Below are 140,304 nucleotides of genomic sequence, written 5' to 3' on the forward strand. Positions count from 1 at the left end.
CTGGCCATTCGCACCCATACAAATCAAAGGACTTTCCTCAATGGCAGGAGTTCCCAACTCACTCAGGATTAAGGTCATGTAACCTATGATCATCCTAGTGAAGTGAAGTCTCTGTCATAAACGGTGTTATATAACGAGACGTTAACACTTTGTGGTCAGGTCTTATACAAACTCTTTGTATAGGATTTCCCCGCTCGCATGTCCCCAACACGAGTGATCAGTATCAAACCATCTGTGACAATCACAACACTTGTGATTATTCCACAAAGTGGGTCGCGTCCATAGGGTTACCAGGATAAGGTTTACCTTCTTTATCCATTTACTATAGACCATTTTGGTTATCACTCAAGACATGATCCACTTGTATGTCACCACATACATGCTTGAGTCACATACAGATAACCATGGATTTTATGTTTATTGGTTTGTGGTAAAGCAAATAAAACAAATAACTAAGCAAAATACAAGATGTGAAGTAAATATCATATATTAACAACACAAGTGTTCGTACATACTGTTTACAAACTACAGGACACGAGACTTTAGGGGATCAACCCCAACAAAAAGAAGTATGATGGTTGAGGAATAAGGGGCATAGGGTAGCTCATCAGTAGACAATGGGAATCAAGTGGTAAGTAAGAAGTTTGCTCCCAGGGTGGAAAACAAAGGATTTTTCAGACGAAAGGGAACGTCGAAGTTTGGATCAGGTTTAGGAAGGACCAATCATTTGGGAAAGCCTTTTGAAAGAACCTACCTAGAACAACTAAATAAATCGGTAGTTAGAACAAACAAAGACCTTGGTGTTTAGATCGTGGCAAATACCATTGGGGAAGATGTCCAAAGAAAGTTCACACCTGTTATAAGTATGGACAAGTTGGACATTTTAAAAGGGAATGTTCCCAGTTAGCAACCAAAGAAGAAGGAAATGTTTCACAAAACGTCAACAAAGGGTAGAAATCTTCAGTCTCCGAGAGAGGACAATCGAGTGGAGCAAAGAAGAATGATGTAGGGGGATAAAAATCGACACCAAAGTAGTTTGTATGCCTCTATCCAATTAGAAGAAAGAGAGATGCCATAAGTTATAAGAATCAGGCGTAAAACATCAGAAGTATATAATGTAAATTTAATCTTGTAAATGACCCTTATCATTTAATAAAGCTAAATAAATGTTATGATTCTATTTACATGTGCTAGAAGTAGTAGTTGAATTTCGAGGACGAAATTTCTTAAGAAGGTTGGATTTGTAACCCTCCAACCTTCATAGGATTCTTTAGGCAGAGAGAGAAACTCAAAATTCAATCCTTGAGAGGAAAAGATACCTAAGTATCTAAAACTATGCCTTAGAAGAAGTAAAAGTACTTAAGGAAATTTATAAGTATTGGAGGCACAGTAGTTTGAAGTAGGATTTTGACTAAGTATGTAAACTATGTTATGAACCCATCACATAGTGGGGGATTTAGCCAAGTGTTCAAACTAGGATGTGGACTTGGAAGAACTCCAAATTGGTCGAGGAAAGTGAAAAATTTACTAAGTACTAAGGATATGAGGAGTAGGGGCTTAACCTTGGATAAGACATTTCAAGTGAAACATATTCTGGTAAAAGAAGGAAGACTTGGACACATACAAGGGTAGGGTTGGACATGATGGATGCATTCCAAGGGGACTTTGGACGCATAGGAAGTGTTGTTGTGAGATGGTTAGGATCAAGTGAAAACCTGAAGAAAGAAGTGGTTGTGTTGGAAGACCATGCGTTGAACTATGCACCACCACCAAGAGACGACTTTAGGATTGAACACATAAAGGAAGATTGGTGGGTACATAAGGGATTCAAGGGAGAGAAGTTGGCTAAATGTTGGACAACATAAGACACCACAAGTGGAGGAACCCCTAAAGATGGAAGGTTTGGATGCATAGATGGCCATGTGGGTGCATAGATAGGCACATGCTTGGAGTAAAGTAAGACAAAGAGGATATATGGTTATGCCTTTGAGTGTGAAAGGAAGTTATGCTTTGAAAAGAAGATAGAAACCAAGGATGAAGGAAGAAGAGGAAAGATGGACGCACAAAGGTTAGGGTTGGTGTATAAAGGGCCTTATGGATTCTATTTTTGGATCTATGAAGAGTAAGATGGAAGCACAAGATAAACCCTTAGGAAAGAGTTACACCAAGAAAGTTCAAGAACCTTAATTGTGTGCATACCTAGGAGGAGAAGTGTAGGTTGGGCGCATACTCTAGTTATGAGCCAAACGAAGAAGCTATGCTATGAGATGAGAGGCAAGATGGGAGCATAGATAGGGGACCATGCATTGATCACTTGATGGTCACATAGGAGGAGCTTGTTGGACGCATATAGAGTGGTGAAGAAACATGCGCCCAACATAGCTAGCACGTGTTGATTTGAGTAAACTTGGGGAGCAAGGTTGTATTGACAGCAAAATGGGTACGTGGCTCAATCGAAGGATGTTTTGGCCGAGCTGACCGAGCCAAGGATGAGATGGAGGCATAATAGGACATGAAAAAGGTCAGAATGACATCTCAAAAGTAGCTATGCGTTGGCCTATGCATGGTGAAGACATTTAAGCTCTGCATGCAAGGATGAGGTGTCAAGGGGGATGTGTTGGACCTTGCATGAGGTTGACATATAAACTTACCATGCAATTGAGGTTTCTTGTGTTGGAGCATAGAAAGGTTAACAAGGATCTCTTTTGAATGCCCATAAATACCCAAGGAGACTCCATTTCATTTCACAACTCAAAATATCTTTAAGAAGATTTAAAAAGAAAGGAAGTTTGACAGAATTGAGGAGCTTAGGGAGGGGGATGCATTGATGGAGGGCTACCATGCGTTGATCAGGCTTGCCTTACATTGAATGAGAGTTCCATGCATCAATCAGTCTACATAAAAGTGATCCATTGCACCCACAGATTTCTTGGTTTGTCCTAGGTTCAAGATTAGTGTCTGTTGGAGTTTGTAAGATAGGGCTAAGACCAAGAAGGTATTCTAAAATTGTTTTAGCCCTAGAATATAGGATTCTAAGTTGATTCTGGGATTAACATAGGTTCAGAATCAGGGAGGAATCTAGGGAAGCAGGAAAGGCTCAGTAAAGAGAAACTCTTGTGGGTGAACTGTGAGTGGTTTTATTTTCAAATGTTTTGGTTGTACCTATATACATATATGTTATGGTATATGTATTTATGGTTTGGTAAGGTTGGCATGATCAAAAATGTGTCCTCCCAGATGTAAGTTACTGATTTTTCATTGTTTTATGTGAATGATTGTGTATCTCTGCTTTTGCTTGATAGCATGCTTATAAGGATTTGTCTGGAAACTAGAATTGTACCCTGGGTAAATGTTAGCGTGTCTCGAACACGTTAACAGGATTTTGTCGATATGTGCACATTCAACGGGTCATATTGAGTATTGGGATTGTTTCCTTGCACTTACGTTTTAGGTTAGACTGGACTCCCTAAGAAACACGTGATCATGCCTGCATTATCTCAACTATCAAGTTGGGGAGGTTATGTCTTATTTCTTGACATTGCTTATGATTGTTGCTTGTGAAATTTCTTCAAAACGATTTACTAAAAGTAAAACCTAGTTTCTTAGAAGCCTTACCACTCACTGAGCTTCTAGCTCACTGAGCAAAAAAAATACTTGTGTTTCTCCTTCAAATCCTCGCATTCTCATTAACCGATTAAAAGGTGATTAAAAGCACAAACATGAGCATTCATCGAAGAGGATGACAAACGGTCAAACAGTGGCACAAAAGTGCAAGCAAGAGAGTAAAGGAAGAAAAAAGAAACGCGTGGGATAGAGGGAGAGAGGGAGGAAAGAAGGTAACACAAGGGTGAAGGTATGAGAGGAAAGCGAGTGAAAGGGACAAAGAAAATAGTGCACGTGATCAAAGTGGTATGTAAAATGAATCTCAAGTCATTTGGCATTATCGCAATACAAGTTGGGTGAACCATTAAAATAAAAAACAAAAACCCACATTTTTTCACGTCAGATTGTTTTGCTTCTTAATGAAATTGCAAGGCTTACCTTCATTAAACTGGAAAAATTTCAAAGAATTGTTCTTAGAGGTCTAGAAGTCAAGTCTTCGACATCTCAGAATGTTTTCCTTTTTTCCTTGAATATTATTGTTCGAAAACTGACATTGATAATAATGACAAGACGTCATAAAAAAATCCAGGCCAACAAGCTGTGGAAGAAAACATTTCTGAATGTAATTGTCCATTGAAAGTTATAATCTTGACCAAACAGTTCAATAGGGAAAAAAAAAAGGTAACAAGCACCTGGAAAAAACGTGAAAAATGTTGATTCTTTTTGTTTACTCAAATTGTTCTTTCAATTCCAAGAAAATAATGATTAATCCCAAACATCAATGTTAATGGAATCACAACTAATCATAAAATAGTTCCAAACAAGTCGATTCAAAGTGAATTTGAATTCTCATTTACAGAAAATAGGTTTCAGTAAATGACACGATAAGATTCGAGTTTCAAAGGAACAAGTGCAAAAGAAAATTAATAGCATAATATTAAAACAGATATCAAATTTTATTATCATTAAACTAGAAGGGTCGTATAATTGTTATGTAATCAGCTTTAAAAGCCAATTACAGTCAAATGTATCATCGGTGTAATTCTTTTTGCTGTTCAAGTCGATGACTTTACAAAATCACGTTTGAATCTCTTCCTGAATGGCCTTTTCCTCACCATGACTATTTTTCCCTCCATCATTGGCAATAATTATGCAAATTTTATCTAAAGAACTTCATGTCTAGAAGCTTATTGCGAGAGTAACTTTGAGTCACAAGCTACTATTTTAATTCTCCCAACACTCTCTGAGGAATCCTCGTTCTTAAATGTTGCATCTTGCAAAATGAATGTCCAAACATTGTCGCAGAACCGATAGGTGTGCAAATGCCCCTGTTGCAAGATAGTAGGAGTACAAAGAGGTTCAGAAATCGCTACAGAATAAGTGTTAGAAGGGGTCCTTATTAAATAAATTCACTTGGCAAAATGAGGAAGCAAAAAAAAAAAAAAAAAAAAAAAACAAAGGACAAATTGAATGGTCTTCTGAAAGAAAGAGTCAAAAGAGATGGCTGGGAGGACCTAAAAAAAATGCCAGGCCTGTTGACAATATAACTCCATAAACATTGCGCTGTGTGATTTTGATTTCATCCTTTCTTTTAAAGAAATGGTCCTCATACAATATATGTACAATGAACTTTCAACTGAGTATTGTTAGAAAATCCAAAAAACAAGAGTTGGGAGTCATTACCGTTTGGAATGACCTTTTAAGTGCTTATAAACACTTTTTTTACACTTACAAATACTTCATAAGTCAATCCATGACTCATTGTAGAACCTGATATGGCCACATCCTAATGACAGAGATTATCCCCAGATTCCAAAAACACAAAGAATTGTGAAGTTTATCCCAGAGAAACTTATTCAAGATGCAATATTTTATAATGAAAAATGTTTCAGGAATCAGGGGATAACAAAGCAAGGAATGGAATGAACACAAGCAACCTAATCACATAGATATCAAAAGTTCCATTAACGAAACTTCCATCTCTTTTCTAGATCATGGTTCTCCATTCACTTCGTGGCAACCAAAAGACCAGGGGGAAATGTTTCATTATACATTTGACATATAGATGTGTTATTGACAAAACAATTTGGCTCAAGGCTAAAGGTGCTCTAGAGCACAAATAGAGCAATATCAGAGCAGGAAAACACAATCAATTCCTCTTATCAGTAAAAATACGTTTCAAATTTATAAAGTTGACTTATTTAGCAACATAAATCTATGGCATTAAAGAATCATCAAATTCACAAGCCAAGAAAAGATACCTTGATAGTCACCTTGCTTTTCACCTGTGATTCCAAAGCCTCAGTCATGGACTGCAAAAGCCAGAAGCAGTAAGAAATTAAATCAAACAAGACCTAAATTATGAACACAAATCCAAAATATACCACATCTCCAAACAGCTTAGGCTGTACCTTATCGAACTGGACAAGAACCTGAATAGCAAGCTCAGGACTAAGAGTACCGTTCTGGACCATTTCATCCAAAGTTTCAGTCAAACACATTCCGATCGTCGATCTGCGATAGAGTTCGAATGTTGCCATTCTTCTTCGGAAATCAAGATCTGCTAAATATGAAAGCTCTTCAGTTAAGATATCAAATTTAGTTGAAAAATACACATCCGGAATTGAAAAAACTTGAGAAAATTTTGGAACATAGCGTCAGAATTCGAGAAAGCTGGCAAAATCTTTGAAATTAAAGCGAGAGATCAATTTGAAAAGGAATGAACGAAGAGATAATAATAATAAAGAGAGAGTAAAGCAAGGAATTAACGTTGGCTCCGTAGCTTTTTGCGAGCGAAGAAATTTGGGGCCTTTTATACCCTAGATTTTGTAGATGAGGGTATATATAGAGACAGAACAAAGTGACGAATTTGTCCCTATAAGCCAGAAGGAAGGCGACTTTATTTCTCTTTTTGGGCCCTGAAGCCCGTCTGGATTTCGACGGCTCATTTTGTTCGCAGGCCCAATACACCCCTCGTTAGCCCGGTCCAAAAAAGAAAGGCCCAGTAACAACAACTAACAAATAAAAAGGTCAAAGCTTTGACCAAGAAGCTTTCCCGTAAAATTTTCCTTCGATATGGATAAAGCCATGTAAATATCTAGGTTACTTTAGAATCCAAGAAGAACCTAGAAAGATTCTTTTATTTTGGCTCAAAGGATCTTACACCTATAAAATATAGGAGTTGTGTCCCATTTGTAGAAAATAAAGAAAGAAAAAAAAAAAAAGTAAAGTTAGAGAGTTGTGACGAAAAGTGAGTGAGTGAGTTAATGATTTCTAGTGTATTCCAAGGTTTAACTGTCATTTTTTGTATCTCTTAAGTCGACCTGTATGTAAGGATAAAAGTGCTATCTTCTTTAAAGAGGCACAATCATGCCTATAACATGAATGTATTTTCTCAAGTTGTATTGTACGGGGATGTATGGGGTATAAATACAAGTTCAATGGGCTAAGAATAGACCTTAGAAAAACTCAAACAATCCTAAAGACTTTCTAACCACATAGACTAAATATATATACATTAACACCCTCCCTCAAACTCAAGGTGGTAAAGTAGGAACCAACTTGAGTTTGTTAAGCAGCGGAAGGAAGCGCCCAAGGGACTAAGCTTTAGTGAAAATATCGGCAGGTTGCTCAGTAGTAGAAATAGCTCATAAAAGAAGAGTTTTATTCTGAAGATGATGTCAAACAAATGACAATCATTCTCAATATGCTTGGTGCGCTCAGAAAAATATCATTCTGAGCAATCTGAATGGCACTATGATTGCCACAATGAAGGATAGTGGCAGATGGCTAAAGAACTCCCATATCAGCAAGAAACCGGTGGAGCCACAGTAGTTCTATTGTAGCATTAGCCAGGGCACGATATTCAAACTCCGTACTAGAACGAGAGACAACATTCTATTTCTTACTCCACCAAGAAAAAGGAGAGTCGCCGAGATAGAAACAGTAACCTGAGGTAGAACATCAGTCAGTAGGATTACTAGCCCAATCAGCGTCAAAGTAGTCGGATAAGACCAGGGATGAATGGGATGAAAATTGAAGGCCATGTCCCAGAGTCCCCTTGACATAGTAAGAAATACGGAGAACAACAGTAAAATGAATGGTTCGAGGAGCAGCAATGAACTGACTTACAATATGAACATCATATGCAATGTCGGGATGAGTCACTGTTAGATAAATAAGGTTGCCAACAACTTGACGGTAGAGAGTGGCATCTTTTAGAGGAACAACATCAAACAGAGTCAGGCGAACATTAGGGTCGAGTGGTGTTGGGGCTGTAGCAAAGTCAGTGATCTCGGAGCGCACTAATAAGTCTGAAGCATACTTCGCTTGAGATAATGAGTAGCCAGCAAAGATCATTAATACTTCAAGACCAAGAAAGTAACTTAGTGACCCCAAATCCTTCATCTCAACCTACTCACCAAGGTAATGTTGCAAATCAAAAATCATCTGAGGATCATCCTTAGTAATAATCATATCATCAACATACAGAAAAGAACAACAATACCATGGTATGTCTAACGCGTAAAAAGTGTTGTGTCATGAGAGCTGGACGTAAATCCAAGTCGAACAATGGTGGAACTGAAAGTTGTAAACCAGTCTGCGGGGCTTGCTTCAACCCATACAATGCTCGATGAAGGAGATACACCTTTTAAGATGACAGAGAGATACCTGGAGGTGGTTGCATATAGACTTTCTTAGATAAAGCCCCATTAAGGAAAGAATTCTTGATATCCATCTAAAACATAGGCCACTATTTGGTTGCAGCAACAGCCAAGAAACTCCAAACCGATGTCATCTAGGCCACAGATGCAAAGGTTTCTTCATAGTTGATCCCATATTCTCGAGAGTATCCTTTTTCCTCCAGCTAAGCTTTTTAACGTTCAATAGAACCATCAGAGCGAGTCTTGATCTTGTAGACCTACTTGTAACCAATGGGTTTCTTACTAGAAGGCAAGTCAACATAGTCTCATGTGTGCATCTTGTCTAAGGCCTGGAGTTCTTCACTCGTAGCTTGCTATCATAGAGAGTTAGTATTCATCTCATGGAAAGAGGTAGGTTCAACCAAGGAACTAATAGTGAAAAAATAGTGAAAATCTTGAAGATGAGTGAGAGGTGCCCTTACCCGAGTAGAGCGTTAAACATGAGAAGCAGATCAGGAGCAGGTTTAAACTCCACAGGTGAGATAGATGACAAATTAGGATCAAAAGAGATGGGCATAGATTGCTCAAGCTCAATATCACCAGAAGATGCAGGTGAAGGGAAAATATCAACGAAATCATCGGGAAGAGAGAGAAGATGACCTGAAAGAGAAGCATGAAAGGTCAAGAGACTAGAGAACATTGTATGCTCCCAGAAAGTGACATGACGAGAGATGTGCAATTTGTTAGAAAGAGGATCCCAACAATGGAAACCTTTTTGCTCGGTTCCGTAGCCAAGGAAGCAACAAATACACACACGCAATCTAACTTTGTATGTTCATTGGAGTGGAGAAGAACAAAACTGGCACAACCAAAAACCTTGAGATTAGAGTAATCAGGAGGAGTACCATACAATCGTTCAAATGGAGAAACATTATGAAAAACAGATGAAGGAAGATGATTGATTGTGTAGATAGAAGTAAGAGTGGTCTCTCTTCAAAATTTTGCAGGATATGAGGTAAACAAGAGATGAGCTCGAACAGAATCCAAAATGTGACGATATTTACGTTCCACTCGCCCATTTTGCTGAGAGGTATGGGGACAAGAGCGCTGAATAAAAGTGCCTAATTGGGTGAGGAAAGAAAGAAAACCGGAGTCTTTATACTCCAAGGCATTATCTGTACGAAGAGTTTTGACTGCACGAAAAAATCGAGTGTGAATCATATTAGCAAAGTCAATATATATTTGAGGCAAGGCAAAATCGTAAGAAAATATATCTAGGTAAACCAAGAGTAGTCATCAATAAACAAAACAAAATAGCAATATCCAATGAGAGTAGAAGTAGGAGCAGGGCCCCAAATGTCAGAGTAAATTAACTCAAACGGTGATCATATATAGAACGGGAAAAGGATAATGCAGGTTATTTAGCAAGTTTTCAACTCACACAATCAAAAGGAATAAACTTGAAAACATTATTCAACTTTTTAATAGAAATCAAATGACAGAGTTTGTCAAAAGAAGCATGACCAAGACGAAAATGCCTGATAGATCCTGTAAAAAGCTATCTTATTAGTACTTATTTCCTCAATTATACTTCAATTCTTTGCTTAAATTATCTATTTTATAGGTAAATTCCATTTCCAGCACAAATGAAGTTATTTCAAAGAATTTGGAGCTAAATTGAGCCAAACGACATCAAAGAATCACTTTAGAAGAAGAACCATGACAAATTACCACCTTGCCCCTTTAAAGGAACAACTCAACATACTTCAGCAATGCTCGAAGCGTCGCAACGCTTCCCACAATACTAAGTTCAACGCTAGCTTGACGCTGAAGGACAGAATGCACTATTTTGTTGCAAAATAGGGTAACATCGTAACGCTCCAGAAGTTGACGGAAAAAAAAAAAAAGAACGTGCGCGTGCCTGCGCAATGTAGCGTTGGACTTCTTAGATTGAATTAGAAAGAAAATTTCACAAATTTGTTCTTGTATTGAGAGATTTCTTGTAATTTCACAAGTCTTCTTTGTAAAATTATTCATGGATTGCATCAATTTTTCAAGGATTTCTTTCAAGACTTCTCAATTCCATGGCTAGATAATTGTATTTCTTGGAAAATCTTAATTCTAGGTTTAAATTATTGAGTTCTTTTATATTTTTTTCTTGGATTTTTTTGCATTCTTGAATGTTCTTCGGCTAAATTTGAATAGAAATTAATGGAGGATAATTGACGCTTTGATTCCATTGAATTCTTGTATGTAATTCTTGCTTGCCACTATTGCATAATGGTGAGATAGGTTACAAAAATTAAGTTTTCTTGTGTTAGTTAAGACTTTTTCCAAATTTAACTCTTGAATTTCTTAATTTAGAACATTCATTCAACCATTCTTGAAATTTACTCTAATGTGTTTCTTGAATATCATAATCATGATAACCCATGTCTTTAATGTAATCTAAGAAAAGAACATGATAAATGCTATATGGAAGTGTTTTTTTACTTAGATTAAGGTTAATTGATATGATTCATCTTAATTGGCTATATAGGTCTTTAAAGGTCTCCCTTGTTGGATTATGGGATGTTGATTTTTTAAGTAATTGTTCAAGAACAATGATAGGATTAAACCTAGTAACAAGATTTCCCAAGGATCTTTTTCTATCAGTTCTCTTCTAAAAAAAATAGTAAGATTGAGTTACAAATTTTTTTCATCTTCATTCTAGTTAGTTTTTTTTTTTTTTTTTTTTTTGTTTCTTTACAAACAAATCCCCCTCCTCCCTCCCTCCAAATTGCTATCTTTTTTAATTCAAAGGTTATTTTTGGCCAATTAATAGAGGTTCCCTTGGGATCGACCTCCTACTTCCACTTTAATTATATATTAGTTTTAGTAGTTGTTCGAGCATTATAAATTTCATTGCTTGGGAAAGATAGAATTAACGACAACTATTTTGTACCGATCAATGTCACTGTATATAGCAGAGTCAGTGATAGAAGCAGAAAGAGAACAAAAAGGTAGCTGAAGTGATGTGAGCTTAAACAATCTTCTCACTTTGCGACTCACATCAATTTTCTATCTTATCTTTGGATCCTGAACCTGATACCCAGTAGAAGAAAAAGAAATAGTTAAGCCAATATCACAAAAATGTCCGACAGAGGCAAGATTAAAGGTCAGGTTTGAAACACAATAAGTATTGAAAAGTTGTAGTGAGGAAGTGTTAACGGAGTTAACATGTGATATGGTCATACAATTACCCTTAACAACATAAATAGAAGGAAGAGATTTGACGCTTATTGTGAAAGAACCATTAAAGGTCCTTGAGCAGAAAACAGGATCGGACCCAAACCCATAATTTATAAAATATAAATTTTATGGAAAAAAATATACATATTTGATAGAGTATACATACACAGCAGAAGAAATCATAATCAATAAGCACTCTAATTACACTTAATTTGAGTTTAAAAGCATGCATGAAAACAATTTTTAAGGAGAAGGGTTTCAGAATACATTACCTTTCATGAATCACTGAAATTCTAGTTCCTCTTCACGAATTTAACCTCCAAATCAACAGTGAACAACCAAGAGGATCTTTTCTACTATCCTCTAACTTGGATTGTATGGTGGAAAGACTTAATTGAGGTCAATTGGGTTAAGAAGGAAGAAAGTTTGGGAGAGAGTCAATCAATCTTATAATTTCCAACAGCATGGTCATCTTCAAAGCTGTGATTCATTTTATTTAACAAGATTAGCTACGCATGTACTTACTTAACTGCTAATTGATACTTCAATTAGCACTAAGTGGGAAAGATGTCTAAATTCGATGAAACCACCACAATTGAAGAGAAAATGTTGGAAAATTCCACTCAAAGTGGAATTTCCAATTTAATTTTCACTAAAATTAAATAAAATAGAAAATCAAATTAAATTTGATTTTCAAAAATTGAAAAATTTTTTATTTAAATAATTAATTAAATAAATTTAATTAATTAACTAAATAATAATTTAATATCAAATATTAAATCAATCAAACATCTAATTCATATCTGAATCCTATTCATGTAATTCAATATTTAAATATTCTAATCTCTCCGGTTTCATTCAATTTCAACAAAATTAAATGTTTTAATTGTATCGAACAAAATTAATCAAACCCTAAATTAAATTTGAACACTTCAAATTCAAAACCCTAATTTTTATTTTGAACGTTTCAAAATCGCTCAATTCACTAATCCAAGATATAATTTTACGAACTAGTAGAGGGACCTTATGGACCTAAAGATCATGAGCTCCAATGATTTAAGATTAATTGGCTAAACTCTTTAGACCGAATTAATCAATATTCATTAACTACCGAGACACACCACTATAGCTCAATAGTTGCACTCTTCTCACTGTAAATATATTTCTATCCACTTTAACGATAATCAATAAGTCGATCCTTCATAGATTGTTCGTATTTACAGCTAGGTCAAATTTACTGTTTTACCCCTATAAATACATCTTGCTTCTTAAGCTCCCATTTTCCACTATTGAACATTTAGTTTATAGTCCAATTAATAAACCAGGTCCCCTCGACCATGAGAAGGCAGGGCCCCATTGTTCAAAACCACAAATCAATACTTAAGGGAACAATCTATCTGCTAACCCTAAAATGGATAGGAGTGAATTCCATTTGCAGGACTATGTCCCCAACTATTTATTCAGTCTTATCCCCAAAATGGAAGGCTTAATGAGCAGTATTGTTGGACTACTCTCACCTATGCGGATCAAAGGACAATCCCAAATAAACAGGATTCATATCTAGCTCAGGAATAAGATCGAGTTACCTTAGGTCACCGAATTTTAAATAGTTAATTTTAACAGTAAATGGTCATTAGAAAGAAAAGTGACTATTTCGAGGTCTGGTCTTATACAAACATCCTTTGCATAGGATGCCCCCATTCGCATGTCTTCATATGAATAATTTTGAGATTACATCATTTGTATCAGTATACAAAGTGGGTCGCATCCAATAGTGTTATCAGGACGAGGTACCCAATCCCATCCATATACTTATTGACTATTTTGGTTATATACTAAAACTTGAACCACTTTTGTGTCTCCATATAAAGTTAAAGTATTCATATTATAGCCATGGATTCTTTTATTAGATTTTTATAGCAGAATGCAATATCAATAACATTTTATTAAATAAAATACTCAATAATAATTTTATTGATAAATAGAATATGTTTTCAACATTTATGAACTGCAAATTTTAGGACATTCTCAACAAGATTATGCATTTAATAGATAATTACTATGCTAAAACAAAATTATAGAAGAGTAAAATGGCTTTAGAAACCCTTACCTTTGAATACCGATCTTCAATTGTAAAATCCTCGAATTGAATGGAACACCACCACAAGAATTCCACTGTATTCTCTAGATGAGAATCCAGGAGGTGTAGGTTCTGCTATTTTGAAAGAGGTAGATTTTGAGAGAGATGAGAGAAAGTGCAATATTGGATTCAGAACCTTTTTGTGAAAAATTGTGTTCTCTTTATTCCCTATAAAAGCCAAAAATGGGAAGAAGAAGATCTAATTGAAATCCCTACTCCCACTAACCTAATAGAGAGAAAAAAGGGGGGTAGAGATATTTTTCAAAAAATCAAATTAATTTTAATAAAACCTTTAATATATAATTATATGATAACCACTTTATCATATAATATATATTAAACTATATGTTATATCAAATATAACATATAACCTATAGTTTAATATTGTAACCAATACAATATAACCTATAGTCTAATTCTCTCAACAACGATATTTAATATAAATCCCATTTATATTAAATTTAATTATATGAATCCAATTCACATAATTACTATTAAATCATATTCAAATATTTATTTTCTCTCAAATAAACTTTATATTATAATGTATCAAATATATTATAGTAATTATATCATATATAATTAGATTAAATTAATTATATCGCATATAATTAACACCCTTAATTAATTTGAACATTTCAAATTAATCCAAAAATTGATTTTCATTAATTCATGTTGAGCTACAGAGAATACCTCATGGATCTGTAGCTTGAAGCTTTAACGATACGTGAATAATTAATTGTACTCCTTTAATTAAATTATTCACTATCCGTTAACTGTTGGGCACTCCACTAAAGACCGACAGTCGCACTCTTCGCACTACAGACATATTTATGTGATTGGATATAACCAGTCAACAGTACAATGACCCTTCACAAATTGCTCGTAAGTACAATTTGGCTAAAATTACCGCTTTGCCCCTGTAGTTACATCTAACTCCTTAAGTATCACTGATCCCTCTAATAAACAATAAATAATAGTCCAACTATGACCAAACCACTCTTGGGCCAGGAAAAGGTGTGGCGCCACATTGTTCAAGTCCTAGAATCAGCCCTTAAGGGAGCAATTTATCTACTTATCCCGACATTGGGGAAGGAGTGAATTTCTTATTGTGTAGTTGTATTCCCAACTCTCCAATCAGACAAATCTTCAAAATGTTAGGCTTGTCAAGTCAGCAATTTGGTCACTCTCACCCATACAAATCAAATAATCGCCTTCATAGGCAGGAGTCATAATGCACTTAGGATTCAAGTCATGTTACCTATGGTCATCCGGGTGAAATATAAGTCTCTACTATGAACAGTGTTATATAATAAGACTAAACATTTTGTGGTTCAGTCTTATACAAACTCCTTTCTATAGAATACCCTCGCTCACATATCTTTACATGAATGATTGGAATCAGATCATTTGTAGCACTTTACAATAATTGTAATATCTACAAAGCGGGTATCACCAAGATAAGGTATCCAACCTTATCCATCTACTACAGGCCATTTATGTTATCACTTAAACATGATCCACCCGTATGTCTCTACATACATGCTTAAGCTACAAGATAACCTTGGATGTTAGTTTATAGGTTTGTGGATTAATGCAACTAAATGTCAAATAAAACATCACATATTTTATCAGATAAATAAGATGATTGTATAATACAATTATAAACTATAGAACCCTATGAGATTTAGGACATCAACCCCAAAAATTTCTCACTTGACCTAAAGTTAATGGGGTGTACAATATAAAAGTCAAACTAATATACAAAGTATATAAAAAAATAAACCAGGGAATAACACGCCCAGTATAAATCTTCCATTTACCTTAGTCTAAACATGGCCTGTCCTATAGCTGTTAGGGTCTTTGTAAATGGATCAACAACGTTGTGCTCCAAAGCTATCTGTGTGACAATCATGTCCCTTTTATGCACAATCTCTTAGATGAGATGATACTTTTGCTCTATATGCTTCCCCCGCTTGTGACTCCTAGGCTCTCGGGAATTAGCCATAACACCACTGTTATCACAATAAAGTGTGATGGACTTTGACATGTCTGGAACAACTTCCAGATCTGTCAAGAACTTCCTGAGCCATACAGTTTCCTTAACAGTTTCACAAGTCGCTATGTACTCAGTCTCCATGGTGGAGTCAGCAGTGCACCCTTGCTTGGTGCTTCTTCAGACTACTACTCCTTCGTTAAGAGTGAAAATTGATCCTTATGTGAATTTCCTAGAATTCTTATCAGTCTGAAAATCAGAGTTCGTGTATCCTGTAAGGATCATATCCTTAGAACCATACACGAGCATGTAATCCCTCGTTCTCTGTAGATACTTGAGGATATTCTTAACAGCGGTTCAGTAATCATATCCTGGATTAGACTGATATCTACTGGCTATCCCCACCGTATAGCAGATGTCAGGTCTAGTACATAACATCATATACATTAGGCTGCCAATAATCGATGCATAGGGGATCAGTCTCATTTTCTCAACCTCTTGAGGTGTCTTAGGACACTGTTCCTTAGACAATATAACATCATGCCTGAAAGATAGTAAACCTTTCTTAGAGTTCTACATTGAATACTTGACAAATATTTTTTCAAAGTATGATGTTTGAGACAGAGCTAGCATTTTGTTTTTACAATCTCTAAATATCTGAATTCCTAGAACAAACTGAGTCTCTCTTAAATTTTTCATTTGGAATTGGGTCGCTAGCCAGTTCTTAACTTCAATTAGTATACCTACATCATTCTCAATGAGTAGGATATCATCTACATACTACACCAGAAAAGCTACTAAATTTTTTATGTTGGATCGATATGACAACCCTAGAGGGATGAATAGAGTTTAATTAAACTTTTTTTTCTAAATTAACCCAATTAAACTAATTAATACACTTTTTTATAAATAATAAGAAAAATTCAATTTATGCAACAAATAAGATGACAAAAAATGTGATAATTTAATTCTATCAAATTTTAGCAAATAAATAAGAACAAATTAAAACATACAATAAATTGCTTAAATTAATTACAAAAATAAAAAGAAAAAAGTTAGAGAAGAAGACACCGTAATTTTTATAGTGGTTCGGTCAAACTCGACCTACTCCACTTCTCAAAGCCTCTTGGGAATTTGAATAAAATCTTTCTGACTCTTTCTACGGATTAGAGCCCAACCATTACACCACCACTCCTTTTACGGGTTCAAGAGTAAACCTAATCCTTCCACGGTTTAGGATCAAACCGTTACAAATGTTGGAATTTTTTAAGAACACAATACGACTCTCACTAGAGTGGATTTACAAGTTTAAGCACTCAACAAATTTATCCTCACAATACAATAACACTCTCTCAAGAATAAGATAGAAAAAAAATTGGGAACTTAGAGAGAGCAACAATGGAACTTTTGAGTTTTGGAGGATTATGAAATGTAAAATTTGTTAGTTTAAAATTTGGAGAGGAAGATGGTTTATATAGAGATGGAAAAATTTTTAGAAACCACAATTAATTTGGACCATTGGATTTTGGTAAAGAAAAATCAATGGTGGAGATTTTAAACTAAACTAGTCGTTAGATACAAACAAAATATAATATTAAATTCCTTTTCTTTTTAAAATTAATCCAAAAAAAAAACATACCATGTGTCAAAAACTAGCTGTTAGACATAAACATAAAATAATATTAAATTCATTTTTCTTTTAATTTATTTTCTTTTTAAATTCATTCTTTTTAAGTCAATCCAAAAATAAAAAATATACCATATGTAAAAAACTAGTCGTTAAACACAAACATAAAATAATATTAAATTTATTTTCCTTTTAAATTTCTTTTTAAATTTCATTTTTTTTAAATCAATCCAAAAATTAAAAGTCCATCATATGTTAATCTCTTAATGATCCACCATTCAACCAATATGTTGCCACATGTCTACATGCAAATGGTCTGGTTATGCCATGTTATCCACCACGGTATTTTCTCTATAGACTTGTTTCGGTCATATCGTCTTCGTTTTAGCTCCGATTTGAGTGATTCAAGAGGTATTGGAATCATTGTTTCGAGCTCCACGCTATGGATATATTAAAACACTAAGATTTTCAGTAATTAAAAATTGAGTTTGTTATCATCAAAACATTGATTAATTAATTAATTTGAGATTAAGGGCCAAAAAGCTAACATTGATGATTTTCTTGTATATACAAGGTTCATCAACATTCTGATCAAAGCCATAAGATTTGATCGCAGTATGAAATCTTATATTCCTAGATCGAGAAGCTTACTTCAATCCAAGACAGATTAAGCCTGCAAACCTTTTGCTCTTAACCTTGGGTTATGAATCCTTCAGGTTGCTACATATAAATGGTCTACTCAAGATTGTCATTCAAAAAATTAGTCTTGACATCCATTTGTCAAATCTCATAGTCATAATATGAGGCAATGGACAAAAGGATCCGAATAGACTTTAACATGACAACAAGTGAGAAAGTCTCATCATAGTCGACTTCCTCAACCTGGGTATAACCCTTTGCCACAAGTCTAACCTTGAAGGTTTGCACCTTCCCATTAACACTCCGTTTTCTCTTGTAGATCCATTTGCAACCCATAAGTTTAACCCATCAGGTTGATCGACAAAATCCCAAATCGAATTAAAGTACATCGACTCCATTTCGAGATCCATAGTTTTAATCCATTCATCTTTGTCAACATAATCCTTTACCTTCTTGTAAGACAATGGATCCTCAACATCTCTGTCAACTACCATAGGTAAGATTTATGTTAAACCCATATAACAGACATGTGGGTTCATAACCCTCCCACTATATCGAGGCTCCCTCAAAACTTGAGGTGGATTTGACCTACTAAATAATCCAACTTCAACAACTCTTGTTCAAGTGTTGGGTTCTTCAACAACTTTTATTGAAGTTTCAATAGGTTCTTTGGAAATTTCATTTTGTTAGGATTGATGCCCTAAATCTTGTAGGGTCCTATAGTTTGTAAACCCTGTATGAACTAACTTATATGTGATTAATAATATTTGATATTTTATTCACTTTGTCTATAAAATATGTGATATTATAATTATATTAACCACAAATCAATAAATTAACATCCAAGGTTATTATTGTAACTTAAACATGTATGTGGAGACATACAGGTGGATCATGTTTAAGTGATAACCTAAATGGTCTGTAGTATATAGATAAGATTGGATATCTTATCCTGGTAACACTATGAGTATAACCCGCTTTGTAGGTGTTACAATTGTTGTAAAGTGCTACAAATTATATGATCATGATCATTCATGTATTATACATACGAGCAGGGATATTCTATACAAAGGAGTTTGTATAAGACCAGACCACGAAATGCTTAGTCTTGTTATATAACGCTGTTCATAATAGAGACTTTCATTTCACTAGGATGACTATAGATAACATGACATTAATCCTGAGTGAGTTATGAACTCCTGTCTATGAAGGTGGTCCTTTGATTTGTATGGGCGAGAGTGGCCAGATCACCGACTCAACAAGTCTACCATTTTTTAGATTCGTCTAATTGGGGAGCTGGGAACTCAGTTACACAAGATGGAATTCACTCCTTCCCCAAAGTAGGGGTAAGTAGATAAATTGCTCCATTAAGGTCTGATTTCGAGTCTTGAACAATGTAATGCCACACCTTCTCCTAGCCCGAGAGGAGTTTAGTCATAGTAGGACTATGATCTATTGTTCATTAGAGGGATCAGTGGTACTTAAGAAGTTAGATGTAACTATAGGGACAAAACGATAATTTGGCTCAACTGTACTTACGAGCAATTTGTGAAGAGTCATCGTACTATTGATTGATTATATCTAATGGACACAGAAATATATCTGTAGTGAAAAGAGTGTAGTTGTCGGTCTTCAGTGGAGTGCCGACGGTACAGATGGTGGATAATGTAATTAAAGAGTTTAATTAATTATTCACATATCATTGGAGCTTCAAGCTATAGGTCTATAAGGTCCCCTTGGTAGCTCAAAAGGATTTAGTTGAGAATCTTTTTTTGGGTTAATTTGAATTGTTCAAATTAATAAGAGGGAATTTAATTATATATGATGTAATTAAATTGATTCAATTATATATGATATAATTGACATAATGTATTTGATACATTATAGTTTAATTGGAGGAATAAATATTTGAATGTGCTTCAAATATATTTTCTATGAATGAGATTCATAGTTATTAAATTTAATATAAATATGATTTATATTAAATGTCATAAAATAGAGAAAAAGAACTATAGTTTATATTATATATGATGCAATATTAAAACTATAAGTTATAAATATAATATGATAAGTTGGTTATCATATTTATTATTTTGGATAATTAATCCATTTTTCTCTCTAACCACCTTAGTGGGTGCTAAAGTGGTTTTTGTGGTAAATGGGATAAATAAAATAAGATTTTATTTTCCATAACAATACACACAAAATTGACAGAGGCTATACGATAGACACTCTTGACTATATAATTGAGGCTTCTTTGCTATACGATAGAGAGCTTCCTCAATCGTCTTCCTCCTCAAAACTCTCAAACTCCCTCCTAATTAAAATAGTTAGAGCCCACAACTTCTGGGTTCTCACCTTGAGAATATCGAGGAATCCAAGTGGTCGTGTCTTCAACCTTTTGGTTCGTGATTTTCTTGAAGAAGGTTTCAAGTTCTTGTTGTTGTTTGTAGAGTTCATGATCGTTCGAGAGGTTTACACGAAGAAAAGCTCTTCAAAGGTATAATCTCTTGAATCCTATTTCATATTCAAAAACCATACTGTAATTTTACTTAGAATGCATAATTTGTTTGATACCTATAAATTTATGTTTTCAATCAAAATGGAATTTGGACGATCCACTTTCGCTCATGGATCTCTTGTAAACGAGTTCCTTCACATTCAACACTATTTTACTGCGGGACTTGTGCTCTCTTATGTGGTCTTCTTCTAGAAAAGTAGCATTTTTCGACACCAACACTTTTTTTCCTTAAGGTCGAAGAAGTAAACACCTCTCGTTCCTTTGGGGTAGCCTATAAATAGGAGGATTTACCTGAAGCACATGTACTGGGAATCTCCAGATTCTGAAATGACGTAAACTAGCTTTACAGCCATTCCATAACTTCAAAGGTGTTCTCATTGCACTCTTGGATGGAACACAATTCAAAATATACATTGCAGGCTATACTGTAAAACCCCAAAATGAATAAGGTAAAGAGGTAACTCATCATAGACCGAACCATGTCTAACCAAGTTTGATTTCTCCTTTCTTATACACCATTCTGTTGAGGTGTACCAGGTGCTGAGAGTTGGGATACTATTCCATGCCCTATTAAATAAATATAAGATCCAAAAATTCTCCACCTCGATAAGATTGAAATGTCTTAATTCTTTTGTTCAATGCATTTTCAACTTCGACATTAAACTCTTTAAACTTTTCAAAGGATTTAGACTTATATTGCATTAAATAAATATACTCATACCTTGAATAATCATCAGTAAAGGTGATGAAATATTCAAACCCTCCTCTTGCTTTTACATTCATCGGACCACAGAGGTCTAGATATACTAGCTCTAATAGTTCTTTGACCCATTGATCTTTTCCAGTAAAAGATTTTTTAGTCATTTTGCCTTCAAAGGCATGACTCACACACAAGTAAGAATTTTCTTCTAACTCGCTTAGAAGTCCATTCTTTACCAATCTCTCGACCCTATTGAGATTGATGTGTCCTAATCTCATGTGCCAAAGTTGGGCATTTTCTTTAGGAAAAATTCTAAGTATTTTCTTTTGAGTTACTGTAGTTTTAAACATTTTAGTGTTAATGAGGGATTTAGTTGTTAACGGTCTTAGCACATAACGATTATCTGCAAGATTTGCAGAACAAATATATACATCATTTTTTTTTTTGTAAATAAACACTTTATTTACATTAAAAGAGGTAGTATAATTTTGTTCTAACATACATTTTACAAAAATAATGTTCCTTTTCAAACTTGGAACCAAAAATACATTATCTAGTATAACATATGGTTTATGTAAACAAAGTCAAAGTATTCCTACTGTTGCAGCTGAGACAACGTGCCCATTTCCAACTTGCATCGTTATCCCCCCAACTTCCAATTGCTGCTAGGAACTAATTCCCAAAAATAAAGAACAAACATGGTTAGTGGCTCGAATCAATTATCCAGGCTGAATCATCATTCTCCACTAAACATGTTTTTAAAACAAGCAAATCATATTTACCTTGCTTGGCCTTCTTCTTCTCTGCCAAGTATTTGGGACAGTTTCTCTTCCAATGTCCCTTTTGGTTGCAATAGAAACAAATTCCCTTTGCAACCTTGGCCTTCTTGTCCTTATGGGTAGTAACTGGTGGGTTAACTTCCCCTTTTTACCTTTCTTCTTCTTCCACTTTTTGGTGTTGGAAGAAGAAGGCACAGATTTGGTCCCAGAGGTCGAACCTTTAGAGAACTTCTTAGAGGATGAAGCAACATTTGCCTCACCCTTATGTTCCTTGGTTTTCATCAAGGATTGAAAGGTTTGTAGCTCATTGAGCAAGGTGGCCAGGCTGTAGTCAATCTTATTCATAACAACATTGCTATGAAACTTTAGAAAACTTTCAGATAAAGTTTCCATGATGAAGCTAATCTGACTGGCTTCATCAATGACGGACCCATTCATCTTTACCACATTGAAGTGGACCATCATGTTGAGAACATATTCTCTACGCTTCTTGTATACGAATATTGAAGATGTATTTGAGAGCGTCGTGCCTGAGCTGTGTGGACGGTTGTCTAAACATTCCCCTCAGGGACTCCATATCTCACGGGTTGTGAGCATGGACTCATGCTTCTTGGCCAAGAATTCAGAAAGGCTTGCCAAGATGTACGCTAGGGTCTTCTCGTTTGCCCATGTCCATCGCTCATATGCTTCACAAATATTTCGAGCAGCATTTGGAGCTGGAATGGGAGGACGATCCTCCATTAGGACAAATCGGAGGTCATCGATGATTATGATAGTGTTGGTTGTGTTTTTTCAAGTTGTGTAATTATCGTCCGTTAGTTTGTCCGCAGTGAGTAAATTAAGAGTCATAGAAGTCATTATGAATAAATTTGCTGAAACCATAAAAATTATTTATATTAGTCTATTTGTATTAAACCACTTAGAAAAAACCAATCAATTTTAGCAAAATAATCTAATGTACCTTAAGTGACATCTATTTTGCAATGATGCTTCAGTGAGATAGAACAAAAGCCACCGTAGGGTGATCAGGTGCCCTTTCATTAAAATAAGACAGTCTCAAATAATAGACAGAACAACTCCTTGTACTATAACTATCAGTCACCATTGTTCGGTCCATAAATAATTAAACTCGCTTAACATTTCTTATAAGTGAAACCCCTCATTTTAGATTCTAGAGTTCCACCTTAATGAGTCAATCGTAGGGAAAAACCAATTGGAACAAAAACTAAAGTAACCCTTATCCAATCTAGAGTTTGAATAAAGCGTCATATAAAAATGTCATCCGTAGGGGGACAATCATTTTGCAACGAGGCCGTGCATGAGACTTTACTTCAAACTAATGAGAGAGACCGAGGGATGTGTTGTTACACGTCCCGCTTCCACTTACTATAAACATTCTCTCCATTCACTTTGATATCGATCTATACAAACACCATTCTTAGGGGGTCACTCAAGGTGCCTCGAGGCCGAATATAGACCTCATGGTGTAAACTTTTAAGGAGAAACGTCAAGAGGATAAAATGAAGTATCATATACCACATTTTCCTCCCATTAAGCGTTTTTACCTAGGGTTAATTAACTTAGAAAAATCCTGTTTTTGATTTTAACTTAGTGTTTGATTAATTTGCTCAAAAGTAATACTTACTTTAGATAGTTAAACAACTTTGATTAATGTTTATTAAACATTTTATTAAACTTTAGTCAAACATTGCATGCTTGTAACAAATCTATCTAATTCACCTTTCCAGGTAAGTTTCCAGCTAGGGGTGTTACGTTTCCATCAATTTAAATACCCCAGCCTAGACAGAACTAACCTTAAACAAAAGGTCCCTTATAGATACATTTGTTACAAATTTAATCTTTTAATTAAGAATCAATTTAATTCTATTAAACCAATTAAAAGATTAAACTTAAATTTCTAATCTCATTAGAAAAGTGATCTTAGGTCTATATAAATCATATTTTAAAAAAAAAATTAAAGATGATTTTAACCTAAGGTTTGAATGCAATTATAAATTATTGATTTTATTTCTAATTTTATTTAATTGTAACTTTTATAAAAAAAATAATAATAAAATAAAATAAATTAAAATCATACATTGCATGTGAAAAGCATACTTAGGTGATAATATAACAATTATAAATTACCTAAAGTGGTGTCATGCTTCATGCAATTTCATTTCATTACTAACATACATAACATTTATATACTAAAGTAATGAAATAAATAATAACATACATTTAATCATACATCCATACACTATATTATAACTATACTATATTATAACTCTTATAATATAATTGATGCATGTATATATTATTAATGCATGCACGCATATATTATAACATTTATACTATATGATGCATGAGCATGCTATATTAATCAAATCATGCAATTATATATATTATAACACTTATAATATAAATTATACATGAACTTAAATGCATAACTTATGGTGGGATTTAATACTATATGACATATATATATATAAATCATACATCAAATGCATAATTAATAAAAAAAAATTATTGTACCAGGATTGGACACTTAAACAATTACTTAAATTAATATAACACTTATATTAATTTAATTAATAAAAAAAATCTCACTATTACATAAACAAATAAACAACCGGTTTAAAATAAGCAAACTAGGCCTTGAATCGCTCGAACCGAACCATCCAGCCTTCAACCCAGACCTAAACTGTTCGAACTAACCAAACCACAAGCGAGCCATGAATAGAACCGGACAAGAACCGATTTGTTCTTTCCGTCTCGGAGCGTTGCAACACTGGGCATGGAAAGAACACAATATTGTACAATCTCCACTGTATAGTCGTATTCTCCATTATTTCTCCATCGAATTTGGTCTCGTTTTCTCCAGATCGGCTCTGAAAAACCCACAAACAACTCAAGGACTTAAAATACAAACTCGTTCATATTCAAATATGCCCAAAACAGGGACCCTTACAAACCAAAAAGTAAATTGAAAGTTATAAACTAAAGTGTCAATCCCAAAAACATCCAACAATTTTAATCAAACACATTCTTAAACATTCATCACATGAAAATTGACTGAATGTAAAATCCCACCAGAACACTATAAAATTAATTCTAAAATTTTGAAAAATTTTGAGCCAAAAACCCTGCTCTAATACCAATTGAAAGAACTATTGAAGGTCCTTGAGCGGAAAACGGGATCGAACTCAAAACCAAAATTTATAGAATATAAATTTTACAAAAAAAAAAATACAAATTTTATATTTAAGAGATAATTACAACATGCTAAAACAAAATTATAGAAGAGTAAAGTGGGTTTAGAAACCCTTACCTTTGAAGACCGTTCTTCAATTGTAAAATCTTCTAACCGAATGGAACACCACAACAAGAATTCTACTTATTCTCTAGATGAATATCTAGGAGGTGTGGACTCGGACTATTTTTGAAGAGAGAGATTTTGAGAGAGATGGCAAGAAGAGTAAAATTGGAATAATTTCTCAGAACCATTATGTGAAAAACTGTGTTCTATCTATTCTTTGTAAAAGCCAAAAATGGGAATAAGAAGATCAACTAATTGAAACCTCTATTCCCACTAACGTAGTAGAGAGAAAAAGGGGAGGGGGTTACAACTCCCTCCCTAAAGATATTTTTCAAAAAATTAAAATTAATAAATCAAATTACTTTTAATAAAAACTTTAATAAATAACTATATGATCACCACTTTATCATATAATATATATTAACCTAATATTTAATCATATTCAAATATTTATTTCTTCTCGAATAAACTTTATATTACAATATACCAAATACATTATAGTAATTATATCATATATAATTAGAGTAAATTAATTATATCACATATAATTAACTCCCTCAATTAATTTGAACAATTCAAATTAATCTAAAAGTTGGTTCTCATTAATTCCCATTGAGCTACCGAAGGGACCTCATGGCCTTGTAGCTTGAAGCTCCAGTGGTACGTGAATAATTAATTAAACTCCTTTAATTAAATTATTCACCATCCGTTAACTTCAGGCACTCCACTAAAGACCGACAGTTGCACTATTCGCACTATAGATATATTTGTGTCCCCAGGCGGGATACTTAATGCGTTAGCTACAGCACTGCACGGATCGCCATTAGATATAACCAATCAATAGTACGATGACCCTTCACGAATTTTTCGTAAGTACAGTTGGGCCAAAATTACCATTGTCCTTGTAGTTACATATAACTCTTTAAGTACCACTGATCTCTCTAATGAACAATAAATCATAGTCCAATTATGACCAAATCCCTCTCGGGTCAGGAGAGGGTGTGGAGCCACATTGTTCAAGTCCCAAAATCAACCCTTAAGGGAGCAATTTATCTCCTTACCCCAGCATTGGAGAATGAGTGAATTTCTTCTTGTGTAGTTGTGTTCCCAGCTCCCCAATCAGACACATCCCAAAATGGTAGGCTTGTTGAGTCAGCGATCTGGCTAGTCTCACCCAAAGAACCGTCTTCATAGGTAGGAGTTCAGACTCACTCAGGATTCAGGTCATGTTACTTATGGTCATCTTGGTGAAATGTAAGTCTCTATTATGAATGGTGTTATATAATAAGACTAAACATTTTGTGATCCAATCTTATACAAACTCCTTTGTATAGAATACCCCCACTCACATGTCTCTATATGAATGATCAAGATTAGATCATTTGTAGTACTTTACAACAATTGTAACATCTATAAAGCGGGTCGTACTCGTAGTGTCACCAGGATAAGGTATCTAGCCTTATCCATCTACTACAGACCATTTAGATTATCACTTAAACATGATTTACCTATATATCTCAACATACATGTTTAAACTACAAGATAACCTTGGATATTAATTTGCATTAATGATCAAATAAAACATCACATATTTTATTAGATAAATAAGATGTTTGTACGATATGTGTTCAAATTAGACTGCTCAATTGAAGTGTTTTGAGTGGTTTTGGAGCAAACTACATGTGGGGTAAGTGGTTTAAATTTCTCAACTCAACAAAATTAATACAGCTAAGCATAACTTAGATAGATAGCATATGTAAACATAAGGGGAATATATATATATATATATATTCACTTTTAACCATGTTAAAGTATGTCTTTAAATTCCTATACATTGAAATGAACTTTAGAATTGACTCAATGTAACTGAATTTTTTTAGATTTCAAATTTTGAATTATCATCATCATCATTATTATTATGAGCTTAAATGAGGGGTAAAAAACTCGAACCTTTGACCTCGTAATAAAAAAATATACTTTGTATCAATTGAATTATGCTCAAATTTTGAATTATAAGGTGACATGGGTTAAGCTGATGCAAATATCAATCAGCCAAAGTTTCATAAATTTACAATACTAAGATGATAATAATCATTGAAAGGTCAAATTTTGCAATGTTAAAAGGAAAAAAAGGATAGTTTATGAAGTAGAGGTGTCGGATGGAGGGCCTTCGAGGCGGATATAATCATACATGACGCCATTGAAAGATGAGTTGTTTATAATTTGTGAAAGGAAGATGGTGTTATCTCCTTCCACCAGTAGAGATCCTAATATGTCCACACTGTAGAGTCGATAGAGTCCATGAATTCCATGCCTAGCAATTGTATTGTCATGCCCAATCACTCCTGTTGTAAATAAACTAGGCTTTGCTTCTGGATTATTTACCTGGATCTTTTTTAATAATAAAAAAAAGAATATCAACATGTGAACATTTGATATTTCTTTATAATTACATAAATAAATTTTTCTTCTGGGTTTTTAGTGAAAATTTGAAGTTAAAAGTGTAAACCTTGAAATCTAAGAATCAAATTGAAACAAAACTCAAATCTCAAAGATAAAATTATAACATTTTGAAAAGTAAGAGGCTAAGGACTAAATTGAAATCAAATTCAAAACTTAATGACTAAAAATGTAACATTTTGAAAGCGATAGACCAAATAGAAACTAAATCCAAAATCTAATTCACCTTGATATAAAAGAATCAATAATATTAAAAAGTTAAAAATATGATTATTGGTAATACCTCATTAGTAATGGAAGTTCATTATTTGATCAAATTACAAGTTCATTGGTTTGTTCTAAAAGGAGTACTAGTGGATTTTTTTAATGCTTAAAATCGTTTATGGGCAAATGTCTGATATAGTTAAACAGTGTAACAAGATTGAGTACCTGTAATTCAGCAACATTGGCGGTGGCCAGAGCCACTCGCAACGTATAGGTGCCGCTCTTTTCTATGACATTATCAAGTGTAAACTTGATTTCCCACGTGGTTGCTAAATGGGATCCATCATTTCTCGTTCTGTCATTAATTAAAATAAAAAAAAAGGATAAACCTTATAAACTTAATATATTTTAATACAAATAAACCTACCCCATATATTGGAAAATACTTACCGATTAACATGAGCAAAGAACCAATCTTTTGTGTAATCACTGACACCAACTGTATATACTAAGTCTGCATCAGGATATAACTCTGCATATTTTTCCCACAGTCCATATTGCCTGAATCTGATCAACAGTAAGACTCCAAGAATTTAAGCTTCTAAATTTAGGGTCAATGTTGTTTTCTTTATAATCTTCTTTTAAGCTCGCAACAACCAAACAGCATTAACTTTTATGCTCAGTGATGATTTAGAACTTTCAAGATTATCGATGATTTAGATATTGGGATGGAAATTTTTTTTGAGATTTGTTAAATCACTTATTGACCTAAAAATTTAAGCTTACAAGTGAAGGTAAATTTATTATTATATCAACTAACACTCCACCTCATTTGTAGGCTTAAATATGTAGAAGACCCAACAAGTGGAAATCAATATTAGTTTGAACATAGGACCTCTTAGACCACCTGTTCTTGAAACCATGTTAAACCAAAAGCTTGCTTACATTTATGTAATAATGCTTCCTTCAAATTATTGATATATTCACAAATCGGAGTATCCTAAGGCAAGTGATTACCATAACTGAAACAATATTATGAAGTTAGAAAAGGTTTCATACCTATCCGGATGATTGACATACAATTTGTTAATGTACTTTGGATCAGGATCAGGAACATAGAATTCAGCAGCAGAGCGATCAGGAATTCCTATTTCCCACAATGTCGGCCCATTCCTAGGCGGCTCATAAACAAGATCACCTACGTCCATATCACTACCTGAATCGAACATCAATAGAAATACAAATACTGAATAGAATTATAAGCTTCATACACATCTGAACTCTTAGTCAATGACATATGCTATGCCTTAACCAATTGAATTATGAATGAATTCAATAATAATTTTAACCGTCAATAATCTGAATATACAAATGCAAAACTTTTAGAAAGTGTAGTGAAACCTGCAGAGACACTAATGACAGCATCATAACGGTAGTCACCAATGAAGCCAGGAACCCAAGCATAAAGATTGTAGTCACCGATGCGTATGTGTTCAATGCTAAACGAGCCATCTGCATCTGTTTTGGTCCAAAACTGGTAACCCTGGTCATGATTCAAATAATATCATTTTCTTTGTTGTCGTTGTTTAATATGTAATGCACTTCAAAAGTTCGAACTTCAATTGTTTGTCAAGAATTTAACATCAATCCTCAGTACCTTGTTTTCGGTCTGCCATGATCCAGCATCTCCTGGTGCTGCCAGTCCCACATATGCATCAGTTGCCAGCATTTTATCTTGATTAACATATCTGCATACAAGTGCAATGAATTGCAAATTATTTAGTCCTAAAATTTCATCTCAAATTACAAGTTAAAATACCATTTTGGTCTCTATGCTTTAAAATTTCTCCTATCGGTCTTCGAACTTTTAAAACGTTCAAATTTAGTCTCTATATTTTCAATAAATCTTAAAAATAGTTCTACTATTAATTTATAATTTACTTTTTCTTTAAAAAAAAAAGTCTATTAAGTTTCCCTCTATAAATGGTCAAACCATGGTGGTTACATACTTAAGATTTAAAATTCTACAAGTTTTCTTGGCACCCAAATGTTGTAGGATCAAATGGGGTACCTCGTAGACTAGCAGAGGTAGCATAAGCTAGCCCGAACATTCACGATTATAAAGAAAAAAAAGTTTTCCCTCTATAAATTTTAGAAATACACTCTTTTTTGGCATGAAACATGTTATTATTATTTAACCAATTTTAAATGATGATAATAATAATTAGGGGAAAAAAATGAAGAAAAAATCTTTGAATTGCTAAATTTAAGATTTGTTAAAAGTAGGGACTAAATCTGGACATTTGGAAACCTAAAAACTAAAATGGAATGTAAATAAAATGGTATTTTAACCTTAGTTGCTGGTACAAAATTTTCAATTTATTATTTAATAAACAGAAAAAGGTTGGCTATAGATAATTCTACTAGCAGTTAACTTATGCATGTGTGTTTCTGTGCATGTATGTATATACGTATAAATCTACCTGTTAACTTATGCATGTGTGTTTCTGTGCATGTATGTATATACGTATAAATCTACCTGTCAAGGACAAATAATTTGCCAGTCAATCTACCACGTTGGTTTGGTGGGGGGAAATCCTCAGAAGCTGGAAAAGAATAGGGCCAGCTTTGAACTTCCTTCGTCATCTGGAAAATAGTTATGTAGAAGATATATTTATAGGCAAAGTTGGGTCGGAAACAACCATTTTCAAGATCAAATTTAAAATATAATCAAAATCCAGCTTTATCATTATAACCTGAGTTTTAGCATCTTCCCACAAAGAAAGTGGATCAACTCCATCAGAAACAGAATTTAGATAGAAAAACACAGGGCCAAAAACTTTCTTCCATGGTTCATCAGGACTGAGCTTCAGCACCAAGTCCTCTCCTGAATAATGAGCGCTGAGGAACATCTGAAATTGTAGCATTTTGATTCATTGATATGCATTTTATATGCCATTTTAAATTCTTTCATTCTCTTAATGAAAGCTCGGTTTATTACAAAAAAAAAAAACTAACTAATATGCATTACATAATTCAAGTTTAAATTCCTCTTCAATTAACTTAAACTTGCTCATTTACCAGAAATGATATGTACTTACAGCAAGAGCATATGGACCCACATGAGAGGTAAGATTCTGTTTGAGGGGTCCACCTGATCTGAACTCACTGCTTGGAGTGATTTGCCAGAAACCCACTGGAGGATCCATGGATATCCATCCATGCACTTTAAGATCTTTATTTTCACAAGAATATTGGTACTTATCATCCACCTACTCACAGGCACGTTAAATGATATCAGATTCTTATAAACTTAGCTTGGTCCATCAAAGCAATTTGTTTCAGTATAGATATTTCTCGTAGATTGAGCACTGTCCTAATTTGATACTTTTTTAGGTTCAGGTATGTTTAATCACCACTAAACTTAAAAACTTAAGTTGATGAGTTACCATAAATTTAATTTTGACATTTTGCTTCACTTAAGGACTTGAAAACTTGTCGAAGGTCCAAGAAGTTGAAGTCAACATTAATTGGAAACAAAATAACATTACAGGAGTTTAAACATAAGATCTTTTACTCTAATACCATGTTAAATCATTACTGAACCAAAAAGCTGAAGTATGTGGATTACGAAAATTTTAATTATATCAATACTTTAACATGGTATATAAGAATGATGAGAACTTCTAAATATGTTTAATTTAGAGACTTACTTACAAAAATATGCAAATGTTTGAACCCAATCATATTTTATTGGATTCCATGTTCTTCAATACTAATATAAAAGCTTAAAGTTTTTGGGTTTCATTATAAAAGAACAGAAAATTATGAGTCAGACAAAGCAATGTCATGAGAAGTAGAAGAACCTCTCCCTTGAACTTGGGTTCTTTAGGATTGACTAGCAATACAGCCTCCGGAAAATCCAAAGGTTTTCCTCTATGACGTAGTCTATCCTCAGGAAGTGGCATGAATCTCCGTCTGTCATCTGCTATGGCCATATAATGAAACCTATATTACAATGAACGAAAAAAACATCATTATTAATTAATGATTCACCGCACAACCAATCGAAAAGTGTGTTTAATATAGCTTACAAAGTGATTTTAGATGATCAAACTTTTATTTTTAAAAAAATCTAAAATAGTATGAAATAGTTCAAAAAATTTGGATCAATTTAAAAATCTTTTTTGATTGAGAGATGAATTCTCCAAAAAATAACGTTAAAAGTGATTAAATGAAATTCTTCAAAATATGTGAAAAATATCTGTTTTGAAAAAAAAAAATGTCAAATGTAAAACATTTTTATTGAAAATATTTTTCTTTTAAAATGTGCTTAAACTAGGTATTCTAAATTAACGCTAAATATATTGAAGAGGAAGTAGAAACATCCATGTGGGAGTGTATGTTGTCATACTTGTCTTTTCTTAGCTTAAACACAATCCTTGTTTGGGGAAGGTTGAATGGTGGCCATTCCTTCATGTGCTCATAGATGGCATAGGAGTAGAATCCAGAGGAGTTACGAAGCATTATGAACCTGAAAAAGGAACTTCTATCAGTTTTTGTATTTCTTTATTTCTTTTTTTTCAAGTTATTATTTAAAAAAAGAACATAAGGACATAAGGTCATTAAATTCATGATGCAGATTGCAGGCACCTTTTGTCTATATTTAAGGGAACAGCCTCGTCCTTAAATGGATAATTCCTTTTAAATGAGAGCTCTATCTGTTCCTCATTTTGCACAATCACTTCAAATTCTTTTCCTCTCATCCTGAAAACAATTTAAATGTCTTGAGACCATTTCAGCTATACAGTGTCTTTAAGTAGAATTAAAGAAAGCCCATCAATGAACTTTAGATTTTCAAATAGATGCCTCATAAGAATAGAAGAAAGAAAACCTGTAACAGAAGACTACCAAGACTTGAAATGAAAGAACAAAAAATTGAAAATCCAGTTTAATAATTAGTGTTAGTTTCGGCATACTCATCGAAGGTTCCTGTCGTTCCTGGAGTCCCAGAGTTCCACACAAGGTCCCAGTACCTGCATCATATTTCATCAATCAATCTGAGTGAACATAAAGTTTGGAATAAAGTAGACAATCATATAACTAGAGGAAGATAGAGAGACATGATGATAGTAGTAAAGGGAATCATATACCCTCTATGAGCTTCCTTATCATCAACTTCTAAAACATTGTCAATGCTGTTGTATTTTATCCCAGTAACATTTCCATCTGGCTTGGACAGTGTCACTTGCAATATACCATTGTCCATAACTACCTGCAGCCCACACAAATGCAAAACACATCTTCTCATCTCTTAAACCAATTTAAGTGATATTGAACAGAAGAAAGAAAGAATCGTGACTTACATGATGATCCTGAATATCCAATTGGAGTATCTCATTTGCCATTTTTAGCAAAGCCTAATCCCTCGTCCTAGCTGATGATTTCCAGAACTTCCTTACCAGGAAAGAGTTTCCCTTTTATATGTTCAACTGATAGTATTTCCCGGATTTTGTGAAATGACAAGACTTGCAGTCGGAAAAGAAAATATTTATAGTGCCCTTTTTTCTAATCCTCTAAAGCATCTTGTTTCATACATTTAACTTCAACTGCGAATCTGGGAGTTGAAGGAAAGGATGGTAAGTTGCAAGACTTAAAAGAAATTTCATAGTTAGATTTTTCTTGAACAAAAGATGAAGTGTTTTCTAATCTTCTCCCTAACAGCACTAATAAAGAGATGAAGGAGACAGCACTTCAAAATGCCACAAGCAAACGTTATCCCCAAAATGGAAAATCACATATAATGACTGACTTGGAGTGAATTTATAAGATATATTAAATTACCAATTACATGAGTATAGTGTAGCTAACATCTACACGTGATTTCAATTTATCATCCTCAACAAAGGATATTCAACAAAGACAGTTTTTCTATTCAGATGCAACGAATCTTTTTCTTTAACAAGAAATAACTTTAAAATGTTCAAATGATACAAATTCCCAAAAGTAGTGAAAAATAAAATAGAAACAAAAAGAATTCAATAACTAAGTACGCCTCCTTAATAGTTCCTCACTCTGTTTAAAACAATTCTTTTCTATAAAAAGCCAAGGAAGGTGTCAATCTCTACTGGTTGGAACTGATAGGAAGGAGTGACCCTCTTATGCTCTACAAATATTCGATGGTCAATATTGCCTGTGCAAGTCTATTCCTTTCACCCTACAGGACTGTTTGGAGGCCCGTAATGGAATGTGTTTATAATCTAAAACCCAGGTTTGGATTGAGTGTTTTGGGTCCAATTTGTAATACCAAACTCATTTGGTTTCCTTTCAACTCAAACCCTCTTTCCCACGTTTTCAAGCATCACGATCTCATTTCCATTCCGTCCTTGATTCCTCACGCATTCCAACACTCCTTTGATTCTCGGTAATCCTGATTACATTCCAACCTCCCAAACAGCCTCTAAGTTTATTGAATAAAAAATCAGCAGTTTTTTTAGTGTGAAATGGAGAAATAAATTTATGTTGACACATATACATCCATTGATGTGCACACTGAAATCAGTGAAATTTGCTTATAAATAAATGTGTTTTGTAAGGTGAAGTGCTTAATTGTTTGCTTTAACACAAACTATTCACTCCTACAACATGTCTAAGATTTTAAGAAGAAAAGAAATTTCTTTTATTATAATCGAGGAATTGGGCAATTAATCTCCTCGATTTCTCACCAATAAAGGCATATACAGTCGAGACTTCCTTGGTCAGATATGATGAAAATTTTATTGAATGAATCTGTAACAAGTTCAATTGAATTATTTACATTTTGGATGTTAAGGGTCCTTCTAGACGAATATAATCATACATGATCCCTACAAAAGGACTGTTGCTACTTGCTTGCGTAAGAAGAATTGTATTGTTGCCCACCACAAGCTCACCACCCGGAATGTCAACCGTGTACAAACGATAGAGACCATGGATTCCATGTCTAGCTATAGTATTGTCCTTTCCAATCAATCCAGTTGTGAATAATGGAGGAAGTGCTTGTGCATCATTCAGTCGAACCTTAAAGTAACAATATATTTTAGTTTCAAGTAAAAATGGAGACGCACGCTAGAAAAAAGATGAGTTTGATCCTACACCGCCCCCACACCCCAAAACCCCAAAGTGATAGGTCATGAGCAGTCAAATATAAGATAAAGATAGAGTTTCATACTTGTAATTCTGCAGCATGTGCAGTGGCCAATGCAAGACGCAGCCTATATGTTCCATGTGTATCTGGACTGTCAAGTTGGAACTTTATTTTCCAGGTAGTTCCAGCATATTTGTTGTCCTCTATCTTCCTACATTGCAAAAAAGGGTTATAGCCAAAGTGTCTACCAATTCAATTCTATGTTAACAACAATGTTATAGAAATGCTAACAAAAAATAAACATATACAATCCCAAATTGTCAGCCAAAATCTTTTAATTTTTTTAAATTAAAAAAATAATCATAAAAAATAAAGAACAGCTTGAGTAAGTAGATCATTCATTGGTAGTATTCAATGCATCTACTAACAGCCCCTAGAATTGCAGAATACACCGCACAAGCTATCAAAGAATGCATAAAAAGTAACAGCAAACTCAATGATAGATAATTGAGAAGTATAAGATACAATCACTATCCATTAAATAAAATGAGCTAATTTCAAGTGTTTGAAATATTGTGCATTCATTTCTGCATTTTGAACGTTACTGATATATGCAAAATGAGATAATGCATATCTCACTTTTATGATAGGCCAATTTTACAAGATTATTTAGCAACAAAAAATCATTGAGGAAAAAAAAAAGAAAACTGCAAGAAAAGTTTTGAGGAAGGAGACCTGGTAACCTGTGCAAAGAACCAATCTTTTCTATAGTCACTAAGGTCGACTGTATAAACTAGATCCTCGTCAGGATATAACTCTGTGTATCTTTCCCATAATCCATACTGCCTAAACCTGGCATAATAATCGATTGAGAAAATTATCATAGAAATATAAGTAAATATTGAAATAAAACTATGGCACGACACCCCAAACATGTATAAAGAAGATAATATTAACTATCATCAGACTACACATCACTCCAACAGGCTACTTTACACCTATGCAGCTATGCTAAAAAGGAAAAAGTTCTAAAGAAAGAAAAGTGAAAACTCCCAAGGAACTTACCTATCTGAATGATTGACATAAAGTTTATTAATATACTTTGGATTAGGATCTGGCACATAGAATTCTGCAGCAGTACGGTCAGGAATGCCTATTTCCCACAATGTTGGACCATCTCTTGGGGGCTCAAAAACAAGTTCTCCCACATTGATATCACTGCCTACATACTCAACGAGATTAAAATACTAATCATACACGCAGTGAAAGCATGAAAATAATGATGGAAGTGAGGTTAAAACCTGGGGTTACGGCGATGAAAGCGTTGTATTGGTAATTGCCAATAAAATTGGGGACCCATCCATAGAGACTATAATTTCCGCTGCGAACATTATTCAAAGAGAAAGATCCATTCTGATCTGCTCTAGTCCAGAATTGGTAGCCCTGAGTTGCCAAACGTGTTGAAGTCAGCCATAGGTCATCAATAATTTATGAAATGAAAAAAAGATTTCCGCTCATGCCACTGACAGGGAGAAGTTTTAAGGGGCATTTGCATCTAACCAGCAATTTAAGAAGTGAATTTTTAGAAAACCAGCCTTCAAAGTACGATAATCCCAATAGTAGTAAATGATATAGATTGAAAAAGTCAACTATTATCCGAGTAAGTCAACCATTTAGCTAACCAAACATACATAATCGACCGCTAGTTTAATTATCCTCCAACTATTCGTAACAATTATTAAATAATACTATCTTTAACTAAATTCGACTATTTTAATCACAATTATTATTAAAAAGAACATGTGCAAGCAAATTGGATGAGTATATAAGATTCTCAGATGTCGCTGCACCTTGCTTTCGGTTTGCCAAGAGCCAAGTTCTCCAGGAAGTGCCAACCCCACATATGCACCACTTGCAGGCACATATTCATCACTCACATATCTAAGCAGGACGAAGAATTATGAAATTTAGAAAAGAAGAAAAAAAAAATTCTCATTTATATTTTCTTTCTTGCTCTCAGAATTGCAACAAACAGATAATAAGCTACCTCTCCCGGATTATCAATCTGCCGTTGACGGTGCCTCGTTGATCGGATTTGGGAAAATCCTCAGAAGCAAGGAAACCGTAAGGCCAGCTTTGAACTTCAGCCATCATCTGAAAATGACAGCTCCATTTAGATCATTGCTCATCGATTCATCGATCTTTATAAAAAATTATATACCTGTTCTTTAGCATTTTGCCAGAGTCTAAGCGGATCCTCTCCTTCAGGAAAGGAATTAAGATGGATAAAGATAGGACCGAAAACCTTCTTCCATGGCTCATTACATCCGAACTTTACAACCATATCCTCTCCTGCGTAATGAGCACTATGAAAAACCTAACAAATACAATTACCATTACGTTCCAGTCTTCCAGATGTTAAAACGATTAGTTCAATAGCCATAATGGAATTCGTCAAAAACATAATCAATCATCAATCATCGTGTACATTTCAAGCCTGATTGGAAGGCATTGATCAGGTTCATTGGCAAACTTCTGGACTGAAATTACTTTGTAACTCAAATGAAAGCTTCAATAATCGCAAAATTGCATGAAAAGAGAAGAAAACTAATTGCCAATTGGAAATATGATCCATGAGAGAAGGAAGAAGAGATGAATTTCAGTTGAAGATGGAGCAGAGAGCACTCACAGTAAGGGTTGTGGGACCGACATGGGAGGTGAGAAACTGTTTGAGGGGTCCACCGGAGCGGAACTCCTCGGTGGGTGCGATATGCCAAAAGCCAATGGGCGGGTCGGTGGATATCCACCCGTGAACCCGAGCGTCTTTGCTTTCGCAGCCGTATTGGTACTTGTCATCCACCTGCATCGGTAGTTATTAAATGAAATGACCACTCAAATTCCTTACCCCTAAAAATTGAAATTATAAAAAAGAAAAGGAAAAAAATAATTACAATTATTCATATGTTAAACTACCATTTGGGTAATACTTCGATATACTCAGATACCCATATCTATGTATCCCTTATCATTACTGTAAAAATAATAATAAAATAGTTCAAAAAAATAAGTAAAAAGAATTTGTCACATTTAAGTTGTGAGATACACAGAGATAGATGATGTTTAAGATGAACTTAAGTATTTTTCTTACCGTTTTAATCCTCATAAAAATTAATAAAAATAAGGTTAAATTATGTATCTAAAGTTTTTATATATTTGGTATCTGGATTTTTTTAAGGGATAATTCCAAATATAACAACCATGTCAAAATTATTAGCAGATATAATATAGTGGAAAAAAATATTTTGATATAACACATATACCACAGTGTATCAATGATAGACTCGATTGTTGATAAGTTTATTAGGGTTATAATCTATCACTGATAGATTTTGTTAAATTTGCAATCATTTAAAAATATTGTTATACACTTATTTATTAGCCCTAAAATATTATCCATTTCAACTACTGTTTTTTTAAAGTGTCTAATAGGTTAATAATTTTTAATTTTGTGTTTAATAGATTCATAAACTTTCAATATTATGTTTAACACATCCATACATTTTTTTTTTAAGTTAAAGGTTAAGCTTAAAAAAAAAAAGTTTAAGGATTATATTTGTATATTTTGAAAGTTTAAGGGTCAAACAAACACCGATCTCAAAGTTGGGACTAAATTTGAAAGATAACCTAAAAATAAAAATACCTAATTGAGATCATTGTCAAAATTAAGGACCAACTTCTCATTTAACCGAAGGTTCTTAGCTTATAATTTTAATAAATTACAAGTTTAGACTCTAAACCTTTAAATTCATGTCTATTTGGTCTATTTTTTAAAAAAATGTCTAACAAATTTATCAATTTTTAACTATATGTCAAATAGGTCCCTAAACTTTAAAAATATCAAATATATCTAATAGATTGTTGCATTTTTTATTTTATGACTAATAGATTCTTGAACTATCTAATATTTTTTTAAAAAAAAAAATCACTAAAGTTATTAAAAAAAATAAATAGAAGTTTTAGTGTTTTATTACATATAAATTTTAGTTTTAAATCTAATAAACCAATTAATTTTAAAAATTTTAGTATGGGTAAGAATATATAAGAGAAAAAATGAAAATTTATGGATTCATTAATTTTTTTTAATTCAAAAATTATAAAATACAAAATTAAAAGTCTGTAGCCTTGCAAAAACACTTTTTTAAAAAAAAATTATAACAACACTTTTTAAAGTTTAGGTTCTTTTTACACAAATTTAAAAGTTTATCGCCTATAATTTAACCAAATGAAAAATAATAATAATAATAGCCAGTTGACCGACGAATTATAATGAAAAAGAATATATATCCGTTTGTTTCAAAAATCTTCTTTATGTTTTCAAAATTTGTAATATTATCAAATTTTTATAAACAATTTAGAAAATATATTCTTGGAGTAAAAATTCTTTATAATTTTATATTGAAATTGAGATATGAAATAACGAGGAGAAAATTTCATTTTAGGTCCTAACATAATTTCAAATCTTAATTTTTATTCAAAATTCTAAATAATTTGCATTTAAAAAATAATTTTGAAACTCTACCAAAGATTCAACTTTTAAAATTATAGAATTATTTTTAAAACAATTGGTTATTTGGCAAAGAGGATAGTAGAAGCACCTCTCCCTTGAACTCTGGTTCTATAGGATCGACAAGAAGTACGGCCTCCGGATAAGCTAGGGCTTCCCCTTGCGGTGGCTTCCGATCGTCGGGCAAAGGCATGAATCTCTGTCTCTTATCTGCTACAGCCATGTAATGAAACCTAAATCATTCAAAATTTGCCATTTCCATGGTTTATTCAATCTCATTTTTTTCAAATCGAAACGAAATTTGAAACTGTGATTTCTTTACTTGTCTTTTCGGGGCTTGAATACGATTCTAGTGTTGTCGATGATAAACGCAGGCCATTCTTTCAAGTGTTCGTAAATGGCGTACGAATAGAATCCTGATGAATTACGAAGCATCACGAACCTGTAAAAGAAGAGCAAGAAGATTTCGATTTTTCGCCCTTAATTATTCGTTCGTTGCCCTGATGATTAATTTCAAATTCTGAGAAATTTTGAGAATCGTTTATGTTTGATTTACCTTTTGTCGATGTTTAAGGGAATGAGATCGCCTCCGGTGGATGAATTGTAAGTTCTGCTGAATGAGAGTTCTATTTGTTCATCATTTTCTACAATTACCTTGAAATCTGTTGCTTCAAGTCTGTACATAAAAATGCATTTGCTTCAGATTTTTCGAAATTCTATCGGATTATGTTTATTACTTTTATATCTTCACCAAAAATCAGGAGAAATTTGATAACTGGAAGTGCTGGTTTTTTCAGGAGACTTACCGATCGAAAATGCCCTTTGTTCCTGAACTTCCTGCCAGATTCCAAACGATGTCCCAATATCTGAATATTCAATTCAGCGCATAAAATCACAAGGCATTAGCTCTCTATTGATATTTAAGTAAATATTGTGTTTGGATTATTATTTTGTTTTTGAGATCAGCATAACTCAAGTAGTTAATTCAATACCATAGTTCAATTAGAGGTTGATTTTCTCATTCTTCTACCAGAAAAAAAATCACTTTTAAAAACAAATAAATATTTTTTACTTTTTAGGTGTTAACTACTTTATATATGTAAGGGAAATAAAAGGTTAGTAAAGAATCCGGATGATTTAGACCTTTTTAGTAAGCCATTTAGTTTTTTCTTTTTTTTTTTTAATTTTTTAATTGTGTTTATTTTCTATCTTTTTCTTTTCAATAGGAGTGTACAAGGCTGAGTTGTGTCTGTATTTTGTAGACCAACTCGAAAATTTGGGTTCACTTTAAATGAAAGGTTCATTTTTTAAGGGTCAACCCAATCTAACTCAACCTAAAATTTTTGGGTTGATCATCGTTTTTTTTTTTTTTTTTAATTTTGATTGGCATATTCTTTTTTTTAACATATAGTCCGGTCGGGTGAACCTGACTGGATAACCAGAGAATCGACCAGGATTTTATTTTTTAACACAATCTAACCCAAAATAAAATCTACGGAAACATTCGAATTGCAAATTTTTAAAAATTACTTTTTTTAGAAAAAAAAAAATCTAAAGGCTCTATTTGGTTACGTTTGGTTTTTAGTTTTTGTTTTTAAAATTTGAGCATATTTCATCTACATTACTTAGCATCTTTATTAAGTACAATGGTTGAATTATTAACTAAATTTCAAAAACAAAATTAACTTTTTAAAAATTAACTTTTTTTTTTTGACTTAGTGTTTTAATCCATTAGTGAAAGGTAGATAACAAATAATGAATTTTGAGGGTGGTAGTAGTATTCATAGACTTAATTTTCAAAAACAAAAACAAAAAACAAAATGATTACCAAACGGGGTCTAAAATGTTAACTTTTGTTTTTAAAATTTGTTTAAAAATTCAAACACTTTTAAATTAAAATCACACTAAAGAAATAATCAGTAAGTAAACATAAATTTCAAAAACTAAAACTAAAAGCAACCCCGACTAAAACTAAAAACAAACTCGTTACACCGAGCTTTAGGAAATTAGAAACAATTACCCTCTATCATCTTCGGCATTGCCAACCTCAAGCAAGTTTTCAACCCCTTTGTATTGTATTCCAATGACCATACCCTTTGGATTCGACAAGTTGACCCCGATTATGCCGTTGTCCATTACAACCTAGACCAATACAATAGTAAATGCATCATTCAAGGGTATGCTTTGTGTTATATATATATATATATATATATATATATAATTTAGTCTTAATTAAAATAGGTAAAATACTTTTCTTGTACTCTCAAATTTCATTCCAAATTTTCAATAATTCTAATTTAAAAAAATTAATATTAGCTTAAAACATTTTTCTTTGAGTGGGCGACAAAGAAAACTACACCCAAATTTTTTTTCTTTAAAAATACTATAAAAAAAATAGATAGAGCGTTGATAACATTACATGTTGGTCGTGAATGCGTAATCGCAGCGGAGGAGGTGGCGCCGCGTCGGGGTCGCGTCCGTCGGCAGCGGCGGCCGTCGAGAAGTTCATCGACGACAATGAAGAAGAAAACTGGCGCAGAGCCTCAAGAGGAGGCTGTGTTGTTGTTGTTGCAGAGATGAAGGGCGCGTGAAAGTAAAAGAGAAGAGAAGAAGAGAAAAGGCAAAATAAATTTGACGGAAATTTTTTACTGTTTTTCATTTCCCTCAATTTTTTTCGAAATTTTCCTACGTAAAGACAATAAAAATAAATAAATAAATAAAAAGTTTAATTTCAGACAACTTAGAAGGGAACCTTTGTTTTATCTTTATAGCTCGGCTTTGTTTACTTGAACCAAAAGGCAAATCATTCTCTCTTTTTTCTCTCTGTTTTTCTTTTCCTCCTCGTGAACTCCTTGCTTTGTCGTCACCTTCTGTTTGCTATATATATAACAAGAGAGAGAATGAATATAATTAAGTTTAAATTTTTATTTAAAAAAGCTGATTTTTAAATTTTCTTTTTAGTGCATAAGTAAAATAGGAATGAAAATATGAGATTAGGTGTAATTATCAGGATTAATTATAAATTAAATTTAGTTTTTGTTATTGAAAAAAAAATAGAATTTAACCCATATACTTTATACTCGAATTTAATCATGTTATTATTTACTAGATTTTATGAAACCAAATTTATAGAGACTAAATTCTTAATTTTCTTCAAAATGGTAGAAACCAAATTTACAATTTAACAGTATAATCATTGATATGGAATATTTATAGATTTTCTTCCTCAAAAAGATATTAATAGTAATAAATCTGCAGAGATTTCATCCTAGGAAGGAAGAACATTAATTGTGAATTGATGGTGAATTTTTAATTTGAAATTGGTTGTGATTGTTATTTTTATTAATATGGAAATTAGCAGTTTAATTTTCGTTTTGACTCTTTTTATATTAATAACGTAATAAATTATTGATTTTTGATGTTGACGGAGATTATTATACATTCTTCTTCTTTTTATGGAAAACTTTTCCACAGCGCGACAATGCCGTAAGTTATTGCTGCACTTTATTGCCCATGATGAAGGAATATACAATTCAATTTGTATTGGGGATCAAACTAATATAATAAAGTTTGAGTCGTGATCAACCCAACCACGACTTCTTAATTTTATTTATTTATTTTTTTTTCACAACAACCACAGTCAACTAACATATATAGTATGCATGGGCAATTAAGAGGTACATATGTGATTCGAATTTTTCAAGATTTCTTTAAAAATTATAGCTCGCGAAATTACTAATTTAACTCGAAAAGTTGTAGATGTTGTTGGGAATACATACGATCAAAGTGCCACATTGTCTAGATAAGAAGATGATCGTGTAATTTATAAGAAATGATAATTATCTCTAATGATATAAGGTCTTTTAGGTCAAACCAAAAAGTAAAGTCCTAAGAGTTTATTTTCCAAAAAGTGAACAAAAATATCATATAATTGTAAAGATATGTGGATATATTTTCTATAACAAGTAGTATCAGAGTCATGCTTCTAACTTAGTCATGTTGGTAGAATCATCAGATATTGAACAAAAATGTAGTGAATCAAAGTAGTCCTACATTGACTAGATAAGAGGTGCTCATGAGTTTATAAGAGATGACAACTATCTTCAATGGTATGAGTCATTTTAGATAAAACCAAAAATAAAATTACAAGAGCTAATGTCCAGAGTGGACAACTTCATATAATTATAAAGATATGCGGTAGCCTCTTACTATTTACACAAAATTAATGTTTAAAAATTCGATGAACTTTTTTTTTTTAAGTTCATGAATGAAATATTAGATGTAACTTTAAAATTATAAACTAAACCATAATTTAACCCTTTTAATTTTGTAGTGATCCTTCTTACTTGGTTATGCATTAATTAAGAGCTAGTTGGTTGTATGTAGTTTTATTGAACAATTATACTGTTCTATAGAATTATGGTCCTTTCTACAAGAGTTTATAACTTTAGAAGGAAAAACAACCCTAAGTACTCTAGAGTATACCCATTAAGAATGGATTAAAATGAGTTACATCTCACATGCTTCTCACATCCCATTCTTTATTTTTGAAAACAAAATAATTGTTTAAACACAACTCCAAAATTGCTTTCCTTCCTAGACTTTTTTAGGAGTGATTTTAAAATGGTTAAAAATCATTTTTGTCATTTTTAAAATTACTATAAAAAGATATTTTGTAATGATTCAAAATAAATTTTGATGAAATGAAAATTAATTTTAAAAGTATAAAATTAAATATTAAATTAATTTAAAGTGATTAAAGACGTGTTTCAAATTCAACATGACAAAAATGATTTTAATAATTTTGAAAAAATACTCCAAATATATGTCATTAGTCAACTTAAAATACAAAGGTTTATAATATATTATCTCATTTAAAGTCGAAAATTCAAATCCACGTACGCACTCAAAAACCAAAATTTAAATTAAAAAAGCAGCCCATTGAACTGAAGATTATATTAAAATTGGAGGTAGAAGAGGGGTGTTAACGGTGTGATTGTTCATGCACGACACCCTCGCATGAACAAATGGGTTTCCCCACAAGCAATTGCTTGCTGAGAGTTATTTTAGTTACACACGGGAATATTGCAAAAAACTAATGATAAATGACAATAATAAATATACATAAATAAATAAATTTCCAAACCACGTTTAATAAGCAATAATTTTTTGTGTACATTTAGTTTATGTTGCACCAAATGGCTGGAAATAAAATGATGCTACAGCCTACCTGCTGAAAAATGAAAAAAGAATTACAGTTTAATCACCATTTGGTATTTTGTTTTTTAAAATGAAATTTTTTTTATTTTTTTTACGAATATTTTGTCAATCGAACTATGTTCATTTTGACGTCTTCAATTTTTATAAGATAGTATTTGAATTCTAGCTAAAATTTGAAAACAAAAATGAGTTTTTATAAAAGTTTTTTTTTCTTTAGTTTTAATAACTTTAACATGAATTTTTAAAACATTATAAGAAAGTAAATAAAAAAAGAAAAGAAAAGAAGAAAGAGAGAAAAAGAAAGAGGTAGAAATTGTATTTGTAAGTTGAATTTTCAAAGATAAAAAATTAAGTTCCATTTGGTAATCATTTAGTATTAATTTTAAAAAATTGTGTACGTTTCACACAATATCTTAATCACGATTTTCAAATTTTTAGGTAAATATTTAAACTCTTAGTGAAATTTAGAAAACCAAAGCAAGTTTAACAACCAAATAATTACCTTACAAATTCTACTTCCCAATTTCGCAATATCTAATTAAGAATAATTCTAGGCTCTCTTCAAGAATCGACTCCCATTTTTCCATATCTGAATTGGAACTAAAAAAATTAAAAATAAAATAAAAATAAAAACACCAGACTTTCGACAAGAGGAAGTTGCTTACCAATAAAGATAGTATATCTAAATAACAATAAAAGTTGACGAGAAATACTTAAGTCATGTATGAGCTGTACCTATTTTCGTACAGTCTTTTAATATGGCGATTTTTTTCAAAAAAATATTTTTTTTGCGTAAAATAAAGAACGTAGCCTACACTTAAACATTGCTCAAAGTTAACTTCCAGCATGTGCGTACTCTCTTCTAGCAAAATTAATTTTGTGATAATAAAATTACATCCTGACAAGAACCAAACTCGTAACATTGACCATATATGAGCAAATTCCATCGCTGGACAATAATAGGTCTTCCTCTCCCTCTCATTTTCAAGCAAACAATTTTTTAACAAAAAGTTGATTCAAACGTATAAAGGAGTGGATTTATTATGGATCGAGCCCCCTCAACTTTATGTTCTTTATATTATATATATATATATAAAATTGGCATAATATCAAAACTACTAGCTAGTTTAGTAGCAAATTTACCTTTTAACCCCCTCTAGATCAAAGTTCAAGTCCCACTATTTATATTTATTTTTACTAAATCATATAAAGCCCCATGTCAACAAAATTTCTAAATCGGCCATTAAACTTATACAATGTGGCATATCATGTATGTAACAACAAAAATAATGGTTATCTATCTTCTAAGTTGTCCTTTTTTAGTTTTCACGAAATGACATGTATGTGTTTCTTGAACATCTAACATTTGTTCTTTACAAAAGTCAAATTAAATAACTTATAAACATTAGAAGACATTTGGGACCCAACTTTAAGTAGGTAGAGTGAAATATTATAACTCACTCCATATTTAGGGCTCTGACTATAATAATTGATGTTTCAAACTATTATAACCTATAATTAACTACAAAATTATTATTTCAAATTTCTCTTTGTTACTTTATATACTATTTCCTACTCATCCTATATTTTTCTCTCCGTTACAAAATTTTCCATACATACACTATTATAACCGGATTAAAATAGTCTTCAACCCTAGTAAAGACTATCATAGTCCACAGACTATAATAAACAATTTAGTATCTCAAATATTCCATAAGACTTCATTTGAATAAACATTTGATTTTTATTTTTTTGTTTTTTAAAAATTAAGCTTGTAATGCTGCCAACTGTAAGTTATTTATTTTATTCACATTTTTTACTATTATTTTTAAAAGCCAGGCAACACTTTGAAGAAAAGAAAAATAAAAATCTTGTTTTTATTTTTGTAATTTGTATTTGACTAACAATTGAAATGTCTTTAAAAGAACGAAAACTATAGTTTAGGAGTAAATGGGCATAAATTTTAAAAATAGAAAAACTAAAAACGACAGAGGGGTTGAGAAACAATCTCCCATACAAGCCAGGAGACATACCCAAAAATAACTTCATACACATAAATATTGAAGATAGATAAGCAATACGCAATATGGAATTTAACTTGAGGAAAAAGAAGTGCAATATGAAAAATAGTTGAGGATTAATCAATTTGTTGGAGGGCCTTCCAGACGGATATAATCATACATGATACCCTGGAAAGGGCTGGTGCAGCGTGGCTGAGTCAAGAAGATTGTGTTTTCTCCTTCAACAAGATGACAGCCTCCTACGCCCACGCTGTAAAGCCAATAAATTCCATGAATTCCATGTCTTGCAATTGAATTGTCTCTCCCTATCAATCCGCTCGTAAACAAAGGTCGCTTTGATCTCGGATCATTTACCCGAACCTAGAGGGTAAAAGAGATGGAAAAACACAATTAAGAAAAGCTTAAATTATAAGTTTAGTCCCTAATTTCAAGGTTCATATCTATTTGATCCCTGCAATATTCAAAATTGTTTAACTGGTCCCCAAACTTCTAACTCTATATCTAATAAGTCTATGAATTTTCAGTTTTGTGTCTAATAGATTCCTGATCAATTCAAAATTTTTTAAAATTAATTTATCTATTAGATATCTGTTTGAATTTGATATCCCGTGAATTTAAACTTTCATCTGTTGTTTAGTAGATCAGCGAACAGTGAACTTTAAAAAATTTGAAAGCTGATACACTAAATTTGTACTTTTGAAAGTTTAGGAACCCAAGAGGAGCAAACCTCAAAGTTGAGGGACTAAATTTGTAATTCAACAAGCATTTCAGTTAATCATATAGCATATTACCTGCAATTCAGCAAGAGTAGCAGATGCAATTGCAACTCGTAGTGTATACATACTCTTGCGAGCCACTCTATTAAGATAGAATTTGATTTGCCAAGTAGTTCCTTCATGTGAATTACTTTTTGTCTTCCTGCAATAAATGGAATAGTTTGCTGACAAATACAAGACAATGCCATAGATCATATAGCGATGGTGGCCATTAATAAAGAGGAGAAATTGCTTGCGAGTATGACAACATGATTGTCAGTGTTGTTCTGGTCATGGGCAATGAAGGGCCAAAGATATGTTACCTAGGGACCTGAGCAAAGAACCAATCTTTGCTATAGTCACTTGTGCCAACTGTGTACACTAAATCCTCGTTCGGGTATAATTCGGCATACCTGTCCCACAACCCGTACTGCCGGAACCTGCAGAGTATAAATGTTAAACCCTAGAGAGTTCAGCTTTAGTTGGACTTGGATCACTCATGTTCTACACAGAAGTTACCTTCATCCATATCATTTTGACACTTCTACATTGCAATCCTCAGTAACAGAACTCAAATTTCAATATAGAAACAGTGTGAAAGACTGTAAAAATGGACCACAATATCAAAGTTCATTTACACTATCGAAAAGGAGTACCTGTCAGGATGATTGACAAAGAGCTTATTAATATGTGTTGGATTAGGATCAGGAACATAGAACTCAGATGCAGAGCGATCGGGAATGCCAATTTCCCATAGTGTAGGCCCATCTCTTGGAGGTTCATATACAAGATCGCCCATTTCAATGCAAGATCCTACGTTTCAATTTGGAATACTGTAACTGTGTACCTACAAATTGAAGGCTTGAGGCAACTTGCAGATACAGGGAACTGTACCTTGGTTCACGTTGATGAGGGCATCGCAACGGTAATCTCCAATGAAGCCAGGGACCCATGAATATAGATTATAGTCGCCAGTGTGTGCGTGGTTGATGGTAAAATAACCACCATCATCTGCTCTAGTCCAGAATTGATATCCCTTACAATAAGAATAAATTCTTTTAAAGCATATATGTGATTTAACCTTACGGAAACTATTAACAAAGGTTCTTATAATAAAATTTAGGTAAAAGGCTCGAGTTTCGAAGCGAGAGTTAAAATGTTGTTCTAAAAGCTCAAACTTTCATTATCTTCCATTGAAATTGATGAAAGAGTCGAACAAAATGTGTTTTATCCTTATTCTTTCATCATATTACTTTTCTAATTTCTTTAATATCATCATGATAGAAACATGAGACTCCTTATTCACTTTATAATTGCTACGAGGAAAAATTGTGAAACTACAGATGGTTAGATCTTTGAGAGTCGGGGCGGTCTCTGAGTGAAGAGCAGGATAGTCTTCTGCTTTAAGTTGTTTGTTATACTGAAGGCAGAAAAAGAATGTGAAGTTAGTTAACTGATTAAAGGACTGGGGAATTATATCTACAAGGAAGGGAAAGGGGTACGCAATCTGCAAGTATAAATTTATAAGCATTTTCTAGTTCGTTGGAGAGACTAAACCTTCAATCCTCTACAAACGTTGTATTTTTAAAAAGGTCAATAAGACGATATCTATCTATCCTTCTGGGGCTATAACACGTCTTCTATAGGTACGAAAAGGATCTGGAAGTTTTGAAACTTGTTCATTCAAATCCCAGAAATATAGTATTGTATCCTTTTAGAATTCATTGTTTTGTTTTTTAATTTAAAAGACAATAGATATTAAGCTCAACAAAGAAATTTCTCTGAGTGAGAAAAAAGAACAGCTTTCTTAATGACATCATAGAACATGGGTCCATCATTTAATTGCAGGCGTGGTATCCTAATAATGAAAATTTTGTATGCTAAAACAATCATTGAAGTATAATTTGACTTTCACTTGGCCAAGGTCAATGTTTTAAAAGCCCTCTCAAGCACGAGCCTCGCTTTAAGAAGGTGCAAGTTAGGTGCACAATTTCTATGGAACCTGTTTTTTTTTTTTTTTTTTGAAAAGGAAACAAGTCTCTTTATTCATTAAGAAAATGAAGTGAGACTAATGCTCAAATTACAAGGAAATCAAAAGGATCAGCAGGTGCACCTGGGCATCTCAACTAGGTTGACACCCCCTTAGCACCCATCATCACATCCGAACACTAGAAAATCCTCTAAATTAAAGTAATACAAAGGGATACAATTCTAAAAGCGAGAAAGAAAAAACGAGCTGGAAAATTAAGGGAGGAAAAGAAAAAACACAGCCTTGAGAACTAAAGTTTCTTTGTAGCATGAACTTCAGAATGCCGGAGAAAGAAATGAATGCCAATTTAGACTAATTTCCTGACTAGAGTATGCTGCAAAGGAGCTTGTGAGGGAGCACCAAAGAGAAGCTTTCAGCTTGGCTGCTTCATATCTTGAAAACCATGGAGTTTCCTTGTCTTGGAAGACTCTTTGGTTCCGTTCAAACCACAATTCAGCTAACACAACCTTTACGGCATTGACCCACAGAATTTGATGAGCTTTCTTGAGAACCGGACCTATCAACAGCTGCTGGACATTTAGTCTAAAATCTGCTCTGAAGGCCCAGCTCAAGTTAAAGACATTGAAGAGTGAAAACCAGCAGCTTTGTGCATAAAAGCAGTTGAAAAAAAGGTGTTGGAGGTCTTCCCAATCCTTTTTACACAATGCACATCTATTGGGAGAGATGTAGTGGGAGACAAGCTTCTTTTGCAGCACGCTTGAGCAGTTTAGGGCTCCAAAAACCATTATCCAAAGGACTATATTTACTCTCCTCGGACTTTTGAATTTCCAAAGAGCTTGACTTAGGAGGGGATCAATTCGAGGGGCTTTGCGAAGATACTTGATTAAGGATTTAACCGAGAAAAAATCATTGGATTCCAAAGACCAAACCTTTGAGTCAAGGTGATCTTGCACCCTTAGGTGAGAGATGAGGCTTAACAAATCTTGAAATTCAGTAATCTCTTCATCTTTCAAAAGTCTTCTAAAAGAAATGCTCCAAGAGTTGGTGCTGTGATCCCAATGCTCTGATACAGAACCGTTTGGTTGAGTGTCCAATCTGATTAAGCTGGAGAATCTGGACATTAGGGGGGGATTGCTTAGCCAAGCATCTAACCAGAAAGCAATTTTAAGACCATTGCCTAATACAAAAACCGCCAGATTTTCCACTTTCAACCAAGCCCTTGAAATGCTGACCCAGGGGCTTCTAAGACTGCTTCCTGCCTTACCGGATGTGTGTCTCCCAAATTTGTTACTGCCATGAATATTGTGACCACTCTGAACCAAAGGGAGGAGCCTTCATGTAGGAATCTCCAGCCCCATTTTGCTAAAAGAGCCAAATTTTTCTCTTTCAAGCCTCCCAAACCAAGGCCTCTTTCTTCTTCTTGAGATTTAGCCACATGTTCCCATTTGGCTAAATGGTTTAGTTTCCCCCCTTTGTGGCCTTCCCAAAAGAAATTCCTCAATATTTTTTTCTAAGATGGATAACACTTTTCTTGGTATCAAGAAGGAAGACATATAGTAAGTAGGGAGATTTGAAAGAACCGACTTACAAAGAGTTGCTCTTCCTCCTCTTGAAAGGTTGTATCTTCTCCATTTGTCAAAAGTGCCATGAAGTTTATCAATAACTGGCTGCCAGAAAACTGTCTTTTTCGGATAACCCCCCAATGGAAGACCGAGATAGACTAGAGGAAGCTGTTCAACTTTACAATTGAACTTGGCTGCCATCATATTCAGCATGTCTAGGTCTATATTTACACCGCATAGAGATGATTTCTCCCAATTAATTTTCTGACCAGAGCACCATTAAAAAAGATCAAGGGTGGCCCGAAGAGAATCTAGCATAGCATCATCATATTTGCAAAAAATAAGAGTATCATCAGCAAATTGCAGAATTGAGACATGGACTTTGTCCTTTCCTACCAGAAGCCTTCAAAACTTCTTTTCTCATGTAACCGGTTGATTAAGGCATTTAACACTTCTCCTACAAGGGTGAAAAGGAAAGGAGAGAGGGGTCTCCTTGCCTAATTCCTCTAGTTGCAACTATCCTCCCACGAGGCCTTCCATTGATGAAAACGGAGAACTTTGGATTGGTGATGCATCCCATTATCCAAGAGATCCATTTTGAGTTGAAATTCTTACCATATAGTACCTTTTCTAGGAAGGACCAGTCCACTCTATCAAAGGCTTTCTCCAAATCAAGCTTTAGAATCCAACCTTTCTTCCCTTTCGATCTATAATCCTCAACTGCTTCATTTGCTATTAGTATGGGGTCTAGGATCTGTCCCCCCTCAATAAAAGCACTTTGAGTAGGGACTACTATGCTTGGCATGATTCTTTTTAGTCTCTCAGCTAAAACTTTTGCAATTATTTTATACAAGAGGGTTGTGAGGCTGATTGGTCTGAAATCTTTGATTTTCACAGCATCGGACTTTTTTGAAATTAGGCAAATAAAGTTCTCTTTAATACAAGAATTGAGTTTACCATTGCTGTAGAAATCATCAAACATTTTTGTAAGATTATCTTTCAGATGAGACCAAAATTGGATGAAGAATTCTGGTGTGAAGCCATCCGGTCCTGGTGCCTTATTTCTTCCCAACCCTTTCACTGCCAACTTGATTTCTTGTGCAGAAAATCTTACCATAAGCTGCTCATTTTGGCTTCTTGAGACTCTAGACCAGCCAAAGTTAAGGGGAATGGCCCAAGGACCATCACTTTTTTAGTACAATGAGGAGTAAAAGCCCAAAATGAGGTCTTCAATGTCCCGGGTGGATCTGGTTGGAAGATCTTGGTCATTGAGCAATTCTGCAATCAGATTTTTCCTTTTTCTAGCAGAAAGGAATCTATGGAAGAAAGAGGTATTCTCGTCTCCTTCTTTTAACCATTTTAACTTACATTTTTGAATGAGGCTTCTTTCTTCCTGTTGATATAAGGCCAGCAGGTCTGCTTTCAAGGAAAAGGATGCTTCTTCAACCCTATTTTGTGAAAATACCTCATCTGTCAGTGAATCCTTTCTTTGAATTTCATTTAATAAGCTTTCCTCCTTCGACTTCATCTCTTTCCCATATTCATAAAACTATTTCTTAAGAGCTGATTTAATCATTCTCAAGTTTGTGGAAAGAGCAAAGCCTGCCCAATGGTGCTTTTCCCCCTTCCTTAGAGTTTTTTCAATCAATTTGCAACACTCCTTATTGCTCAACCAACTGTTACAAAAATGAAACGGTGAGGGCCCCCACTTAAATGCTCCTGCTTCTAAGATAAGAGGAAAGTGATCTGACATGGTTCTAGCTTGTCTTGCAACCCTTGAATTATCAAAAACATCTTCCTAAGTGCTTGATACAAGAAAACGGTCTAGGAGAGATTTGGAAACAACATCTCCTTCTCTAGACCATGTGAACTAACCATTTGAGAGTGGAATTTCCAGCAGATTGTTTAACCTGATGAACTTGTTGAAGATATTCATATCTCTTGTTGCTCTTCCTACTGGGTATCTCTCATGTCTTCTTCGAACGTTGTTGAAATCCCCACCAATACACCAGGGATCATCAAATTTCTCAACCAGGGAGAGGATAATTCAGCCCACAATCTTCTCCTTTCTCGCTAATCACAAGGGCCATAAACATTTGTAATCCAGCAAAGCATTTTGTTTATTGTTTGACACTTGATTGAAAGAGAGAATTCATCTTTAGAGATGCTGGAAACTAGAATTTTGCTTTCATCCCACATTGTGAGTAATCCACCCAACTTTCCTTCAGCTTCAACAAAGGTCCACCCTACCTCTTTTGAGCTCCAAAGGCATTTGATAAAGGAGCCCTCAAAACTGTCTTTTTTTGTTTCTTGAATAAGGACGATATCTGGATTGATTTTCTTCAGAAATCTTTTCAGAGGCAATCTTTTTGAAGAATCCCCTAAGCCTCTTGTGTTCCAAGTAACTATCTTCATTAGGGATCACCGAGGATTCTTAAATTCTTCCCTCTTTGATCAGGCCAAGACGAAGTCACACTCTTTTATGATGGAGTGTAAGGACTGCGGAACATCTGACATTTTTAGAGGGGGGATGAGGAGGTTGTTTTCACTAACTGTGTAGGATCATCTGGATAAAGGAATAGCTGACTCAGGGAGTAATCAAGGCCCACTTGGCATTCTTTGATGTCCTTGTTGTTCTCAACATCTTTAAGGTCCGACTCCTTACTGCTCACACTAGCCAACAAATCATCTTCCGAGTCTTGTGAGATTTGAGAAGGAGATATAAACTTGTTACAACTAGGATCTTGACCTTCTAGGGAGTATTTCTCACTTCGGATGCAATGTAGAAAAGGTAGGAGCATAGAACTCTCCCTACCTAGGCCCGAGGTTTGAGGATTTGCTTGGAGGTTAGCACAACTTACTTCAAGAAGATCCGGGTTGGAGATGGCTGACCATGGATTTTGAAAGGACGTGTGTTTTCTGATAAAATGTCTGGGAAAGGGCCAAAGCCCATACGACTTTCTTTTTGCTGTAGTGAAAGACTTGAATGACTTGTTCTTTTTCAAACTTTGGAGCTGTTGTTGGGAGATTGGATTAGTAATCGAGGCCTCCCCCTTCTTCGTGAGATTAACTTGGACACCAAACTTCTCGTTATTGTTTGGAGACAAACCGACTTCCTAACGACCCTCGATCTTACTTTCACTATGAAATTCTTTCTTCGATAAAAGCGGATCTGAAGAGGGCAACTGGGGAAACTCAACTGACTGAGGGCAGTGGCAAGGTCGGGGGGGCGGCTCAGAAGACAAATGGCCCCTCGACTTTTTGGCCTTGATCAGACTCTCTCTCTTCCTGGTCTCTTTTCCATCAACAAAACTCCTGGACTTTTGGAGAATTTAATTTTGCAGTTGGAGGGAAGGAGGAAATTTAAATTCGGACTTAATGGTTCACATAAAATGCCCTCATCTCTCATAACTTCATTTAGGCAAATTAAATCAATGGGATTTGTAAAGTCGGACACAAATAATTCACCTCTGACCTTGTTTCGAGGGTTGGATGACAAAATATCACCAAAATTCAAATAGATGGAGCCCCTTCTTTCATCTGGGACTTCTATTGTTGCTGGGACAAAACCGCAAAGACTCTCCTTGACTTTGATTTTGGCTTCTAAGACATTGATCAAATTTAGTGTATCCATTGCTATGCTCTCTAAACCACCAAAGTATTTCCCGATCGCCTCGAAGGTTTGCTTGCACCAGTAGTCAAGGGGTAAGTTCTTAATTGAGATCCAACCACCATATCCTTTAGCATACAATGGCCTGCTATGGATGGATTTGTTCCATCTTTCGAACTTCAGGCGGAAGGAGCCGAACTTCTGCCATTTGCCTGGGTTTTCAATCAGCTCATCCAATGAGTCTGGGTCCATTGCCACCAGAGCATTTTTCTGTTTTCTGACCAACAGAAAGATAGAAAATAGAGAACACTAGGTTTACGCGGAAAATCCTAGAACAGAGAGAAAAATCACGATAGAGAGTCTCTTTTATTATAAAACACACAATGAAAGTAACAATAGAAGTCATATTTATAGGCTCTAGCAAGCCCTAAAATAAAAAAGGAAATAAACCTAGGGTAAAGTAAAATACTAAAATACCCTTTGGGAATATAAACTATTAACAAAGCCCCTTATTTCCAACACTCTCCCTCAAGTTGGGGCGTAGATGAGACCCAACTTGCTAATACGAGTCAAAACTTTGCTGGAGTAACCCATTGTGAGAACATCGGCAACTTGTTGACTAGATGGAATATACGGAATATAGATACTGCCATTGTCCAGTTTCTCTTTTATAAAGTGTCTATCAATCTCCACATGTTTCGTTCTATCATGTTGTACAAGATTGTTGGCTATGCTTATAGCCGCTTTATTATCACAATAGAGCTTCATAGGTAGAACACTGACTTGGTGTAGATCAGACAGAACTTTCTTCAAAGATTCCAAAACTCATAGCTCTGTATTCAACTTTAGCACGGCTTCTAGCAACAACACTTTGCTTCTTACTTCTCCAAGTAACTAGGTTACCTCACACAAAAGTACAATATCCTGAGGTAGACTTTCTGTCAATAACTAATCCTACCCAATCAAAGTCGGTATAAGCCTCAATGCATTTCCTATTAGGGGTGGAAACGGTTCGGTGGTCAAACCAAACCGAACTGAATTTTTTAAAATGTTATGTTATATTCTTTTTAATTAAAACGATTCGGTTTGGTTTTAAATTCGGTTTTACCCTTTTTTAAATATATAAATAAATATATATATATTAGTAAAAAACGGTTCAGTTCGATTTCAAATTCGGTTTTCGAAAGTGAAACCAAACCGAACCGAATTAATTCGGTTTCAAAATTTCTTCAAACCGGATTGAACCGAATTTTTCAGTTTCACTAAGTTTTCAGTTCGGTTCGGTTCGGTTTTTAGAAACGGTTCAATTTTTGCGGTTTGAATGACCACCCCCATTTCCTATTGGTTTTTCTGAACATCAAACCTTTACTTGGTGAGATTTTCAAATATCTCAGAATCCGATTCACAGCTTCCATATGTTTTTCGTATAGTGCCTGCATAAACCGATTAACAACATAGGAAATATTTGGTCTAGTGTGAGATAAGTAAATCAGTTTTCCCACTAAATGCTAATACCTCTCTTTATCAACAAGAACTTTGTCTACAGAATCTCCCAGTTTCACATTGAGGTCTACATTTAGTCATACCTGTTTCTTTTAACAAGTTAAGAGTGTATTTCTATTGTGAAACGGAGATCCCTTCCCTTGATCTTGCCACTTCCATTCCAAAGAAATACTTTAGATTCCTTAGATCTTTGATCTCAAACTCATCATTCATTTGTGATCTCAGCAGCATCATCTCCGAACAAGACAATATCATCAATATACACAATTAGAACAACGTGTGATCAGAGTATCCCTGAGTGAAACCTTGGGACTTAACATAGGTAGTAAACCTGTTGAACCACGCTCTCGGGGACTATTTCAAACCATACAAAGACTTCCTGAGTTTACAAACCCCAAGATCAAGCTGAGCTTCAAAAATGCATTTTTCACATTAAGTTGATGGAGAGGTCAGTCTTTATTAACTACAACAAAAAGAAGGACTCGTACCATGTTTAACTTCACTACAAGGGAGAAAGTCTCATAATAATCTATCCCATAAGTTTGAGTAAACCCCTTTGCTACAAGTCTGGCCTTGTAACTGTCTAGAGTTCCATCTGATTTATATTTTAGAGTGAACACCTACTTGCACCCAACTATTTTATGCCTTTTAGGAAGAGCAACAAGGTCCCACGTATTACTCTTTTCAAGAGCTCTCATTTCTTCCATGACGGTAGTCTTCCACTCAGGAATTTCCATAGCCATATGTATGTTTTTGTGTAGTGTTACTATATCAAGGCTAGCATGAACGCCCTGAACCCAGAAGACAGATCGTTATAAGACATACAACTATACATGGAGTACTTGGTGCAGGATCTATTGCCCTTTCTCAATGCAATGGGTATGTCAAGATAAATATCATGATCCCTTAGTTTGTCTGATTCCTCATTTGTAATGGGATTTTAATTACATTTTCCAGCCTGATGAAGAATTTCACCCTCTTATGTTTCTGTCGAAGTCTCATCACTGCTTGCAACCCTATTATTCTCTGGAACTAACATATCTTTCCTATCATTCTCAGCCAAATCAACAATATTCTCCTCAATACACAAGTTAGTATTATCAAGGCCAATAGTACCTAGAGCTTGCATTGGTTTAGATTCGTGGACCAGAGCAGGCGGAGCAGTAGGGGATACCATTTCCTTTATGAGATTCTTCCTATAATAGGTTATCCAAGGGACTTGTTTAGTGGGTAGAACGGTGTCATGGGCACTCAGGATGGGTTCAAGAAGGAGTTCAGGAAGGTCAACCGTCTTCCTCGAGTTCAAGTTCTGAAAGAAAACATTATATGGTGAGAAAGCAACTTGACAATTCAAATCTTTAGTTATCTTACCAATAGATAGTAAATTATAAGATATTTTGGGTATATACAACGCATTCTGTAAAGTTAAACCATTAAAAGGAGAAATATGATCCTCGCCTGCAATAGGAGCAAAGGACCCATCTGCAATCCGAATCTTTTCTTTACTAGCACTCGGAAGATATGGTAGAAAATTATCAGAAGATCTAGTCAAATGATCCGTAGCCCCTGAATCAAGTATCAATAGTTTCTTACCATTTATGCTGAGGAGACTTAAGAATTGAGAGGTACCTGATTGAGCAACAACCCCAAGGGAAGAAACACCAAGGTCACTTTGGCAATTCACCTGAGGTTGTGACTAGGGGGCACTCGCAAATTCACTCATAAGAGCTCGACCAGGATTGGACCTGTCATTTAGAGGACGTCTTTTGCCATTCGGTGGTTTACCATGTAACTTCCATCACTGATCTTTCGTATGTCAAGGTTTCTTGCAATGTTCACACATCAAGGTCTATTTCCCATTTTGCTTGTTACTATCAAAATCAGATAATTTCGTACTAAATGCAACAGAATCAGTAGCAGATACAGTCGTGATGTTCATAGCACTAACTCTGTCTTCCTCTAGACAAACCTCAGAACACACTTCCATAAGAGAAGGTATAGGCCTCTATCCAGTATACGGCCTCGCACTGCATCGAACTTGGAGTTCAAACCAACTAGGAAATCATAGACATGATCGCCTTACTCAATCTTGGAATACTGAACACCTCCACAAGGGCAATCCTAGATAATTTCACGACACAGGTCCATCTCCTGCCAGATTAAGGACAATTTGTTAAAGTATGAAGTGACATCCATCGTCCCGTGTTTGCACTCATGAGCCTGTTTACACAAAGTGTAAAGACAAGACGCATTCTGCCTCTTAGAATATAATTTCTAAACTACATCACAGATATCTCGAGCAATCGCAGCATACAAAAACGGTTTCCCTATCTGAGATTCCCTACTATTAATTAGCAGTGATCGAAGTAGGGAGTCTTCTCCTTTCCAAATGCGCTCCTGAGGATCCCCTGACCTAGGTCTTGGTATTTCACCAGTTAGATACCCAAACTTGTGCCGCCCCTCAAGAGTCATTTTAATGGACTTTGACCAGGAGAAATAATTTTGGCCATTCAACGTTTCTCGTGCAATTAACCCTACGGAATTTTCCATAGATCCAGACAAATAGTTTGTAGTAGTTAAAGCAGGGAAAGAGGTTACCAAATTCTCTTAATACATCGATAGACCGGAAAGAATATCAGAATTCACTATACTAGAATTTAAGATTTTGGAAGCACCTAGGACTTCCCAAGAGCAGAGATTTGTTGCTGAAAACTTGCCTGAAGATTAGCCAACTGTTGTTCAACCATTACCGAAGATAAACCAATTGTTCATAACTAGGCGGCTCATGGTGAGGAAGGCCCGACAACTATAGATAGGTTGCTTACGGCTGAAAGGGAAAGGAGTCGGGGATTCCTGACATTGCCGCGGCAGGGGATTTACCTTTGTGGTAGGCGAATGACTCACCAATCTGGCTTCAAGGTATAGGTTTCGGCTACTGGCAGTGAGGTTGGAGGGATAGGCAGCACTAAGGTTTCCATAAAAGGGTTGCGGCGGCGCTAGAGTTGGATGAATATGCAAGGACTGAAGTTACCAATTAACCGCAGCTTCGACAGCAGTAACAGTGACGGTATCAGCAGCAGCAAAATTGGCGACGTCTCCGACAGTGACAGTAGCAGTAGCGTCGGTGGTCAGAATCAACAGTAGTAGGACTGGTGCAGAACTAAGATTATCTTGCACCGGTTTTTTTTCGCCGATGGCGGCTAGGGTTTTGTCACCAAGCTCTGATACCATGTTAAAAGATAGAAAATAGAGAACACTAGGTTTACCTGGAAAACCTTAGAACAGGGAGAAAAAACCACGACAGAGAGTCTCTTTTATTATTTTTGAAACACAATTAAAGTAACAATAGAAGTCATATTTATAGGCTCTAACGAGCCCTAAAATAAAAAAGAAAATAAACCTAAGGTAAAATAAAATACTAAAATACCCTTGGAGCTATAAACTATCAACAAAGCCCCTTGTTTCCAACTGAACCTAAGGCCCAAAGTCCTAGGCCTTGGCTTTTTCATTATTTGTAAAAATAATAATAATAATAATTCGGATTTTTCCTTCTTTATTCATTAAAAAAATTACTAAGCCTAAATGCAATATCCTTATGTTTAGGATTTTTTATTTTTTTCATATTTCCACTTCAACTCTATTTTCCCTTCTTTGTGTAATACTTTTATATATAAAGTGCCTCATAACAAAAAAGCTCACGGTTTTTTTTCCACCTTACACTGAAGTCTTTGGAAGACTATGCGCTTTATTACGTCTTGAGGTTGTAAAAAGGCTGGCCAAGGCTGACAATAAGGGATAATCTTTGGAAATAAACTTAATTACCTTGCATTCTCTCTGCCATGACCCCACTTCTCCTGGTGCAGAGATTCCAACGAAGGCTCCGCTGGCTGGAAGATAGTCTTGACTCACATACCTAGACATTTTAATAACAAAGGTCCAAGAACATAAACTAAACTAGAAAATTAAATAAATAGAGATTCTAATTAATAATATTCTGCTTCTTGTTTATCGTTTTTCATTTCAAGTTGTAGAAATACTCCTTTCCTTTTCTTTGTGCAAGAAATATTTCTAAATCTGGTCAAGTCCTTACAAATATAGGAGGGTGGGTACCTGAATTCGATTCAACATTTTACTGAACCGTCATATTTATTTTTTCAGAAATCAAATAAAATAGCAAATAGATTTATGAATCAAAAAACAACAAATTTTGATTAATGGAGAAAACTTTTTTTTTTCTATGTTTGATTATCTGGTATAGATTTTGGATGTTGATAAGCCATTGCCATCTATATTACATCTTAAAGAAAATTGAAAGGAGTCATGAAATTTTCACATAACAAATACATCATCTCTTAAGCTCTTCACGAAAAATATACGAACAGACATTAGCCAAATGATGTTTGATAAACTACCACATCATTGAAACGGTTCTTATGGAGAATTTACAAATATGAAATGCTTACCTGTCAAGAACCAGTAGCCTACCTCGAACAACACCCCGTTGATCTACTTTCGGGAAATCCTCAGATGCAGGGAAACTATACGGCCAACTTTCAACTTCCGCCATCATCTGGTAATAATATGATTATATGTATTTCTCGTCAAAGTGTCGTCCATACAAAAGGCAAAAGCTGAGTGTCTTATTGCATCAAACCTGAATTTTAGCATCCTCCCATAACCAAAATGGGTCATCTCCAACTGAGGTGGAATTAAGATAGAAAAAAACAGGGCCAAAAACTTTCTTCCATGGCTCACCAGCTCTAAATTTTGGCACCAAATCTTGTCCCGCATAATGAGCACTAAGAAATATCTGAAGAGAGCAAGTTAAAAAGAAAGATGAGAATTGCAAGAGATCCTACTTGTCATACAAGATCTCCCGAATATGTAATAACTCAATGTGAAATACATGAAAAAAAGTACATGATGATTAGCGGTGTTCGATCACCTACAGCAAGAGTTGTAGGTCCCACGTGTGATGTTAGACTTTGCTTAAGAGGCCCCCCTGACCGAAATTCATCACTGGGAGTAATATGCCAAAACCCGGTGGGTGGATTGGTGCATATCCATCCATGAACCTTTAAGTCTTTGTTTTCACACGAGTATTGGTATTTGTCATCCACCTGAACAAAAAAGGATCATATCAAAGGAAGGTGGATCCTATCAAAACCTCGTTGGAAATCATCTCAACCTTAAATTTCAGAATCAAGATAAAACATATGTACAATTAAAAATGCTGATTCAAGATTAATCAACCAGTCCACTCCCAGAAGAGAGAATAGTAATCTAAAAGTACCTCACCCTTGAGTTCAGGGTTCTTGGGATTAGTAAGCAAGACAGCTTCCGGGTAGGCCAAAGTTTGGCATCTTCCAGATAACCGATCATCGGGCAGTGGCATGACTTTCTGCCTATTGTCAGCTACAGCCATGTACTGAAACCTATCAATTCAATCATTGGTTTAATGAATAATATGTTGACATAAAAAATATCCCAACCATGGAAGACTTAAGCAACTGGATAAGCAAGTCCTAGCCAGAAGCTATATAGTATCTTCCTTCAAATGTCCTCTAATTACTGGCATTTTCAAAAGCATGAAAGAAAATAAAGAAAAAATGGGCATTCTTTGATATGATGGTAAGAAACAGTGACCATTCATTGATATGATGAAATGGGGTAAAAAAGAAGTTCATATTGAACGATAAAGACTACAAAAGGTATCTCATTAGCGAGGGTGGTAATGATATAATTACAAAAGGGAGAGACAATTTATTATACCGAGTATCAATGAAATCATAAATGACTTGTATAGATAGAGTATGCTCACTTGTCTTTTCTAAGCTTAAAAGTGATCCTGGTTTCACCAATATCAAAATCAGGCCAATCCTTCAAGTGCTCATAAATAGCATAAGAGTAGAATCCAGAGGAACCGCGTAGCACTATAAACCTAGAAGAGAAACTCAATTAAGTGATTGAGTGAATGATAATTAAAAAAAATGAGTAGAATGATCAGAAATTTGATGACAAACCTTTTGTCTATATTCAAAGGAACAAGCTTGCCCTCAAGGGAGGGATCCCACATCCTCATAAAAGAAAGCTCGACCTGTTCCTCATTTTCCACTATAACCCTAAAACTTGACCCTTTAATCCTGTATGGTAATTGATCCTCAAATTACATGAAAATATAAAATAAAAATAGAACCAGTCTAATGCTAAAAATGGAGAAAAAGACTAATTTAGCAGCTGCTTGGCAAGCAAGAGAAGCACCATTCTTTCACCAAAAAACTTTGTTTCCAATATCTTTCTTAGTACCACAACTGCAAAGAATGGGGTATCAAGCCTCCGACCTCAAGAGAGAAAACGCATGCTAATTATCACTAAACTAAGTTCATTTTGACTTTTGATTCCAAATTAATATTTCAATAATTTAAGAGTGAAGAGGGAAAAGCCATACACGTCAAATATTCCCTTGCTTCCTGGAGAATTCCAAACAAGGTCCCAGTACCTGAATGTTTTTTCAAAAAAAGAAAAGAGAAAAAAAAAAGAAAAAAGAAAAAGAAAAGAGAGATCTCAAACTCTTTATTAATAAAATCTCGTTTGATAACCATTTGATTTTTTAAAATTTAGCTTATAAACACCACTTTTACCAATGAGTTCCTTTGTGTTTGTCATTCATTTTCTACTCATGGTTTTCAAAACCAAGCCCAATTTTAAAAACTAAATATAAAAGAACATAGTTTAAAAACTTGTTTTTATTTTTAAAATTGAACTAAAAATTCAAGTGTTTATTTTAAAAAGCAAAAATTAAAAATGAAATCATTATGAAACAGAAACTGAAAGTAACTTTCAGTGAGCGTATACCCTCTGTTAGATTCAGGGTTAAGAACTTCAAGTAGATTGTCAACACCATTATACCGAATGCCAGTGATAATTCCATCAGGTTTTGATAAAGTTAGTTGCAGTATTCCATTTTCCACTACCACCTGCACATAACATGAATCAACAAGGAACAATATGGAGAATTCTTATAAAGAAATTACAATATCCTTCAGTACTCAATTATACATAATTTTCCTTCTCCCTCTTGTTTCTTCTGGAATATCAAAAGTAACTTACGTGATGATCTCGTATCTGCAATCGGACGCCTCTGGACGACATTGTCAAACCTTCACTTACGAAATTTCTTGAGCAAGAAAAGTCAGTGGAGCAAACAGATGTAGAAGATTAAAAGGAAAATGAAACCTCAAAGGATAGAAAAGAAGAACAGTTTATTATGATGACGGACAGTGATAAAACGATCCATGAGTCAACACGCTAATTTATTACGCGAACACAATCGACTGAGAATAGAACGGATACCAATGATCAAACTGCACAATGAATTTTCTCATTCTCTTAACGATTCAGATTCGCGACATACTTTGCTCGACGGCGAAGGTTGGAATTTAATGCTGCACGGAACCGGCGCGCATAGTTGGAGCTTGGCACGGTGACATGATGTTTATACGGATCATATGTTGATGTGGCCTAAAACATCTTTCTTTAGGTTAAAATATTATTTTTGTGCTTATGCCTTTTGAGGTTTTTAAAAAAATATATATATATAGGTGTTATCGAGAAAAAATTTCTCGTCCTATGATAGTATAGAAAAGTTTTAATACTATTTTTCGATTTCTTGCATGCCACAAAAGTAACCTTTAAGAATTATGTGATATTTATAAAAGGACTATTTTTAAATATAAGAAAATAGTAAAAAAACATATTTACAAATAATAATAAAATATCACAATCTATAAAAATAGACTACTATGTCTATCTTTTAACAGTTTTGTCATTTAAGATAATTTCTTTTTCTAAAATAAGTAAATAATAAATTAATAAATCATTTAATAAAATGTCAAATAATGAATGTGTATTATAGTACTAAATTTTATTTTTTAGACAAGATATATTGTCCCTAATCATTCCTCTTTTCAATTTTAATCTAAGTAGCCTTTTGAGTTTTTTTCAAATTCAATTTTAGTATTTTTTAATATTAAATTTTAGTTTGAGTCCTATTATAATTTTGTAGTTGGTTTTTTTTTAAAAAAATAGTACAGCTTTTTTATTATCTATTAATATTTTTACTCCATATTTTAAAGATTATTTTTAAATATAAGAAAATGAACCAACTTATTCATAAGTATAGCAAAACGTCACCGTCTATACGTATTGTATTTAAAAATATTTTTGGTAGTTTTATCATTTAAAATTATTATCATAATTTAAAAATATTTTTCACATATTATATTTTTAATTGTATGAAAATAATTGACTTTAAAGACTAAATTTAAAAAAGAAATTCTTATAAATTGAAAAATCCCAAAAATATTTATATTTATATTTTATAATAAAAGATTCCAATATAGGACATGTTTGGTTGATAATCCTAATTTTGTTTTATGGTTCAGATTGATTTAATTAGTGCAAAATCTCTAAACAACATTTTTATGTTATTAGTGTATCAAGATATTGAATTTTTAATTTTAAAATACAAAATTACAAATATATCTCTGGTTATAAACTCAATTCATTCCTTTAAAATTACAATAGATACTATGTAATGTATTATAAATTATATAATATTACAAAATTAATAATTATAAAAAAAAAATTAACATAAAATATATTCATAAATTAATTAATAATAGTTTATGGTTTATAAATAATAGTTAAAATTAGAATCCAACTTTTGAACCTACTATCAAAACACAAATCTAAAAACATGGAATACAACCTATTAACATTTAAAAGTTCATGGAAACAAACTATAAAGTAACTAAAATGATATTTTAACCTTTTTAGAAATGTTACATCTTTTTAGAACGAAAAAGATCAACGGTAGATGCATTTATCAATAAAGTTAAAGGTGTCCTCAAATTTGCAGATCATTTTTTGACTTTTAAAGTTTTTTTAACGTTTTTACAGCCATAAAATTTTCATACTTCATAGTTCATGTAGAGTAAAGCCGAGACTAGTATGGCTATATGATAACCTATATAATCTGATATTGTTCAATGGCTATTAATAAAAAAACTGAGTTAAATTACTGGTTCAATCTAGTTCAAGATTGACCCGTCAAAATAATAATGGATAGCTTATAAAACTTTAAATTTTGAATTTTGTCTGTCTATGTTCAATTTATATCAAAAGTTTATGTCTAGAGGTACTTATTGGACAATTTGGCAAGGTTATCTATTTCTCTAGTAAAAAAATAAAAGGAAAATCCAAATACTCACAGAATAACAACTCATTTAAGTACTCAACAAGTGGATTGTTATTAATATACATAAAGGCAACCCAATCGCCAATATTAAAATAATACATTTTAAATAAAAAAACAATAAGTTGTAAAATAAAAAACGCGCTAGACTTAAATTTGTAAATTAAATTGGCTTCTTCTTCCCACGTGTACTTCCAACCAACATAAATTTACTTAATGGCAAAGCGAAACCCCCAAAGAACGAAGGAGGTAGAGCATCAGGCTATCATCAAATTCTCCGCCCATGAGTTTTATAAGCTTACAGTAGTAATCTAATATTCTTGGTACAGAAAAATGGAAGTTATTACGTTTTAAACAAGGATTTTTTTCCTTTTTCTTTTCCCTTTGTTTTTTTTACATGGAGAACCATTCTCCACTCTGAAGGATCTGTGGTAAGCTTACCAGCAATCAGTGTACGACGTTGCTCTCGGCCTTTCTCTGGAGAAATAGGGATCCTAATAGAACGGCAATACCAGTTATTGCAATAGTGAATATAAGACGTCGGGTAGAAAACTCCGGCGGCTGTCTTCTTCGAGCGTCTCGATCTCTAGCTTGATGATCTCTTTCTGGTGCCGCCCCCACATCTCTTCAGATACAGAGTAGAATGATTGCACATGTTATTAGAAGATAACAAACTGAACATATAGAATACGAGGACCACAAAAAATAGATCACAGAAATCCTGTAGTTTCCACACGATCGTACTAACATGAATGATGATGCCTAAATGTATATAAAATTCGTTGATCATCGAAAAGAAAAGAATATCTGACTAAAAAAATCCAAATACATTGCTCATTGTGAAAATTTAATGACATGAAATAGAGTAATTCCAAGTCGTACCAGGCATTTCCATTTCCCACATACTATAAATTTATTGAGAAGGACAAGAGGAGGACGTGCATATCACACGCACTGATGCGTGCAATACCGTCAAGATTCATTTATTGGCAAAGTTTTAAGTTTATAAAAGTTGAGGAGATGTTTTAGAATACAATGCAAGTTCTAAATTTAGAACTTGAACTTTGTAAATAACTGAAGTTAATAGGAGAAGGAGACGTCAACTAGACAACAACTACAACAGAAAACAAAATTGACATTGTCCAATGCAGTAGAAATTTGTTTTAGTAAAGATTGTTAAAAAAATATAAATTGTTGTTTGCTTAAATTTTGTTTGTAGGAATGAAGGATGTGTGTGTGTGTTGTGTTCTAAAACCAATATGGAACTCCTCTAAAGTTGCGAAAAAAGGTTCAATCTTTCCCTAATCAGTGAATATTGAGACCGAAAACTTCAGGTATTTTATTTCGAAAAATTGTGCAAAATCTTGTAAGGTGATGGAAGTAACAAAGAAATACTAAGGGTTTGTTTGGATTAACTTTTCAAATGTTTAAGTTAGAAATAAGTTACTTTAAAAAAAAATTAATGTGTTTGGCAACATTCAAAATAGTTTTTGAAACACATTTAAAATTCATTTTAAATAGTTTTGATCAAAAGAGTTTAAACAAAAATGTTTTTAAAAAAAAAAATGCTTTTTTTCTCTAGTCAATCCAAATCAACCCTAAGACATGTTAAATAAATAATGGACCATTAATAGATATATTTCAATTTATATATGATAACTAAAAGAGAGGCATACAAAATTCCTGGAAAATAATATCCCGAATTTCCATGGTTTTCTACTTCCACACTAAGAAAGACATAAACATGGGACAACTGTACAAAACCCTACGGGAAAAACAATTCCCACCAAATTAGGTTTTATCCATATGGAACACCCATAAATGAAAATGCACGTTTAGTATCATAAAACAACAGCCAGAGAGGTTCCCTGTAACTACTTAACTACCGGTGAAATGATTAAAAATCAATTGTCATTTTCAAAATCTCTCTAAAACATGCTTCAAATCATTCAAAAACAAATTTTAATGATAAGAAAATTACATTTAAAAGTGTAAAATTAAATATTAAATTAATTTTAAGTGATTAAAAGTGTGTTTTGAAGTGACTTTGAACATGACAAAAAGTTATTATAACAGGTTCGAAATCACTCCCAAACTTTCTGCTATCTAGCAGTTAATAGAATAGATTAAGTTGAATATTTCAACAAGAGTTTGATCTACCTGGAAGATTCTGCTATGTTATCTGCAGCTACAACACCCTTGCAATTGTTTTCATGGCTATATCGCTCTCGTAGTCTTATATATCGACGACACAGATGACAAAGTTCAGTCCGGTTACCACAAACTTCCTATACGTTTGACCCAACAAAGATATTACATAGAGATCTCTTTTGAAATCCTGATTTAACTTCAAATTCATTACTTGACATACCTGATGTTCAGCCAAATCTATTGCTGGCAATGGGAACTCACAGAACTCACAAGTGACAATCCTTTGGGGGCAATTCTCACCTTTATGAATGGCTAAAATGTCCCGTTCCATGGTTTCGCTACACAGGGAACAGGAAACCTGTCCAAACATAAGGTCATGAGTACTTCAAATTCCAATAATTAAGAGTACTCAATCTCATTCTTATCTGAAAAACCATAGTGCCACAGCCTAAACTAAACAATAGAGAAAACATAATAACACTCAAGCTTAATGTTATGATTTTAAGTTATATGCACAAGGATTAAGATACCATTATCGAACGGATATTTTTTTAATTATTTAAATTAATAAATAAGTTATTTTTACTTCCAACTAAGTTATACATCTTGTTATAAGCGTATAACATCATAGTGAGATTTATAGATGGTATTTTTTATGTAACATCATATCAAGATTTATCGATGATATTTTTATGTTTTATGGGTAATTATAAAAGATATCAACGACCAATTTCAAACCCAGATATATGGACATATCAACGGGTAATTTGATCCTTGTGCATAAACAATACAACAAGAGAGAGTAATATACAATAAGAGTGCCATAGTATTTACTAAGTATGAAGGAAAAAATCATCGTACTGGAGCATGGGTGTTCAAAAAATGTTCCTCCGCATGTCTTTTAGGAACCATATCGCCGCATATTTTACATTTTTCTAGATTCCGCACGCAATGAACAGAATGCAGATCGATATTAGATGACGGAATATGTCTTCCGCTGTAAATGGAGAAAGAAATTCATCATTCAGCGAAAGGGCATCAGAAAACAAAAATCATCACAAAGAAGAAAAAAATAATTCAGGCCAATTCAAATTCTTACACAATAATCATTTTCCAAATTTAAAAAAAAAAAACAAACAAACAAAAAAACAAAACAAAACAAAGCAAAGCAAAAATCCTGCTCGACAGATTTGTATCTAAATTGGATAAGAGTACTATCCCCCAAAACAAACTAATCTTGAACCCAATTGATGGGAATAAATCGAAACTCCAGAACAACCGATAATCACGATTAACAAATCAATTTATCCAGTATTAAAAACAAATACAAAAATCAACGCCAGAAATAAGAGATTAAAATTGATAATAGCTTCAAGCAAGAGAAAAAAAAAGTTCTCGATGCTTCGAGAATTAGAATACCAGTGATTGCATATGCTCGTGGTTTCTTCAGATGCAACAGCCATTGGAACGGAAGGAAGACGATCGTCGCTGAATGTCAGATTATGTCAAAATTAGGGGAAGGAGAATTGAAACGCTGAAGAGAAATTTGTGGAGATCAGAAAGGAGAAGAAATTGAAGAGACTAAAAAATTGAAATTGAAGGAAAATTACCTAGAAATTGTAGCCGCGGATCGATAGCGTTTGGAGAACGAAGACCGACCGACTTGGGATTCAACTAATTGTGAATTGTAATCTAAGTGAATGAGTTTCACGAACGAAGGCGACCAACCTCACCCACCCTTTTGATGATTGAGCATCTATTAAATAACTTTACCATTACATTATTATATATATACATACGTACATGCGTAGGAAAAATTAAAAGGATATGGTGTTTTAGAAACTATTTAGGAAAATAGGATTGCTTTCAAACTATTTGTAAAAATATTATTGTTTTATTTTAAATAGGTCGAATTTTGAACCCTCGACCTTCCTTTCAATTGTATAAGGTCCCAGGAATTCCTTCTAAAGCTTGTTGAATAATATTTACGGATTCTGTCATCTCAGCAAGTCTGACTAAATAATAAGCTAATGAATCTCCCCGAGATAATGAGAGACAGCAAGAGTTTGAGAGAGCGAGAACGTGAGCGAGAGTGAGAATACCGTACAAATTTCCCTTTTTTTTCCTTTTTAATTATTACCTATTCCACCTTCTTCTTTCTAATCCTTTCTTCTTCTTCTTTTTTTTTTTAATTTTTCATTTTATAAAAAAAAATTCTAAAATATTTATTATTTTATTTAAACTCTAAAAAGAATAAATTAAAAAAAGTAATAACTCATAAAAATAAAAAAAGCATAAATTAAATATATCATTTATATAAAAATAATTACAAGAATCAATGTGTCCCACAAGGCGGACGTTGTCAATTTCGAGCTGGTTGTCGTCGTCGACTTCGAACTTGAGGTTGCTCGGGTTCTTCTTGATATTGCTCTGGTACCTCTGCAGGCGCTTCATAATATAAATATTCATTATGCTCTCCACGACCCCGACCATGTCCATGCACGTATAAAGACGAAGGACCAGCCTCTGAGTCATAATGTCCTGAACCAAATGCTGGCATCATCATCATCGGACTAACATAATCAGTTTGACTCTGCGTCTGCATCATAGGGGACAACTCTTCCACATTATGTGCAACCCCATCAAACTCATCCTCTTCCCGAACAGGTCCTCTACGTCTAGAAGCTGGTGGAGGAACAATAGGTATATCGTATATATAATGAATTTCCTCCATATAGCTTTGGTTGTCACTACATATAGCAAGAACCTGGTTCAGATCATTCGCAACCTCACGGAGTCTACTGTTGTTCGATCTCTGTGAATTATAAAACAATTAGACAATATTTAAAATAAATTTAAATTAAAAAAAATAGATAATATTCATTCATTTACCAGATGACCCACAATTGCTCCCGGACGAGTGACGTAGCGCCTTATGATATTATTATACCAATGAATATATTCTAGAGTGACATTTGTGTTAAACTGTTCAAGAGAAACCCCCACTGCAATAAACCTTGCACGATAGTGCCATCACACTACCAAATGTGCAACTTTTTCGGACCAATCTCTAGTCCTTAGGTCAATATTATGCAGTACGGGTTCAGTATTACAAGGCGATGATATATCCTGCTGAAAACCGAATTGTCTCATCACCCTGTCAGGAAGATGCCACTCACCAATGTGAAAACATATGAGAGGACTCATCGTTCGCCATATGTTTTGACCATTCGTACAAAAATTAGGCAAAGTATGCACAATAATTTTGTACGGCTCCCAAATAACCTGAAACACAAAATATTATATTAGAGAATATTAAAGACAAATACAATAAAAATGTGAATAAAATAATCAATTAGGTTTAGTGTAATGTACCTGTTCAGGTTGAAGCAGATCAAACATGTATCTATACTGGTTGACTACATGTGTGACTGTCCTAGTCACACAAAATTTGTCTCTCCACCTAAATTTTTAAATTGATAATTTAGAATTTAAATTAACTAGATCAGTGATATAAAAATTAAATTGAATTAAAACAACATACCGAGAACCGTAGGCTCGTCCAACTAACTGAGCGTCATTAACATGATGTAGTTGTGGAGCCATTGTTGGAAATCTCTCCTAAGCCCATAGTTGCAAAAGTATGAGAGGCCCAACTATCTCTCGAACCTCAGGTCTTGTTACTTTGCATAGTTGTCTATACAACCATGCCAAGCATGCTCCACCCCACGAATACCGCCTCGCATCATGGAGGTTAGCTAACAGTGGCAGGAACATCAAGTGAACAAAATGACTTGATTTATCTGAAAACAGACCTCCACCCATTATTTGTAGTATATATGCTCGCGCATATCTTATGACGGTTTCCTCGTCTGCTTCATCTGTGAGCTCACGAAATTGTGTTCCTAACCATATTAAACTTAACCTCGATCCTTTAATCTTGTCAGAAGGTGGGTCGCATCGAGGTACAGTTGACAAACTTCTAACCAGTCATCGTACATCACTCTGGTGACCGGCTCACCGTCAACAGATAACCCCAACAACACTTCTATGTCTTGTAGAGTGATAATGCACTATCCAATAGACATATGGAATGTATGCGTCTCGGGCCTCCATCTCTCGACCAAGGCTGTGATTAGATGCCAGTCCAACTAAATAAATCCTAATCTGGCAACCCCATAGAATCCAGATGTGCGCAGTAGCATTAGTATTCGAGGGTGGAGCGGGATAGTGCGTTGGAGAACTGCCTCTCGACGTCTGCAAGATATTTCTCCAGTAGTACAATCTCGCCATACAACATATGATCGATGAATGGACTGGTCGTACAAAACATCGGGATCAACAGGTCCTAGGTTTAAAGCCATGATCTGAAAAAAAAAATATATTAAAATTGACTATAATTGAATAGTAGAGAAAAGTGTGAGGGTAAAGAATAATGTAAAACTTTATTGATTACAATAAAAAAAAATTGAATATACAATAGATTATTATAAAAAAATTGAATATAAAAAAAATTATAATAAAAAAAATTGAATATACAATAAATTATAATAAAAAAAATTGAATATACACTAAAATGAATATATAATAACAAAATTATGTATTTTTCAATCTCTAACTATCTGGAGCCCGTCTTAGTAACGAAGGACACTTCCTTCGATTATGTCCTAACTGGTTACAAAATCCACATCGTTGTCGAGTGGCTGGTTCTGTCCAATCCATCTCGCTGTGATAACATGAACTTTTCGGTCTACTAGGTTTTCTCAACAACGATGGATCAAGATGTAAGACGGGCATATTAGGGTGCGTGATCCAATAATCTTCATACAGTACAGGTTGAAATTGAGGAGAGTAACATTCAGCATACGTTGACAATTTGTAGTATCCTCAATAAAATCTTCGTAGTTCATGTTAAAATGTGAGCAAACGGCCATAAAATGCGAGCATGGAATGCCGAATGCTTGCCACTTGTTACATGAACAGTACCGCTCTGACCTGTTTAGCCTCAATATTTGAACATTTACTCCTTTGGCATTGAGACTATGACGTCCGATCTTCACATGAAACACACCTTCATACCGATCGTATGATTGTACTTCATGTTTACTAGATCGTGCAGCCCATTTATTTATTTTGTCGTGTGCATACCTGGATTTTTACTCCACTTAGTATTATAAAATATGTTTGAAATAAATTATTAATAATATATATATATATATAAATAATATTACCGGGTGTATTTATCTTGACGCTCCAATGCATCCCTTATTTCTTCTCTTCTTTTCTCGAAATAGTTCACGCATTTGAAGAATGTTATCTGAGCAAGAGCATTTATAGGCAACATTCGAGCTCCTTTGAGGACTCCATTTATGCACTCTGATAGATTTGTCGTCATCCACCCATATCTGAATCCTCCATCATGTGCTTGAGTCCATTGCTCTAAACTAATGTTGTCAAAAAAACTCAGACAGCTCCGATTTATTCCTTTGATATCTTCAATTGCTTTGTTGAACTTTCGAATTTGAAACTGACACCCGGCACGATAAACATAATTTTTCAATGAATTAAATTTATACTTTTTATTGAAGTTGCTGACGATATGTCGTAAGCAGAAACGATGGTGACATTTCGGTCCCGTCCAACCATTTGCTGGGTTGTTCACTGCTGCAATTATACCAGCATGTCGATCTGAAATTAAACACACCTCTTCGTGTGTTACAATTTCTCTCAGGTGTTTCAGGAACCATCCCCATGAGTCTGCAGACTCTTCATCAGCAACGGCAAACGCAAGTGGAAGTAGATGGCCGTTCGAGTCAACTGATGTAGCAATCAACAGTTTTCCTCTATATTTGTCATACAAGTGTGTACCATCTATCTGAATGATCGGCCGACATTTATTAAAAGCTTCTATACAAGGACCAAATGCCCAAAATACAGAAGTTAGGATAACATGGCCTTCAGTAAGCGTTTCTTTAACTCTCCACTCTACTCGTGTTCCGGGATTGGTCTGCTTAACCATATATAACCACCTAGGCAACAATTTGTAAGACTCATCCCAATCACCGAACACTTTAGCCAACGCTTTTCTTTTTCCCTCCCATACCCTATGGTAAGGAACATGATATCCAAACTTTGATTTAATGTCGGACTGCAGTTGTGCCACACTGATAGATGGTTTTTCTCTTACGGCGTCACAGAACTCCAGTGCAATCATTGATGAATCCAATTGCACGTGACTTTGACTTAGTTCTGAATAAAAACATGTATGCTGCTCATCATACTTAGTGATCTCGAACAAGCCATGCAATTTTTTCTTTATTGCACGAAGTCTCCACTTGCAACCTTCCTCCCACTTCTTACACCGAATTGTCCAAATCATCGGTGTAGATTCAACAACCTCGTATGGTGCGTGACACTTTATAGCAAAACATTTGACCGCGTGTTGTAGCATTTCCTTGTCTTGACAAATCATTCCTTTATACAATTGCATATTGTCAACGTCCACAGGAGCTACAATTGGGTCATGTTCCCGAATGCTATCCAATACATTCATATCCAAATCATTGAATGTATCTGAAAGCATCTCATGTTCACGACCATCGAAATCCAACTCTTCAAATTCGTCATCCGTTTCTGTTCTGAAGTCTCTGTACAGGTTGTTAGCCGCCATATCTTCATTATCACATGGCGATGCAACTGACTCCGGATCAGGATCGATACATTGAGTTGGATCTTCAAACTGGTTAAATGATGTATCAGGATCCACCCCTATCATATTTACATTTACATACAAATGCACTACATTTGGCACTGGCATTGCCATTGAGAACATCAAGTTCATAGCTTGTGCATTCGAAATAGGGAATGACATATATCTTATTGATCCTGATGGTTCTAGATTGGGATGTCTATATATTATTTCTATCTGATTTGCTCCCATATCTACACTAAGTAACATCCCAATCATTTGAATGAATTGTTTAAATACAATTCCACTGTTCACATTTATGGTAAAACTCCCACTTGGTGGTTGGTCATACTCAACTCCATCAATACCATCAATCATATTACCATTTGTAAACAACAAAAATCCCAAGCATTTGCCTGCCATTTTCTAAAAAAAAAAAAAAAAGACAAACATCAATTTTTTGTATTATACTTTTTATAAGAAGTATATTAAAAAATATTAAATTTTTTAGTTTATAAACATAAACTTTTTAAGTTTTATGAACATCAACTTTTTAAACATAACAATAAATTAAACTTTTTATAACTATTTTTAAACATAGCAATAAATTAAACTTTTTATAACTATTTTTAAAAATAACAACAAATTAAACTTTTCAAATTAAAATGAGGTAAACTTTTTAAAACTATTTTTTCAAATTTAATACAAAATAAAAAATTAAATTAAATTAAACTTTTTCAAACTATTTTAAACTATATTTTCAAAGTTAATACTAGAAAATATCAACTTATCACAATAAACATAACAACAATAATTTTCATATGAATAAACTAAAATTTTCAAACTATATTAAACTTTTGAAACTATACTAAACTTGTTAACTATCACAATAATTTTGTATTAAACTATAAATATCAACTTCTTAAACATAACAATAACTAAACATTTTAACACTATAAACATCAAAGTTAATAGTAAATAAATCAAATATCATAAGAATAAACTAAACTTTTCAAATATCATCAGTCCAACTCACAGATTCGACGATAGTTCTCTTTTTTCCTTCAAAGTGACAACGTTCGCCCTTTTTTCCTGTTATTTATTATCTGACAACAATTACAAAATTTTTTAAAAAAACTAAAACCTATAAAAAAAATAATAATATAAGAACAAAAATAAAATTTATAATTATTCTTAAAAAATAAAAATTTAGTAGAGTAACGAACCAATATAGTTGTGTGAGAATAATTTGTATTAAACGAAATACAAAAAGAGAAAAGGAAATGGAAATGGGAGGAGAGGAAGATGATTTCGAAGGCTTATTTTCAAAGGCAGTGAAGGGGCAGTGAGCTATGAAAGGGCAGTGAGCAAATCAAGGGGAGAGGAGTGAGCAAAATCAAGGGCAGTGAGTCTTCAAAAATTATCGAGGGAGTGATTGAGGAAAAATGAAGATGATGGTTGTTTAAAAGGATGTAGGTCGAGTGTTGAACACTCGACCCACGGGTTTAGGGTGGTTGAAAAGGCATTAAGGCTATGGTAGAAGGGCATGAATGCGTCAATGAATGCATGGAATCGGAGCAGTGGAATCGGATAACGTCAATGCATGCAGGGAATCGTGCAGGAGAATCGGAGCAGGGGCAGCTTGGTGATATATGTGCACTTTTTCAGACTTATGGAAAGTAAATAGAGTGAAGATGATTTCCATGTGGCAGACCACGTCAGCTGACTGGTTGGCCGTTTAATCCATGTGACAGACATAATCTCGCTCTCCCTCACAATCTCACTCTCTCTTACAATCTCGCTCTCGCTCACAATCTCACTCTCTCTTACAATCTCGCTCTCTCCTACAATCTCGCTTTCAATCTCGCTCTCTCCTACAATCTCGCTCTCTCTTACAATCTGCTTCACCCACTTATCTTCCTTGTCAAGGGTTGAAGTTTCGACTTATGTATGCTAGAACTTCAACCTTCGACAACCTAATATACAAAATTAGCGAGATTCCCTTCTAGAGCGAGATCCTTCAACTCTCGACAACCCTAATTTACGTATTGTTTCCATATTTTTCTCTGTTTGTCAAGTTCTCAATGTTCGACCTCTACATTAGTCGAATCCTCAACCCTCGACTTCTAGCCTCGAAATCCCAAAACAACAATATTTCTCTAATAAGTTTTGAAAACAACAATATTAATATTAAAGGTCCTACATGCATATAATATAATATAATATAATATTATCCGCTTCCAGTTTCTTATGGGAATGGGAATGACAAATATAATTATAGTTTTATTTTTTTTTTCTAAGCAAGATTACAATTACGTTCAATTTTGTACTAAAAAAATTTCAAAGTTCAATTTATTATTAGGGTTAATGAGAACTTCACATTTATTTCTAATTTTTAAAATTAGATAGGATTGGTTTATTTAAATTTCAAATGAAATCTATGTTTAAGCTTTATCATTCAATTTGAATCCAAATTGTATTCAAATTTTAAAATAAGATGGGATTAATTTATTTAAATTATTAATTTCAAATTGTATAGTAAAATTAAAATATTTGTCGATTTGGGATCAACTAGTTAAATTTTTTAGAGGAGTTTGTTCCTAGATATTGTGAAGTTAAGATTCTTGGAGCGATGACAATTTATCTTAGGATGGAGAGCATTTCCTAAATCCCTAGTTCGAATTTCTTCGTTGAATTTGATTGTTTGGAGGTGATCAACTTGTTGAATGACATTGTGATCAATATTTCTGAGGTCTCATTCTTCATCAAAGAGACCAAGACTTGGGTAGCGTTATGGGGGTTATCTCTTTCTCTCATGTTTGCCAAAGTCAAATGTCTTGGCACACTCTTTGGCTACGAAATATTTAGTCTCATTATATAACGTCGTTCATAATAAAGACTTATATTTCATCAAGATGACCATAGGTAACATGACTTGAATCCTGAGTGGGTTATGAACTCCTGCCTATGAAGGCGGTCCTTTGATTTGTATGGGTGAGAGTGGTCAGATTGCCGACTCAATAAGCCTACCATTTTGAGGATTTATATGATTGAAGAGCTGGGAACACAACTACATAAGAAAGAATTCACTCCATCCTCAACGTCGGGTAAGTAGATAAATAACTCCCTTAAGGACTGATTTTGGGGCTTGAACAATGTGATGTCACACCCTATCCTGGCCTGAGAGTTAGATGTAACTATAGGGGCAAAACGATAATTCTGGCCTAGCTGTACTTACTAGTAATTTGTGAAGGGTCATTCCACTGTTGATTGATTATATTCAATTGATACTGAAATATATCTGTAGTGCGAAAAGTACAAATGTCGGTTTTTAATAGAGTGCCCGACGATTAATGGATGTTGAATAATAATTAAAGGAGTATAATTGATTATTCAAATAACATTGGAGTTTCAAGCTCTAGGTCCATGAGGTCCCCTCTATAGCTTAACATGGATTAAATGAGAATCAAATTTGGATTAATTTGAATTGTTTAAATTAGTTGAGAGAATTAATTATATGTGATAAAATTAATTTAATTTAATTATATATGATATAATTACTATAATGTATTTGATACATTATAATATAAAGTTTATTTTAGAGGAAATAAGTATTTGAATACGATTCAAATATTAATTATGTGAATTAGATTCATATAATTAAATTTAATATAAATGGAATTTATATTAAATACCATGCATTAATGAGAGAATGAAAACTATAGATTATATTGTATATGATATAATACTAAACTATAGGTTATATGTTATATTTGATATAACATATAGTTTAATATATATTATATGATAAAGTGGTTATCATATAAATATATATTAATGTTTTATTAAAATATTTTTCCTTTTATTTATTTTATATTTTTGAAAAATTATTTTGGGAGGGAGTTATTGTTGGAAAACAAAAACATGCAGCGGAAGAAAACTGGATCATTAAGCATATTCACAGAGAATTAAAAAGAGGGTTTCATACTAACATTTGAAGAACCTCTTAAATCTTGATCTTTAGTTGCAATCTCCTTTTCCTTTAATTGTGAACCATCACAACGTCTTCCCTGCTATTCTCTTGGAGCTTTAGATTGAGTTATAGGACTCAAAAGAAGCTTGAATTAGGAAAAAAATGGAGAGGAGGTCATTGGTTTATCGAGGTTAAAGATCAAAAATTTCTTAGCAAATTCAGTCAATTGCATGGGAGTCTTTCAATTGAAGCTTATATGATATATCCTCAAATATCATGCAATCCAGTTGCATCAAATTCTGTCATCTCCAACTCCAATTTTTTGTAATGAGAGGTGAATAAGGTGCTTTATTAGAAAGTGGAAAAATCCATTTTTTGGTGGGTTTTTCCATTTTCCAATTTTTCATTTTTCTATTAATTTTGAATTCATTTACAAAATCAAATATCATTTTTCAGCTTTTTAATTTTATAATTAAAACTAAAATTTTATTAATTTTAAAAAAATTAATTCAAAATTAATTTTTCTAATAAAATTAATAATTAATAATTAATTAATTAATTCCAATTAATATAATATTAAATATAAAATTAATTAATCACAAATTCCACTACTAAGAATCCCTATTCATGAAATTAATATTTAAATTATATTTAAATATTAATCGATTCTCCAGTTTAATTCCGAAATTAAACGTGTAATTATATCACATATAATTATTAATTCCCTTAATTCGAATTTGAACGTTTTAAATCAACTTATCACGCTATCCATTTGTGAGCTATTAATTCCCTTAATTCCCTTAATTCTAAGGCTTATCCATTTGTGAGCTAGTAGGGGGACCTAATGGACCTATAGATCATGGGTTCCAACGATCCGAGATTAATTGGCTAAACTTTTTACACCGAATTAACCCCAATTCGTTAACTACTAGGTCACTCCACTAAAACCCAGTAGTTGCATTCCTCTCACTGTAGATATCTTGTGTCCACTCGATATAGTCAAGATTAGTAAGTTAACCCTTCACAGGTTGTTCGTAATAATGGCTGGGTCAAAAGGTTGTTTTAACCTCGAGATTACCTCTTGTTCCTTAAGTCCCATTGATCCTCTAATGAACAATTGGTTTGTGATATGATCATCAAACTGAGTCCTTCTCGGGCCAATGAGAGTGTGGAACCCCTTTTTCAAGACCCGGAGTCAGCACTTAAGGGAACAACCTCTCTACTATCTTTGAAAGCGGGTAGGAGTGAATTTTATTTTACACCCTATGTCCTCAGCTATTTACTCGGTCTTACCCCTAAAATGGGAGGCTTATTGAGCCGATGCTGTTGAGTCAACCCTCACCTATGCAAATCTAAGGATAATCCCGAATAAATAGGATTTCATAGTTAGCTCAAGATTAAGGTCAAGTTACCTAGGTCATCATTGTGAAATAGTCAGTCTTAAATAGTAATATCGTTATAAAATAAGAGTAAATTATTTCTTGGTCCGATCTTGCACAAACTCATTGCATAGGACGCCCCCACTCCTTATATCACCACATGAACGAATCAGGATCACTTCGTTTGTAGCACTTTACAAATCCTTGTAACAACTACAGAGTGGGCAACATCCGATAGTGTTACCAGAATAAGACACCCAACCTTATTCATATACTATAGATCATTTTGACTATTACTCGAACCTGATCCACTCTTATGTCTCCACATAAAGTTCAAGTACTCATGTAATAGTAATGGATCTTTTAGTTTATTGGATTTAGTTCTAAAACAAAATAAACAATTTATATATTTGATAACAACTTTATCGATTTACAGAATGGGTTTATTGTTTACAAACCATGAGTTTTTAGGACATAAAACCCAACAAACTCTCACTTGGACTAAAACTCCAATGGTAACATACATATGAATACCTTGAGTTTTTGAGTTTTATAGAGAAATACAATAAACTAGGGCATCACATATTCATGGTTTGCCTTTAGGTATCACATACCCATCCTTAGGTATCATATACTCATGGGTTTTCTCCCACTTACCCTAGGTTATACAACCCATAGTCTTAGTCTCATTAGGTGATCCTTAAACACTTTAGCCGAGAGGATCTCTGTAAATATATTAGTATACAGTGGACTTCGACTCAAAACAATATAAGGAATGCATCTTATTTCCATAACTTCTTGTTTCTCGATACTGTCACCAATACCTGATGACTTGAGTTTCCACTAAACTCAAATAATGGCTAGGTTGTCATACATTTCTCCCACTACATCGAGGTACCCTCAACACTTTGAGTAAGATACATCTGACCTGTCCAAACAAATTTTGTTACAATGAAAGCTTTAATCAATAACCCTTTATTGATATACACTTTTCTTTTTATGAAAAATAAATAATACTGGTTATCTTGTATACTTTTCTAGAAAAAAGTTAGCATTTGTCAACATAAACACTTGATTTTCTTTTACATGAAAAGTATACTACTTTTTGGTTGCCTACAAATAGGCATGCTATTTGAACAGTATTCCAATACTTAAGGTTTCGACATTAACACATGTGTTGATCTATTCCAGATTTCTGAACCATGTAAACATCTTTTACATATCATAAACAACTTTTATGAGTTCTCCATATCTCATATGGAGTTTCAGAAACACCTTAAAATAGAATGACGTTCAAAACAATTGAGGCAACTAGATATAGAGAATTGTCACTAGATTTCATGTTCTATCAAAATAGCCCTAAAAATCTCTGATTCTCTGTACTCTCTACTTCGATCTAATCGAACTGTTTTGCTTATTTTACCTAGCAAGGTTTATACACCTTGAACCTTTCAAGTGTTTTAAACTTATCTCTTAGGTAAACATAAGTATTTGCCTTATTATTTTCCAGCCGTTTTAAATATCTAAATATTTGAAATGGCCTTGAACTTTGGTTGGTTTTAACAAAAGTTGCTTTATAGTAGAACAAATATAATATGTAACTTTTGCTAATGAATATTTCATTTATAACAAAAGATTATATACAGCATGTCCTTTACAAAAGATAAAACAACTTTTATACATTAATAAAAGTAATTTGATTCATCTTTTGTCAGCAACTCCAAAATCTCTCACTGGTCTTTCTAAGATATTCTCCCATGTTCAATACTTGGAGCATATCTCATTGCAAGCAATCCTCAGGAACTAGTTTCCTTGTTTTGCTTTCTTCGCTTTTTTCTTTGTAAGGTATTGTGGGCAATTTCTCTTCCAGTGCCTGTTCTCACTGCAATAGAAACATTTCCCTTTGTCTATAGCTTTAACCTTGCCTTTGTGGCCAGTAGAAGTTTTCTTTTTCCCTTTCCCCTCGTTCTTCTTCAAAGGAATACTCTTATTCTTAGAAGAAGAAGCAACATCAAACCTTTTGGAGGACAATCCTCTTTTCTTAGCAGCGGCAACATTTACCTCCGCTTCTTGTCCTTTTGTTCTCAAAATGGACTGAAAAGCCTGTAACTCATTGAAAAGTGTAGTCAAGTTGTATTTTATCTTGTTCATTAACGTGTTGGTGCGAAATTACAAGAAGCTCTTCGAAAGAGACTCTAGAATAAAATTGACTTGACTCCTCTCATCTATGAAAGCTCCGTTTACCTCTGCCACATTGAAATGGACCTTCATGTCTAGGATATGTTATCTAATAGAGGCCTCTTCTTTTATTCAGCAATCGTAGACATATTTGATAGCATCATGCCTCAGGGAAAAAGACGGTTGCCCAAACATCCCATATAAAGATTCCATAATCTCCTTGGTAGTATACCTGCTTTCGTGTTTTTTAGCCAAGACATCAGATATGTTGGCAAGAATATAGACACAGGCTTTTTCATTTGCCTTTGTCCATCTGTGGTATGCATCCCGAGCAGTTCGGTTTGCATTTGAGCTTGGGATGGGAGGACACTCCTCTGTCAAAACGAACCTCAAATCGTCTATCACCAGTATTGTATTCAAGTTTGATTTTCAAGTAGCATAATTATCCTCGGTTAATTTATCCAAAGCCAACAATTGTACTGATGAACTAGTCATTCTGAAAATATAAATAAATTCTTTGTTAGTGAATTGCTTTTAAACCCAATCATGTTTTTAGCAAAGTAATAATGTACCAAAAATTCATTATTTTTGCAACGATATTATAGTGATTCAGAATAAGTGCTACCGAGGGGCAATCAAATACTCATTTACTAAAGCAAGACATTCTTGACCAAATACTATCTCCAAAATAACTCATATTCAGATAGTCATTTAGCTATCGTTTTTTGTTAGAACTTATTAACACTTTAGTAATTCTGTAAGTATAACCATCCATTTTCAGACCTTAGAGTTCGACCTTAATGATGCTATCAAATTGGAAAATCAAGGTTGGAAAATGACCTACGAAATCCTATCGATTTTTAGAGTTTGAGTTGTTCTGAATCTCATGTTACAACCCTTCGAGGGGATAGCCGTCGTTAAACGACTAGCAAGGCCGACTTAAAGATGACAAGCAGGCGCAACACAGAAATCTCACGGCCCAAACCAATGGAAGATACCATAGGACACGTTGATGAAGCAAATCGATCACGAGGATTTCCATGAGTAGCGGAAATATCATTCTAAATTACAATCATATATGAACTTTACAAATTACAGTCATAAACGCAACATACGGTTATGCATTCATTACAGAAATTACAACATGATAATTACAAATGATCAAGAAGAAACTCTACAGACATTTGTAGACTCGTTGCCAAGCTCTTTGATCATGAACACTTGAACACAGCAACACCCGGACACTCATCCAACACGACCGCTACACTGCACGAATTCAACGATCGCCTCAGTCACGAACATCCCAATAGCACAAACGGCCTCCATGGAACCTCGATGGTGTCAAGTTGAGTATGACACCACCAAGAAGGCTACCTTGGTATTCTCAGTGTGAGAATTTGGAGGGTGGACTCTGTGTGGACTTGAAATGAGGCAGAAGACAGAGGAAACAACAATCGTGCAAACGATTGAGCAAGTGGGAGAAGACTGAACTTATCGTATAGGTCAATGCACAATCGTTTAGCAAAAGCTACGCAATCGTCTAACAAAAGCTAAACGATCGTTTAGCTCATTGCTTAGCTGTGTGTTTGTCGCCTACAAAACACTACACGGTCGTTTACCTTAGTCAAGTTGTCGCTTAGTAAATCCCATTTACTTGACAACTTCTGTGAGATTCTTTTCCGAGAGAGAAAATCTCAAAACATAATTTTGCCAAAAAAAACTTACTAAAATTAGGAAAACAATTTTTCTTTTTTCTCACGGTTACCATGAAACCACCAATAACCTCCCACTTAATTGGTTATAAGAGAAAAAGATTTAATTATCCAATAATTAATATTATTATAAATATAAATGATAACCAACTTATCATACTATATTTATAACCTATAGTTTTAATACTTCATCTCATGAAACATATAAACCAGAGCTCTTTTTCTATTTCATGGTACTTAATGTAAATGAGATTTACATTAATCCTCCACTAGATGTATCTCATATATCAAACCAATCATATCATTTATAATCAAATTACCTCCTGTCAATTTGAACATTTCAAATCAACACCAAGAACTGATCCTCAACTGAATCTATTGAGTTACCAAAGGAACCTTATGGACATGTAGCTCGAACCTCCAACGGTAAGTGAATAACTGGCTAAACTCTTTAGTCACGGGATCCACCATCCATTAACTATCAGGCATTCCACTAAAGACCGATAATTGAACTCTTCTTACTACAAATATATTATGTGTCCATCTTAACCAATCAGCAGTGCGACAACCCTTCACAGATCACTCGTAAGTACAACTAGGCCAATAACCGTTATGTTCCTGTAGTTACATCTAACTCCTTAAGTACCACTAATCCCTCTAATGAACATAAGTTATAGTCCCACTCTGATTGAGTCCTCTCTTCCAAAGAGAAGCTGTGGCCACTATGTTCAAGCCTTGGAATCAACCCTTAAGGGAGCAATCTGTCTACTTATCCCTGCTTCGGGAAAGAAGTGAATTCCATCTTGTGGATTGAGTTCCCAGCTCCCAAATTAGACAAGTCCCTAAAAAGGTAAGCATGTTAAGTTGGAAATCTGGCCACTCTCACTCATACTAATCAAAGGACCGCCTCCAAAGGCATGAGTTCCCAAAACACTCAGGATTAAGGTCATGTCACCTATGGTCATTTAGGTAAGATGTAAGTCTCTAGTATCAACGACGTTATATATAGAGTCTAGTCATCTCGTGGTCCAGTCTTATACAAACTCTTTGTATAGGACACCCCCGCTCACACGTCTCCACGTGAATGGTCAGGATCTACCATCTATAGTAGTTTACAACACTTGCAAACCTTTACAAAGTGAGCCGTATTCGTAGTGTCACCAAGATCAGGTATCCCACCTTAATCCTTATATTATAGACCTATTTAGGTTATCACTTAAGACATGATCCACTTGTATATCACATATACATGCTTAAGTTCACATAATATAACCAAGGAGCTTTGTTTATTGGATATAAATAAATGCTAGAATGAAATAACAATTATTTTATTCATCAAATAATGTGCATCATTATAAACAACGAGACTCGGGGAGAATTAGGACACCAATCCCAACAGTTGACACATATCCTTCACCCACTTACTATGAACTACTTCCCCCATTCACTTGATCTTTACCCATATAAACACTTTCCAAATGGAGCAGTCGAGCTATAATCAACACGAAGTGTTATATGGACCTCACGGTGTGAACTTTCTAGAGACGGGAGAGTTGAAATCAATATAATGTATATTTGATTTTACAATGAACAACTTTCCTTCATTCACCTTGATCTTGATCCCATGCAAACATATTCTGAATGGAGCAGTCGAGGTATAATTGACACGAAGTGTTGCACTAATCTCATGGTGTGAGATTTAAAATCAAAACATCACTTTTGATTTTACCATGAACAACTTCCCCTATTCACCTTGATCTTGATTGATGCCAACACTTTTCAAATGGAGCAATCGAGGTATAATCGACACAAAGCGAAGAATGAATCTCTAATTGAACTCTTAGAGACGCGAGAGCTAAAAATAATATATCACATATGTTATTAATCTCCCATTGAAGTGTTTTTAAATTCTCACTGAAGTGTTCTAATAACATATCATATATGCTATTAAACTCCCACTGAAGCGTCCTAACATTTGTTTGGGTATATCTTTACTCAGGTTTGTTTAAGCTAATTAAACAACCTAAGTCTAGGTGTTTATCCAAGTATAATGTTTATATTTGGATTTAACCTATGATGTCTAAGTGATAAACTAATTTTAAAACCTCAAACTGCTCACGTATTGCTCATAAAACTTGTTAACAACACTAAATTATTCGGCCATAATCCTCAGGTAGGATGTGTTCCGTAGACCGTCAACTTAAAACCCCCCAGCCTTAGACAGGATTATCTACCGGTTGAGTTTGTAACCATATTTTACAAGTTGTTGACCTATTTTAACTATTAAAATAGGTGGTTAACCTACATGAGCATGCAACTTATCTTTGTTATGGATTTTAAATGTCTAACCCAATTTTATAACAACTTATAAAACTTTAGAGATGCTAGGCATCCATAACATACATCAGATATCTCATAATATAACACTTATATTATCTAAAACCCTATACATGCATACTATATATTATAACACTTTATAACATATTTTCAATGCATGTAACATGCTTCCTATGGTAGGATTTTAAATCTATATTACATATTTTATGCACATACAAGATTTATTTAATTATAACATACATCACATGCATAAATAATGAAACACATATTGATATGGTTTTAGTTTTGGCATTTTCAAGCACTCAAAAGCCTAATTATTACAAAATTCAGCAAAAGTCGACTCCAAAACACTTCTGGGCTGCTCAAACAGCCCTGAATTGGACCTAAACCTCTCGAACCGGACCTCTAATGCTCAAAAAATTGTCGAACTGGGCAAAAAACCATATAGTACAATCAAGCATCGATTAAGCCATCGAGCATCGAGTATGCCATCGTGCATCGAGTATGCCATCGAGCATGAGCATCAAATATGTCATTGAGCATTGAGTATGGCATCGTGCATCGATGATAGGCCTCCAATTATGTTGCAATATCAAAAAAGAAAAAATAGAGAAGATAAGGAGAAAACGGTGGTTGAATCGATTAAGGACTACTTTAAATTCTGTTGGGAGAAGTTGAGGTTTTAAAAAAAGAAAGAAACTGAAGGACAGGGGAGTGAAGTTTGAATATCTGGAGTGAGGAAGGAGAGCTCTCGAGAGTGGGAGTTCGGAAGTCTCTATCGTGTAGAACCCGTCGTAGTGTGCCGCTCATCGTCTACCTCTTCTACTAAATGATCGAGTAGCAGAGCCCAACAATCATGTAGCATTTGGTAGACGATTGTATAGTATCTACTAAGCGATCGTGTAATATCTTGTAAACGATCGTGAAATATCCTGTAAGCGATCACGGAGTGTTAAGTAAGTGATCGTCTTGTATTACTCAGCGATCGTGTAGAGACTGTAAGTGATCATATAGAATTTGTAAACGATCGTTTAGAGTTTGATAAGCGATCGTCTAGTCTCTGTTTGACTCATATCGTTTAATAAAGAATTGGTTCATCGTTTAGTTGCTATTCCAGAGATTGTAACAACTCGTAACGTTAATAAAGTCTTTCAAGAATCAGTATCCTAACAAATCGATAGTAGAGCAACCACCTAGGCAAGCATTGTTCAAAAACGTTTTGAAGAGAAAATGGAGTTACTGGACTAAGAGATCTCTGGATTCAGGGTCGAAATGCAGAAATTGTCAATCGTAGAGGAGAATTTGGCGTCGATAGTGAAGAGCATTGAGAGATTGGGATTGAAGGCAGAAAGTATCAACAAATGCTCATGTTTTATGTTATGGAAATGGCCAAAGGAAAGGCAAATGTGGCGGAAGAGGTAGAAGGATCGAACACCCAAAATGAATGCGAAACAAATAGTTCGGTTAAAGCAGCCGGTAAAGATGCGATTTGCGATCGAAATAAATTCAAGAAAGTAGAAATGTCGGTGTTCAGCGGAAATGATCCAAACACGTGGTTCTTTAGAGCAGACCGCTATTTTCAAAGTCATAAGTTGACTGAATCTGAGAAGATGACAGTGGCGGTTGTGAGTTTCGACAGCGCCGCATTAGATTGGTACTGATCGAAGGAAGATAGAGAGCCGTTCAAAGATTGGGAAGACTTTAAGAAAAGGATGTTAGTGCGATTTCGATCTTTAAGAGAGAGATTGATTTGTGGGAGATTCTTGGCTATTAAACCAGAAACGACTGTGGAGGCATATCGAAATATGTTCGATAAGTTAGTAGCTTTGTTGCCTCATCTGCTGAATGAAGTTTTAGAGGAAACGTTCATGAATGGTTTAGCATCATGGATAAAGGCTAAAGTTGAGTGTTGAGATCCCACCGGGTTAGCGCAAATGATGTCGTTGGCACAGCATGTTGAAGATAGAGAAAATGCGCGGGTCGAAGCGAGACGAGCACGAACAGATGGAGGTAAGATCCAAAATTCGAACTCTTTGAAATTCAATATAGACAATATAAGTAAGACAGTAGGTGGAGCAAGCCCAAAAAGGAAGGGAAGACCGGATAGTCATTACCGATGAGGATAGTCACGCTGCAAGGAACGTTGAATAACGATAACCGGAGAGAAATTCTGGTGAGAAGGTTAACAGATGCTGAATTTCAGTCGAAGAGAGAAAAAGGACTTTGTTTCCAATACAACGAAAAGTATACTATTGGGCATCGGTGCAAAGGGCGAGAGTTGAGAGAACTGAAATTACTTGTAGTGCAAGCGTCCGGTGAGGAATAGGAGTTGTATAAAGACGATAAAGTAGGCGAAGAGCCGTTAGAATTGAATATGTTGACGTTGAGTGAGGAAATATCGCTTATTACTGAACTTTCTGTGAACTCGGTTGTGGGATTGACGAACCCTCGAACAATGAAGATCACAGGGGAAATCAAAGGAGAATCAGTGATGATACTGTGGATTGTGGAGCTACTCATAACTTCATATAAGAGAGACTAGCGAATCGTTTGTAGTTGAACATCACATACATGACCAATTATGGAGTAGTTTTGGGATCAGGGATTGCAGTGCAAGGTAAGAGAGTATGCAAAAATGTGGAAATGGGGCTGGGTGATTGGAGAGTAAGTGATAGTTTCCTGTCGTTGGAGTTAGGGAATGTTGACATGATTTTGGGAATGCAATGGCTACACTCTTTGGGGGAAAAAAGAGGTAGATTGGCGGAACCTAACAATGATATTTATTCATGAGGGTCGGAAGATTACTCTGCAAAGGAATCCAAGTCTGGGAAAGGCAAGGGCTAGTCTGAAATGTACGATGAAAACATAGGATGCTGCCCTGCGAGTACTTAAGGAGCATTTAAGGGTGGCTCAAAAGAGAATGAAGAAGACTGTCAAAAAGGTGGTTGGACAACCAGAACTTTACCTTGAGGACAAGGTAAAGGTGAAGGGGGGAGGTAATGATAGGCCTTCAATTATGTTGCAATATCAAAAAAGAAACAAATAGAGGAGATAAGGGGAAGATGACGGTTGAATCGGTTAAGGACTACTTTCGATTCTGTTGGGAGAAGTTGAGGTTTAAAAAGAAGAAAGAAACCAAAGGAGAGGGGAGTGAAGTTTGAATATCTGGAGTGAGGAAGGAGAGCTCTCGAGAGTAGGAGTTCGGAAGTCTCTATCGTGTAGAACCCGTCGTAGTGTGCAACTCATCATCTACCTCTTCTACTAAGCGATCGAGTAGCAGAGCCCAACGATCGTGTAGCATTTGGTAGGCGATCATATAGTATCTACTAAGTGATTGTGTAATATCTTGTAAATGATCGTGAAGTATCCTGTAAATGAAGAGTGTTAAGTAAACAATCGTCTAATATTACTCAGCGAACGTGTAGAGACTGTAAGCGATCGTATAGAATTTGTAAATGATCATTTAGAGTTTAATAAGCAATTGTCTAGTTTCTATTTGACTCTTATCGTTTAATAAAGAATTCGTTCATCGTTTAGTTGCTATTCTGGGAGATTGTACCAACTCGTTACGTTAATAAAATCTTTCAAGAATCAATATCCTAACAATCGAGTATGCCATCGAGTACCATCGTGCATCGAGTATTTAACAAAATATCATCGAGTGAATTCCATCGAGTGCTATTGAGTATGGCATCGTGCATCGAGTATTTACTAAAATACTATAGAGTAAATGCCATCAAGTACCGTCGAGTATGGCATCGTGTTGGGTTGTATGTCCTAAAACTCGTAGTTTGTGAAGTTAAACATATTCTATTATCAATAAAAATGTTATTCGACATTACTTCAATAAAGTTGTTATTGAATCTTCAAATTGCACTTATAAAGTTTAAATTCAATAAACTAAGATCCATGGCTATTATATGAATACTTGAACTTTATTGGAGACATAAAAGTGGATCAAGTCGGAGTAAATAGTCAAAATGATCTATAGTATATGAATAAGGTTGGGTACCTTATTCTGGTAACACTATCGAATGCAGTGCACTATGTAGTTGTTACAATTTGTTGTAAGGTGCTACAAACGAAGTGATCCTGATTCGTTCATGTATAGACATGAGGAGTGGGGTCATCCTATGCAATGAATTTTCATAAGATTGGACCAAGAAATAAGTCACTCTTACTTTATAACGTTGTTTACTATTTAAGATTGACTGATTCACTTAGATAACCTAGGTAACTCGATCTTAATCTTGAGCTAACTATGAAGTCCTGTTTATTCGGGATTATCCTTAGATTTCCATAGGTGAGGGATGACTCAACAGCGCTGGCTCAATAAGCCTCCCATTTTAGGGGTAAGACCAGGTAGATAGCTGGGGACATAGGGTGCAATAAGGAATTCATGCCTACCCAATTTAGGGACATGAGAAAGGCTGTTCTCTTAAGTACTGAATCCAAGTCTTGATCAAGGGGCCCCACCCTCTCATTGGCCCGAGAGGGATCTGGTTTAGTGATTGGATCACAAACTAATTATTCATTAGAGGTTCAGTGGAACTTAAGGAGCAAGATGTAATATTAGGGGTAAAACAACATATTGACCCAACTGTTATTACGAACAACCCATGAAAGGTCAATTTATTGATTATGGTTAAATCAAGTGGACACAAATATATCTACAGTGAGGAGAGTGTAACTATCGAGCTATAGTGATGTGACTTGATAGTTAACGAATACTGATTAATTTGGTATAAAAAGTTTTAATTAATTAATCTTAAATTGTTGGAGTTTATGATCTGTAGGTCCATAAGGTCCATCTACTAGCTCATAAAACATGAACATCTTGAATTAATATATTGAGTGAATTTGGAATGATATCCAATTTGAATTGTTCAAATTGAAATTAAGGTTTGAATTTGAATAAGTTCAAATTAAAAAATTAGAGTTTGCATAATTATATTCGATATAATTATTTAGCATTTAATTTATAAAAATTAAACAAAATTGGAGAGTTAATAGTATTTAAATGTTGATTTAAATATTAATTACATTAATACGATTCATATTTAAAATTAGGTCTGTGATTAATTTAATGTTTGATATTAAATTGTTACTTAATTAATTAAATATGTTTAATTAATTAAAAATTAAATTAATTTTCAATTTCAATTCAATTTGAGAAATTTAATTTTGATGTTTTAAATTTAATTAATTATGAATTAATTAAATCAAATTTTAGTTAATTTTTTAAATTAATTAAAATTTGAATTTAAACATACAAAAATTGGAAATTAGTTTTGAGTGAGATCTTCTCACATTTTCACAAATTTGAGGTGTTGCTACCATATACACACACAAATCCCATTTACATACATGCATTTGAGGTGGCGTTGAGATGTCTCCTTCAGTGCCTGCATGAAAAAAGTAGATAAAAACACTCCAATTTGGCTGAGGAACGTGAGACTGGCTGCTGGAAACAGGTTTCCTACAGAAAGCTTGTTCATCGTCTACAGAAAGCTTGTTCACTCCAATCTGAGTTCCACTGCTCAAATTCAAGGTTGAAAATAGGAGAGAAGATCTCTTGGTGGGTCACTGTTGAATTGGAGCTGGAATCATGTGAAGAACAGCTTGGAATTGGGAGAATTCATCAAAGATATGCAGTTTAGAAACCCGCTTCTAAAGTTTCTGTTTAAGCATGCTTTTAGAACTTAAATTAAATGTAATTAGAGTGCTTATTGATTCTGCTAGTAGATCCTAACACATCGTGCATCGAGTAATTATCACGCTAATTAATTAATCACAAATTCCATTAACAAGAATCTCTATCCATGAAATTAATGTTTAAATATTAATCGATTCTCCAAGTATTTTTAATTCCAAAATTAAACGTGTAATTATATCACATATAATTACTAATTCCCTTAATTCAGATTTGAATGTTTCAAATAAACTTATCACGCTTTCTAAGGCTTATCCGTTTGTGAGCTAGTAGGGGGAATTAATGGACCTACATATCATGGGCTCCAACGATCCGAGATTAATTGGCTAAACTCTTTACACTAAATTAACCCCCATTCGTTAACTATCGAGTCATTCCACTAAAGCCCTGTAGTTGCACTCCCTTCACTATAGATATATTATGTCCACTTGATATAACCATGATTAGTAAGTTAACCCCTCAATGGTTGTTCGTAATAACGGTTGGGTCAAAAGGTTGTTTTACCCTCGAGATTACCTCTTGTTCCTTAAGTTCTACTAATCTTGTAATGAACAATTGGTTTGTGATCCAATCATCAAACTGAGTCCCTCTCGAGCCAATAAGAGGGTGGGATCCTTTGTTCAAAACCCAGAGTCAGCACTTAAGAGAACAACCTCTCTACTATCCCTGAAAGCGGGTAGGAGTGAATTTCGTCTTGCACCCTATGTCCCCAGCTATCTACCTAGTCTTACCCCTGAAATGGGAGGCTTATTGAGCCGGTGCTGTTGACCCAACCCTCACCCATGCAGATCTAAGGATAATTCTGAATAAACAGGAGTTCATAATTAGCTCAAGATTAAGGTCAAGTTACCTAAGTCATCATTATGAAATAGTCAGTCTTAAACAGTAAACATCGTTATAAAGTAAGAGTGACTTATTTATTCGTCCGATGTTGCGCAAACTCATTATACAAGACGCCCATACTCCTCATGTCACTACATAAACGAATCAGAATCACTTTATTTGTAGCAATTTATAACTTCTTGTAACAACTACAGAGTGGGCCACATCCGATAGTGTTACCAGAATAAAGCACCCAACCTTATTCGTATACTATAGATCATTTTGACTATTTACTCGAACTTAATCCACTCTTATGTCTCCACATGAAGTTCAAGTACTCATGCAATAGTCATGGATCTTTTAGTTTATTGGATTTATTTCTAAAATGAAATAAGCAATTCATATATTCGATAACAACTTTATCGATTTACAGAATGAGTTTATGATTTACAAACCACAAATTTTTAGGACATAAAATCCAATAGTTGTAACTCCCTCCCCTTCTTTTCTCTCTACTATGTGAAAGTGGGAGAGTGTAGATGGTTACTGTTATTTTCTTCCCCATTTGGGTTTTACATAGAACATTCTCTGTAAGATTTTCTCTTAGAAAAGTTCCCAGGGTTTCATTCTCCTTCATTTCAAAATAAGACTCTTTCCCTTCCAAAATACCAAGAGTCCACAACTCCTTGGATTTTCATCGTAGAGAATACAGGGGAAGCTTTCATGGTGGTGTCCAAATTAGGGTTTCTAGTTCGTGGCAATTTTGGAGAGGAGAAATCATACGAAAAGATTAAATCTTCAAAGGTATGTCTCTTTATCTCTCTTTTCTTTTCTTTTCTTTTTTTCACACTTAACATGCTGTAATTAAATTAATGCTTAATGTTTTTGTTCAATTTTGTAAAATTCATGTTTCTGTAAAATTGAAATTTAGGAATGATCCCCACTTTCACTCATGAATCTTAATCGGTTCCTTCAATTGGTATTAGAGTAGGGTTTTTGGTCCAAATTTTTCTAATTTTTCAGAATAATCTTTACGGTTTCATGGTGGGATTTCTTGCATTCTGTATTGATTTCATAGTTGAAGAATGAATGGAATGTATTGTTTACAATTATGGACGTTTTCAGGATTGAATCTAGTTTTATAGCCTCTATTTTTGCAAATTTGATTTGTAAGGGCTCACGTTTTGTGCATATTTTTTTGTTATAGAGTCTGTATTTGGTCTGTGTTGTGTTGTTCGTGACTGTTTTGGTCGATGTCTGGAGAAGATGAGGCCAAAATCGGAGGAGATTCTTAAGAAGATCGCACTTGTATAGTGCATTTTATATAGTAACGTTGCAACACTGCGATTAAGCGAACAAAACATTCTATCCATAGCGTTGCTATACTGTGAGACGGAAAGAACAATTCGGTTCGCACTCGATTCGGTTCGTGACTCGACTGGTTCGAGCGACTTTTGGCCGATTCAGGCACTGGGCGGTCCGATTCGTGCGGTTCAAAGTCTGGTTCGCTTGTTTTGAATCAGTTGATTTTTTTATGTCATAGATAGTTATTTTTTGTTAATTAAATTAATATAAGTGTTATATTAAGTTAATTAGTTATTTAGGAGTCCAATCTTGTTCCATTAATTATTTTAAATTATGCATATAATGATGATTTATTTTTTTTATTATATATATGTCATATAGTATGAAATTTCACCATAGGTTATATTCATGCATCATTATTTATATTATAAATGTTATAATATATATAGTTGCGTGATTTATTTTTTATAGCATGTTCATGCATTATATAATATAAGTGTTATAGTATATGTTTGCATGCATTAATAACATAGTCAAGCATCATTTATATTATAAGTGTTATAATATATAGTTTTATGTATGTAAGTGTGGATGTTGTTAATTATTTCATTACCTTATTATATAAGTGTTATATATAGTTAGTAATGAAATTGAAATTGCATGAAGCATGACATTACCTTAAGTAATTTATAATTGTTATAATTTACTAAGTATGTCAATGAATGCAATTGTATGATTTTAATTTATTTCATTTACTTTATAAAAGTTATAAATAAATGAAATTAGAAATTAAAATCAATAATTCAGAATTGCATGCAAACCTTAGGTTAAAATCATTTTTTAAAAATAGTTTTAAAATATGATTCACATAGACCCAAGATCACTTTTATAACAATATTAGAAATGTAAGTTTAATCTTTTAATTAGTTTAATAGGATTAAATTGATTTTTAATTAAAAGATTAAATTTGTAACAAATGTATATAAGGGACCTTTCGTCTAAGGTAAATTTTGTCTAGGTTAGGGTATTTAAGTTGACAGAAACATAACATCCCTACCTAGAAACTTATTTGGAAAGATGAATTAGATAGATTTGTTACAAACATGCAATGGATGATTGAACTTTATTAAAGTATTTAATAAACATTAATCAAAGTTGTTTAACCATCCAAAGTAAATGTTACTTTTGGGCAAATTAAACAAAATACTTAGTTAAAAATCAGTGGCTGGATTTTCCTAAGTTCAATAACCCTATGTATAACATTCTATTGGGAGGAAAATGGGGCATATGATACTTCATTTTACCTCTTCACGTTTCTCCCTAAAAGTTCAAAACTGAGATCTATACTCGGCCTCGAGACACCTTTTCTTGTGTCCCCCTACGGATGGTGTTTGTATAAGTCAATATCTGAAGGAAATTGGACATGAGGATTTCAATGAGTAGTGGAAGGATCGTTCCAAATTTCAATCGTATATGAAAAATACAATTACAATCACAAATGGAAACAACAGACTATGTGCAAAATAGAAATTACAGCATGCTTTACCACACGATCAAGGGAAGAATTCACATACCTTTGAAGATGAGCCTTCAAGACCCCTAGATCACGAACGCTCAATCAACCTATAAGACTGCAACACTCGAACACTCGTACACCACGACCGCTATACTGCACGATCACAACGAACTCAAACAAAGCGATCAACAAGGTCACAAACACAACGAACGCAACGAATGGCCTCTATATAACTTCGACTGGTGTCAAGTTGAGTATGACACCACCAAAAAGGTTACCTTGTTATTCTCGGTGTGAGAATCTAGAAGTGTGAACTTTATGTGGATTTGGCTAGAGGTAGAGACCGGAAGAGAACAATCGTGTAAACGATTGAGCAAGTGGGAGATGGCAGATGTCTATCGTATAGACGATGCCCAATCATTTAACAAAAGCTATGCGGTCATCTAGCTAAAGTTATGCGATCGTGTCTATTGTATAAAAATGCTTCATGATCGTCTAGTCTCTCCAAGCTATCGTTTAGTAAATCGTATTTACTTGACAACCTTTCCTTGAGAACTTTTTGAGAATGGAATTCTCAAATCAACAACTTGCAAATCTTTCTAAAACTTGGGAAAACATTTTCCCTTTCATCTCACGGTTACTATGAAACCACCGATAACCTCTCACTCAATTGGTTATTAGAGAAAAAGAGATAATAATCCAATAATTAATATTATTATAAATATAAATGATAAATAACTTACCATATTATATTTATAACATATAATTTTAATATTTCATCTCATGAAAGATATAAACCATAAATCTTTTTCTATTTCATGGTTCTTAATGTAAATCTCATTTACATTAACCCTCCACCAAATGTATCTCATACATCATATCGATCATATCATATATAATTGAATTACCTCTTGTCAATTTGAACATTTTAAATCAATACCAAGAACTGATCCTCAGCTTGAATCCATTGAGCTACCAAAGGGACCTTATGGACCTGTAGCTCGAAGCTCCAACGGTACGAGAATAACTGACTAAATTTTTTAGTCATGGGATCCACCATCCATTAATTGCCAGGCACTTCACTAAAGATTGACAGTCGAACTCTCCTTACTACAGATATATTATATGTCCATATCAACCAATCAACAGTGCGATAACCCTTCACAGATCGCTCGTATGTATAATTCGATCAATAACCATTATGCCCCTGTAGTTGTGGCAACTATGAATATAAGTCATAGTCCTACTATGAGTGAGTCCTCTCTTCCAAAGAAAAGTTGTGGCAACTATGATCAAGCCCCAGAATCAGCCCTTGTGGGAGCAATCTATCTACTTACCTCTATTTCGGGGAAGGAGTAAATTTCATCTTGTGTAACCGAGTTCCAAGCTCCCAAATCAGACAAGTCCCAAAAAAGGTAGGCATGTTGAGTTGGCAATCTGGCCACTCTCACCCATACTAATCAAAGGACCGCCCCTCAAAGGCAGAAGTTCTCAAAACATTCAGGATTGAGGTCATGTCACCTATGGTCATTTAGATGAGATGTAAGTCTCCAGTATCAACGATGTAAGTCTCCAGTATCAACGACGTTATATACAGAGACAAATCATCTCGTGGTCTGGGCTTGTACAAACTCTTTGTATCGGACACCCTCACTCGCATGTCTCCACATGATTGGTCAGGATCTACCATCTATAGTAGTTCACAATACTTGCAAACCTCTACAAAGCGGGTCGTATTCGTAGTGTCACAAGAATCAGGTATCCCACCTTAATTCTTATACTACAGACCTATTTAGATTATCACATTGGTCATGATCCACTTGTATATCTCATATACATTTTTAAGTTTACATACGATAACCATGGAGCTTTGTTTATTGGATATGAGTAAATGCCAGAATGAAATAACTTTTATTTTATTCATAACAATTTGTATATTACAAACTACGAGACTCTGAAGAATTAGGCCAATAACCGTTATGCCCATGTAGTTACATCTAACTCCTTAAGTACCATCGATCCCTCTAATGAACATAAGTTATAGTCCTACTATGACTGAGTCTTCTGTTCCAAAGAGAAGTTGTGGCCACTATGTTCAAGACCCGAAATCAACTCTTAAAGGAGCAATTTATCTACTTACCCCTACTTCGGGGAAGGAGTGAATTCCGTCTTGTGTAGCTAAGTTCCCAACTCCCCAATCAGACGAATTCTCAAAATGGTAGGAATGTTGAGTTGGCAATCTGACCACCCTCACCTATACAAATCAAAGAACCGCCCTCATAGGTAAAAGTTCCCAACTCATTCAGGATTAAGGTCATGTCACCTATGGTCATTTTAGTGAAATGTAAGTCTCAATTATCAACAGCGTTATATAAAGAGACTAATTATCTCGTGGTTCGGTCTTATACAAACTCTTTGTATAGGATACCCCTACTCGCATGTCTCCACAAGAATGGTAAGGATCATACCATTTGTAGACTTTACAAAACTTGTAACATGTACAAAGCGAACCGTATTCGTAGTGTCAACATGATAAGGTATCCCTCATTTATCCATCTACTACAAACCATTTAGGTTGTTACTTAAGGCATGATCCACTTGTATGTCTTAACATACATGCTTAAGTTACATGGGGATCTTAGTTTATTGGATTTGAGTAAATGCTTATAAAATAACATTTATTTTATTAATAACATTACGTGTATAAAATGTTTACAAACTATGAGACCACTAGAAGAATTAGGACACCAATCCCAACAATCTCCCACTTGTCCTAATGCCTCGGGAGACTAATATACAATACAAAAAACAGTACAATATACAATAAACAAGGGCATAGTCTATACCTCAGTATCATCTCCCACTTGCCTTAGACAAGGTGCCACATGTCTCATAGACCCAGACTCTCCAGATGACCCTCGAACACTCTAGCCGTGAGAGCCTTTGTAAACGGATCAGCAACGTTGTGCTCCGACGCGATCTTTGTGATTATCATATCACCACAATGCATAATCTCCATGATCAAATGATACTTCCGTTCAATATGCTTGCCTCTTTGGTCACTCCGAGGTTCCTTAGAATTTGCCACAGCCCCACTATTATCACAATAGAGTGTGATCGGCAAAGACATATTTGGAACAACTTCTCCCCCATTGCTAGTAGGTTGATGGGTCGCACGGCCGGCACACATGTTTTGGCCTTGTGTGTCCATAACTCAAAATAGGTGACCTAACGGCCACCGCCTGACTAAACATACCAATAGAGCTATTCAGTCCTCGGCTCGGGGGGACTCCACCAAGAGGTTCTTTCTCTCACGTAATTTCGCCCGCCAAATATGTAAGGAACTTACGAAGCCAAACAACCACTTTAGCAGTTTCACAAGCAACTACGTATTCGGCTTCCATAGTGGAGTTCGCGATGCATCCCTGCTTAATGTTTCGCAAAACTATAGCCTCTCCATTTAGAGTGAACACTGACCCTGATGTTGATTTTCGAGAATCTCTATCAGTCTGAAAGTTAGAGTCTGTGTATCCTGTAAGGATCAGATCCTTATCTCCATACATGAGCATATAGTCCCTCATTCTCTGAAGATACTTAAGGATCGTTTTGAACGCCGTCCAGTAATCTAATCCTGGATTGGACTGATATCAACTGACAATCCCTACTATATAACAAATGTTAGGTCAGGTACATAACATTGCATACATAACGCTACCAACAGCCGATGCATAGGGAATCCCTCTCATTTCTTCAACCTCTTAAGGTGTGTTAGGACACTATTCCTTAGACAAAACAATTCCATGCCTGAAAGGTAATAAATCCCTCTTGGAATTCTGCATCGAGTATCTAATCAACATCTTGTCAATGTACGATGCCTGAGACAAGGCCAACCTTTTGTTCTTACGATCCCTTATGATCTTGATCCCTAGAACAAACTGTGCCTCTCCCAAATCTTTCATTTGGAATTGGGCGGCTAGCCATTTCTTAATGTCAGTCAGAAAACCTACACCATTCCCAATGAGTAGGATATCATCCACATACAGCACAAGGAAAGCTACTGAGCTGTTGATGATTTTCTTGTAAACACAAGGCTCATCAACATTTTAATCAAAGTCAAATAATTTGATCGCACTATCAAATCTAATGTTCCAAGATTGAGATGCTTGTTTCAGCCCATAAATGGACCTATTAAGCTTGCAAACCTTTTGCTTTTGATCTGGAATAATGAATTCTTCTGGTTGAGCCATGTAGATGGTCTCCTCAAGATTATCATTCAAAAAGGCAGTCTTGACGTCCATTTTCCATATCTCATAATCATAAAATGTGACTATGGACAAGAGAATCCTGATAGAATTCAACATGACAATAGGTGAGAATGTTTCCTCATAGTCCACTCCCTCAACCTGGGTATAACCCTTTGCCACGAGCCTTGTAACAACGAGATCCTTACATAATAAGGTCCGGCCGCTACGACATGCATACTTAGATTTTCTATCATGGGATGCGTTTTGGTAAAAATTTCAAAAGAACACATCTAAAATTTTATGAATTAAGTAGCGAAAATATACAAAAGTTTATTTTACAAAACACCAGGATCCTTAAACATTAGCGTAATGGAATAAAATGCCTATATGACAAAAAAAATAGTGAGTTTGATGGTTGGCCCCTAGTGCAACGTCCAGTCATGTCACCTACGCTGTGTTCTTACTTACAAAATCTGTAAAATAGGATGAGTATATAATATTCCCAGTAAGTAGTTCTCACTTAAGGTAGTGACCAAATACACAGTCACATGCAACATGTCATGAAGACATATGATTGGAACCCAAAACATAAACTTATAATAACATGAGGTGGTCAATTATGCTTCCAACGTAAGTTCCTCCGCCCTGGTAGGAAAATGAGGACTTAAGCGAAAACTAACCCATCTGATGTTTAGCGGGTCATGCAGTCAGTAGGGCCAGAGTTGCATTCAACATCAACCATTAGCATAAATGTAAGGTTGGACTAGAAGGGTGCAACCATACATACCTTACCAGTCCCAAGCATAAACATAACGTAAGATTGGGCCTAGAAAGGTGAAACCATACATGCCCTATCAACCCTAGAAGAATAACCTATACTTAATTAAAACTTGATCTTAACATAATCGTGAACAAACATAATGCATGGGGTCCTTTGTAGAGAAACGTGTTTTAAACATGTAATGCAACATAACAATAAGAACATAATAAAGCAACATATCAAAGTTATACTACCATAAAACACTTAAAGAGAAGATGAGATAAACTACTTACCTTTACTACAATCCTAATTGTTCCTTATGGTCTAGTCTTGAAATGTGTTTGATTATTATTTTTTTTCCCAACAAAGTGCCCAACTTCCCTATTTTAACCAACCTCTTTTTTTTTTTTTATATTTATCTTCTCTTTTTATATATATATATATATATATATCTTCTTCTTCTTCTTTTTTTTTTTTCCTTTTTTGTTTATTTTCTTTTATATTCATTCTTTTTTTATGTTTATCTTCTATTATATTTATCTTTTTTTTTTATGTTTATCTTCTATTATATTTATCTTTTTCTTCTTTTTTTTTTTTTAAAAAAATATTTATCTTCTTTTATATATAAATCTTCTTTTATATTTATCTCCTTCTTTGTTTAAAGTTTATCTTCTTTTACATTTATCTTTTTCTTTCTTTTTTTAATGTTTATTTTCTTTTATATTTATCTTTTCTTTTTTATATATATATTTATCGTTTTTTTTTGTTTATCTTCTTTTATATTTATCTTTTTATTTCTTTCTTTATTTTATATTTATTTTTTTTAATATTTATCTTCTTCTTTTTTTTTTCTTTTTTTTTCTTTTTTATATTTATCTTTATCTTTTTTTTTCTTTTTTAATGTTTAACTTCTTTTAAATTTATCTCTTTTTTTTAAAAAAAAACTATCATTATTATCTTAAACCTTCTACATATTATTATTATTATTTATTATTAATAATAATATTATTATTATTTTCATTTTCTTCAAAATGTTCTTATATTGTCATTATTTTATTTTCTAGATTTTTTCCTTGGATATTTGTTTAATTTTCAAATCAATATTATGTTTGTTATTTATTTAATGACCAATAAGATTTATAGGCCAAATTTTAAACTTAATGGCTTAAACTTAGAATTTGTTTACTAATAACTAGATTTAATCTTGAGCTTTAATTAACATTCATTATTTAATCTCCTATAATGTTTGTATACAACTTAAGTTGTTACAAGTCTAGCCTTAAAGGTCTGCACCTTTCCATCTACACCTCTTTTCCTCTTATAGATCCACTTGTAATCTATAGGTTTTATCCCATTAGGCTGATCCATAAGTTCCCAGACGGAATTGAAGTACATAAACTCTATTTCGTGATTCATGGCTTTAATCCACTCATCTTTATCAACATCATCCATTGCTTGGTTATAAGACAATGGATCATCAACCCCATCACCAGACATGATGTTTTGGGCTTTAGCCAAACCCATGTAGCATTCCGGTGGGTGGAACCCTTTCGCTACGTCGAGGCAGTCGCAACTCTTGAAATGGTTGACTAGATAAATCGACATCAATAACTGTTGTTGATCTATCAGTATGTTCAACAACTCTTGTTGAATTCTCAGTAATCTCATTAGAAATCTCATTTAAAACAAACTTATTTTGTGGTTTATGATCCCTTATGTGGTCTTCTTCCAAGAAGATAGCATTTGTTGACACAAACACTTTGTTCTCACTTGGATATAGAAGTATCCACCCCTCATTTCTTTGGGGTAGCCTACAAATAGGCAAATTTTCGAACGAGATTCCAACTTTTTAGGGTTAGCCACAAGCATGTGAGCTGAACATCCCCAAATCCTGAAGTGGTGTAAACTACCTTTACGGCCTCTCCATAACTTAAAAGGCGTTTCAGAAACACTATTTGAGGGAACATTGTTCAAAATGTAAAATGCAGTCTCCATTGCAAATCCTCAAAATGAGTCTGGAAGATGAGCATAACTCATCATAGATCGAACCATGTCCAACAGGGTTTTGTTTCTCTTTTCTGATACACCATTCTGTTGAGGTATACCTGGGATCAAGAATTGGGACGTGATTCCATGTTCTATCATATAGTTCTGGAATTGTAAGTCCATATACTCTCCACCACGATCAGATTGTAGTGTTTTTATCTTCTTACCTAACAAGTTTTCAACTTCAACCTTATACTCCTTGAACTTTTCAAAAGCGTCAAACTTATGTTGCATTAGGTATTGATACCCGTATCTTGAATAATCATCTATAAAAGAGATGAAATATTCATACCCACCTCAAGCTTTTACACTCATCGGACCATAGAGGTCTAAATGTATAAGCTTCAAGATTTCCTTAGCTCTATAACCTTTACCAGTAAAAGGTCATTTGGTCATTTGCCTTCAAAGCATGATTCACATACCGACAAATAGTTTTCTTCTAAACCATTTAGAAGTCCACATTTCACCAACTTCTCAATACTATTGAGGTTGATGTGATCTAACCTTAAATGCCAAAGATGGGCGTTTTCTTTAAGAGAAACCTTTGGTCTTTTTGTAGATGTCGTTATTTTGAACATTTCAGTATTAAGCAAGACTTTTATGACTAACGGTCTTAGTATATATAAGTGAAGGAAATCGATCACGAGGATTTCCATGAGCAGCGGAAAGATCATTCCAAATTACAATCATGTTTGGACATTACAAATTACAGTCGAAAATAGAAACATGCGGTTATACAACCAATACAGAATTACAGCATGGAAAAACAAATGAACATGGAGAAATGCTATGAACATTGTAGACTCGTCTCCATGCTCCTTACTCACAAACGCTCGAACATAACAACCTCGAATGCTCGAACAATATAACCGCTATGCAGCACGAACACCTCGCACTCGAACTCAGCGATCACCTCGGTCACGAACACCCCAACAGCATGAACGGCTTCCACAGAACCTCGACGGTGTCGAGTTGAACCACCAAGAAAGGTACCTTGGTATTCTCGGTGTGAGAATCCAGAGGGTGGGTTCTGTGTGGACTTGGTATGAGGTAGAAGAAGGAGGATACAACAATCGTGTAAACGATCGAGCAAGTGGGAGAAAGTTGAACCTATCGCATAGGTCGATGCTCAATCATTTAGCAAAAGCTAACTGATCGTCTAGTAAAAGCTAAGCGATCATTTAGCTCATCGGTTAGCTGCGTGTCTGTCGCCTACAAAAACTAGATGATCGTTTACCTTTTGTCAAGTTGTCGCTTAATAAATCCGTGTTTACTTAACAACTTCCGTGAGATTCTTTTTCCAAGAGAATACACAAATTCACTTTTTCAAAAACTTACTAAAATTAGGAAAACAATTTCCCTTTTATCTCACGGTTACCATGAACCACCAATAACCTCCCACTCAATTGGTAATTAGAGAAAAAGATTTAATTATCTCGATAACCAACTTATTATACTATATTTATAACCTATAGTTTTAATATTTCATCTCATGAAACATATAAACCATAGTTCTTTTTCTATTCCATGGTACTTAATGTAAATCTCATTTACATTAATTCTCTACTAGATATATCTCATACATCATACTGTTCATATTATATATAATCGATTTACCTCTAGTCAATTTGAACATTTCAAATCAACACCAAGAACTGATCCTCAACCCATTGAGCTACCAAGGGGACCTTATGGACCTATAGTTCGAAGCTCCAACGGTACGTGAATAAATGACTAAACTCTTTAGTCACAGGATCTACCATTCGTTAACTGCCAGGCACTCCACTAAAGATGGACAACTGAACTCTTCTTACTACAAATATATTATGTGTCCATCTTAACCAATCAGTAGTGTGACAACCCTTCACAGATCGCTCTAAGTACAGCTGGGCCAATAATCGTCATGCCTCTATGGTTATATCTAATCCTTAATTATCACTGATCTCTCTAATGAACATAAGTCATAGTCCCACTATGAGTGAGTCCTCTCTTCCAAAGAGAAGTTGTGGCCACTATGTTCAAGCCCCGGAATCAACCCTTAAGGGAGTAATCTCTCTACTTATCCCTACTTTGGGAAAGAAGTGAATTCCATCTTGTGGATTGAGTTCCCAGCTCTCAGATCAGACAAATCCCCAAAAAGGTAGGCATATTGAGTTGGCAATCTGGCCACTCTCACCCATACTAATCAAAGGACTGGCCTCAAAGGCAGGAGTTCCCAAAACACTCAGAATTGAGATCGTATCACCTATGATCGTTTAGGTTGGATGCAAGTCTCTAGTATTAATGACATTATATATAGAGTCTAGTCATCTTGCGGTCCAGTCTTATACAAACTCTTTGTACAGGACACCCCCGCTCGCACGTCTCCATATGAATGGTCAGGATCTACCATCTATAGTAGTTTACAACACTTGCAAACCTCTACAAAGTGGGCCGTATCTGTAGTGTCATCATGATTAGGTATCCCACTTAATCCTTATACGACAGACCTATTTAGGTTATCACTTAAGTCATGATCCACTTGTATATCACATATACATGCTTAAGTTCACATAAGATAACCAAGGAGCTTTGTTTATTAGATATGAGTAAATGCCAAAATGAAATAACATTTATTTTATTCATCAAACAATGTGTATCATTACAAACAACGAGACTCGGGGAGAATTAGGACATCAATCCCAACAATAAGTTATTTTCCATGGAACCAAAACCAATTTCCTTACCATTCTTAAAAATAAACACTTTATTCTCAGAAAAGGAGACAGAATAACTCTGTTCAATCAGACAAGAAACTGAAATTAATTTCCTCTTAATATTAGAAACTACATAAACATTATCTAGTAACATATAATGTTTCTTGTCCAAAAATAACTTTAGCCTGCCTACAACAACAACTGAAACAACCTCACCAGTACCGACTCGAAGAGTCAACTCTCCATCTTCCAACATTTCCAAGAACTAAATCCTTGGTAGGAAGAACTTACGTGATTAGTAGCACCTGAATCAAGTATGCAGGCAGAATCATCATTCTCTACCAAACACGTCTCCAAGACAAATAAATCACATTTATCGTCTTTAGACTTCTTTCTCTTCTAGAGAGTAGTGGGATCAATATCAGAACCTATATAAGCTCGAAGTTCCATTTCAGAGAACAATTCTCATCGATGAACTTCATCAGAGTCAACAATAATTGCTTTCTCTTTTAGTCCCTTGACATTCAAGAAAGATTAGAAGTTATCTTGGGAATTGATACTACTGGTTTCTTTGTCATCCATCCCTTTTTGCTCGAAAAGTGAGAACTTACGTTCAAACAATTCTTGCAACGACTCCATGATTTGACATGCAATGTGAAAGAGTTAAATAACATACAGCAGAAGTATCAAGGATCCATAAGCATTCAAATTCACTAATTTTCACAAAAACTAAAGCATGTTTTTCTAAAAAGAGGGCTTTAAGATCATACATTTGATGAACTCTCCAACAAGCCGAGTGTACAGCAACAGTCTTCACTTGATATCACTTTGAACCACCTCAAATCCTTTCCTACTATGTCTTAGAGCTTTTGGCAGAGTTGTGGGACTCAAGAACAACTTGAAAAGGTGAAGAACAAAGAAGAACTCACAGCAGCCGATAAGAAGAACAATTTTTTCTCACAGTAATTTTTCTCTAAAAAATTCTGCATTAAATTTTCTCAAATGACTCCAATCTTCTTTATATATTGTAGATGAACATGCAAATAAGTGAAGTGCATGGCTTGCGACTCATGCTTGGAGAATCAATGAAGAGAAGATAATGGCCTTTGTGTGAGCATGAAGATGAAGGTAATGGAAAAAATTCAATCTCCATTTTGTGCACCATGCAAAACGATTTTCACTTTTCTTTTAAAATATAAAATTATTTAAAAACCATTTTAATTGAAAACTGATTTTCTTGAATTAATTTAAAATATTAATTAATATAATATCAAATATTAAATTAATTTTTATACAATAATCATCTTCATATATTTAAATCATATTTAAATATATGTTCTCTTGATCCGTTTAATTTGAACGTTTCAAATTAATTTCTCGAGCTACCCTAAAGCTTATCCATTTATGAGCTAGTAGGGGGACCTCGCGGACATACAAATCATGGGCTCCAACGATTCAAGATTAATTGACTAAACTCATTAGTCCGATCTAACCTCCGTTCGTTAACTAATAGGACACTTCACTATAGTCCATAGTTGAACTCCCCTCACTGTAGATATATTATGTCTACTTAATAACCATAATCAGTAAGTCAATCCTTCATAGGTTGTTCATAATCACAGCTAGGTCAAAAATACAATTTTACCCTTATGAATACATCTTGTTCCTTAAGTTCCTATTGATCCTCTAATGAATAATTTTGATTCTGAATCTCTATGAATCAAATCCTTTCTCTATCATGAGAAGGCGGGGCCCCGATTGTTCAAGACCTGGAGTCAGTACTTAAGAGAACAACCTATCTGCTAACCCTAAATAGGGTAGGAGTGAATTCCATCTTGCAAGGCTATGTCCCTAGCCATTCATCCGGTCTTATCTCAAAAATGGTAAGCTTATTGAGCAGTGCTGTTGGACTACTCTCACCATTTGTAGATCAAAGGATAATCTCGAACAAACAGGAGTTCATAGCTAGCTCAGGATTAAGATCGAGTTAATCTAGGTTATATAATAAATGAAATAGTCAGTTTTAATAGTAAACGGTCGTTAAAAAGAATAGTGACTATTTTCGTGGTCCAGTCTATGTGCAAACTCATTGTATAGGATGCCCCCACTCTCATGTCTCAACATGAACGATTTGTGGATCACATCGTTTGTAGTACCTTACAACTTCTTGTAACAACTACAGAGTGGGCCGCATCCAATAGTCTTATCAGGATGAGATACCCAATATCATCCATATACTTATTAGACCATTTAGGCTATATACTGTCAACTTGATCCTGTTTATGTCATTACAAAAGTTACAACATTTAGACTATAGCCAAGGATGCGTTTATTGGATTTTCATAATAAGATGCAAAATCAACAAGTCATTATTATTGATAAAATAGAATGTTTAACACGAATTGCGAGTTCTAAGACATTTCCAACACAATGACCATGTTCTAAACCCTTTTGGCTAATGCATCAGGTATGCTAGCCAAAATTTGAAGTCGGGCCATCGAATTAGCCTTCATCCATACCTCATATGCATTGCGAACATTTCGCGATGCATCAAGGGTCGGGACTTGAGGACACTCCTCAACCATAAAAAACTCAAGGTCGTTTACCACGAAATACGTTTTAATAGACTCATTCCAATGTATGTAATCGATCAAATTAGAAAAGGTAACTAATGGAAAATCATAAAATGACATGTTGCTGAAAAAGCAAACATATTGATCTACATTAGATTTTAGAAAATACTTTTAAAACCAAATCCAATTTGCTTTAGCAAAATCTAAAAGAACCCCGTGTGATATCTAGTTTTGCAATGACGTTTCAGTGGTTTAGGACAAAAGCCACCGAAGGGTAATCAATTTATCCCTCCTCTGAATTGAGACACTCTCAACTAATCATTACACTAGAACAACTCTTGTTCCCATAACGACTAGCCATCATTGATTTGGTCAAGAAATCATTCACTTGCTTAACAATTATTCGTAAGTGTGACTCTTCATTTTAGATCCCAGAGTTCTGCCCCAAGCAACCAATTCGAAGGGAAAAAATCCGATTGGGGAAAAAACTAAAGCGACCCTATCCATTTCTGGAGTTCACCTTGATATTGACCAACCGCACAAACCATTCGAAGGGGGATGCTCCTAGGGTGCCACAAGATTGTGCAAGAAGATCTTACGGTGAAAACCAATGAAGGAGACCGGAGGACATGTTGACATACATCCTTCACACACTTACTATAAATACTCTCCCTGTCAACCTTAATATTGACTCATGCAAACACCATCCGAAGGAGAATGCTCCCAGGGCACCACAAGGCCAAACATGAATCTCACAGCATGAACATTCGGGGAGAAACGTGAGTGGCATTGACATATCATATATATCTTTTCCTCCCACTGAGTATTTTAAAACCTAGGGTTTAGCATACTTAGACAAAACAGGGCTAATTATTTTAACTTAGTGACTGTTTAGGTTTGCCCAAAAGTAACTCTTACTTTGGAAAGTTAAACAACTTTTGATCATCATTCATTAAACACTTTAACGAAGTTTTTGATCAACTGTTACATGCTTGCAGTAAATCTATCTAATTCACCTTTCCAGGTAGGTTCCTAAGTAGGGGTGTTTTGTTTTTGTTAGCTTAAATACCTCAGCCTAGCCAAAACCAGCCTTAGACAAAAAGTCCCTTATAGATAGATTTATTACAAGTTTAATCTTTTTAATCGGTTTCTTGATTGTTTAGGTTGTGAGACTCGATCATTTAGTAAAACACTTTTACACGATAGTCCTTTCTTTTGTCAAACAACACAAATGAAATCAACTCTTATTTTGGAAAACGATTTTCCTTTTATCTCATAGTTACCATAACTTTCAATAACCTCCCACTCGATCGGCTATTAAAGAAAAAGAATTAATTATCATATAATTAATATATTATAAATAAGTATGATAACCAACTTATCATATTATATTTATAACCTATAGTTTTAATATTTCATCATATGAAACATATAAACCATAATTCTTTTTCTATGTTATGGTATTTAATATAAATCATATTTATATTAATTCCTCCAATTAATGTATCTAATACATCATATCAATTATATCACATATAATTGAATTTCCTCTTGTTATTTGAAAACTTAAAATTAACCCAAAATCTGATTCTCAACTTGAACCCATTGAGCTACCAAGGGAACCTCATGTACCTGTAGCTTGAAGCTCCAACAGTACGTGAATACTTGATTAAACTCTTTAATCACGAGATCCACCATTCGTTAACTGTTGGTCACTCCACTAAAGACCAACAACTGAACTCTTCACAATATAAATATATTTTTGTGTCCATATGACCAATCAACAGTGTGATGTCCCTTCACAAATCGCTCGTAAGTACAACTGGCCAATTTACCCTTTTTCTTCCCTGTAGTTACATCTAACTCCTTAAGTACCACTGATTCCTCTAATGAACAATAAGTCATAGTCCTACTATGACTGAGTCCTCTCTTCCCAAGAGAGGGTGTGATCATTATGTTCAAGACCCGGAATCAACCCTTAAGGGAACAATTTATCTACTTACCCCTACTTCGGGATAGGAGTGAATTCCGTCTTGTGTAGCTGAGTTCCCAACTCCCTAATCAGACGAATCCCCAAAATGCAAGCATGTTGAGTTGAAAATCTGGCCACTCTCACCCATACAAATCAAAGGACCGCCCTCATAGGCAGGAGTTCCCAACTCACTCAGGATTAAGTCATGTCACCTATGGTCATTTTAGTGAAATGTAAGTCTCAATTATCAACGACGTTATATAAAGAGACTAATCATCTCGTGGTCTGGTCTTATACAAACTCTTTGTATATGATAATACCCCCGCTCGCATGTCTCCACATGTATGGTCAGGATTAGGCCATTTGTAGCACTTTACTACACTTGTAACATCTACAAAGCGGGTCGTATCCATAGTGTCAACTAGAAAAAGTATCCCTCCTTTATCCATATACTATAGACCATTTAGGTTAATACTTAAGGCATAATCCACTTGTATGTCTCCACATACATGCTTAAGTTACATGAAATAACCACGAATCTTAGTTTATTTGAGTTGAGTAAATGCTTATCAAATAACATTTATCTTATTAATAACAATATGTGTACAAAATGTTTACAAACTATAAGACTACTAGGAGAATTAGGACACCAATCCCAACACATAGGACCACAAAGGTCTGAATGTACGAGTTTTAAGGGTTCTTTAGCTCTAAGACCTTTTCAAGAAAAACATTTTTTAGTCATTTTACCCTGAAGATAGGATTCACATGGTGGTAATGAGTTGTCTTCTAACTTATTTAGATGATCGTTCTTAACCAATTCCTTAAACTTGTTGAGATTTATGTGACCCAGTCTTAAATACCAAAGATAGGTATTTGGAGAGACTTTCCTTTTCTTATTATGAGTTTCAGCTACTTTAAACATCTTTATGTTCAAAATGGCTTTTACCTCAGTCGGTTTTAACAAATACAAGTTATATTCTAATTTTGCAGAACAAATTTTGATATTCTTTGAAGTAATGAACACTTCATCATTTTCAAAAGAAACCTTATAAGTTTGTTCTAGCAAACAAGATATAAATATTAAATTCCTTTCCATAGAAGGAATGTAATGAACATTTTAAAGTAAAATGTATCTATCTCCTATAAATAACTTCATATCTCCCACTGCTTTAGCTGAAACAACCTCCTCGGTCACTACCTTAAAGATTGCTTCGCCTTCTGCCAACTGTCTCTAAGAACTTATTTCTTGTGAGAAAGTACAAATATGATTAGCAGCACCTGAATCTATTATCTAGCTTTTATCGTTTTCCACTAAACACCCTTCGATAACAAGTAAATCATATTTATCTTGTTGTTCGAATTTTATTTTCTCATCTATACCATTCAAAACTTTAGATGAATTGGGAGACAGATGACAATCTTCTGTTAAAACTATTTTAGAACCATCAACTACTAGTAATTTGTATGTTGAATTGATTTTATCGTTCACTAATTCAGAAGCGAGTATTCTAGTAGAATTTGACATGCTAAATTTTAAACAAATTCTAAATTAGTAAAAAATGCATCTAAATTCAAAATAAAGATTTAACAAAACAAGTAATAATGTACCCATAACCATTATTTATTTGCAACGATACTATAGTGAGTCAGAATAAGTACTACCGAGGGGCAGTCAAATACTCCTTCACTAAAGCAAAACATTTTTTACCAAACATTATCTCCAAAATAACTCTTATTCCTATAGTTGTTTAGTTACCGTTTTCGGTCAAAAACTACTAACTCTTTAGTAATTCTGTAAGTGTAACCCTCCGTTTTCAGACAAGGTTGGGAATGGACCTAAGAAATCCTATCCATTTCTAAAGTTTGAGTTATTCCAAATCCTATGTTACAACCCTTCGAGGGGATAACTGTCATTAAACGACTAGTGAGGGCTGCCTAAAGCAAACCAACAAGCGCAACATAGGAATCTCACGGTCCAAACTAACGAAAGAGATCGTAAGATATGCTGACACATATCCTTCACCCACTTACTATGAACTACTTACCCTGTTCACTTTGCTCTTAACTCATACAAACACTTTTCGAATGGAGGTCACTCCCAGGGTGACACGAAGCGTCATATGAATCTCACAGTGTGAACTTTGTGGAGACGTGAAAATTGAAATCAATGTATCATATACTTGATTTTTATTTGAACGACTTCCCCTTATTCACCTGGATCTTGATTTATGCAAATACTTTCCGAATGGAGGTTACTTCTAGAGTGACACGAAGTATCGCTTAAATCTTGATTGTGAACCCTTAGGGATGTGAGAGCTAGAAATAATGTATTATATATGTTATTAATCTCCCACTGAAGTGTTCAAATAACTTTATCATATAAGCTATTAAACCCCCACTGAAGTGTTCTACTATTTAATTGAGTATATTCATACTCAGGTTCATTTCGGCTAATTAAACAACCTTAAGACTATGCGATTTATCCCAGTATATGTTGGTTTTTATGTCCTAAAAATTCGCAGTTTGTAAAATAATAAACATTTTCTGTTATCAATATACTTGTTATTGATTTCATAAATTGTATGAAAGTCTAAATTCAATAAACTAAGACCCATGACTATTGTATGAGTACTTGAACTTTATGTGGAGACATAAGAGTGGATCGAGTTCAAGTAAATAGTCAAAATGATCTATGGTACATGAATGAGGTTGGGTACCTTATTTTGGTAACACCATTGGATGCGACCTACTCTGTAATTGTTACAAAGAGTTGTAAAGTGCTACATACAATGTGATCCTAATTCGTACATGTTATGACATGAGGAGTGGGGGCCTCCTATGCAATGAGTTTGCATAAGATCAGGACCAAGAAATAAGTCACTCTTACTTTATAACGATGTTTACTATTTAAGACTGACTATTTCACCTAGATGACCTAGGTAACTCGATTGTAATTATGAGCTAATTATGAACTCTTATTTATTCGGGATTGCCCTTAGATTTGCATAGTTGAGGGTTAGCTCAACAGCGACGGCTCAATAAGACTCACATTTCAGGGATAACAACGGATAGATAGTTGGGGACATAGGGTGCAAGACGGAGTTCACGCCTACCCGATTTAGGGGTAGGAGAAAGGTTGTCTCTCAAGTTCTGAATCCAGGTCTTGAACAAGGGGCCCAATCCTCTTATTGGGTTGAAAGAGTTTGGTTTAGTAGTTGGATCACAAACCAGTTGTTCATTAGAGGATCGGTAAGGACTTTAGAAATAAGATGTAATCTCGGGGGTAAAACAGATATTTGACCCAGCCGTTATTATGAACAACCTGTGAAGGGTCGACTTGCTGATTATGGTTAAATCATGTGGACATAATATATCTACAGTGAGGGGAATGCAACTATGGGCTTTAGTGGAGTGACCCATTAGTTAACAAATGGAGATTAATTTGGTCGAATAAGTTTAGCCAATTAATCTCGGATCGTTGGAGCCCATGATCTGTAGGTCCGCGAGGTCCCCCTACTAGCTCGTAACGGACTAGCTCTAGAATAGCGTGATAAGTTAATTTGAAACGTTCAAATTAGAATCAAGGGATTTAGTAATTATATGAGATATAATTATATGTTTAATTTTAGAATTAAACGGAATAGGAGAATTTATATATTTAAATATGATTTAAATATATAAAGATGGATATGTGTTAAAATTAATTTAATATTTGATATTAAATTAATTAAGTTTTATTTAATAATTAATTTATGAAATTAATTAGTTTTTCATTTTTAAAATCAAATTTTGATTTTGAGATAAAATTGAAAAATTGGAAAACTAAAAAGACACAAAATGGAAAAAAGAGTTTTTCCATTATCCATCACCAAAGTAGCACACACATGAAGCATTATCATTGCCTTGTCTTTTCCAAGCATGTGTTGTAACTCATGCAACTCTTCTCTTTGCATGTTGATCTGCAATATAATGAAAAGATTGAGTAAAAATCGGGTATGCAACCAATAGAAATTTTGAGAGAAAAACTGGTTTGAAGAAAGAGTTCTTCAACTGTTTTTCTGCAGTGAGCTTTTCTCATTCTACCCTTGATTTAAGCTTGTTTTGAGTCCCACAACTCAATCTAACCAAGAGAATAGTGGGGAAGATCTTGAGATGGTCTACAATAAGATTTGGAGAAAATAACAGTTGGTGAAGGAGTTTTGAAGAAGTTCTACAAGAGGTATGTCTTGAAACTCATTTTTTCCTGCAAAAGCATGCTTTATATTTTGCCAAAATTAGTGAATTTTAGTGCTAAATTATCCTTGTGCTTTCGCTACTGTTGATACAATACTACACCTAGATAACTCGATCTTAATTCTGAGCTAACTATGAACTCCTGTTTATTCGGGATTGCCCTTAGATTTGCATAGTTGAGGGTTGGCTCAACAACGCCGGCTCAATATGACTCCCATTTTAGGGGTAAGACCGGATAGATAGCTGGGGATATAGGGTGCAAGATGGAGTTCATGCCTACCCGATTAAGGGATAGGAGAAAGGTTGTTCTCTCAAGTACTGAATCCAGGTCTTGAACAAGAGGCCTCACCCTCTTACTTGGCTGAGAGAGTTTGGTTTAGTGATTAGATCACAAACCAGTTGTTCATTAGAGGATCAGTAGGAACTTGAGGAATAAGACGTAATCTCAGGGGTAAAACAGATATTTGACCCAGCCGTTATTACGAACAACCTGTGAAGGGTCGACTTGCTGATTATGGTTAAATCATGTGGACATAATATATCTACAGTGAGGGGAGTGCAACTATGGGCGTTAGTGGAGTAACCCATTAGTTAATGAATGTAGATTGATTTGGTCTAATGAGTTTAGCCAAATAATCTTGGAGCGTTGGAGCCCATGATTTGTAGGTCCGCGAGGTCCTCCTACTACCTCGTAACGGACTAGCCCTAGAATAGCGTGATAGGTTAATTTGAATCGTTCAATATAGAATTAAAGGAATTAGTAATTATGTGAGATATAATTACATGTTTAATTTTAGAATTAAACGGAATAGGAGAATTTATATACTTAAATATGATTTAAATATATAATTTAATATATTAAATATTCAATTAATTAAGTTTTATTTAAAAATTAATTTATGAAATTAATTAAATTTTTATTTTTAAAATAAAAATAGATTTTATAAAATCAAATTTTGATTTTTAGATAAAATTGGAAAATTGGAAAACAAAAACATAAAATGGAAAAAGGATTTTTCCATTATCCATCACCTAAGTAGCTCACACATGAAGTAATATCTTGGCCTTGTCTTCTCCAAGCATGAGTTGCAACTCATGCAACTCTTCTCTTTGCATGTTGATCAGTAATATAATGAAGAGATTGGAGTGAAAATCGTGCTTGCAATCCATAGAGAATTTTAGAGAAAATTCGGTTTGAAGAAAGTTTCTTTAACAAGGTTGCTGTAGTGAGCATTTCTCCTTCTACCCTTGATTCAAGCTTGTTTTGAATCCCACAACACAATCTAAAGCACTAAGAGAATAGTGGGGAAGATCTTGAGGTAGTCTACAATAAGATTTGGAGAAGATAGCAGCTGGTGAAGGAGCTTTGAAGAAGTTCTACAAGAGGTATGTTTTGAAACTCATTTTTTTCTGCAAAAGCATGCTTTATATTTTGCCAAAATTATTGAATTTGAGTGCTTAGATGATCCTTGTGCTTCTACTGTTGTTGATACAATCCTATAGTATAACACTTATAAATGGATTTAAACCTACAATGTCTAGGTGATAAACCGTTTTATTACATCATACTGCTCACGTATGCTTATAAAACCGGTTAACAATGGTTAATAATTCTACCATAATCCCTAGGTAGGAGGTGTTCTGTAAACTGTCAACTTAAGTACCTCTAACCTTAGACAGGATTATATACCAGTTGAGTTTGTAACCACGTTTTACAAGATGTCGACCTATTTTAACTTATTAAAACGGGTGATTAACCCACGTGAGCATGCAACTTATCTTTTTATGGATTTTAATGTCTAATTCAATTTTATAAAAACTTATAAAAATTAGATATGCTATTACATCCACAACATACATCAAGGCATTCCAATTTAATATAACAGTTATATTAAATAATTGAAACCCCACAACAGGCATTTTATACATTATAAAAATTATAACATATATATAATGCATGTAACATGCTTCCTATGGTGGGATTTTAAATCTAAATGGCATACGAAATGCACAAACATGTTTAAATTTAAATACAACATACATCACATGCATAATTATTTAGATAACATTGATATGGTTCAACTTTGGTATCCTAAGCAAGCATAATAACTAAATTATTACAAAATCTGTCAAAAAAACGACTTCAAATTGGTGTAGAATTGCTTGAACCGACTCGAACTGCTTGAACCGAACCTTTAAGGCATCAAAATGGGTGGAACCAGTCCAAAGATGGTTGAATTGGATCAGATTGAGCATGAACCAGATCAGAACTGAAGAAAATCGATCCAACCGACCCTCCTCATTCGTCCTCGGTCAGCAAACCAGTTCAGTCCTCGATCCTCGCTACTCGACCGATCCAACTCGCTGCACGACGCTCGATGCTCGGTTGAAAAACTCGTTTGCTCGATGGGTTGGGATGACTAGCATCATGATGTTGCATCTTAGCGTTGCGATGCTGCGGGAAGAACACCACAATCTGGGCAGCCATGAAGAACAATGTTGCAACGCTCAAGGGCAGTGTTGCAACATTGCCTGGACAGAAGCAGTTCTGCAAAATTTTGTTCTCGACCTTGCTTGCTTCAAACACTAAATTACAGTTTAATTCGCTTTCTAATGACTCCAAATAAATTATAGACTCTAGAACACACGTATAATCTCATTAAACAAGAGCCAATTATAATTTTAACTTGAAAAAGAAAGAGAAATCTAATGCCAAAGCTAGAAAACATCCATACCAATCTATAAACATGCAAATTCATAAATTCACCCATCAAAACTCAAATTAACACTAATTGAGTGCTTAAATCATGCTCTAATAACAATTGATGAGATATACTAGCATGCAACGAAAGCAAACAAAATCAATAAATACTCTAATTATATTTAATTTGAGTTCAAAAGCATGTTTTTACAGAAAATCACAAGTGGGTTTCAAGCTCAGCATACCTTTGATGAATTCTCTCTAATCCAAGCTGCACTTCACGTTAATTCAGCTCCAGATTGTTAGTGAACCACCAAGAAATCTTCTCTACTATTCTCAGCCTTGAATTTAAGTGGTGGAACTCGAATTTGAGTGAATTTGTGAAGTTATTTTTCTAGGTTTTAGAGAAAGAAGAAGATGAGTGTAGTCAAACTTTTCTTCAGCTCAATCATCATCCCTCTTCTTCAATTCTGAGGTTTTTATCAATCTTCTCAGCATGCAAGCATTCCATCAGCCATGAATGTCAGTAGCTAGTTGAAGATTCCAAGTGGGGTTTGTGTCAATTTTCATGAGAAACACCTCATGCTTGAGAAAAGTGGGAAAACCCCACTAAATTCCCAATTTCCAAATTTCCAATTTATTTGTTTTAATTAATTCTATAATTAATTAAAATTTGATTTAATTAATTCTCAATTAATCAAATCTAAATTACAAAATCCAATCTTTTTAAATTGAATTTTTAAAATGGAAATTAATTTGATTTTTAATTAATTAAACATACTTAATTAATTAATTAATTTAATATCAAATATTAAATTGATCATACACCTAATTTTAGTACACGAATCCTATTCATGTAATTTAATATTTAAATCAATATTTAAATATAATAAACTCTCCAATTTCGTTTAATTTCAATAAATTAAACGTTAATTATATCATATATAATTATACAAACCCTAATTCAGATTTGAATCTACTAAAATTCAAACCTAATTTCAATTTGAACAATTCAAATTGATATCATTCCAAATTCACTCAACGATTTAAGATTAGTTGGTTAAAACTCTTTAGACCAACAGATCAAGGTGTTCATGTTTTACGAGCTAGTAAAGGGACCTTATGGACCAACAGATCATGAGCTCCAACGATTTAAGATTAGTTGGTTAAAACTCTTTAGACCAAATTAATCAGTATTCATTAACCATCAAGTCACACCACTATAGCTCGATGGTTGCACTCTCCTCACTGTAGATGATTTGTGTCTATATGATTTAACCATAACCAGTAAGTCGGCTCTTCACAGGTTGTTCCTAATAACAGCTGAGCCAATATGTTGTTTTTACCCTTGATATTACGTCTTATTCATTAAGTTCCTACTGATCCTCTAATGAACAATTGGTTTATGATCCAATCACTAAACCGGATCCTTCTCGGGTCAATGAGAGAGTGAGACCCCTTATTCAAGACCTGGATTCAGTACTTAAGAGAACACATTTCTCCTATCCTTAAATTGGCTTGGCATGAATTTCTTTTTGCACCCTATGTCCCCAGCTATCTACCCGATCTTATCTCGAAATGGGAGGCTTATTGAGCCAGTGCTGTTGAGTCAACCCCCACCTATGCAAATCTAAGGATAATCCCGAATAAACAGTAGTTCATAGTTAACTCAGGACTAAGATCGAGTTACCTAGGTCATCTAAGCAAAATAGTTAGTCTTAAACAGTAAACAACGTTTATAAAGTAAGAGTGACTTATTTCTTGGTCAAACTTATTGCATAGACCATTTTGGCTAATCTTATGCAAACTTATTGCATAGGATGCCCCACTCCTTATGTCAATACATGAATGAATAAGGATCTGTGGCACCTTTACAACAACTTGTAACCGCTGCAGAGTAGGTCGCATCCAATAGTGTTACCAGAATAAAGCACCTAATATTATTCGTATTTTATAGACCATTTTGGCTATTTACTCAAACTTGATCCATCTTTATGTCTCTACATAACGTTCAAGTATTCATGTAATAGTCATGGATCTTAGTTTATTAGATTTAGATTGTATGAATGCAATTTAAAGATTCAATAACAACTTTATTGAAGAAATGTTGAATAACATCTTTATTGATAATATAATGTGTTTAACTTTATAAACTACGAGTTTTAGGACACACAACCCAACAATCATCTCATCTGAGAGATTGTGCATCGAGGTAATGTGATCGTCACGTAGATAGCTTTGGAGCACAACGTTGCTAATCCATTTACAAAGGCCCTCATGACTTAGGTGTTCGAGGGTCACCTGCAGAGTATGGGTCTACGGGATAGGCCATATTTAGTTTAGGGCAAGTCAATGATTTTGTACTGGACGCATATTATACCCTAGTTTATTGATTTGTGAACTTGTATATTGTACACTCCACTAGTTTTAGGACAAGTGGGAGATTGTTGAGGTTAATCCCTTAAATCTCGTAAGTTTTTGTAGTTTGTAACTGTATTGTACAAATATTTTATTTATTTAATAAAATATAAGATGTTTTATTTGACATTTAGTAGAATTAAACTCACAAACTAATAAACTAACATCCAAGGTTATCATCTATAGCTTAAACATGTATATAGAGACATACATGCGGATCATATTTAAGTAATAACCTAAATGGCCTGTCATAGATGGATAGTGCTAGATACCTTATCTTGGTGACACTAAGAATAATGCCCTCTTTATAGATATTACAATTGTTATAAAGTGCTACAAGTGATCTGATCTTGATCATTCTTGTGGAGACATGTGAGTAAGGGTATTCTATACAAAGGAATTTGTATAAGTCTGGACCACGAAATGACTAGTCTCATTATGTAACATTATTCATAATAGAGACTTACATTTCACTAGGATGACCATAGGTGACATGACCTAAATCCTGAATGCGTTGTGAACTCATGTCTATGAGAGTGGTTCTTTGATTTTTATAGGTGAGAATGGCCAGATCGCTGATTCAATAAGTCTACCATTTTGGGGATTCGTCTGATTGAGGAGTTGGGAATACAACTACACAAGAAGAAATTCACTCTTTCTCCGACGTCGGGGTAAGTGGATAAATTTCTGCCCTAAGAGCTGATTCTGGGACTTTAACAATGTGGCATCATAACTTCTCTTGGCCTGAGAGGGTTTTGGTCATAGTTGGACTATGTAGAGGGACAGTAGTCTGAAAGAGCATCAAACAAGAGTGCATTGCTGACTCCATCATGGAGGCTGAGTATGTAGCGGCTTGTGAAGCTATTAAGGAAGTTGTTTGACTCAGAAAATTCTTGACTGATTTGGAAGTCGTTCTGGACATGGCAAAACCCATCACACTTTATTGTGATAATAGTGGTGTTGTGGCTAATTCTCAAGAGCCTAGAAGTCATAAATGCGAGAAACACATAGAGCGAAAGTATCATCTCATCCGAGAGATTGTGCATTGAGAGGACGTGATTGTCATGCAAATAGCTTCGAAGCACAACGTTGCTGATCCATTTATAAAGGTCTTTAGGGTTAGGGTGTTTGAGAGTCATTTACAAAGTATGGGTCTATGGGACAGGCCACGTTTAGACTAGGAAAAGTGGAAGATTTGTACAGGGAGTGTTATGCCTTAGTTTATTGTTTCTGTACTCTGTATATTAGTTTGACTTATATATTGTACACCCCACTAGCTTCTATTCAAGTGGAAGATTGTTGGGGTTGGTGCCGTAAATCTCGTAGGGTCCTATAATTTGCAATTGTATAGTATAAACATCTTATTTATTTAATAAAACATATGACATTTTATTTCAATTTAAGTTGCATTAACCACAAACCAATAAATATATGATGTTTTATTTCAATATATGATGTAGAGACATACGGGTGTATCATGTTTAAGTGATAACCTAAATGGTCTGTAGTAGATGGATAAGGTTGGATACCTTATCCTAGTAACACTACGAGTATGACCCGCTTTATAGATGTTACAATTTTTGTAAAGTGCTACAAATGATTTGATCTTGATCATTCATGTGGAGACTTGTGAGCAGGGATATTTCATACAAAGGAGTTTGTATAAGACCAGACCACGAAATTTTTAGCCTCATTATATAACGACGTTTATAATAAAGACTTACATTTCAATAGGATGATCATAGGTAACATGACTTGAATCCTGAGTGAGTTGTGAACTCATGCCTATGAAGGCGATCCTTTAATCTGTATGGGTGAGAGTGGCAAGATCGCCGACTCAATAAGCCTATAATTTTGGGGATTCGTATGATTGAGGAGCTGGGAACATAGCTATACAAGAAGGAAATCATTCCTTCCCCAATGTCGGGGTAAGTAGATAAATTGCTCCCTTAAGGGCTGATTCCGGGGCTTGAACAATGTAGTGCCACACCCTCTCCTGGCCCGAAAGGAGTTTTATCATAGTTGAACTATGATTTATTATTCATTAAAAGAATCTGTGGTACTTAATGAGTTAGATGTAACTACAGGGGCAAAACGATAATTTTGGTCCGGTTGTACTTAGGAGCAATTTGTGAAAGGTCATTGTACTGTTGATTGGTTATATCCAATGGACACAAAAATATGTTTGTAGTGCAAACAGTGCAGCTGGTGATCTTTAGTGGAATGCTCGTCAGTTAATGGATGGTGAATATTTTAATTAAAGTAGTTTAATTCATTATTCATATTTACGTAGCGTGGGAGCTTCAAGCTATAGGTCCATAAGGTCCCCTCTGTAGCTCAATGGTAATAAATAAGAATCGATTTTTAGATTAATTTGAATTGTTCAAATTAATTGAAGGGATTAATTATATTTTTATAATTAATTTATTTTTAATTATATGTGGTATAATTACTATAATGTATTTGGTACATTATAATATAAAGTTTAGTTGAGAGGAAATAAACATTTGAATGTGATTTAAATAGTAATTATATGAATTTGATTCATATAATGATATTTTATATAAATGAGATTTATATTAAATATCATTAGTGAGAGAATAGAAACTATAGGTTATATTATATATATAGAAACTATAGGTTATATGTTATATTTGATATAACATATAGTTTAATATATATATATATATATATATAATATATATATATATATATATATATATATATATATATATATATATAATATATATTATATATATATATATATATATATATATATATATATTATATGATAAGGTAGTTATCATATAAATTTATATATTAAATTATTTATTAAATGAATTAATTATTTAATTTATTTAACTCTCTCCCCTTCTTTTCTCTCCACTACGTGATAGTGGAGCAAACGGTTTCATGTTTTTTCTTTGATGTCTTCTTTCACAGAGAACACAGAAAGTTTGATAGATCTGACATTCCTATCATCCTTCTCCTCTCTTTTCTTCTCTAATTCCCTCACCAAAATTTCCAGAACCCACAAACTCCTGTGTTCTCATCCAGAGAATACGGAGGTTGCATTCGTGGTGGTATTCGTCGATTCGAAGGTTTCAATCGAAGAATCAGTCTTCAAAGGCAAGGGTTTCTAAACCCAGTTTTTCTCTTCTATATTTTTTTCTTTAGCATGTTGAAATTAAATTTTAGATGCATAATGTTTGTTTGTTGTAAAAATCATTATTCTGTAAATTTGGATTTTTGGGTCCGATTCCATTTTCCATTCAAGGACCTTCAATGGTTCCTTCATATATTCCAATGGGGTAAAGGGTATAGAGTTTGGTGTGATTTCCTGGATTTGGATGAGATTTATATGGATCTAGTTTTTGGAATGTTTAAGGAAACTTAGAATCAAGTCATTTTGCTGTTTTGATACGGTTTAGAAATTACTTGATTATGATTATGTTTTGGTTTTTATTTCATTGTTGGTGTCTTGCAAATATTTGAGATTATAAATGTTTTCTAAAAATGTTTTCTATGTTTCTAAAAGAAAACCCTACATTCATATACAATGCCACTCATTGGACTTCCCAACTCATGTTTTCCAATATTTTGTTCCCCCTCTCCTCCCCCTCCTCCAGGTAGTGAAGGAGTTTCGGTTGTTGCTCGAAGCCGATGTCTGCCGCAGGATTGGTTTTTCTTACATAGCTCCAATTTTTTAGGTTTTTGGGTTGTATATTGTCATATTGGGACTTGCAAAATAAATTTTATGAATGTTTAAGTTGATGGTTGAATAAAAGATAATTTAAAATGTATTGATAGTTTTCAAGAATTGTCAGATACAATAGGTGAAGGTGGATAATAAGTACCATGAAAGAGTTGGTATTTGTTGTTCTCACATTTCCTTCTAAGTTCAAGAGTTAATTTAGGAGGGGGTGTGACATCTAGGCTTTGAATCCTCATTTTCATGAATGATATCATGGGCAATATTATAAGCAAAAATGTTGTCTAGAACTACATCCGTTCCATTCCATCTTTTTCTGTCATGACATAGTTTGTCAAGATCTCACAATTATCTTCATATACTTGAGTCTCTTCAACATTTTTCTTCAACATTTTTATCATTAGTCATGTCTAGGATTTCTTCTTGAATGTTTCCATTTTCAATCAAGTAATTCCGACTATTGGTTACTTTTTTATTTCAAGGATTTTTATCCTTTGAACCTATTAGTTTACCACGCTTCTGGCATACCACTGACTCATTAGTTGTAACAACTTGCTGAGTTGGGATTTCAATTATAGATGGAGCATTTGCAGGCTTGCAACTAGAATATATGACCTGATCACTTTCTTAGTATCTGTAAATGCATATATGCTTTGTAGATGAATTATCTCTCAAACTTTCAGTTTGCATTGATCTGTACGAGGATCTAAATGAGACAATAATTATGCATTCCAGGTAATTTCATTTTTCAACTTCTTAATTCCTTCCCCTAATGATGGAAAAATTGTCTCATTAAAATGACAATCAGCAAATCATGTAGTAAATACATCACCCGTTAGGGGTTCAAGTTAGCTAATAATTAATGGGGAATCAAATCCAACATATATTTCTAACCTCCTTTGAGGTCCCATTTAGTACGTTGTGGTGAGACTATTGGAACATATACTGAACAACAAAAAATTCATAGATGGGAAATATTTAGCTCTTGGTCATAAGCTAATTGTAATGGGGAGTACTTATGATAAGATGCTCGTCTTATGCATATAAGTGATGTTGCATGCAAAATAGTTTGATCCCATACAAATATGGAAGTTTTGCTTTGATAAGTAATGGTCTATCAATTAATTGTAAACATTCGATAAATGATTTTGCTAAACCATTTTGTGTATGAAACATGAGCGACAAGATGTTCAACATTTATCCCCATTGACATGCAATAATTATTAAATGCTTGGGATGTAAATTCACCAATGTTATCAAGTTGAATGCTTTTGATTGTATAATCAGGAAACTATGCTATTAATTTGATTATTTGAGCAAGTAATCTTGTAAATGCAAGGTTTCAACTTGATAATAAACACACATGTGACCATCTACTAGATGTGTTAATTAAAACCATGAAGTATCTAAATGGTTTACTTGGTGGATTAATAATTCCACACATGTCACCATGAATTCATTCTAAAAATTTAGGTGACTCAATTCTCACTTTAGCTGTTGATGGTCTAATAATCAAATTTCCTTGAGAGCAAGTAACACATGATAATTCATTAGATTGAAGAATCTTTTGGTTCTCTAATGGATGTCCATAAGAATTTCCAAAAATTATTCTCATCATTATTAACTAGGATGACCCAATCGATCATGCCAAACATTGGACATGTTAAGATTTATGAACTTCAGGTTCATGGTTGCATATATTTCAGTTACTCATATATGAGTATAATATAATCCAGAAGAAAAAGCAGAAAATGTTTCCAATATACGTTTTCCATGTGCGATAATAGATGTAATACAAAGATATTATGCATTATTTTTATTGTTAGTTTCAACATGATAACCATTTTCACGTATATCTTTAAAGCTCAATAGATTTCTTTTTTTACTTACTAGAGAATAAAACATTATTAATTGTGAATTTTGTTCCTCTAGGAAAAAGAAGGTTTGCTTTTCCAAAACCTTCAAGCAAGTTTGTAGAACTTGATATTGTATTGACATTTATTTATAGCATTGTCAATTTAGAAAAATATTTTTTATTTTTAAGTATTATGTAGGTAGTTGCACTATTTCTGTCAAGCATAAGTCTTCATAATTCATTTTTGAGTCAACCAAATATGAGAAATGTCCATGATTCTTCTTTATAAAAAAATGGGACTACGATAAGTCTCAAAATTAAGAACAAAACTTGAAATATAAATAATCAAAATCAACTTGTAAATGCAAAAAAAGAAAAAAAGAAAACTAAAGCATTATTTCAATATTAGTTTTGGACATTATCATAATTTAAGGAAGTATTTACTACTTCTTTAGTAATATCAATTTTCTCTTCAAGAGACTTAAAAAAATCAACAACATCCAAATGTGTTATGTTGGAAGGATAAATACATCATCTTGATATGCAAAGTATATTTCTATATGTTCCCTTCTCCTTCAATGAGCCTTTATAGAGATCAACTAAGTGTTTGGACGTACGACAAGTACAAGACCAATGCCCCTTCATATCACATCAAAAGTATTGATTTTCAACACTCTTAGAGCTCTTATTTTGTGGAGCTTTCCTTCTATAATCATCAGTATTTTTTGTTTTCTTGAAATCTAAATAATTATTACCGAGAGAAGAATAATTATTTATTCCTCTACCATAGTCATGATCTCAACCACGACCCCCACCTCGACCATGATTATTTGAAATTACAACATTCGCTTCAGGAAATGGTGTTGCACCAGCTGGTCGAGATTCATGGTTTTTCATTAATAGTTCATTATTTTGTTTAGCCACTAGAAGACATGATATAAGTTCAGTATACTTTTTAAAACCTCTTTCTCGATATTGCTACTGCAGGAGCATATTCGAGATATGAAATGTGGAAAATGTCTTCTCTAACATATCTTCATCAGTAATTTTTTCTCTGCATATCAACAAATTTGAACTAATTTTAAATTACATGGAATTATAATCACTTAGGTGCATCATATCATAACGAGTTTTAAGAAGAATTACTATTTTGTATGATTGTACCTTTCTTTTAAACTTTTTCAAAGGACGTAGGGATCTTTTATCATAAGATACTCAATCTTTAGTCCCTCATGAAGATGATGTCGAAAGAAAATCATGGTTTTTTGTATTTTCTTGACTAGAAGTTTTATTTCTTTATTTAATCGTTTCTCCAAAATTCATGACATCCAAATAAATTTTAGCATCAAGCACTCATGATAAATAATCATTACAATTGATATTAAGAGCCAACAACTCTAATTTGGTAAGATTTGTCCCGATAAAACTATAACAAAGAAATATACTTATATTAGAAATTTAATAAACATATCAAACATGCATTCTAAACAATGTAGGTAATTGTTAAAACATGTTATATTATGTTTTTAAAATATATATCCAATATAAATAAAATGCTCAATATATATGTATTGTAAACATGATATTTGTTTATAACAATAATAATAATAAACAACATTGTACGCATAATACAAAATGCAACGAAATTAATAAATGATGATTTAAAACATACATGTCAATGGACCATTAAAGTTAAAAATATAACATAATACATAGCAATATACCAATCTTTTTAATTAAGTTATCAAGTAATGATAGTTTAAATATGCACATTTTATCCACATATTGATGATACTTCAAATAAATAAATTGCAAAATATTTTAACTTTACAACATGCTCATTTAAAAAACGATTAATAATATGCTTATTTATAACCATTTAGATCAATACTTTGAATGACACAAATAGCAAATTTAGGTAAAATAGAAAGAATCACATTCATAAAGAATCTCATAGAAAATGGCCAATCATAATATACTATTCTCATACATGAATAAAATGACAAAACATAAATTAAAAAGAATAAGATAAACTCAATCATAATACTATGGTAATTAAATAATAACTTTGTGAGCATAATATGTAAATAAAAACAATACGTCAATATGCATAAATAATATAATGTCAACGTTTAAATCATACACAATGCATATATGATGTACTTGATACATATGCATTGTATACGCAGAACGTTCATAACTTAAAACACAAAAACAAAATTAATCTACCTTTTACAAATGGCAGTGGTAGAGTTGTGTTGATAACGTGTAATGAAATAAGAATAATATGAACAACACAAGAACAATGAAAACAAAATTATAAGAGAGAAAAGTAGAAGAGAAGAAAGTAAAGAGCAAATATTGAACTCAATTGTGGTGTGTCTTACAGAGGCACCATACACCACTATTTATAGGACATGAAATGGTGCATGTTACAATATAGAATTTAATGGAAGGTGCATGTTACAACGTGAAATGCAATGGAAGGTTTATGAAATTTGGTAACCTATGTAAGTTATATATATCTACACTAAATAGTATATTATATATATATTACATTTACATTAGCAATGATCTAATAAAAAAATTCTTGAAAAAGAATAAACAAACTTGCACAACTGGTTAAATACTAACACTTTGCAAGAAATTCTAACATCTTGGACGATTGTTGGGATACCCAAGCCCAAACATCCCAGGGTGAAAAAGTCCAATGTTAGATATGTAATAAAGAAATTGGATAATATAGAAATAGTTTAGGTTTTGTTTGGATATTCGGAATCCGAAATTAATAAGATTTTGTGACAAGTCATGTGTAAATCACGTGATGGTCATTTGTCTAATTCTTGATTTGCCCTTTATGAGTTTCATAATGATGAAGTTATAAATACAGCGTTTGTTAAAGTTTCAGCTATAAAATTATAACCTAACCAATTTAGTTAAACCACAACGGTAATTTTGTCCCTATTTCTCATGTTAGATCTACATCTTTGTCATCTAGTATTCTTTTCCTAGAAAACTAACTCATGTTCTATATGTTGCACATATTTCTACTAAATTGATTAGGGTGTCTTCTTAGCAACTGGTACACTAATTCCATTTTGAGAACTATTACGACATTCTAATCTTTTATTATTAGTTCTAGCAGTGACATGGAGATCCCGAACTTGCTCATTAAAACTTTCAATCATTTGAACAGAAATATCATATAACGATAGGTCTCCTTTAATTGATTTGTTATAAGGAAAAAATCTCTCAATGCTCTATAATTTACTCCTTGACTCTTCTGTATAAGCTCTTTTGGCCCAGACATAATAAAAATTTTCTCTGATCCTGTTTGCTCATATACAAACAAACATTGTACCCATCATGAACAAATCGAGTGAGTGGCTCCATATTGCCAAAGAACTCTACTTGTATAATAGATAGGCCAAATACTTTGTTGAAGCTGAAGGATCTTTTCCTCCCTTAAACTCAAATCTTTCAAGTCTTTCATTTCAATCATCTTTTTCAAAATTTCAAACAAAAGTGTTGGTAGAGGCTTTGTAAAATATCAGCTACTTGATCATGACTTGAAATGTGAATCATTTTCACTTCTCCATTATTTACATGTTCTCTAATAAAATGAAACCAGCGTCAATGTGCTTACTCCTTTCATGATGGGCTAGATTTTTTGCCAACTCAATGGCTGATTCATTGTCAACTCGTATTTCGATTGCCTCATGTTGTTGTAGATTTAATTCACACATTAAGCTTCTTAGCCAAATTATGTGACACACACACCAAGATGTTGCCACATATTCTGCCTCACATGTTGACAAAGTTTCGATTGACTACTTTTTTTTAGAGCCATATGAATGATGTATTCCCCATGTAGAACACATATCCTCCAGTGCTTTTTCTATCTCTATATCTCCACACCAATCATTGTCAGAGTATCCTATCAACTTGTATTCACTCGTCCTTGTGTAAAGAAGCCCGGGTGATTCTGTCTCTTCAATGTCGAAGAATTCGTTTAATGGCCTTGAGGTGCGAGAGCCTTGGATCCTCTATGTATCGACTCACTACACCAACACTATATGCAAAATCCGGTCTTGTGCATGTGAGATATTGTAGACTCCCTACCAAACTATGGTCTACGTGCATTTACTTCATCTTCTCCCTCAAATCTAGAGAGTTTTGTACCAAGCTCCATTGGTGTTGCTACAAGCTTGCATTCTTCCATCTTACTTCTCTTCAACACAACCTTCATATATGCTTCCTGTGAAAAAAAATATCCAAAGTTTTCTTGTCTAATTTCAATATTGAGAAAGTATTTCGCCAATCCTAAGTCTGTCATTTCAAATTCTCACGTCATAGCATCTTTAAAGTCCACAACCAAGTTCTCATTGCTCCCCATGAAAATAAGATCATCAACATAAAGGGAAACGATAAGCAGATTACCTTCTTTTTTTCTTTATGTATAATGCATACTCATATGGGCATTGTATGGACTTGTTCTTCTTGAAGTAAGTATCAATTCGAGTGTTCCATGCTCGAGATGCTTGCTTTAACCCATAGAGCATCTTCTTTAGTTTCAATACTTTATTTTCCTTTCCATATTTCATGTATCCAAGAGGTTGCTCCACGTAGACTTCTTCTTCAAGAACTCCATTTAAAAATGCTGATTTTACATCCATTTGATGGATAGTTCACTTGAATTTTGCAGCTAGAGATAAAAGAAGTTGAATTGTCTCCATTCTTGCAACAAGAGCAAAAACTTCATTATAATCGATTCTTGCTTTTTGTCTGTAACCTTTTGCAACTAGACGCGCCTTGTACCTTTCAATCTCACCTTGGGTATTCATCTACTTCTTGTATACCCATTTTACACCAATGAGTCTATATCCATCAGGCAATTCCACAAAATCCAAAGTTTTGTTTCTTTCAATTGCTTCTATCTCTTCCTCCATTGCGGCTTTCCACTTCTTGTCTCTTATGGCTTCTTCAAAAGCAATATTCTCCGAGTCTGCTAATAAGAAAACTAGGTGTACTTCATCGGTTGAGTCATATGGATCTTGTAGACTTTGCATCCTAGGTTGACTCGGCTCTTCCACTTCGTCAAATATTTGAGAAGTCATTGGAGTGTTTGTTGGTGCAATTCTCAATGACTCTCCTTGTAATGCCTCCTTTTGATTCTTCCAGTCCCACGCGCTTTCTTCATTCACTTGAACGTCGCAACTTACAATCAACTTCTTTTTAATTGGATCGAATAATTTATAAGCCTTCATCTTCTCATCATACCCAATAAACACATATTCCTTACTTTTATCATCGAGTTTGGTTCTTCTTTGGTCTGGTACTTGAACATAGGCCACACTACCAAACACTTTAAGGTGTGAGATGGTTGGTTTATGACCACTCCAAGCCTCTTGGGGTGTTTGCTTCGTCAATTTTGTATGTGGACATCGGTTTTGCACATACACAACGCATTGTACTGCTTCCGCCCAGAATTCCTTTGGCACGTCTTTACTCTTCAACATTGATCGAACCATATCAAGGATTGTTCGATTTTTCCTTTCTGCAATGCCATTTTGCTGAGGTGAATATGGTACAGTAAAAAATCTTTTGATACCTTGTTCTTCACAATAATTTGTGAAAGCAGTTGATATGTATTCTCCGCCTTTATCCGACCAGAAAGCCTTGATGTAAAGATTGGTTGTCTTCTCTACCATCATTTTCAACTTTTTGAATACTTCAAATGCTTCTGAATTTTCCTTCAAAAAATAAACCTAAGTCTTTCTTGTATAGTCATCAATAAAGGTAATAAAATACCTTTTCTCATTGAAAGGTTTTAGAGTGATTGGGCCACATGTCTATGTGTATCAACTCAAGAGTTCCCTTTGAACAATATTCTGCTTTCTTATGGAAAGTTGTCCTTGCTAGTTTGCTAACTACACAACCTTCACAAAACTTCTTGGTGTAGTCCATTTTTGGTAGCCCATGGACCATGTCCTTCTTTGCTAACTCTTTTAGTCTGTCGTAATGTAAGTGTCCAAACCGTAAGTGCCATAAGAATTCTTTGTCCACTATGTTGACTTGTAAACACCTTTCTTATACATTCTTCAGGTTGAGTTTGAACATTTGATACTTCCCCATCTCAATGTGTGCGAGCACCCGATTATTTCTATCCTTCAAGTGCAACATTCGATCTTTTATGAAGACCTGACATCTTTTCTCCAATAATTGCCCCATACTTAGCTCTTTAATTTAGGTACATAGTAGACATCCTCCATAGTACCTTCTTTTCCATTCCTTTGGGAAAAACGTATTTTTCCTCGACCTTTGACTTAAACCTTTGATGTATCTCCAAAAGACACATGTCCATCTTCTATCTCTTGCATATCAACAAAAAGATGTTTGTGCTTACACATATGGTTGCTTGCACCGATGTCAAGATACCACACCACGTCGTTATCCGGAATGATGCCTTCATGGGCCATCATGAGAACACCATCATATTTGGTCTCATCTTATGCGACTAAGTTCGCATTTTCTTCCACCTTCTTCTCGGCATAGCAATCTTTTACGTAATGTCCATATTTTCTACAATTGTAACACTCGACATTTGGACGATTTGAGCGACTGCCTCTTCCACGACCTCGGCCTCGTCCACGCCAATTTAGTTGGCTCGTTTCTTTTTTCTCTTCATTGTTGTTTCCACGACCACACGACCTCTACCACGATCAAAACCGCGACCACCACGACCACGTCCTCTTCCTCGGTTGTGTTGCACATATATTTCCTTGTCTTATTTGATGGTCATCTTTGTTTGTAAGGCCTCCTCCAAGACCTCTTGTTTCTTTTTCTTCTTTCTTTGTTCATGTGTTTCAAGGGAACCTGCAAGATCATCAATAATCATTTCTTCCAAATTCTTTGATTCCTCGACAGCACATACCACATTCTCAAAATCATTTGTCAATGATCGAAGGATTTTCTCCACTACCCTGGCATCTTTAAGAGTTTATCCATTGCATTTAAGTTGGTTCACCACCATTTGAACCCAGGTGATGTAGTAAGATACTCCTTCTGACTCCTTCATTTTCATAGTTTCCAATTCGCCTCAAAGAGTTTGGAGCCGCACTTCTTTGACTCAATCTGCACCCTTGAAAATCTTCTTCAGTGTGTCTCATGCTTCTTTCGATGTCTCTGCACCTACAATTTTCTCAACACCTGACTCATCTCCAACTTTGAACATGAGATAGAGAGTGGTTCTATCTTTCATGCGCATCTTTTTTATCTCCCTCAATTGGTTTGCTGTCGGATTTGCAATTGGAGCCTCCTCTTCAAGACCTTCTTGGACTACTTCCCATGCGTCTTGAGCATCAAGCAAGGCATGCATTTGAATACTCCAGTTGTCATAGTTTATCTTGGTGAGTCGTGGTAACTACATCTACCCCAACACTGTGCTCCCATGGTTCGACATAACTCTGATACCAATTTGAAGAAGAAAAAATTATTTGAGTGGTGGAGTTTTTTATTGAAGAGAGAAAGAATAAAGTATGGACATTAATACTCAATCTTCTATTGATTTCTTTGTCAACCTTGTCTTGGAAAAGATTACAATACCACTATATATAGTCTCACAAAGTATCTCCCTAAATTCCTTCAATAAGTCATTAATAAAAGCAAACGGAAGAGATTACAATAATTAAGACAGAATTTCAAAAGTTGTAGTAATTCTTGACCCTTCGTTACTCAAACTGGCATAACTTTCCATATAAAATACCAAACGACTTTGAGACTTAAACCATCAGAAAGTACACATCCGGGGCATCAAAATCCATAGTCATACGTTTAATTTGGACATCATTTTACCTTCCAAATACCTACTAAAAATTACCCAAAAACCTGACAATTTGAGTTTAATGCTCAACATCTGTATCCCTTCCCATATTTTGAAGGGGCGTTAACAATATTTTCATCTTCAATGTGACCCACGACATTCAAATAATTTGATTGACCATACAAAAGGGTCTAACTCGACTGTAAACTCTCATGCCACCCTTCAGATCATGCACTTAATTGTATAGCTTATGGTTTTCATCGAGAACTTTATGATATCCATATCCGTGAGCAAGACTACGTACATGCATACCGAGGTTGTGGAACTCTCCCAAAATTTTACTTGCATATATTGCATTCCAATTTTTGCAGCGTGCAGTTTATGTTTTAGTTCCTGAACATCATTTTGTTGCTGAGAAAAAATCACTTGCTGCTTCAAAAGCAAGCTATTTGATTGCTCCTCAATATACCGCTTTCATGGATTATTTCATTCTTTTCCATCGATTTGGAGTTGAGTTCCTCTGCCCTTTAAACACCAAAGGCTAATTTCAAGAGCGATTTGTGGCTTTATGATGTAGCAGTAACAACATCTTTTGGAGTTGCTTTAGTCAGTTAAAGGCTGACAAAAGCGACACTCAACTTCATCCACAAGCTTTCATAGGAACTACTCTACAAACGATTTCTTCAAGCCTTTTATCTGTCAAAAGTGCACGAATGAGTAAAGCACGAGAGCAATTCGACATTTTTTTCCATTCGACATTGGAAGAATTGAAAGATTTTTCATTCAGGGAGGAGTTCTTGAGGAATTTATGAATGACTCTGAATTTTTCCTTGCAAAGAACTTAGTAGCGGACATGGTAGTTGTCGGTTTTACATTTCCATCGAATTTTCAAACTTCATATCCTCCACCCAGTTTCCACTCGCCATAAGATTTAATAGTAATAACAACCCCAACACTAGCCAACATCCCTCCTTGCTCTAAGTCATATGCCTCAAATGTAGGAACTCTCATCTCCTGTATAGCTGCAAGAAAATGCCTCACGTTCTTAAAATACTGAAATGTTGAGTGTGAAGTTCCATCAGGGATGATGGCAGAATCACAAGGGCTTTTAACCACCTTGGGAACCGCTCCTAGTTGAACCTTATCCAGGACATTGCAGAGAATAATTCCACTCCTCAATCAAAGCTTCAACTCTTCCCCTAAGGTTCAGTTGGTAAATCTTTAGACGCAACAACCCCGATCATCTTTCTCAGCCACCTAACGGCTTCATTTCTTCTGGTTGCAGCTTCCTCGACTCTTCTAGATTCCAAATCAAGTCCTCATACTCCATTACCAAAACGATTCCCATGTTGTTGAAGCAGATCCTCCACCACCGATGCCAATTGTTAGATTTGTGGTTTGACTCGAGTCATATTCACTAAGTTTTTAATTTTTTATATCTCGGGCCCGATGTGATAGAATTTGCCGCTATTGAATGGGTTGGGCCATCTTTATTTAGTAGGGATAACAACATAGAAGGGCCAACGAAAGGCCCTGTGTTTGTATTATGTCTACTTTTCTTGTTTTTTTTTTTTTTTTTCTCAAAAAAATGTCTAAATAAGATTCTTAATTACACAAAAGGGAGAGTCAAATTACTTTTTAGTCCCATCATGTTGGGTTGTATGTCCTAAAACTTGTGGTTTTTAAACTTTAAAACATATCCTATTTTACAATAAAGATGTTATTGAGGGTTAATCAGTAAAAGATGTTATTGAATAAATGAATTGTACCTTTTAACCCCAAATTCAATAAACTAAGAACCCTTGCCTATAACATGAATATTTGAATTTTATGTGTAGACATAAAAGTGAATCAAGTTCGAGAAATAGTCAAAACAGTCTATAGTATAGGGATAAGGTTGGGTACCTTAACCTGAGGACACTATCAGATGCGAATCATTTTGTATTTGATACAAACAATGTGATTCTGAATCATTCATGTGGAGATATGTGAGTGGAGACGTCCTATATAATGAGATTGCATAAGGTTGTACCACGAAATAGTAACTTTTACTTTATAACGTTGTTTACTGATAAAACTGACTATTTCAATTCGATGACCTAGGTAACACGATCATAATCCTAAGCTAACTATGAACTTCTGTTTATTCAAGATTATCCTTTAATCTGTATGTGTGAGAGTGACTCAACATCACCGACTCAATATGCCTCCCATTTTAGGGGTAAGACGGGGTAGATAGTTAGGGACATAGTCTTGTAAGATGGAATTCACTTCTACCCGACTTTGGGGATAGTAGATAGGTTATTCTCTTAAGTACTGACTTTGGGTCTTGAATAAGGGGCTCCACCCTCTCTTTGGCCTGATAGAGACCCAGTTTGGTGGTTGGACTACAAACCAATGGTTCATTAGAGGATCAGTGGGACTTAAGGAATAAGATGTAATTATATGGGTAAAACGATAATTTTGACCCAACTGTAATTACGAACAACCTGTGAAGGATCAACTTACTAATCATGGTTAAATCAAGTGGACAAAAATATATCTACAATGAGGAGAGTGCAACTACTGGACTTTAGTGGAATGTCCCGATAGTTAACGAATGTTGGTTAATTAGGTTAAACAGCTTAGCCGGTTAATCTCAAATCATTGGAGCTCATGATTTGTAGGTTCATTAGGTCCCTGCTAGCTCATATTGGATTAAACCTTAGAACAATGTGATGAGAATTTAAAATATTCAAATTCGAAATGTGGAATTATAATTAATTGTATGTGATGTAATTGATGTTTAATTATCGAATCTAACAAATTGGAGAGTTGGAGAATATTTAAATATGATTTAAATATTACACATGAATAGTAATATGGTTCTTACAGCATATTACTATTCATGTAATAATAGGGATATTTATCAGTTGTATGTGGATGAAAAAAAATTGTTGAAATCAACTTTAATCAAAAGTGGTGAAAGAGTGAGCCTAACAACAGTTACTTGGACCTCCTTACAGAACATCAATTATATGGTTCTTACAGTACATTTTGTTGATTTTGAATGGAATTTACAGAAAAGAATATTTTATTTTTGTCAAATGCCTAATCATAAGGGAGAGACAATTAGTAAAGTAATTGAATGTTGCTTATTTGATTGGGGTATTGATAAAGTTTTTTTCAATTACTGTTGATAATGCAACTTCAAATGATTTAGCAATCTCATATATGAAGAGAAAACTAAATATTTGGAAGTTTCTTATTTTGGATGGTGAATTATTGCATATGAGATGTTGTGCACATACTATGAACTTGATTGTCAATGATGTATTGAAAGAATTACATGATTTGATATCTAGTGTACAAAATATTGTAAGATATGTTAGATATTCTCCTAAGTGATTGATAAAATTTTTAGATTGTGTTGGACATAAAAAGATTGAATTTAAAGCCCTTGTTTGTCTGGATGTGTCTACAAGATAGAATTCAACATATTTGATGTTTGATCATACTTTAAAATTTGAAAAGGCTTTTCAATGCTTAGAAGAAGAGGATGAAGATTTTGTATATCACTTTACTGAAGATGAGAATGGAAAGAAAAGAAAGAGACCACCGACCTTAGCCGATTAGAACCATGTTCGAACATTTGTCAAATTTTTTAAGATGATTTATGATCTTACATTGAAGGTTAGTGGCTCAACTTATGTCACTTCTAATACATTTTTTCATGAACTTTGTGGGATTCAACGACGTTTAATAGGTTGGAGCCAAAATGTAAATAGTGTGATATATACTATGGTTTCCAATATAAGAATAAAATTTGATAAGTATTGGGAATCTCTTGGCAAGATGAACAAAGTGTTGTTTCTAGCTATTGTGCTTGATTCACGATATAAGTTGGACTATGTATCCTTTTGTTTCATAAGTATCTATAGGGATGGAGTTGCTAGAACAATGACTGATGAGTTGAAAGTTAGTTTGATGCAATTGTATGAGTTTTATAAGACGAGTGATTCAAGTGGTCATGCTTTTGAACAACCATGTCACATAGTTGAAATAAGTGAGGATTGTGATGATATGGAAATGGATTTACGGTTGGAATACAAAAGAAGAAGAAAAGAGAAAATTTTGAATGAAACAAGAAATGATATGGAGAGATATTTATCAAAACCTAATGAAGATATGATAGAAAATTTTGATATTTTGAATTGGTGGAAACTAAATGCTCATAAATATAAAGTTTTATCACAAGTTGCTCAAGATGTCTTACTTGTACCAGTATCAACAGTTGCTTCTAAATCAACATTTAGTACAGGAGGTAGAATACTTGACTCTTTTAGAAGTTCTTTAAGTCCTAAGATAGTGAGGCTTTAATATGTACACAAAATTGGCTACGTGCGAAGCCAACATTATTAGATCTTACTCCACAAATTAAAGAATTGAAAACTTGTGATCAAGTTTTATCAAGTAGTGTTATCTTTTATATATTTACTCTATAATCTATATTAATATATTGAAATATGATAGTATTCTTATATACTTTATTGTTTAAATCTTGTTTAGGGTTCTTCAAGGAGCAAGTTTTGTCAGGATCATGAATGGGTCATTGAAATCTATTGGATTTTGAAGACTTTTGTAGACATTACATTATGGTCTTACTTATGGATTTTGTAGATATTTGAAAATATTGTTGTCTATATTTTGAATTTTGTAGACATTATGGTCTTTCTTGTGAATTTTGGAGACTTGTTTTATTATAATAGATTTTGGATATTGTTCTTGTGGATTGTGGAATCTTATGTATTTTTTTATTGGTGATTCCAATTTTTTTTTTAAGGGAACCGAAGGAACCGAACTAACCCAGTCCATTTTTTTGGGTCGGTTTTGTTCGGGTTCAGAATTGAACAAGGGTTAGTTTGGGTTAGAAAAATACGCAAACCGAAGAATAGGGTTGGGCCTAAAATATCCCTAAACCCAAACCAACCTACGAACACCCTTATTACTCAAAGAGTTGAGAGTACCTTGACGTAGTGGGAGGAGTGTATGACCTCCTAGCTATTATTGAGAAACAAGTGTTGTGAGAATAAGATGCATTCCCTATATAGTTTAATAAAAAAAAGTCTATTGTATATTAACATGTTTACAATGATTCTCTCGGCTAAAGTGTTTCAGAATCACCTAGTAAGACTAGGAATACCAAGTGAATAACCTAGGGCAGGTGGGAGAAAAGCTGAGCATGGGATACTGAATGGTAAACCTGAAGGAACTCTTAAACAAGAGAACCATTGAGCGAAAGCAAGATCGTTCCAAACTCATTATGAAAGAACAAAACATTTACAAACAAACTTCAATAGTTATGCATCATCGAGTAAATTACAGTGTGCCATTAAGTTAAAACCAACTAGGATCGAGTGATATACCTTTGAAGAACTATTCTTCGCATATTCCCTAGATCAACACCAGTCACGCATCCATGAAAACTCAATCAAACGCACAAACGCAACGAACAACCAGTGCAACTCATGAACTGTCAGATCTTCGAACCCAATCGAGTATCACTCAATTCTCGACCCTTGAACAGAAAAACTCGACACCACCACTCGGTTGCCCTAGTATTCTTGGTGTGAGCTCTGTGTGGATTTGGTATAGGTAAGGAGGAAGTATACGATCGAGTAAGTGGGAGGACATCTAAGTCTATCGTATAGACTGGGTACTCGATCATCTAGTAAACGAGAAGTTGTCGTCTAGTAAACTCGATGCCTCGTCGTTTACTCTCTCAAAGGCTATCGTATAACTTTTCTTTTCACACGATCGAATGTTATACGATTATCAAAAATGAAAACCTTTTTCACTTTTATCCATCAGTTATCAAAATTGATAGTAACTTCCCACTTCCAACGGTTAAAGGAGAAAATTATATCCAACCAAACAATTATCTCATAATTTTTTTTATTATAAATAAATATAATAACTAATTTATCATATTATATTTATAACCTATAGTTTTAATATCACATCATATGTAATATTTAAACCATAATTCTTTTCTCTTTTATTGCATTTAATATAAATCGTATTTATATTAATTTTTCCAATTAATGTATCTAATACATCAAATCAATTATAGCATATGTAATTCAATCAATTTAATCATATCATATATAATCAAATTCTCTCTTGTTAATTTGAACACTTCAAACTAACCCAAAAATTGGTTCTCAACATGAATCCATTGAGCTACCAAAGGGACCTTATAGATCTGTAACTTGAAGTTCCAACAATATGTGAATAACTTACTAAACTCTTTAATCACGATATCCACCATCCGTTAATTTTCGGGCACTCCACTAAAGACTGATAGTTGCACTCTACGCACTACAGATATATTTCTGTGTCTATTGGATATAACCAATCAACAGTACGATGATTCTTTACAAATCGCTCGTAAATACAGTTGGCCCAATTTACCGTTTTTCCCCTGTAGTTACATCTAACTCCTTAAGTACCATTGATTCCTCTAATGAACAATACATCATAATCCTACTATGAGCGAACACTTCTCGAGCCATGAGAAAGTGTGGCGCCACGTTGTTCAAGCCTTGAAATCAGCCCTTAAGGGAGCAATTTATCTATTTACTCCTACTTCGGGGAATGAGTGAATTCCGTCTTGTGTAGCTGAGTTCCCAGCTCCTCGATCAGACAAATCCCTGAAGTGGTAGGTTTAAGTCAGCGATCTGGCCACTCGCACCCATGTAAATAAAAGGACCGCCCTCATAGACAGGAGTTCCCAACTCACTCAGGATTAAGGTCATGTTACCTATGGTCATCCTAGTGAAATGAAAGTCTCTGCATGAACGCCGTTATATAACGAGACTAAACATTTTGTGGTCCGGTCTTATACAGACTCCTTTGTATAAGATACCCCCGCTCGCATGTCTCCACATGAATGGTTAAGATCAGACTATTTGTAGCACTTTACAACACTTATAACATCTACAAAGCAAGTCGTATCCGTACTGTCACCAGGATAAGGTTTCCCTCCTTTATCTATATACTACAGACCATTTAGGTTATCACTTAAGGCACGATCCACTTATATGTCTCCACATACATGTTTAAGTTACAACGATAACTAGGGATCTTAGTTTATTGATTTGTGGTTAATGTAACTAAAATATCTCATATTTCATAGCAATAGTGAATAAAATATCTCATATTTTTACATTACAAATGTTTGTTCATACACGTGTTTACAAACTACAAGACCCTATAAGATTTAGGGCATCGACCCCAACAAAACCATAGGTATGAGATGCTCTAGTTTATTGTATTTCTCTGTAAAACTCAGAAACTTAGTTTTATATAGTCGGATATATAAAGTTACCACTAGAGTTTTAGTCCAAGTGGGAGTTTGTTGGATTTAATATCCCAAAACTCGTAGTTTGTAAACAATAAAACTTATTCTGAAAAATTCAATAAGTTGTTATTGAATATATGAATTGCTTATTTCGTTTTAGAAATAAATCCAATAAACTAAAAGATCCACGACTATTACAGAGTATTTGAACTTTATGTGAAGACATAAAAGTGGATCAGGTTCGAGTAAATAGTTAAAATGATCTATAGTATATGAATAAGGTTAGACGCTTTATTATGGTAACACTATTGGATGCGACCCACTCTGTAGTTGTTATAAAAAGTTGTAAAGTACTACAGACGATGTGATCCTAATTCGTATATGTTATGACATGAAGAGTGGGGGCGTCCGTGCAATGGGTTTGTATAAGATTGGACCACGAAACCAGTCACTCTTACTTTATAACACTGTTTACTATTAAAGACTGACTATTTCAAAGCGATGACCTAGGTAACTTGACCTTAATCCTGAGCTAACTATAAACTCTTGTTTATTAGGGATTATCCTTAGATTTGCATAGGTAGAGGTTGGCTCAATAGCGCCAGCTCAATAAACCTTCATTTCAGGGGTAAGATCAGGTAGATAGTTAGGGACATAGGGTGCAATAAGGATAGTACAGAGGGG

The 140,304-nt window shown here is 34.1% G+C and overlaps 5 protein-coding genes, 1 long non-coding RNA gene and 1 pseudogene across 13 annotated transcripts; 1 reads left to right on the plus strand and 6 right to left on the minus strand.

Annotated features, from left to right (window-relative positions):
• Positions 1-4,540: 4,540 nt before the first annotated feature.
• On the minus strand, positions 4,541-6,498 carry LOC120085220 (transcription initiation factor IIA gamma chain / TFIIA-gamma (TFIIA-S)). The gene is made up of 4 exons (XM_039041115.2): positions 6,373-6,498; positions 6,015-6,163; positions 5,865-5,915; positions 4,541-4,931 (listed from the first exon to the last, which is right to left on the minus strand). The coding sequence occupies exons 2-4, from the start codon at positions 6,141-6,143 to the stop codon at positions 4,791-4,793; spliced, it is 321 nt and encodes a 106-aa protein (XP_038897043.1). The 5' UTR covers positions 6,144-6,163; positions 6,373-6,498; the 3' UTR covers positions 4,541-4,790.
• Positions 6,499-27,165: 20,667 nt separating this feature from the next.
• Positions 27,166-33,479, minus strand: LOC120086701 (uncharacterized). The gene is made up of 15 exons (XM_039043464.2): positions 33,229-33,479; positions 33,016-33,137; positions 32,842-32,898; positions 32,516-32,629; positions 32,277-32,396; positions 31,729-31,870; positions 30,964-31,134; positions 30,619-30,774; positions 30,402-30,508; positions 29,520-29,610; positions 29,264-29,405; positions 28,922-29,078; positions 28,313-28,429; positions 28,088-28,217; positions 27,166-27,589 (listed from the first exon to the last, which is right to left on the minus strand). The coding sequence occupies exons 1-15, from the start codon at positions 33,268-33,270 to the stop codon at positions 27,338-27,340; spliced, it is 1,920 nt and encodes a 639-aa protein (XP_038899392.1). The 5' UTR covers positions 33,271-33,479; the 3' UTR covers positions 27,166-27,337.
• LOC120086702 (Rhamnogalacturonate lyase family protein) lies at positions 33,369-42,251 on the minus strand. 6 transcript variants are annotated; one of them, XM_039043466.2, is made up of 16 exons: positions 41,972-42,251; positions 41,573-41,694; positions 40,359-40,418; positions 40,109-40,228; positions 39,875-39,994; positions 39,644-39,785; positions 37,678-37,848; positions 37,210-37,365; positions 37,036-37,142; positions 36,839-36,929; positions 36,290-36,431; positions 36,054-36,210; positions 35,732-35,840; positions 35,073-35,195; positions 34,680-34,921; positions 33,369-33,479 (listed from the first exon to the last, which is right to left on the minus strand). In XM_039043466.2, the coding sequence occupies exons 1-16, from the start codon at positions 42,209-42,211 to the stop codon at positions 33,431-33,433; spliced, it is 2,151 nt and encodes a 716-aa protein (XP_038899394.2). In that variant the 5' UTR covers positions 42,212-42,251; the 3' UTR covers positions 33,369-33,430. The 6 variants fall into 6 exon arrangements, 4 of the variants coding, with proteins under 4 accessions (XP_038899394.2, XP_038899393.2, XP_038899396.2 ...); XM_039043465.2 differs by having other exon boundaries at positions 35,073-35,199; positions 35,724-35,840; positions 41,972-42,249; XR_005484293.2 differs by lacking the exon at positions 34,680-34,921 and having other exon boundaries at positions 35,073-35,199.
• On the plus strand, positions 39,605-40,557 carry LOC120086704 (uncharacterized). The gene is made up of 3 exons (XR_016532041.1): positions 39,605-39,741; positions 39,927-40,155; positions 40,350-40,557. It is a non-coding gene; the product is annotated as an uncharacterized LOC120086704 (long non-coding RNA).
• A 4,375-nt stretch (positions 42,252-46,626) lies between the features above and the next one.
• Positions 46,627-63,781, minus strand: LOC120085801 (uncharacterized). 2 transcript variants are annotated; one of them, XM_090317691.1, is made up of 16 exons: positions 63,567-63,781; positions 63,324-63,390; positions 63,069-63,190; positions 62,662-62,712; positions 62,237-62,356; positions 62,035-62,154; positions 61,507-61,648; positions 61,163-61,333; positions 60,868-61,023; positions 60,677-60,783; positions 60,036-60,126; positions 48,443-48,584; positions 48,205-48,361; positions 47,872-47,988; positions 47,585-47,711; positions 46,627-47,153 (listed from the first exon to the last, which is right to left on the minus strand). In XM_090317691.1, the coding sequence occupies exons 2-16, from the start codon at positions 63,363-63,365 to the stop codon at positions 46,914-46,916; spliced, it is 1,905 nt and encodes a 634-aa protein (XP_090173817.1). In that variant the 5' UTR covers positions 63,366-63,390; positions 63,567-63,781; the 3' UTR covers positions 46,627-46,913. The 2 variants fall into 2 exon arrangements, with proteins under 2 accessions (XP_090173817.1, XP_038897922.1); XM_039041994.2 differs by having other exon boundaries at positions 63,628-63,736.
• Positions 63,782-65,478: 1,697 nt separating this feature from the next.
• On the minus strand, positions 65,479-69,385 carry LOC120085802 (TRAF-type zinc finger-like protein). Of its 2 annotated transcripts, none has more exons than XM_039041995.2 (6): positions 69,231-69,385; positions 69,040-69,108; positions 68,482-68,617; positions 67,841-67,978; positions 67,630-67,757; positions 65,479-66,094 (listed from the first exon to the last, which is right to left on the minus strand). In XM_039041995.2, the coding sequence occupies exons 2-6, from the start codon at positions 69,081-69,083 to the stop codon at positions 65,917-65,919; spliced, it is 624 nt and encodes a 207-aa protein (XP_038897923.1). In that variant the 5' UTR covers positions 69,084-69,108; positions 69,231-69,385; the 3' UTR covers positions 65,479-65,916. The 2 variants fall into 2 exon arrangements, with proteins under 2 accessions (XP_038897923.1, XP_038897924.1); XM_039041996.2 differs by having other exon boundaries at positions 69,040-69,154; positions 69,231-69,381.
• Positions 69,386-127,515: 58,130 nt separating this feature from the next.
• LOC120084865 (kinesin-like protein KIN-14I pseudogene) lies at positions 127,516-133,663 on the minus strand (annotated as a pseudogene).
• Positions 133,664-140,304: the final 6,641 nt, after the last annotated feature.

Source organism: Benincasa hispida, chromosome 9 (genome assembly GCF_027475165.1).
Source record: "Benincasa hispida cultivar pf3 chromosome 9, pf3_genome.v1.1, whole genome shotgun sequence".
NCBI classification, from domain to species: domain Eukaryota; kingdom Viridiplantae; phylum Streptophyta; class Magnoliopsida; order Cucurbitales; family Cucurbitaceae; genus Benincasa; species Benincasa hispida.

Coding starts and splice junctions, on each gene's coding strand:
- LOC120085220 (XM_039041115.2), bottom strand. CDS start 6,143: ATGGCAACATTCGAACTCTATCGCAGATCGACGATCGGAATGTGTTTG. Junction 5,916..6,014: donor TTCTTGTCCAGTTCGATAAG/GTACAGCCTAAG, acceptor TGGCTTTTGCAG/TCCATGACTGAGGCTTTGGA. Junction 4,932..5,864: donor AAAGCAAGGTGACTATCAAG/GTATCTTTTCTT, acceptor ATCTTGCAACAG/GGGCATTTGCACACCTATCG.
- LOC120086701 (XM_039043464.2), bottom strand. CDS start 33,270: ATGGCAAATGAGATACTCCAATTGGATATTCAGGATCATCAT. Junction 32,397..32,515: donor CCCTTAAATATAGACAAAAG/GTGCCTGCAATC, acceptor TTCCTTTTTCAG/GTTCATAATGCTTCGTAACT. Junction 30,775..30,963: donor TGGGTCCATATGCTCTTGCT/GTAAGTACATAT, acceptor CTACAATTTCAG/ATGTTCCTCAGCGCTCATTA.
- LOC120086702 (XM_039043465.2), bottom strand. CDS start 42,211: ATGAAAAACAGTAAAAAATTTCCGTCAAATTTATTTTGCCTTTTCTCT. Junction 39,786..39,874: donor TTCAAGCCCCGAAAAGACAA/GTAAAGAAATCA, acceptor TGAATGATTTAG/GTTTCATTACATGGCTGTAG. Junction 36,211..36,289: donor TTTCATCGCCGTAACCCCAG/GTTTTAACCTCA, acceptor TTGAGTATGTAG/GCAGTGATATCAATGTGGGA.
- LOC120085801 (XM_090317691.1), bottom strand. CDS start 63,365: ATGTCGTCCAGAGGCGTCCGATTGCAGATACGAGATCATCAC. Junction 60,127..60,676: donor AGGCTACTGGTTCTTGACAG/GTAAGCATTTCA, acceptor TAAAATGTCTAG/GTATGTGAGTCAAGACTATC. Junction 48,362..48,442: donor CCTCATCAACGTGAACCAAG/GTACAGTTCCCT, acceptor ATTGAAACGTAG/GATCTTGCATTGAAATGGGC.
- LOC120085802 (XM_039041995.2), bottom strand. CDS start 69,083: ATGGCTGTTGCATCTGAAGAAACCACGAGCATATGCAATCACTG. Junction 67,758..67,840: donor TAGATTTGGCTGAACATCAG/GTATGTCAAGTA, acceptor TCAAACGTATAG/GAAGTTTGTGGTAACCGGAC. Junction 66,095..67,629: donor AACATAGCAGAATCTTCCAG/GTAGATCAAACT, acceptor CTGTATCTGAAG/AGATGTGGGGGCGGCACCAG.